The 115,768-nt window shown below is 43.6% G+C and overlaps 8 protein-coding genes, 8 non-coding genes and 1 pseudogene across 31 annotated transcripts; 11 read left to right on the top strand and 6 right to left on the bottom strand.

Moving 5' to 3' along the window:
• Positions 1 to 1,950: 1,950 nt before the first annotated feature.
• grk1a (G protein-coupled receptor kinase 1 a) lies at positions 1,951 to 8,005 on the bottom strand. Of its 2 annotated transcripts, none has more exons than XM_061841792.1 (7): positions 6,590 to 8,005; positions 6,001 to 6,128; positions 4,232 to 4,389; positions 4,062 to 4,145; positions 3,703 to 3,827; positions 3,436 to 3,637; positions 1,951 to 3,206 (listed from the first exon to the last, which is right to left on the bottom strand). In XM_061841792.1, exons 1-7 carry the CDS (start codon positions 7,286 to 7,288, stop codon positions 2,917 to 2,919), a joined length of 1,686 nt encoding a protein of 561 aa, XP_061697776.1. In that variant the 5' UTR covers positions 7,289 to 8,005; the 3' UTR covers positions 1,951 to 2,916. The 2 variants fall into 2 exon arrangements, with proteins under 2 accessions (XP_061697776.1, XP_061697778.1); XM_061841794.1 differs by having other exon boundaries at positions 2,909 to 3,172.
• Positions 8,006 to 8,116: 111 nt separating this feature from the next.
• LOC133512299 (transcription factor Dp-1-like) lies at positions 8,117 to 19,546 on the bottom strand. 2 transcript variants are annotated; one of them, XM_061841795.1, is made up of 13 exons: positions 19,410 to 19,546; positions 18,542 to 18,623; positions 16,267 to 16,349; positions 16,104 to 16,170; positions 15,746 to 15,867; positions 14,234 to 14,355; positions 13,989 to 14,154; positions 13,722 to 13,868; positions 12,798 to 12,866; positions 11,321 to 11,472; positions 11,042 to 11,208; positions 10,871 to 10,946; positions 8,117 to 9,286 (listed from the first exon to the last, which is right to left on the bottom strand). In XM_061841795.1, exons 3-13 carry the CDS (start codon positions 16,276 to 16,278, stop codon positions 9,148 to 9,150), a joined length of 1,239 nt encoding a protein of 412 aa, XP_061697779.1. In that variant the 5' UTR covers positions 16,279 to 16,349; positions 18,542 to 18,623; positions 19,410 to 19,546; the 3' UTR covers positions 8,117 to 9,147. The 2 variants fall into 2 exon arrangements, with proteins under 2 accessions (XP_061697779.1, XP_061697780.1); XM_061841796.1 differs by lacking the exon at positions 19,410 to 19,546 and adding an exon at positions 18,805 to 19,301.
• A 2,061-nt stretch (positions 19,547 to 21,607) lies between these two features.
• On the top strand, positions 21,608 to 27,103 carry dcun1d2a (DCN1, defective in cullin neddylation 1, domain containing 2a). 2 transcript variants are annotated; one of them, XM_061841752.1, is made up of 7 exons: positions 21,608 to 21,850; positions 22,763 to 22,979; positions 23,555 to 23,723; positions 23,823 to 23,953; positions 25,179 to 25,261; positions 25,372 to 25,468; positions 26,107 to 27,103. In XM_061841752.1, exons 1-7 carry the CDS (start codon positions 21,848 to 21,850, stop codon positions 26,184 to 26,186), a joined length of 780 nt encoding a protein of 259 aa, XP_061697736.1. In that variant the 5' UTR covers positions 21,608 to 21,847; the 3' UTR covers positions 26,187 to 27,103. The 2 variants fall into 2 exon arrangements, with proteins under 2 accessions (XP_061697736.1, XP_061697738.1); XM_061841754.1 differs by lacking the exon at positions 21,608 to 21,850 and adding an exon at positions 21,865 to 21,986.
• A 1,043-nt stretch (positions 27,104 to 28,146) lies between these two features.
• lamp1b (lysosomal associated membrane protein 1b) lies at positions 28,147 to 33,319 on the bottom strand. Its single transcript, XM_061841755.1, has 6 exons — positions 32,984 to 33,319; positions 31,506 to 31,663; positions 31,294 to 31,416; positions 31,141 to 31,207; positions 29,934 to 30,101; positions 28,147 to 29,848 (listed from the first exon to the last, which is right to left on the bottom strand). The coding sequence occupies exons 1-6, from the start codon at positions 33,042 to 33,044 to the stop codon at positions 29,709 to 29,711; spliced, it is 717 nt and encodes a 238-aa protein (XP_061697739.1). The 5' UTR covers positions 33,045 to 33,319; the 3' UTR covers positions 28,147 to 29,708.
• A 7,009-nt stretch (positions 33,320 to 40,328) lies between these two features.
• pou2f1b (POU class 2 homeobox 1b) lies at positions 40,329 to 62,896 on the bottom strand. Of its 5 annotated transcripts, none has more exons than XM_061841839.1 (14): positions 62,804 to 62,896; positions 53,674 to 53,742; positions 53,218 to 53,309; positions 49,477 to 49,656; positions 48,715 to 48,832; positions 48,525 to 48,616; positions 48,232 to 48,408; positions 48,006 to 48,147; positions 47,759 to 47,904; positions 47,433 to 47,612; positions 47,198 to 47,312; positions 46,306 to 46,642; positions 46,145 to 46,209; positions 40,329 to 44,697 (listed from the first exon to the last, which is right to left on the bottom strand). In XM_061841839.1, exons 1-14 carry the CDS (start codon positions 62,847 to 62,849, stop codon positions 44,426 to 44,428), a joined length of 2,031 nt encoding a protein of 676 aa, XP_061697823.1. In that variant the 5' UTR covers positions 62,850 to 62,896; the 3' UTR covers positions 40,329 to 44,425. The 5 variants fall into 5 exon arrangements, with proteins under 5 accessions (XP_061697823.1, XP_061697821.1, XP_061697826.1 ...); XM_061841837.1 differs by having other exon boundaries at positions 40,330 to 44,697; positions 47,433 to 47,615; XM_061841842.1 differs by having other exon boundaries at positions 40,330 to 44,697; positions 47,481 to 47,615.
• Positions 62,897 to 63,741: 845 nt separating this feature from the next.
• On the top strand, positions 63,742 to 73,100 carry LOC133512264 (cell surface A33 antigen-like). 3 transcript variants are annotated; one of them, XM_061841716.1, is made up of 7 exons: positions 67,192 to 67,331; positions 67,701 to 67,867; positions 68,940 to 69,153; positions 69,556 to 69,720; positions 70,168 to 70,284; positions 71,283 to 71,406; positions 71,491 to 73,100. In XM_061841716.1, exons 1-7 carry the CDS (start codon positions 67,280 to 67,282, stop codon positions 72,137 to 72,139), a joined length of 1,488 nt encoding a protein of 495 aa, XP_061697700.1. In that variant the 5' UTR covers positions 67,192 to 67,279; the 3' UTR covers positions 72,140 to 73,100. The 3 variants fall into 3 exon arrangements, with proteins under 3 accessions (XP_061697702.1, XP_061697700.1, XP_061697701.1); XM_061841718.1 differs by lacking the exons at positions 67,192 to 67,331; positions 67,701 to 67,867 and adding an exon at positions 63,742 to 63,849; XM_061841717.1 differs by lacking the exons at positions 67,192 to 67,331; positions 67,701 to 67,867 and adding an exon at positions 68,456 to 68,767.
• A 207-nt stretch (positions 73,101 to 73,307) lies between these two features.
• LOC133512075 (immunoglobulin-like domain-containing receptor 2) lies at positions 73,308 to 90,967 on the top strand. Of its 4 annotated transcripts, none has more exons than XM_061841333.1 (10): positions 73,308 to 73,527; positions 77,361 to 77,690; positions 79,792 to 79,911; positions 82,656 to 82,712; positions 84,668 to 84,814; positions 84,888 to 85,076; positions 86,999 to 87,115; positions 87,320 to 87,527; positions 88,187 to 88,790; positions 90,678 to 90,967. In XM_061841333.1, exons 1-10 carry the CDS (start codon positions 73,485 to 73,487, stop codon positions 90,711 to 90,713), a joined length of 1,851 nt encoding a protein of 616 aa, XP_061697317.1. In that variant the 5' UTR covers positions 73,308 to 73,484; the 3' UTR covers positions 90,714 to 90,967. The 4 variants fall into 4 exon arrangements, with proteins under 4 accessions (XP_061697317.1, XP_061697318.1, XP_061697319.1 ...); XM_061841334.1 differs by having other exon boundaries at positions 88,920 to 90,967; XM_061841335.1 differs by lacking the exon at positions 82,656 to 82,712.
• A 459-nt stretch (positions 90,968 to 91,426) lies between these two features.
• On the top strand, positions 91,427 to 99,089 carry LOC133512076 (immunoglobulin-like domain-containing receptor 1). Of its 4 annotated transcripts, none has more exons than XM_061841338.1 (9): positions 91,427 to 91,889; positions 92,387 to 92,480; positions 92,556 to 92,726; positions 93,196 to 93,345; positions 93,417 to 93,536; positions 94,720 to 94,866; positions 96,289 to 96,420; positions 97,756 to 98,540; positions 98,745 to 99,089. In XM_061841338.1, exons 3-9 carry the CDS (start codon positions 92,603 to 92,605, stop codon positions 98,781 to 98,783), a joined length of 1,497 nt encoding a protein of 498 aa, XP_061697322.1. In that variant the 5' UTR covers positions 91,427 to 91,889; positions 92,387 to 92,480; positions 92,556 to 92,602; the 3' UTR covers positions 98,784 to 99,089. The 4 variants fall into 4 exon arrangements, with proteins under 4 accessions (XP_061697322.1, XP_061697321.1, XP_061697324.1 ...); XM_061841340.1 differs by lacking the exon at positions 91,427 to 91,889 and adding an exon at positions 92,048 to 92,077; XM_061841341.1 differs by lacking the exon at positions 91,427 to 91,889 and adding an exon at positions 92,291 to 92,309.
• Positions 99,090 to 99,470: 381 nt separating this feature from the next.
• LOC133512766 (5S ribosomal RNA) lies at positions 99,471 to 99,589 on the bottom strand. The gene has a single exon (XR_009798285.1). It is a non-coding gene; the product is annotated as a 5S ribosomal RNA (ribosomal RNA).
• Positions 99,590 to 100,154: 565 nt separating this feature from the next.
• LOC133512765 (5S ribosomal RNA) lies at positions 100,155 to 100,273 on the top strand. The gene has a single exon (XR_009798284.1). It is a non-coding gene; the product is annotated as a 5S ribosomal RNA (ribosomal RNA).
• Positions 100,274 to 100,775: 502 nt separating this feature from the next.
• On the top strand, positions 100,776 to 100,894 carry LOC133512764 (5S ribosomal RNA). The gene has a single exon (XR_009798283.1). It is a non-coding gene; the product is annotated as a 5S ribosomal RNA (ribosomal RNA).
• Positions 100,895 to 101,397: 503 nt separating this feature from the next.
• LOC133512801 (5S ribosomal RNA) lies at positions 101,398 to 101,516 on the top strand. The gene has a single exon (XR_009798296.1). It is a non-coding gene; the product is annotated as a 5S ribosomal RNA (ribosomal RNA).
• Positions 101,517 to 101,849: 333 nt separating this feature from the next.
• Positions 101,850 to 101,968, top strand: LOC133512800 (5S ribosomal RNA). Its single transcript, XR_009798295.1, has one exon. It is a non-coding gene; the product is annotated as a 5S ribosomal RNA (ribosomal RNA).
• Positions 101,969 to 102,469: 501 nt separating this feature from the next.
• LOC133512790 (5S ribosomal RNA) lies at positions 102,470 to 102,588 on the top strand. The gene has a single exon (XR_009798294.1). It is a non-coding gene; the product is annotated as a 5S ribosomal RNA (ribosomal RNA).
• A 337-nt stretch (positions 102,589 to 102,925) lies between these two features.
• Positions 102,926 to 103,044, top strand: LOC133512779 (5S ribosomal RNA). Its single transcript, XR_009798292.1, has one exon. It is a non-coding gene; the product is annotated as a 5S ribosomal RNA (ribosomal RNA).
• A 502-nt stretch (positions 103,045 to 103,546) lies between these two features.
• Positions 103,547 to 103,665, top strand: LOC133512763 (5S ribosomal RNA). The gene has a single exon (XR_009798282.1). It is a non-coding gene; the product is annotated as a 5S ribosomal RNA (ribosomal RNA).
• A 262-nt stretch (positions 103,666 to 103,927) lies between these two features.
• On the bottom strand, positions 103,928 to 104,036 carry LOC133512768 (5S ribosomal RNA; annotated as a pseudogene).
• Positions 104,037 to 115,768: the final 11,732 nt, after the last annotated feature.

Raw genomic sequence — 115,768 nt, 5'->3', positions numbered from 1 at the left:
CGCGGGCGCAAACGCGGCAGATCCTCGCCGCCGCACCTGTCCGCCCCGTCAGCTGCCGTCCTGTCAAAAAAAAAACCCGCACAAGTACTCGATTATAACGTGACGCTTTGCACACGCGTGTTGTCCGCCCTCACATAATAAATCCCCTTGTGAGCGAATCAGCTGGCCGCCGCTTGAGGTACAGCTGCACAGTACGAGTGAGGGGGCTGTTCCTAATATTTTGGTTGGCCTAAAAACTATCAAAAGCACTGACCTGCATTTACAACCCTTCAGATATGTGTTGAGGGGGGTAAATATAAAAAATAAGCATAAAACAGATTGATATAATCACCAGCTACTCCTCTCACGTCATCAGTACGGCACTATTATCAATTCGTTTCAATCACGGACTTTGACTAGGCTGCTCCGAAACCTTTTTGTCGTGTCATGTCATTACCCAAGCCGCTCATCCTCACAAGGGTCCCAGGAAAGCTGGAGCCTATCACGGCCAGCTTCGGGTGAAATGCAGACGACACCCTGAACTGGTCGCCAGTCAGTCGCAGGGCAGATATCGACACCATCACTGAGCGGGAATCGACCCCACGTTGCCCGCACCAAAACCAGGTGTGTTGTGGTGATGTCACCGATGGTGTAGTGGTACACACGCCTGCCTTTGGTGCGGGCAGCGTGGGATCAATTCCCCACTCAGTGATGGTGTCGATATCTGCCCTGCGACTGACTGGCGAGCAGTTCAGGGTGTAGTCGGCCTTTTCGCCCGATGCTAGCTGGGATAGGCTCCAGCTTTCCTGCAACCCTTGTGAGGATAAGCAGCTTGGATAATGACATGACTTGCTGGCGCTTCAGCTTGAACATCACAAACCGACGGCCGAACACCCTTCATCAGAATTTACGGTTCCATTAGTTACAAGTCGTCCAGGTCCCGAAGGAGCAAAACAGCCCCAAAACCATCACACGACCACCACTGCGTATGTATGATATTTTCGGGAAATGCAAATTTACATTTACACCTGATGTAACGAGACACTCACCTTCCAAAAACTTCAAATTTTGTCTCAGCAGTTCTCCCAAAAGTTTTGGGAATCATACAGATGGGTAACGCAAAATGAAGATGGCGCCATTTATGTTTTTTTTTTTTTTGTTTTTTTTTTTTGGTCCGCAGTTATAGTCGCCTTGGGAACTCTGCCACGGTGTGTGTGCGCGCGTTTGAGACCTGCAAAGCCCACCAGGCTTACGAACCAAAATCACTCCTTGTGTATTTTGCTTTACAGGCCCATTAGATGAAAGTCTGAAATTACAAAACAAAAAGTCAAAGTTGCAAGAATAAAATCTGAATATTATTGGGGGGAAAAAAAGTTACGAGTATAAAGTCATATGACAAATTTGTAATATGAAGCAAAAGTCAGATTAGCAAAAATAGTCCCGAGTTACATAAGATTGTAATGTGAAAAATAAAGTACATTATGTAGATTAAAAAAAAATAATAAAATAAAGTCCAGGAATAGTTGTTTACCCAATACTCATACTAATCGTTCCAATAATTCATTCCTGAAGAAACATTAAAAAAATAAAAATGGCCTTGTTTTATTTAACTGTTCTTTTAATAGAATTTAAAATGTACATTCAACTTTTTCTTTAACCTGGCTGAAAGTTTCCCTACTTGTACATTTTCCTTGCATTGTGCCCCCCCCCCAAAAAAAAAAAAAAAAAAAAAAATGTTGAAGTTATGTCATCTTTTGGATTGTCCGTTATCAACATTTCACTGATCACGATACAGCAATTAAAGCGGAACACGATTTAGCAGACTTAACGGAAAGAAAATATTTTCCATTTCACCCCTTTCATGCATCCATGAGATACATTCGGATTTTAAATATTTCAAAGCTTTTTTTTTTTTTAAATATATATATTTACAATAGTGAGGATAAGCAGTACGGAAAATGGATGGATGGAATTTAGCGCCGTAATGGGTGCTTTCAGCCTAAGATTACCAATTCAAAGTGATCGTTTTATACTGTACTGTATTTTTTTTTTCCAGTTTGATAAATCTGATTTGATGGATGACACCACTGAGCTAAAGAACAAAAACACTACTTTTAAGATTCAAAATTAATTACGATTAAAGTTTTGGATGAGTGGAGCACAAGAAACATCAATAATGAGGCGGTTAATGCAGGGGAGGTTACAATTGGACCCCAAAAACACTTTCATATTGCTCAGTCTGTATAAACATCTCTGAAGAAAAAAATAATAATAATAATCTGCTATATCTCTCCAATTCTCGTGCCTCAAATTGATATGCAAGAAACCAAAAACCAAATCAGAGATGGAAGGCGTGACTTCCAAGGCGTCAAGCATTTGTCCTCCATCCACCCTAGCGGCCTGGCAGAAGAAAAGGAAAAAAAATGAATATTCAAATTGAAAACACAGATGTTCCAATTTGTTGCGTGTCCACGAAACTACCAAAACCAGGTCTACCCAGTCTCCTCGCAAATCCAGTTGTGCATTTGCACGTCATGAAAGTTAGGAATGAAGTGTTTTTCTGGGGTAACAGGGTCACAGTTCGGGCACCGTGAGGTCGCTGGTGAGTGTGAGAAAAATGATTGACAACTCATAAGCCACACCCACTGACTCTGATTCTGATTGGTTGGCTTTCCTCCGGTATAAAAAGGTCACAAAATTGACTAAAGATGGCGTTTTTTTTTTTTTTTTAATTATTCATCATGCGCTACTGTCCCATCAAATTGAAGCAATTTATTATTATTTTTTTTTAATTTATTTTAATTTTGCAAACTCCCCTTTAATAACATAATATTGATTGGCGTTCCTGGTCAGAGAGCCGCCTCCAGGTCGCTCCCGTGGTCTCGCGGGCCCACAAAAGAAAAGTCAGGCAAGAAGCGATCCCGAGCATTTCCGCCACTAGGACACGCAGCACGTGGACGACTTGGGCTGCTCCAGGATGGACTCCCGGCGCAGGTCGTTGGGGACGCCCCCCTCGGGGCCCCACAGGTTGAGCTCGCCGTAGACGCCCATGTCGATCATCTCCTCCTGCCAGGGGATGGCGATGTTGCCCGAGGAGAACTCGTCGAAAAAGCTCCTGTCCGGGTCTTCCAGGGCGACGCCCTTGACCGAGGAGAAGGCCCCCACGTCGTCCAGGCTCTTGGCGTACACCACTCTGGGGTCGGGAACAAATGGGGGCGGTAGGATCCCTGCAGAGGTGGTTTTTATTACGCATTTATTTCTTTGAATTTTGTCTCAGTTGGCTCGGTAGGAAAATTCAACTCACGGCGATGTGAAGGTGTGTCTAATTTTGGACTCTGACGGTTTTACAAATGCAGTACTTCTATGACCATTTGTGATTTAGAGTCGAGACCAGTGAACACTGTCTTAAAGTGCTTAGGTCACCAATATATTAGATACAGGGAACTGGCGTCGTACCCGCGTTCAGCTTCCTCCAGTTGACGTCTCGAAAAAAGGGGTGCGACCTGATCTCATCGCAGCAGCCGTTCTTGAAGCCCATCCTCTCGTTGACTTCTTTCGCCAGCAGCCCGTCGCACAGGGACTTGGCATTCTCACCGAACTTGTCCGTGTAGACCACCTCCCGGGTCAGCATCCGCTCTTTCATCTCCTCGCGCTCGAGCTGAACGAAATTCCAAACGAAAAGCTTTCAGCGCCGGTCCGGCTTTCAAAACGGCAGCGACAAACCTTCTCTCCTCTGTTCCTGAAGGGGTTCTTGGCGGCGAGGAACTCGAACAGTGTCACGCCCAGGGTGAAGTAGTCGACGGACGTGTCGTACTTTTCCCCTTTCAGCATCTCTGGAGCCATGTAGCCTGCAAGAAAAAGTGGAAGAATGACCGCGAGCGTCCTCGAATAGACGGAGGCGGCATTCGTGGGGAAAAAAATTTCGATTTGTGGTACGGCATTTATCTCTTATTTACAATGATATAACGATTCTTTTTTTTTTTTTTTTCCCCACGAGGTGTGGCCCTTCTTTTGTCCAAGCAGACATTTATACTTCAACTGATATCACATCGTCATAGTAAAGATTTGATATCAAAAGTTACCTGGTGTGCCGGCGTAGCCTTTGGTCAAAGTTTTGCCTTCTTTTAACTCCACAGCGAGACCCAGATCAGATATGCGAACGTTCCCTACCCACAGAGACAACTAGCCGTCACTGCGAGTCGACGCCAAAACGAGAGGCGTTACCCCGGTGGTGCCGATTCGCGAGCGTTACCGTCGTTATCGAGGAGCACGTTCTCAGGTTTGAGGTCCCTGTAGATGATTCTCTTCTGGTGCAGGTGCTCCAGGCCTTGGATGATCTGAGCTATATAAAAACAGGCTCTGGGTTCGTCAAAGCCCGGATTGTTCTCATCCACCAGATAGATGTGGTACCTTCAGGGATTACAGACAGCGGGCAACTATTAACAGACGCATATCCCTACAAGTGCCACGTATTCGAAGTTGGATTAGCACAATAGTAAAGAGGTTCTGCCAAACATTTAAAAAAAAAAAAAAAAAAAAAACAAAAAACATTTTACCTGTCATCTGCAACCGCACATTTCTCCTTGACATGGAGAAATTCTGGGAGTAAGTGTAATTATTTGAATATTTAATTTATGTCTCCCAGTATTTTGAGACCTACGTATGCCTTGCATTAGTACAGAACTACGAGCACGAATGCTGTCAAGCATCAATTACGTTAACGGCAGCAGGATGCGGTCACATATCCTATTTCCTTCCGGTTTGTGTTTTATCACTAAGACGGAGCTGGATATGTAGAAATCAGTTCGTCATTTAAACGGTGTGATGAGCAAAGAATATCCTCCCCACAACGAGTAAGACTTCTAACACTTCTGTGCTTGGGGTAAGAACGCGTACGGGTTAAACACAGCGTTCGTGATGACTGCATTAAACCGGTCAATGTGTCTACTGAAATGACGCAGTTATCTACCGCGTATTAACTTTGCTACAGCTATCCACGTGCTGGCAAAGGACCCGCATTTGATTGAATAAGAAATTTCAAGTTTCACAACACAGGTAAATCCTTCAGGCACGACTTCCCCTGGTATTGCAGTTACTGCGACTACCGGAATTTCTGTAAACATCCTTAAATACTAATAATAAAGAGTGAAGCTCCAGGGAGACGAGATGGCGAGGGTGGATGACTTCAAATACTTGGGGTCAACAACACAGAGCAATGGCGAGTATCGTAAGGAAGTGAAGAAACGGGTCCAAGCGGGGTGGAACAGTTGGCGGAAGGTGTCTGGTGTGCTACGTGACAGAAGAGACTCCGCTCGGATGAAGGGCAAAGTCTATAAAACAGTGGTGAGGCCGGCCACGATGTACAGATTAGAGACGGTGGCAATGAAGAGACAACAGGAAGCAGAAATGAAGATGTTGAGGTTCTCGCAGGTTGGACACGATTAGAAATGAGCTCATCATTAGAGGGACAGCCAAAGTTGGATGTTTTGGAGACAAGGTTCGAGAGAGCAGACTTTGACGGTTCGGACATTTCCAGAGGGGAGAGAGTGAGTATATTGGCAGAAGGGTGGTTTGGATGGAGCTGTCAAGGAAAAGAGAGCGAGAGGAAGTCCAAAGAAAAGGTCGATGGGCGTTGTGAGGAAGGACATGAGGACAGCGGGTGTTACAGGAGAGGATGCGCGAGATAGGCTTAAATGGAAAAAGATGACACGCTGTGGCAACCCATAACGGGACAAGCCGAAAGAAAAGAATCCTTAAATATTGTTTACTCTCTCATTGGTAAGACACCTTTGAGACGTCTCGACAGCTAATTCACCCCAAGTCGCTGATATACTTATCGCAGCCCTGATTACAGTGTTTACTTTAAATTAATGTATAGCGTTATGTTTTTGTGTGCTTATTATGGGTATTGACTTTGAAAAGTGAGAGATTTGAGTGGTCAAGTTAAAATGTCGACGAGGATCCCAAAAGCAACGGCTCTACGGCGTCATTTGTGCTTTGATCATTTTTTTTCTGGATTACTTGAGATCTCCCCCGTTCATGATGGTCATGACCAGACACAGCTCCTCCTTCGTCTGGAAGGCGTACGCTAGCGACACGATGAAGCGACTGTGGACCTTCTCCAGGATCCTCTTTTCCACCATCGCCCCCTAGGAGAAGGAGGAAGGAGAAGCCGGTTGAAAGTACTTTGTCATCAACGGCCTCTGACAATTCAAGGGCAAGATATAACCGTGCCGAGCAGTTCCATTTCAGAGGAGCTTTTCGGTAAAGCCTCCACTAATCGCTCCATCCCTGTCTTAGGGTTTAATACTGTGGCCCACGGTAGGGACAAAGATGATTAGCGGCGGCAATAAAAGCTGCAATGTTTTTTTTCCCCCCCTACGGAACACAAAAATGAGTTACAATCAGCACAATACACGAATGCCTGACTCTCGGAAGAAAAGACGACATTAATGGTTGTGGTCTGGCATTGGCCTCGACCTGCACTGCAAAGCCCAGTGAAAAAGGTTCGTTTTACAGACGCCATGTCACTGACGTGGGGCACTCGCCCGACTTCGGTGGAGGCAATTTGGGAACGTTACTAAACAATCGCGAAGACAGTACATCTCACCTCATAGCCTTTCCGTTTCTTCAGTCGCTTCTTGTTCAGTTTCTTACAGGCGTAAAGCTTCCCCGTGGCTTTCATCTGACACGCGGACACCTCGCCGAAGCCGCCTTTGCCCAGCACGCGGAAGTCCAGGAACCAGTCCGCGTCCATGGGCTGCATCTCCAGCCACTTCCACTGGAGGAACCTCTTCAAGTACATGCTCTCCAGGAAGAACACGTAAGGCGCCTCTCGTAAGTAGTCCAGAGTTGTGGACAAAGCCTCTGCAAACAGGTCGTCGCCTACGGCTTCTTGGGCCTCCTTCACCTTGGCTATGATGCCCTCGGACAGGAACGGGCAGAAATATTTGGCGCCGGCATCCATGTAGCGCTGGACGATCTTACCGGCCTTCTTGGCTCGGTCCGAATCCTCCGCCAGGTCGTAGTCCTCTATGTCCCGCCAGAGTCGACATGCACCCTGGTACTCTTGGTTGGTGTCCAGGAACTCCCGAAAGAGGCGTTTCCCGATGGGCTGCTCCACGCAGACGCCGTCAAAGGCCAAATCCAGCGTGTCTCTCAGTCCCTCGCACACGGTAATGTGAGGCAGCTTGAGCCGGGAATGGTACTTCTTGTCTCGAGCAGCCGCCGGGTTGGATCCATCGATGCTGCCGCGGGCGTTGATATAAGCGGAATTCGCCACCACGGTGGTCAGCCCCCCGATATCCATGCTTGACTTTTTAGGCCGCACAACAAGGGTACATGGCAAGGGGTCGGGGTAGCGAGACTTAAGGAGACCAGGCAGAGAATCGACGCTGGTCTCTGAACTAGCGCTGCAGAGACCTGGCAACTGCACGCGCACAGCACCGCCGCCACACACACCTGAGTCAACACCTTTCAGTAATCCCCTAACACCCCGATGCCCCAGACAATGAGCGCGAGCAAATACTGGAACAGAACAACGCAGGGCTGCTGGGGATGCTTTCACAACCAGATTTTACAAGGTCTTAAATAGAGCCCGTCCTCATTTTTTATCTAAGACAAGACCAACGAAGTTAACTGGAGGCTCAGAACCGAAGGTGCGATCTAGAGATTTTGGACAGCGCATTTGTTTGGGCCACAAGACCATGTCTTCCCAACCAGAGTTTTTAGGTTCTAAGACTCAAAAAAATTTTTTTCCATACAACTTTACTGTAATTATGACTAATACCGCATTAGGATAGGATCGACCGCTTTGACTTCTGTACAAATTTGAGTTTTCTCACCCCTGCAGCAGTTAAATATTCGGCCATCCGAGGTCAGGAGTTGCCAGTTATTTGGAAAATAACGCTTTTGACCGGTAAGCATCAGAAAACCGATGTTGCCAATAGGCGATATATTTCTCTTTAGAAGGCAAACTCGAGTGGATCAATAAGCACGACTGTCGATCGGAGCCGTGATGTGAAGTCAACAGTAAATGGCAAACAATTAATTCGCGCGACAATTCTTAATGATCCATTAGAAAGGTCATCCCCAAATAAAGCCTTCATTGCAAATTATTCAGACCATTTACAGGAACTTTTAAAACAATCTATATTTAATTTGAAAACTTATATTAGATTACAGAAAAAAAAAAAAGGATTTGGAAGTCAGTAAGTGTTGCTCAGCTTTTAAAAGGGAGATCTTTGATGGAAGTACACAAAGACCGATACAAAAACACAGTTACATGGATATTGTCTGATGGTCTAGTATCGTTACCACTGGCCTCTAAAGGGTACTATCAGCTACAATCATCAACAGGGTTCATACAAGTCATCAACAAATCTTATTTACCTATCAGGAACCTGGGTTAGGCAATCGTGACCTTGCTGGTGCCGTTACTTTGTAAACACTACCGAGGTGTCACACGCGGGGGCACACGAGAATTTCTCAACTGTGGAATACAAAAAAAAAACTAGCAAATAAGGGAAAGGAAGCAGCTGCCTACAAGAACAGAAGCCAGCCAGCTCAATTCAGTGAGAAACTGGAAGAACCATCTCAACCTCTTGCCCGGAACTAAACAAAACAAAACAAAAAAAAAAAAACACCACATATGATGGAGCCCCATCATGGGATGCCAACTTTATCAGGACATTGTGAATTCACGGCGGAAACGGTTGGGCAAATACTTCAGCCACCATTGAACAAGAAAGATCATGTTGCAATAGAGAACAGTAGCATAACGATACTTTTTTTTTTTTTTTTTTAAATGGTTTTGTTTCTTATGGGACAGAAAAATTAGTTGAACACGCAAAGACTTCAGCTTTTAGGTCGAGCCACGCGCAACAGTTCCAGAGATTAAACCCTCCTCCGGAGCTGCGGTGCACGTACAAGTGACTCGAGAGACAAGGGGGCACTTGACGCATGGGCCCACCCCCCCAACCCTCGTTCTTTCAATACTCATCTACAGCCCTGAGAAAGCCAGACAGAAAAAACAGGCATGGGGGAAAAGGGACGGAGGAGGGCAAAAGAGGCGGTGGGAGTGGAGGGGGTGGGCGGTGGCGGGGTTCACGCTCCCACGGTGGCGCAATTGAGAAACTGTGCTTATTGAAGTGGCGAGGCGTACACAGGTTAGTCTTCGTCGTCATTCTCGTCGTATTCGTCGTCGTCGTCGTCATCGCCCATGTAAGACACCGGGGTCTCCACGCGGGAGCCGCTGTAGTGAGAGTCATTCGAGCTGGAGGCCATGGTGCAGTCAGGGCCGCCGTCGCTAGATAGAGGAAGAGAGAGATGTTCACGTTTAGACAATGATTTAAAATATATAAAAATACCCCAAAAATTTATTACATCTTCAGGCACCAGAATGTACACTTCTTTGGTAGCGGGCCAAAGAAAGGCATGCATCTTCAGTTTTTTTCTTTTATTAACCAAAAATACATTCCGATTTGGAATTTTGTACGTTCTATTTGTATAGTTTTTTTATGGGATATGTACCTGAATGGATGTACCAGAATTCCCGGCCTACAGAGCGCACCTGGTTATACGCCTCACCCGGTACATTTGGCAAGGAAATACCATTTGGTACATACGTACGCCGCAGCTGTGTAAAAGCCGCAAGTGCCCACATTGTACACAGAGAGTTTAACGCTAGCGCTGCCGCGCTAACAGGGCTACTTAAAAAGAAAAAAAACATACCGGTAAAAATCACTCAGACACAGCAGTAACACCCTAGCGCACCGCTAACAGGGCCAGACCGGTAAAAGTCACTTCCTCGGCACATATATTCTCTTGCCTTTTCCACTCGAGTGCGCCCTTGCGGCCGTTAGAAAAAAATGCCCAAATTAGCTGCATCACTGCATAAACCACAGGGTTGAAAGCGTGTGAAAAAAAGTTGCGGCTTATAGACTGGAAATTATGGTATTTATTTTTTAATTATCAATTAACCCATAGACATACAGTACTTCTGGTAAAATTTAAGGCTACTAATTATCCACAGATATGAATGGTTGCCCTTGTACCCCGTCATTGATGACTGAGTAGGTACGGGCATATCAGATTCTGAAGGTGTGACAAACTTCAGCAACATATCGCAGTATCAATGTATCACAGTATCGCTCTTACGCTTCTAAAATGTATAATTTTGAAATTGGGGATACATTTTCTTCCATTATATGGACTATTTTATTTGGTACATTCATCAAAGAAAAAAAAATAGCATTCTTGAAGGAAATCCAAAGTTCCACATTTAAAGTAATTAGTTCTCTAAAGTAGTTCTCTGCTCTTCAACTTTGTAAAGTCACACCAGAGTGGAAACAAGCTAATGTTTGCGTCTAGTTAGCCATATTATTTGCTTTGGTAGCTAATCTGCAATATTTATTATATGAATCATAGACACGTTAGCTCTAGTAGCTGGTTGCAAATATTCATTTCCAAACAATGTCATATCAATATTACCGTAATTTCCGGCCTACAAGCCGCGACTTTTTTTCCCCCCACACGTTTTCAACCCTGCGGTTTATGCGGTGATGCGGCACTAGTGTTAGCGCACCTGGTTATAAACCACGGTACACAGCAAGAGTTTAACGCTAGCGCCACGCTAACGGTAGCCCCGTGCTAGCGTTAAACTCTTTCTGCATAACCGGGTGCGCTCCGTAGGACGGGAATTACGGTACATTTACCTTATTAATTTATTAAAGGAAATAAATGGATAAAACACTGATGTCAATGAGCATGGTCCATTCATGATTTAAGCTATGCCTCATTAAAACAGTACCTCCAAAGGTTAGAATAATTCGAGGGAAATTTTTGAAGAGATACATTTTTTTCTTTTAAAATCAAGTATAATGTGACCCACCTGGCTGTGTAACGGGCTCCATTAGCAGAAGACCCTCCGGTAATGAAAACGTTGGTGATGGGTCCCTTCGCCATCTCTGAAAGAGGAGCGACATCAAGCGAAACTGACTCTTGATGAAAAGTAGCACCCGCCGTGCGTGCGCCGCATCGACGACGCCGCCATCGGACTGACCGATCACGTAGGGCTCCAGAGCTTTGGGCACCAGGCCGCGGGCCACTTTCAAATCTTCCGGGGAACACTTGCCCGCTTCCAAACCGCACGCCATGCCCATACGCTTCAGCACCTCGACGTCGTCGTGGATCTCAAACATGCTGTCAAAGTTGAACAAGTACTCAAACCTGCCGATCAAGAAGAGAAAAAAAAAATATTCTGATCCAGAATCCAAATGGAGGAGCCTTTTTTTCCCCCTCACTGATCGCTGTCAACGTGCGTCCTTGCTAAATGGCGTACTTGTCGTTGGAGATGCTGCAGTCGATCACCGTTTTCTTGCTGGTGTTGACGATGATGAAGGGGAGGTGGATGATGGAGTTGGGCGGCGGCGGTCGGTTTGCTTGCTGCTCGGTCTGTCGGTTTCTCTGAACCAGGTTCTTGAAGGCTATTTGCTGCAACACAACAACAATTTGCCGTGAAGAAATAAAGATGGACAACCGTTACTACAACACGAAAGGAACAAAAAAAAGAAAAATCATTATTAGCCTTTGTTACACGCTCATTACATTTCAATGACTTCATTAGTACATTTTCTTTGGACATCACACATACTTGGGTTGAAACGGTTCACATAAATCCACAGCTTGGGTATGATATCGGTTTTGTGGTTAAACATTGAATGTTGGGGAAATCAATTGTGTTATGTTGTGTAATGAGGTTAAAAGTGAAAGAACGAAATAATCAACACACCAGAGTAATCAATATGGGATTATGAGGGCTTCGGAGTACTAATAATTTCGGAACCTATGCAACCCAATTTCTCAAAGGTGTGCCTAAAAAACTAAGGTCGGACGTAGGGCTGGGCAACTATGGAAAAATATTTGAAATGATATTGAAAACACGATTAATGATGATTCACTTATTTATAAATTTAGTATTTAACTACCAAAACTTAACTTTTAAAGGTTTTAATAGAACAATATGAATTAGCAGCAACAACAAATAAAAACTATTAAAAAAAAAAAAAAAAAAGCAAATACATTCAAGGCTAAAAATAGTCAAATCTATTATAAATGTAAAAAAAAAAAAAAAAAATACTCTTCTGGCAATTAGCAAATACATTACATTGGTAATGCTGATTAACCAAAAATTGGAACATTTTAGCCTGATTTCATGTCAGCTGGGTTTGAAAGTGTGCAGCTTGCCGCGCACATGACAAAAAGAATTTCTGCCGCACGTACGAGTACAAAGACTGAGGGAAACTCATTTCGTCTGCTTCATCTGTGATGTTCTTTCAGTCACAACCGACACGCAGCACGTGACCGTACGTTATTATGGGAAGGTAGATTGACTGGTAAATCGAGCGTTTTGCCTTTCGGCTCAGCACCTTCTTTTCACAGACCAATGCAGAGTTGGCCTCACTGCGACTTTAAGTCCTTCACCCTTGGGCAGGATCCCATTCTGGACCTGGACTATTTCGATCTGTTCATCTTAAATATACACATTCAACTCATCACGGTGAATATATAGCACAAGGCCCGTGATGCAGCCGTCATGCATACAGGACATGAACACTCACAGTGAGGAAACAAGGGCCAATGCAGTATGCAATTGTTTCAAATGTTAAAAACTGCAAAAACAAATTCATTGGCTGACAGTGATACTAAGTGCAGTGGGATAGGGTTGTACATTAGCGGCATGGTGGAGACAGACAAGACACTCGGCTCGAAGCCACATCAAACCATAAAGTGCAGCTTTGAAGAAATGTAGCTCCTACCTGTAGTATGAGCTCCTGAAGCTGAGACTGTTTCTGCTTGATCCTCTCCAGACGCCTCTGTCGCTCCACCTGCCATCCACGTGATCCACGGAAACAATATTTGGAGAAACTATGGAGGTTGTGCACGTGACGTCGCCATTTTTCATCGTGCCATATTGCCGGTCAAACGGAGCTGCTCGACATTGTGGGAGAATTTGAACCGGAGGAGGATATTTACCATACCCGTGTGGCCGAAACGCTTCCGTGTACGTTCCATGGAGATGACTCCACCCCCCCCCCCCATCATAGTTAATGAATGAGAGTTTGTGTAAAACTAGGGGTAATTTATTTTCAGTATTGGTATTTGTATTGAATACTAGCTGAAAAGATCGATGGATTTTGGCAAAGGTTAACATGTGGCCGAACGCGCATCTGTGTTCACGAGCAGTCAAAACCGTCACTGTGTGGGATTTATTACTGATGAGAACAGATCCAGTAACAAAATATTCGTATGCGTCCAGACGTTTATACACTTTCAAACTTTTCCGTGTAAATCGACGACTTACTCACCAGATCCACGTGCAGATCCAGTTGTCCAAGACAAGCAGAAGCGAATTAACAGTCCAATTTTTTTATCGGCAAAAAAAAAAAAAAAAAAAACAGACTTCGACATTAAATACGGGTCCTCTATGCCTAGTTTAGCTTATTCTTCCACGTACCGTCGTTTATTTTCACCTTCTAAATGTCTGACGGTATCGGACAAGACTCTGGGCGTCGTGCTACAAGACATACTGTATTTCCATGTCGTCTCCAACAGACTTGGCATTGAGCAATGCTTAGCTTGACCGGCAATATGGCGACGTAAACAAAAGTCACGTGATTTTATGACGTAGGTGCAAGAGCTCTATACAAGCAGAGAGACTTCTGACGATTGCGCATCAGTACCTCGAGGTTTTGGCACTCTTGTGCCGAATTGGTGGGCAGCCCAATCCACTTGATCTCTTTCTTCTCTTTGGAGATGATGTTCATGGCCATGAGGACATTGAGGGCGTCGTACACGCGCCGCCGAATGTTCTTCTGGTCATACACATGCTAAAGGGAAAAAAAAAAAAAAAAAAAAAAGTTTCAAACGTCCGCGAGACAAGCGACTTTACAGTTCCTGATGTTTGTGTTGTGTGTAGATTTGCATCACTGCGCAACTACAGCACCCACCGAGTCGTTGGGTGACATGAGGTTGTCGCCCGAACTGAACTCGGCCACCAGCTCATCCGCGACCTCGTTGTAGGTGGTGACTCCCTTCTTCTGAACCTTCTCGCAGACTTTCATGGAGAAATGCCTCAAGCCCTTCCCATTTTTCTCACCTTTCTTGCCGCGTTTCCTGTAAACACATCACCGCGGTCACAAGTCCATGCAGTGATTTAAAAAAAAATAAAAACAACAACCTTTGGAAGACTTACCCTGACGACCAAGGAGAGGCGTCCGACGGTTGAGTCTGATTGAGGAATTGTGAATTGGGTGTGTGGGGGCTGTTTACCAGTATTGTATTGGATACTGTTGGCCTCTGAGGTGTTCCAATCACCTGTAATAATGGGATGATAATAATAATAATAATATCCTTTAAACCAAGTGTGCTTATTCACTCAACCACAAAGCACCAGGTGTTTATATGAAGTAGATAATTACTCATTCTGAATCTTTTATTTGTACATGGAACATCTTTAAATTAACTTTATTTTTGTCAGACCTGATACTGGTTTACAAAACTGGATAGCTTTCAGACTTCAGAGTTTTCAATTGGAGCTCTAACTAGTTGTTCCTAAGTAGTGTTACAGTCTTCCAGTACTTTAAAAAAAATATATAATGATACATCAGTACCTTGCAATCAAAAATCTATACACCAACCCATTTTTTCATCCATCAATCCATTTTCTCAGCCAATTATCCTTAAGCAGGTCGCGAGGAGTGCTGGAGCCTGTCCCAGCTGTCAACGGGCAGGAGGCGGGGTAAACCCTGAACTGGTCGCCAGCCAATCGCAGGGCACATAGAGACAAACAGCCGAGCTCACAATCACACCTATGGGCAATTTAGAGTGTCCAATTAATGTTGCACGTTTATGGGATGTGCGCGGAAACCGGGAGTGCCCAGAAAAAAACCCACGCAGGCACAAGGAGAACGTGCAAACTGCACACAGGTGGGGTCCGGGATCAAACCCAGGACCTCAGCACTGTGAGGCCAACACTTTACCAGCTGAGCCACCGTCACTGTTGCAGCCACTATAAATTTAAAAACTATCGAAGACGTACCACGTGTTAAATACATATATTGTGGTATGATTATTAAGGAGAGGAAAGACAGGAAACCACTGCACTTAGTTTTTTTTTGCAATGGTATCGTTTCAGTATTGGTATTATCTATGATTAGTTCAGTCCTACGGTGGCCTGGAAGTGGAAAACAAAACAAAAAAAAAAATTGTGATAATACCGTTTCAGGAAACACAAAAGCATAAAGAATTCTATAAACTCCTTTGATTTTGCGTGAGAGTAAACGATGCTTAAATGTTGCAACATTTCCTGAGCAGCATTTGGAAAGTAGGTGTGACGCCTTCTTGAAATACCGACGACAGGGTTGACGGCCAAAGTGAAGAAACGACGTGCAACGTGTAAAGAACCGTGGCGTCGTGAAGGAAGGCACGATCCCATACTAAGGTGACATCTAAAGTGATTGTCATGATGTATCCATACATTCCGTGTATATAATGGGATGATGGATGCAATCCTGCTGACTGTAGTGGTTAATAAGCTTAGGATCAACTCTCAGCTACTCTCCCGCCAGGTCACCTCACAATGATAACGGAGGGGGCTTATACAACGGCAAGACACGGCATAGAAGGCCGACGAGCACAACTGTGTGTTCATCTGTTTTAACGACGGTGAGCACGTCTGGTGAAATCCATGACAAAACTGACTCACCATATGTGGCAAATGCTGCATGTGTGAAGCAATATTCACGTTGGACGGCCCAAGCGTTTTGGGCAAAAGCTGCTTGGCCACGGGGGCGGTGGCAGGCTGGACAGCGACCAAAGACAGGACACCTGCAGGACACGTCAGAGGACAAGCAATGAGTCCGCACCGCCCTCTCCTGTCCGAGCTGACAACGAAATCCAACTTCACAGTCGAACTCCGCTGCAACTTCTGATATTTTTTTAATTTGTGAAGTTTTGTTCAACTCAATTATAAGATTCCAACTTTAAAGGTTCCCCTGTACTTTTTTTTTTTTTAATGAGTGTTCAACTTAAAACTGTATTGTACAAAAACTCTCACTTCCTACCTTTGCTGGGGCTCAGATTCTGATCAATGAAAACCTTCAGCTCTCCGTTCGTTTCTATTAGACCAGCCTGAAAAGAAAAGGAACATTAAATAATATCCCCCGACAATCCAATCGTCCCAACTAGGTCATCATATCTTGGTGTCACGGGCGTGTAGTCGCTTACATCTTTAGCCATGATCCCAAAGGACCGGGGAAGTTGAGCCTCGGTTGGAAAGGGATTTCTTCTTCTGTTTCACTATTCAGACTCTTAAGAGACAGACAGACCCGATATGACAACTTTAAAGGTCAAGTGTCATGCCTATAAACATTCTGAAATAGATATTGTAATGAAAAAATGCATAACATTAGTCACTTCAATGTCTATACGAAAAAATAAATATGAGCGGATATATATGAATGTGTCATCCATGCGGAAAGTTGCAGAAGTCTCATTCAACATTCAAGTGGTCGCCACATTGGCTGCATCTTCTGTCCCTGACGTCACACTGGGACATTCGCCATTGAAAACACGCGGTGGACCTTACTATGGGAGACAAACACGCCCCTTCTGACACGGAAGCTCTCTTCAAAGACGACGACATTTCTCAATCGAGTGAAGTGACCGGGGCAATAATACCCTATAGTTTCGAGCCATATTTAGATGATATGCGGATCATGGTCAAACCGCATGTGGCCAAACCACCTCGCCGCCTGATCCACTTCTGCCGGCATTCGCAAGTGCAGCCAAAGCCAACAATCAACCAATGACGGTCAGTCTGTCTGCCAATCTGTCGGAAAAAAACTTTTAAGGATGAAGGTGTGTGTGTGGGAGCCAGAAGAAGGAAATGGCTACAAACCAGCGAGCTCTGGCAGACTCTTTACGGACAAATAAGATGGATGAAATATCAGTTGGGGCTATTTACTACTACTTGCTCTTTGCGATTTGCTAACCGGTTAGCCGTAAGCGTTAGTTAGAATGGGAGTGGGCTGGGGGCATTGACTTAGAGTAAGCAATGGAAGGCACTGACGAGAGATGCTGAATTCCTTACTGTACGGAACTGCATTTTTACGAATATATCAATGTTCAATGGTTGTAGGCGAATGAAATGACTAAATGATAACACTCGTTATCTCAGCTCCAAATATAGGTAATCATGACGCTATCCCTCAACACAAATTAGATTGCCTTCAGAGGCATCCATTATTCGCATTAATTCATGAATGGCGTCTGAGGTCAGTTCTTATCCGTCACGACTACCAGGGGTCCAATGTAATCTTTTAGAGCCATTTTTTACTGAACATATGTCCAAATCCTCTAATTTCAGACACTCAACAGTACTTTCCATTTTTTGTAATCCTTCATGAAAGAAAGAGTTATGTTCTGTGGTTAGTAAAAAACACGTCAGAGTTTGCTTTTGAAAAGAGCGATTAACATTTACCTTATTTTGTGAGAGTAACTGAATCATATTCAATTTATAGAGAAAATAGAAGTCAGTTTAACCTTTTAAAGAAATTGTTATTTGAAGTCATAGTATAACTTGTAAGTGACTTGGAGCCTTTTTAATTAATCAGTCTCCAAGAAGTTGGACTCATTTAAAAACAAACAAAAAAAAAAGATCACAATATAACTCCCTGGCGTGTGATATTCCATAATTGCCTTACACTTGGTTTGTTTAATCCTAAACCACTAATTGACGAGAATGAACCATGGCTGGTAAAAAGTAGTTTTGCAAAAACTGATACAATGTAAAGGTTTACCGATCATTCGATACATTGTTTGAATAATCAAGACAATAATTGAATCTGAAAATCCTGATAGCATATGACATATGGTTCGTATGTTATGGTTCTTTTGCTGTAGTACCATTGATAAGTCATTTGTCCACCCCAAAAAAACTGTGCTTGATAGATGATCAGTTTTACACCATCTCATCTAATCCTCAACCCTTTTTGTAGCCGCAGCACGTCTGGACTCCCGTTCCAAAGAATGAAAATAGTGTGGTGGAATAAAGAAAGGTTATGAACTTTTTTTGTGTTCATGGACGCACAAGACAAGGCCTACTTCAAGTGCAGGGGAGGAGGCGAACTTCTGCCACAGGTCATTGCAAAAAAAAAAAAAAAAAAAAAAAATCCAACTTCACGTACAATAACTAACAAAGGAATAAACACGGATATCGCCACATATAAAGGACGACTGTACGACACGCTAGGCCCCGTATGCCCCCATCGGGCACTCTTTTGTTGAGGTGCTGCTAGCTAACCGATACCGCTAACCCACTGTGGCTGGAAAGAGCCCCGCTGCTAGCTTAGCGAGCTAACGCACGCTTTGAACGCGATTGTGGGCCACATTAGCCCCCCCACCCTCCCCCTGGCCCCGAAAAGTGGAGACGCCGCCGAACATGTTGGACCCGGGTTCGGATGGAAGAGGGAGTCAAGCGGGAGAGATTGTGTCCACTTACGCGTGTACTAGTGCTGCTTCTTCGACGGCCGCCGTTGGTTGTTGTTGGCATTGGAGAGCGGAGGAAGAGGAGGTCTAAATCCCTAGCAAACAGGAAACATAGCAAGCAAAGTCAAACTATACTTTGTGAGAATCCTGCAAGAATAATTTCAAAGTCGCTTGATTTTTTTTAGCTAACTGTACGACGGGAAAGTGTACAGTGTGATAAAAATTTTGTCGAAACGGTCGTGGCAGAGGGGGTGATCTTAAACGTCATATGCACACCTGTCAACGCCAAATGGTGGCCGTGGTATTACATTTAGGAAGCACGAGAACTTCACAATGTTGTCGTGCTATTTACAATTCTTGACCTCTGATAAACGTACCCCACAAAAGAACGCCAATACTAATTTAACACTTGAGCTTCGATACGTTTCTTTTTAAAGACTTTCGGGAAGTTATGGTTGTTTTGCAATCCTCCCCGGTTTTAAAAAACAAACAAACAAAAAAAAAAGACACTCATTCGAAACTCTTAAAGCTCACAACTAGAGGCGGCTTCTTTTCCGGGTGAGTTACCCGAAGAAACCCGACTCGCGTCCATTGTGACAACCACCAACAGTGGGGGGGGCTGATCGATAGCCGTGTTTGTTAGCAAGCGGCTAACTCGCGGTCACCGTCGAAGACCCGCTGGCGCTTTGTTAGCCGGTCGGGCTCGAGCTAGCGGCCGAGCTAAGCACGGAAATCTGTGACAGGACCGCCGGAGTGAGCTTTATTTAAACTCGGTTGGCTAATACGGAACACCGACCCCAGCCTCCGAGCTGGCGTCACGCGCGAGAAGGTCGGCGGCGTGGCCAGACACGCGTGGAATAAAAAATAAAATACGTGCTCACCGGCGCACTCCACAAGTCAGCGAGTGTTGTTAGCCTCCTCTATCCACTCTCGGTTAGCCTCGCTACGGCAGCGCGACTCACAATCTGATCTTGGCGGTGTCTGGCATCGCGTCACCTGATTGGTCGCTTTCCGCGAGACGAAAGCGACGCAACGGACGTAGCCCACGCCTACTTTTCAAAACGGCATTCTGATTGGACGGCGCTTTGGTTTGAGCCCCAGGACACTGCCACCTGTCGCCAAGGAGGTGGTACAGCAGTATGTTCCACTGAAGGCTTATTATCAGCAGGAGATAGCTTTGGGTATGTCCTTTTAATTTCATAATGATGCCATTTCTAGAACATTTATATCAATAGTAATTTTAGCGGTGTATCAAAGTCAGAAAGGAGTTCTCTGATGGTCTAAATAATTTTCATAAAAAGCACCCACCTACATCAAAAAAATAATTGCAATACTTGTTTTACAAAATTGTATTTGTAATTAGAGGATAGCTGGCTCACAATAATGCTGACTAGGTTAGGATGTTGTGGGGGCGGGGGGTCTGAAGTAGAAGAAAGGATGTAAGAAAGGAAGAAAAGCAATGCAAGGACACCGGCATGAATAAAAACAAGTGTGGTGGATGAAAGGATGGAATAAAGGCATAAAATAAGGTTGGAGAAAAAGCATCTGTGGATGTGGAGGAAGTAAAGGCGCACGGGTCAATGTTTTTTTTAAAAAATAATTTTAATTCTTTTGACAGTAAAATGGAGGAGGGAAGGCTGACACCGGCAGATAATCTATCAGAAAATTTTACGTGTGTGGCGTCTACACTTGTTGCAGAGTGCTCGCACGCAGATAAAACGAAGCTGAACCTCCCACAACTTCCTTCACTGACATGAAGAAATGTATCTATTTTTGTCTATTAACTGTTACTGAATGTAACATCAAGTTTTGTGTTGAACATTTTTTAAATGGCTTATTTTGTTATTTTCTCCTGCAAATAAAATACAATATGTCTTTCTGTTAGTAGATTTGCTCTCATTATTTCCAATCGCACCGACACGGTAATGCACAAATGTGTAAAGTGGACAAAAAAATGTAAAATTCAGAGTAAATGATACATCCAATCATCCAAAACACACCTGATCTGTGAAGCCTGGTGGAGGTAACGTCATGGTTTGGGCTTGCATGGCTGCTCCAGGAATGGGTTCAATTCTGTAGTCTTTATTGATGATGTCACTTGAATAGATTCTGCACTTTACAAAATAATTTTGTCTGCCAATTTACCGCTTAAACAATGCACCCAAACTAATCGGGATAAGCTTTATCATGCGACAAAAGTAGAAGGTCTTGTTCGCAGGACCTTAACCCAATAGAGCATGCATTTTACCCTCAAAACAGATTAATGGGAGAAGTCCCCAGGAAAAAAAAACATAAACTAAGAGGCAACAATGCAACAATTTGGTGAAGTCATCCATCCATCCATTTTCTTTGCCGCTTATCCTCACGAGGGTCGCGGGGCGTGCTGGAGCCTATCCCAGCTGTCAACGCGCAGGAGGCGGGGTACACCCTGAACTGGTTGCCAGCCAATTGCAGGGCACATTGAGACAATCAGCCCCACTCACAATCTCACCTAGGGGCAATTTAGAGTGTCCAATTAATGTTGCACGTTTTTGGGATGTGGGAGGAAACCGGAGTGCCCACCCGGAGGAAACCCACACAGGCACAGGGAGAACATGGAAACTGGTGAAGTCATAATGCAGTTATTGCAAGTAAGGGTTATGCCACCAAATGTGAAATGTTTCCGCTTCTTTTGCCCACTTGAAAAGTGGGTGACTTCAAACAGAAGGCGCTCGGTCCTGAGTTCTTTACAAAATAAAAGCTAACATTCTGAACTTTGTCTCATATTCACCCGGAATTTATCTTAATTTCGGTGTTTCACACTGAAATTCAAATGTTTGAGTGACACCATAAGTGGAAGGTCTTGTTCGCAGGACCTTAACCCAATAGAGCATGCATTTTACCCTAAAAACAAGAGACTGATGGGCGAAATCTCTAGAAACACAAACTGAAAGGCAACAATGCAACAATTTGGTGAAGTCATAATGCTATTATTGCAAGTCAGGATAATCACACCAAATATAAAATGTTTCCGGTTCTTTTGCCCACTTGAAAAGTGGATGACTTCAAACAGAAGGCTAACTTGTTTACAAAATAAAAGGAAAAATTCTGACCTTTTGGTCTCATATTCACATTTTGATTTGAAAAAAAAAAAATTTAGCTTAATTTCGGTGTTTCACACTGAAATTCAAATGTTGATGAGTGACACCAAATGAATCCAATGCCAAAGCGCTGTCAAGTTCGAAAACAAAATTCATAACGTTGCGCCTTGTGCGGGGCGGACTTCCGCGCATGCGCACAATGAGCGTCTGTCCAAGCGCTGAACTCGGCGGGCGTGAAAATGGTAGGTGACCAAAACAAAACACGACAAGCGCGACCCCCGGCTCCGCTCGTCCCCCGACGCGTCCGCTTGTGCTCGAACGTTCCAAAGCCCACGTCGACCGACGAGTGTCCACTCGCTCGCTGTTCCCCGACGGAAGGTCAGCTGATAATTTTGGAAGGAGGGGGTGGGGGGGAGGCAACTGCGGCTAGCTAGGAAGCTAGCCGCAACGTCCACCCCACTTGTTTTCCTGACAAGTGCGCTCAACCGGCCTCGGCCACCGTACAATCCGAACCCCGACCTCCCCCGCACCCACGCGCAAACTCACTGACACGACCCCCACGCGTGTTATCAACGCTTAACAACACATCGCGGCTGACACGGCGGCGGCGGCGGATGCGGCTAGCCGCTCGTTCGCCGGCGCATCTGCGGTGTTTCCCGGCTCCCTGCGTCTTTTGTCATATCATCTCTATAACAGAGCTCGCCATAACGTAACAGTGCTTATGACAGTGTAATATCACTTGAGGAATATAAAGCGCGATGGGCGTCATATTAAAAGCTGTGGCGCACAAGTGGGCAACCTTGGGCTCGTGGGCCTGAGAGCAGTTCTAAAAACAAAATAGCCTACCGAGAAATCCTCAAGAGTGTCTCCCGTTACATCAGTCAGGGGGGGCTGTTATTAACACCCCCCCTCAACACACACATACTTTAAAGTGGCTGCCATTACATTAGTCATGTGAGGCCATCCCTACTTTGGGACTATGCGAAGCGTCGCCCAAGTCTAAGTCTCGGTCTCCATGCATCTTTGAACGCCCGTGGATGGACGCGGTGCTGTGCGCGCTAGTCCTGCTCTGCGCGCTGTTCTGTCTTTGCTCGGCGTGGGCGCTGTCGGGTGCGCTCGCCGCTCACCTCCCGTTCTCCCTGTGGCCCGCGCAGCACAAGCTGAAGTCGTCGCAGCGGGACAAGGTCCGGCAGTTCATGTCGTTCACGCAGGCGGGCGAGAAGACGGCCGTTTACTGCCTGACGCAGAATGACTGGAAGCTGGAGGTGGCCACCGACAACTACTTCCAGAACCCGGACCTTTACTGCAAGGACTCCATGAAGACGTCCGTGGACCGCAAGAAGCTGGAGCAGCTCTTCAACCGCTACAAAGGTACGGGGGGTTGATTTACTCGACTGCCGAACTCAAACCGGCGAGTGCAGTTTTGTTTACCGACGTGCCACCGATCCGACACCGTCTTCCGCATAGAATCACAACCGGCCCAACGATTTACGGTTTGTCATCGTCTTTTCAAATTTTCAATACGCTACGAAGGTAAATGAGAAATAGTTCCAAGTTTCGGGGAACAGGAGGCACTACTGCAAGTATTTGTATTATAAAAAAAAGATTGCTTTAAAAAAAGGCTTTTACCACTTCCGGTTGAAGTTTGCTGTCTTAATAATCATCAAACAAATGACATTTTGTATACGTCAGACAATAATAACTGGCGAAAGACAGACAATACATCAGATCTCAATGTCATATATTTTTTTATCCTCTGCAAAGAACGAATCGTATTAGTGGTGTACTGATGAGCTGGGAGGAGTTAAAAGTGTCAATCGGGAGCTACACCGCAAAGCATTTTCTGGGTCGAGCGGTTCTAGCGGTCGGCACTGGCTCGTTATTAGTCAAGGTGGGTCTTGGGTTGGATTCTGGGCTCAGGCTCACCGGTGGATTTCTTCCGACAGATCCCCAGGATGAGAACAAGATCGGCATCGAGGGCATCCAGCAGTTCTGCGACGACCTGCTGCTGGATCCGGCCAGCATCAGCGTGCTGGTGGTGGCGTGGAAGTTCCGCGCCGCCACTCAGTGCGAGTTCTCCAAGAAGGAGTTCCTGGACGGCATGACGGAGCTGGGGTAAGGCGGGTCCACGCCGAGGTCGGCGCGCTCTCCTCGGGTGTCGGATTGGTCTGCCGCCTTGAAACGGATCCGTTTGCGGCCCGTCCCGCTTCGCAGGTGCGACAGCCCCGACAAGCTGAAAGCGATTTTGCCCAGACTGGAGCAAGAACTGAAAGACGGCGGCAAGTTTAAGGACTTCTACCAGTTCACCTTTAACTTTGCCAAAAATCCCGGACAGAAGGGTTTAGGTAAGTAAGTTTATTTTTTACACAACATTACTCGAAAACCGGCTTGGTAAAAGCTAACGAAGGGAGGGGGAAAAAAAAGTTGCCATTTGACAAAACGCACGTTTATGAGAATCGTTATTAAACAAATAGTCATTACGGGGCAGCTGGAAAAGCGTTGGCCTCGCAGTTCTGAGGTCCCGGGTTCGATCCCGGACCCGCCTGTCCTCCCCGTGGCTGCGTGGGTTTCCTCCCACATCCCAAAGACATGCAACATTAATTGGACACTCTAAATTGACCGTAGGTGCGATTGTGAGTGCGGGTGTTTGTCTCCACGTGCCCTGCGATTGGCTGGCGACCAGTTCAGCCCATTGACAGCTGGGATAGGCTCCGGCACTCCCCGCGGCCCTCGTGAGGATAAGCGGCAAAGGAAATGGATGGATGCATTGTCATTACGTAAGAACAATAAAGGTTTACCGTAATTTCCGGCCTACAACCCGTGACACGCTTTCAACCCTGCGGTTTATGCGGCGATGCTGCGCTAGCGTTAGCGCACCTGGTTATAAGCCTCGGTACTCAGAAAGACTTTAACGCTAGCGCCGCGAATTACAGTAATTTCATGTTAATTATCATTTTTACGAGAGTGCAGTCAGTTTTAGGGGTCAGTCAGACAGTGGCAAAAAGTCATAGGAAGCCACAGTCATGGTGTACGATTTGTGATGTTTGGTGTATTTCGTGGAAAATGTGACTTTTATCAAAATAATATTAAATGTTTTCTGTAAAAGCGAGTTTGAATTTAACGATCTTACAAATAGAAGTTCGTTTATCACATTGGAGATTCTTCCATCTGTTTTGTGATGGCGGGGGTGGGGCGGGGTCGCAGCATTGTGAGAATAAAATGTGCAAAAAATGAATTGATTGTTAAAAGGTGTCATTTGAAATATCACGAGCGTGAACTTCATTTTGGGAGGAAAAAAAAAATCATGAAATGATGACCGAGAAGTTGCTTGTTTGTGAATGAAGTAACTGGGGGGGGGGGGGGGGGGGGAGTTTTTTTGGGGGGGTGTAGGGAAAATCTTGACAAAACTAATTTACATTTAAAAGAGTCAAATAAATTGTGAAAGATAATTTTTTACTCATTCTAATTCAGCAAAAACCAGATGACTTGTGTGAACAGTTGTCGTTTTTTTTTTTTCGTTTGTTTTTTTGTTTTGTTTTTGTTGTTTTTTTTTTTTTTTTGTCAACGCAGACTTGGAGATGGCCGTAGCTTACTGGAACTTGGTTCTGTTAGGAAGATTTAAGTTTCTTGACCTTTGGAATAGATTTCTTTTGGTGAGTCAGAAACTCCAGGAGCAGCATTTCTTCATGCACAATGAAAGGAACCTTTGACGGCGGCCATCAAAAGTTAACGTTTTTTTTTTTTTTATAATCGGTCGTTTCAGGAACACCATAAACGCTCCATCCCGAAAGACACGTGGAACCTGCTGCTGGACTTTGGCAACATGATAGCCGATGATTTGTCCAACTACGACGAGGAGGGTAAGACCTGCATTAATACGTATAATATTAAATACAATATTTAGGCCGCACGGTGGAGCACTTGGAAATCGTTAGCCTCACAGTTCTGACGTTCCGGGTTTGGTAACACAAAAATGCTTGTAATAGCTCAACGTTATCATTTATGATATGACAAAAAAATCACGGAAGTTGGTACACGTGATTTGCCACATAAAATCACACGGAGGGCCAGATGTGGCCCCCGGGCCTTGGGTTTGACACCAGTGATTTAAACGATTGGGGTTTTCGCGGCCGATTACCAATCAGCGAGTGTAAAAACTCTTATCGATGCTACGCGATAAAAATAAACCAGTTTTGGAACTCGGATAAAGGATGCACGTCGTCGACGCGGAGTAAACGTTTTTGCCGGGGGATGATCGGTGACGTCATTTATCAGATCGGCGAATTATGACGTTGAAACCGATCAGCTAAAAACTGAAGATTATCGGCAGATCTGATCGGGTCGATAAAATCGGGGCAAAGTCTATTTAATATGATTTCATACTAAAAAGGTATATATATCTTTCGGGTTATAATTATTGTATTTTACTGAAGAATATTATTTTTAAATGAACAAACGGTGCAATATTTTAATATATGTTTTTTTCCTTCCTCTCTAGGGGCGTGGCCAGTGCTTATAGACGACTTTGTGGAATTCGCCCGACCCATCGTCACGGGAACGAAACGTAAAACTCTCTAAAAGAAAACCTCAAAAACTGAGAAGAATTTTTCTTGTACAGAGACTTCATGGAATTTTTTTTCGGAAGGAGTATTTTTATTTTATTTTTTAAATCGGTGGCCAACAGCAGCACTTTTGAGGACGGACGAGGGAAGCCGCCGGATCGATCCCGGCCGGGCTCCTCCCGCCGGACCCTCGGAAACCCCCGCGGGCGTTCTCCGCTCCGGGTGGGACACGGGAAAGGAAAAGAAAGGACAAAGGAGTGCTCGAGTCACCAGCACCACGACTTGACCGTACATACTGTATCTATTTACAAAAAAAAAAAAAAAGAGAACTGTATGAAGAATAATATAAATATGATCCCGTTTATAAATCATTCTTTTATGTACACTTTAAAGATGTCTCGTGAGTTTGATACGATGTGTCAAGTCAGCGTAGCGCGTCGCCTTTGGGCTGTGATCGTATCTTCTCCGTTTTGGTTCTAACCGCGGAACGTCGTCTTAAATCGCCGCGTCGCGACGACTCTTTACGGTTTCCTTTCGCCGAGGAACGTTTTGACGTCGCCGCTCGGAATGGCTTTAGGAATTGATAATCATGTTCTGAATGTATTGAGGAAAAATGGAGTGGACTACTCGGCTGTCTCAACTAATACGCTGGGATAGGCTCCGCCGCGACCCTCGTGAGGATAAGCGGCAAAGAAAATGACAAAACCAATCAAATGTTAATTTCCCCCCGCATTGTGGAACGTCCATCTGGACCTGGGGAGGTGTTTTTCACTTTTTAGGCAACAATTCCAAAGCTAATAAAACAAAACGAACGATAATATTGATCAACATTAATAATAATACAATTAGTTTCTGTTCAATGTTGTTACAGCTCCAGACAAATTGCCACTTCCAGTATTCCTGTGGGTACGGTACGATGTTCCATTTCAAATAAAGGCATGAGTTTGACCATAATACGTGGATTTAGCTCCTCTATCAGTGATTGTCAAATTGCACGACATAAAAATATTTAGTACTCGGAAGTACCGCTGCAATGACCCAAATGACACCACATTACTCAAGTAGTGGTGGTACGGTGGAGCAGCTGTAGGGCATTGGCCTCACAGTTCCGAACACCCCCCCCCCTTGTAGGCACTCCGGTTTCCTCCCACATCCCAAAATCATGCAACATTAATTGGACACTAAATTGCCCATAGGTGTGATTGTGAGTGTGGCTGTTTGTCTCAATGTGCCCTGCGATTGGCTGGTGACCAGTTAAGGGTGTGCCCCGCCTCCTGCGCATTAACAGCTGGGATAGTCTCCAGCACTCCCCGAGACCCTTGTGAGGATATGCGGCTAAGAAAATGGATTGATGGGTATCTGATGGTTTTGTTCAGGGTTTTTTTTTTTTTTTTTAATTTTCAAATTTTTAGGGCTGAAGCTTACGACTTTACTACTGAATCTTTTTACAATCAAATATACATTTGCCAAGTACACAAGTAGTTGCCCCCTCCACTGGTAAAATGCATTTTTTTAGGCTAAGCAGCTAAGAAAATGGATAGTCCTGTAGGCTTCGTCAAAACAAAAGTTTATTCCCAAATATTTCATGCAGTGTTCTTCCAAACAGGGGTGCCAAAAATTAAAATTACACCCCAGCAGAGGGAGCTATTTTTTTCCCCACTACCTACACCAGCCGCTGAAATGATAAAAGCCTATTTTTAAACAAAAAAAAAAAAAAAAGCTTGATTAATTTTTCAACTAAAAATAATCACTGCAGTAGTTGATTATTGCAAGCTAAGCATACAGTTGAAACCAAAGTTTGAATACACTGCAAATGCGCAAACTCACTTCATTTGTCGTCTCTGAAGTCAAAAATCAGACCAGGTTTCAGGTCAGTCAGAATCATGTGGGGGGCGGTTTTGCAGCAGCTGGATCTCTTCATAAAATGGACACAATCATGAAGACATTTTAAGATTCAGAGAGGACAAAACAAAAGACAACTTTCAAATCACTTTTATTGACCTTTTAGAAAGAGTTAAAACAGGAATCCACACGAGGAAACAAGTCATCTGCACTAGAAAGTATGAACAACAATGCCTGTTTTACATAAAGCTCTGTACAAGAAAATGTGAGACAAAGGAAAAACAAAGCACGTACCTTTGTATTAATGTTGCAGCAGGGAAGGCACTGGCACTTTACTATTTGGGACAAAATGTTTGTACACAAGTACAGCACAAAGTGGTTTGGAACAAAAATACTACGACGACATGCTGATCTCCCACGATTGTGAGCATTTGACTAAATTCCCTTGACAGATGAGAGCTTTAATGCTCGGATAAACGGTCTGGGGCTGCCAAACGAGTGTTAAAAAGATCACCAAAAACAAAATTAGACCCAGAGGGGAGCCTTGAGGCACGCCAAAAATAAATTAAACCTAAAGGATTAACAAAATTTACTTCATGGGGGATATTAGCATTCGGTTAAATCGAGCCCATATCCACACTATGGTAACCTTAGCATGATATTAAGACGATAACACAAAAACTAAGGCCACAGTGGGAACCCTCGAGGCACGTCAGACAAAGGGATCGGCATTTGACGAATTTTCAATTTTTAAGCACGTCTCCTGGCTTGTGCCTGCACAGACCACCAAACGAAGTTAATCACAAAACCAGCGCTATGCTAGATTATTATATTCCAATTATAGATTAACCACATTTTGACAAACGACCACAGACTTGTGTCAAGGCTCCCATCAAGGTCCCCTTTTGTTTTCTGGCCAACTTAAGAATCTTCAAAATGCGTTTAGAATAAGCTAAATGTGGGTTGGAGGTTCAAAAGTTTACCAAAAGGGACCTAGAAGGGAGCCTTGAGGCACTACACATAAGTGATTGGCATGGGGGGGGGGGTAAATTGTATTTACAGGTAATCTATAAATGTGGAAAGTTTATGTTCAATTGATCAGACGTAAACCAGGATTAATGCTCAAATAAGGTAGTCATTTTTTTTAAGCTGCTGAGCTACCTTTTGACAACTGTTTGAAGTTCCTCAATTCATGTATTTTTTTTTTTCGATAACCGCAACTGCCCGTCCACCACGCTAATGTAACAACACTCCAGGGGTCATTCCTGAGACTTTACAACCAAGACGCCGACATTTTAGTATGTAGCAGACGATGTTAGCTAACGGAACAAAATGTGAAACTCAAAAGTGTAGTAACGGCAATGAACAGCAGTTTCTTAAATTAAAAAAAAAAAAAAAAAGTCACTATAAACTGCCATCCAACCCCCTTCTCCCAAAAAAACAAAACAAAAAAGGAACAAACACCCTGAAACTCCACAATTCCCTTTAGAAACTCATAAATACCACAAAAATAATGATTCTTTTGCTTACCCAGATATTTCCTCACAACATCCCTTGTATTATTATCATCATCGTCATCATCATCAGTTCAGAAATCATATCACCGAGTGCTAAGGGAGTGAGGAGCACACGTGTGGAGGGTTAAACTTTTGTTAATGGCGGCCAGGGGTGGGGGGGGGGGGAGCCGGGGACCACCTCAGATGGTCTGGTAGCCGGCGTGGCTCCTCCTCCTGCCGATGAGGTAGGCCACCAGCACGATGAGCACCAGACCGGCCAGGGCCGCCCCGACCACGATGGCGATCAGCATGTTGTCTTGGTCCAGCTGGCACTCCTCGGCTAAAAGGAGAGCGCAAAAAAGGGGAGGATTGCAAAAACACTTTTTTTTCGGGGCGGCACAGGGTACTTGTTCGAGATGGTTTACCCGTGCCGAACTGGTTGCGGGTGAGGCCGAAGGGCTGAACCTGCAACTGGAAAGTGTTGATGGACAAGGCCCGGACCACGTCCAGAGTCTGCTCTTCGCGGCACATGTAGGAGTAGCCCAGGGTTCCCCGGAGGTAGTCCAGGCTGCCGTTACGTGCAGAGAAGGGTTCTAAAAAAAAAAAAAAAAAAAAAAAAAAAAAAACCCCACGGGGGACGGTTTTACCACGACATCGGGACTTTTGTCACTCAAACTGAAATTCCAGGCAGCACGGTGGAAGCCACTATAGCGTTGGCCTCACAGTTCTGAGGTCCTGGGTTCAATTCCGAACCCGCCCGTTTTCTCCGGGCTTTCCTCCCACATCCCAAAAAACACGCAACATTAATTGGATACTCTAAATTGCCCGTAGGTGTGATTGTGAGTGCGGCTGTCTGTCTCGATGTGCCCTGCGATTGGCTGGCGACCAGTCCGGGGTGTGCCCCGCCTCCTGCCCGTCGACAGCAAGGATAGGCTCCAGCACTCTCTGCGAGCCTTGTGAGGATAAGCGGCGAAGAAAATAGATGGAACTGAAATGCCATTCATCTCTTCCAGGCTCTTATTCAATGCAATAGCGCAAAATTTATTAAATTATAATTTGGCATTTTGCAAAAAGCAGTACCAATTAAATTTTGATGCGACCTTGTGACGGTGAGGTAATAATTACTGTATGTTTTGTCATTAAATTCATTGGTAGAAATTAGCTCTTAATTTTATAAATAAAAAAAAAAAAAACAGGAATCATGTACCCGAAAATTTTGATTACCTTGCCATTTTTAAACATTTTCATTAATTGTTTTTTTTAATAAGTTCTGATTAATTCTGCTGTATTTTATGACAAGTCCTTACTATTTGCAGACAAGTGGAATTGTGGAAATTCGCCCTGAAAATAAATTTAAAAAAAAAAAAAAAAAGTGGGGGGGGGTAATCAGGTAAAAATCCGCAAATAAGGGTTTCTGCAACTAGGATGAATTGCTCCCCCCAAAAAGCCCGCAATGATGTGAATTTGCAGACGCCACACTGTAAATACATCCCTGCCCACTTGTATTTGTATGAATGTATCGCGTCATACAGGAAGTTTCCGACGTGCTCTCATTTCTTTTAGTGCGCTCTGCATTACATACATTTTATTAGACTACACGAGTGTACCTAATGTTCTGCCCCGGAGACTCACCTTTCATGTCTGGCCAGGACGCCGACAGGGAAATTGCACTCACGTGGTACTTGTTCGATGTCGTGTTCTGGAGACACGCACACATTTACTGCCACCTTGTGGCCATTTCGCGAAGCACACGAAAAAAAACACACGCAGGCGTGAACAATTTACCAGCGTGAAGAAAAAGGTCAGGTTGGTTTTATCGGCCGAGAGGCGCAGCGTGGCGCTTTCTGCGTCACATGACCCGGAGGGCTTCGTGGCATTGGGCTCGAGATTGACGACGTCCTGCACGGTCTGCGCACGCAAAGATAAGAGACGGACAAATACTGTAAGACAAATTGATTTTTTTTTTTTTTTTTTAAAGGTGCATTTGGGTGCAAGACCTTGTTCAAGGAGACTGAGGCGAAACTGATGTTGAGTTGGAGGCCCATGTGCGCCAGCAAGCACACGCTGCCGTTTGTGCCAGTCACCTGGTAGCGCCCCCTCTCCGGTCTGCCGGGCGGCGACGCGGTGGCCAAACTCTGGTGCACGGCCACAGCGGCTTCAACCAAAAACACCAAACATGCAGAATTGGGATTACAAAAATGAAACTGCCTCACGACACGATGTTACCACCTCCATCTTTCACAGTTGGGACGGTGTTCTCAGGTCTAACGTTGGTCATTGTGGCCAAACAGCTCCACTTTAGTTTCATCAGACCACAGGACACGTCTCCAAAAGTTAAGATCTTAGTCTTTGGTGTCTTTTGGCAAACTGGAATCTGGCCTTTTTACATTTGTTTCGGAGTAACGGCTTCATTCTCTGCGAGTGGCCTCTCAGCCCATGTTGATGCAGGACTCGTTTCATTCTGGGTAACAAGACTTTGCTACGAGCTTCATCCGGCATCGTCACAAGGTCTTTAGCTTTTGTTTTCCGATTAATCCTCACATTTATCTCTGGGACAGTGACATTTCCATTCTGTGATGGCTGGGCTGTTATTTACACTTGCATTTTATTGGACAGATGAACGTGGTAATCTGGAAATTGCACCCAAGGATTAGACAGACTTGTGGAGCTCCACAAGTCTCTGATTTCAAACAAGGAAGCACAAGCGTTTAAGGTGTGGCCTTGACTCCTTCCTCAGGTGTGCCACCAATTAACTCACATGCTGTCACTTAACCTATCAGGACCTTCCGTGACATCATTTGGGCTTCCCAAACGAAGTAGTACTTTTTGCGTATGTTAACTATTAAGCTCGAGGAAAAATAAAGTTGTCTTGATGTGGGATTTAATAAATTAAATTTAGTGATCTGACTGACAAGAAACAGGTGAGGTTTTTCATATTTGACTATATAGACAAAACTTAAATTGAGAATAAAAATAGAAAAAAAATGAGGGGAAGATACACAAAACAGGCTTATATGGAAAAAGATGACACGCTGTGGCGACCCCTAACGGGACAAGCCGAAAGAAAAAGACACCAAAATTTGATGTTTTGTTGCTGCACGCACGCACACACACGCACCTCGTCAGTCCTTAAAAAAAAAAAAAACAAATTACAAGACTATAATTGAAATTGTTTCGTGGCTATGAAGGTTATGCTAACAACGGCGTACAGCGTGAACGCCAACATCACTATGCTCACACTTCGTGCAAAGTTCCATTTTTTTTTGGTAAAACCAATTACTAGAAAGAGTTTCATTTTTTTGACAAAAATGTTTAGCGCACATCCAAGACAATATTTTAACAACTTGTCAGTCACGTGGGTTACGTTTGTGACTTTCCGTACTTGCGTGACGTCGACAGAAACAACAGTTTGGGTGACCTCATGGGAGGTGAAAATAAACAGGGGAAAAAAAAAAAAAAGCTATTGCATACATACCCAAAATAAGATGCAGGGTAAAAGTCAGACACCGTTTGTGGACACCGCCGGTGGTCGCCATGTTTGTCTCTCAGTCACTGCCGGTCAGATTGGGCTCGAAAAATCAACTGAATAACAACAGAGCAAGTAAGCTAGCTGTCCGGATGCTAAAATGACGAGCAAAAGAACGCAGATTAAAACAAAAGCCCTCGACGCTGACTGAAAGACACCAAAACGATGCCCTCCTTGCTGAAAGGCGAGTTAAGAGAATAAAGTTGTTGCGTTAAAGTTTGCACTGCTGCTGGTGCGGTTGTTGTTGTTTCTCGCCCAGGAGTTCGGTGCTGAGTGGACGATCATGTGACCCCCCCGCTTATGAAACGCCTCGCATGTCACGTGACGAGAAGCGGCGGCTTCTGATTGGGCGAAACAAATTTGCAACGCAAAGCGATATGTACTTACGTACGCGGTGCATATGCATCATATTCATACACAACGAAATCAATGCGCTCTACATGATTAAAAGCAATAAATGTGTGGCCTACTTCATTCATTATTATAAAGAAGGGAAATGGGGGGGAAAAGAAAAAAATCTCATTTAAATGAGAATATTTGTTTTCTATGTCCCTTTAGGGGCTTTGTAAATTTAAACGCATGACGTTAATAATAAAAAAAATGGCAGTGACGTTTGAAAAGCAAAGTTGTCTCCCTTTTCAAGTAAAAAAAATACCTTGAAACATAGACGAGTGTAGATAATTTTTCTATGGCTAGGTTTCAAATGACGTCACCACAGTCCTAACCGTAACCAATCGGATGAATTAAAGATAGAAAAAAAACTTCACGCTTCACCTTTCACTTGTGTCCTCTGACCTCTATGACACACAAGATGGCGTAATTGGAAACCTGTCCATCCTTATTTTGAGTTTAATGTCGACTATCACTTTTTTTATGCTTATAAAAAGCCATTCCTCCCTTGCACATTTGTGAAATCATCTTGAGGAAATATCACAGTCTCCTTATTGACCAACAGGACAAGATGAAAGTGGACAGAAAATAGTAGTTTTATGAAGAATACAAATATCCCACAGCTCTTGGTGATACCCCCCCCCCCCCCCGCACCTTCAGGCGATTGTTTCCCAACTTTTATTTTAGTTTTTGATTTTCCTCTGTGATTTCATAGTATGTTAATTGAAGTTTATTGAGGATCGGGGCGGCACGCTGGAGCAGCTTGAAAACGGCCTCACAGTTCTGAGGTCCCAAATTCAATCCCGGAACCTGCCTGTGTGGAAGTTGCATGTCCTCCCCGTGACTGCGTGGGTTTCCTCCCACATCCCCAAAACATGCAACAATAATCAGACACTCTAAATTGCCCCTAGGTGTGATTGTGAGAGTGGCTGTTTCTCGATGTGCCGTGCGATTGGCTGGCAACCAGTTCAGGGCGTACCCTGCCTCCTGCCTGTTGACGAGCTGGGATAGGCTCCCGCACTCCGTGGACCCTCGTGAGGATAAGCGGCTAAGAAAATGGATGGATGTAACAAGATACTCACCTTCCAAAAAGCTCAACTTTTGTCTCATCAGTTCTCCCAAAAGTTTTGGGACTCACACAGATGGGTTTTTGTTTCATTTTATCACAAAATGAAGATGGCGCCATTTATGTTCTTTTAGGTTCGCATTGATAATCGCCTTGGAACTCTGTAACGGTGTGTGTGTGTGTGTCCGCGTGTTTGAGACCTCGTGAGGATAAGCGCCCAAGAAAATGGATAGATGGACGAGGATCAGTCGAACAGAACAGAATTTCTCAAGCCGGGAGAGCGACAAAGACAACGCGCTAACTGTAAACAAAATAAGAAAAGTACATCTTTACATATCTACAACCAAGAACTATGGATTTTGTATGAGACTGTAGCCTGTGAAGGAAGGAAGGAAGGACAGGACAAAAGAAGCACGCAAGACAAATATCATGCATCCGGTTATACAACCGAAATGTGGTGGGACTAATTGAATTATAGAAGTCTGTAGAATGAGAATATAATACATAAGCAGCAATATGTAAGCACATATAAGCAATTCCCATACACCTGAGTTATTTGTTGCAATAAGTGAGTGGTCGTACACCCAGTGACAGACACATGCAAGTGAATTCACATTGTTGTGCATGCAAATACACTAACAGAACTGTCCTATAATTGCTGCGCCTGCAAGAACGAGGCTTAGGACCCCACACACTCAATCGAGGACAGAACCGGCACCCGGGCCCAGCCGAGACTCCCTGACAACTGGCGACCCAATGCTTCCTTCCCCTCACCACCCCCAACATCACTTTCCTCATCTTTTGTGGCATACTTCCAAGCACCCTTGTGAGGATTCCTTCTGGAATCCTTCACAGTTATGTCATCACGGTCACATTGTGATCCACGTCTTCCCTCGATGACCACCACCTTGAGCCTTGAAAACTGGAAAAGTTTCACACGGAGCCAGTTCAGGTGAGTAGGGAGGTTCCTGCAGCTTGACGATGTTCTCGCCCAGGAACTGCTAAGGGCACTGTGACCAGGCCAGTTGTCCTGTCACTATTCACGTCTCTTTCAGAAAAATGCCGCTTTAGAACCATGCACAACCTTAGAAAAAAAGGCACATTATTAAAAATAACCCATCAATTACACTCTTTTCGTCCCTGGTGAGTCTTGTCAGCACGCTGCATTCCAAACACAAAAAGCAAAGCGCGTGTTAAAACACTTGAAAATTGTTTAATGAGGTTTACAACAAAAAAAACAAACCAAAAAAATCTGTACACTTACAGTAAAAGATTATTTTGTATATGTGTATAAAAACAAAAAATACAGCAGACAAATGCATCAAAATCTACAATGTATTCTGATTCACATACTTAAAACTCCTACAGTCTTTCAGTTCTTTGCCACCATTACTGGAGGGGCTTTTTTTTTTTTTTTAGTATTTTCATTTTTTCTGACGTGTCCCTCAGTGTTTGAGTCCTAGATATAAACTCGAAAGATGAAGAGTTCTGTTAAAAAGATTAGACGGCAGAGTCAGAAAGAAAAAGGGGTGGTGGGGACATTCCTTTAGATGAGCCCAAGTGTCCACTGTGAGTAGTTTTACACAATGCCTTTCAGAAGATAAACACAACACACACACACATTTGCTTTTTTTTTTTCTCTAATTATTTTCTATCATTTATATCTCGATAAAAGCCATGGTCGCCCGGGCAGATTTCACACAACGCATCCGAAAACATACAAAAAAATAGTCTTCAACCGAGTAAGAGAGTCCTGCAATTAGTTCCATGCTGCGAAAGAGAGAAATAAAAATGACAACAAAGAGAAAAAAAAGACTATTATTCCACACACGTATTTTTTTTTTGTCAGAAATATATCAAAATATACATCTAAACTTTGGAATTACAGAGGCTTGGACTCGAAGCCAGTGCTGGGTTTGTCTCTTAATACACACGCTGCAGGGCCGTTAGGAAGAGACGCTTGACAGAGATATCTTTGGTATCTGCAATTTGTGTACACACATACACACACCAAAAAAACAAAAACAAAAAAAGAAAGTTTGAAATATTTGGAGTTTTGCTTTGGGATAGATAGCGCTTGTGACAATTCCCGACACCTCACTTCGGAGTAAAGCATTGAGCAAACTGTCACCGAATGCCCCGCCAGGGGATGCATAGTGTCACAGTTGATCAGTCTGTAGTGAGTGAGTGAGGGAGGGAGGGAGGGAAGGAGGGGCAAGTGTGATGTTTACAGCAGTGAAAAAAAAAAAAAAAAAATCTAACCAGTCTTCGAGAAAAAGGAGAGACGGCGAAACGGCGATTCTAGCGACAGCGCTCAAGACAGACAGTAATGGAGTCCTGAGCATGTACAGTGTGCGCAGGATTAAGCCTCAGTGTGTATTAAACAAAACATCTCCGAGCTACCGCCGCAAACAAGTGTCCGTCAAAAGAAGCCCTCTCGATCACCCTCCCTCCACCCTGCCCGCTCCGCAGGCACCGAAAACTGCAGCACCAACCAGGGCCGACGGCACACGTTTGCATACGGTCAAAGCTAATGAATACCCAAACAAAAACGAGCGCTCGAGTGATGTCCACGAGGCAGGAGGGTGGGCCACGTTTGTGTACAATCAGGTATTAGTCTTTGGTTAATGTTGTTATCGCAGGATGTCACCACCTTGCAAAGGGGAGGGAGACGGGTTGGGGGATGGGGGGTTATAAAGCATACACACCAGGTTAGTTACAACATAAACGGGATTGTCAAACTTAAAAAAAAAAAAAAAAAAAAAGGCAAAGTCATACAATTAAGGAAAGGTGTGCAAGAAACATTGTTAAAGCAAAACGTGAGTACTGGTGTGCACCCTTTGCGGAGGACGTTTCCAATCACGAATGAGCAGGCTTCTCTGATGACACGTTCATTTTTTTGTTTTCCAAAACATTTTCTTAAGTAGGTTAAAGCAGGTTTCACTCAGTTTCGAGTTACAAATGAGGTATACTGGTGTGCCCACGCTTCATTTGTCAACGTAAAAAAAAAAAAAAAAAAAAAAAAACAAGCGCGCGACGTCAGCAAAATGAGGCCTTGAAGCAGAGCCGGTCGACGAGCTGGCGCGAGTCTGAAGCCGCAGAATGGCGTCTGTCACCGACGAGTTCGAATTGATCGATTGACTAGGGATGAGCATTTGGAAATAGGAAAATAAAGATCACCCCCCCCCCAAAATATTTGCCATGAAAAAAAAGAAATAGTAGACCTACATTTGAGGCTTGCGCCACGTCACGGTGGCAAGTTTAATCCAAAAACAACTATTTGGCCTTTTTTTTTTTTAAATTGAATTTTGAGAAACTATGATGCTCTCTCCACACACAAACACGCACATACAGTCCCATCTAAAAGTATCGGAACAGCAAGATCAATTCCTTTATTTTCATTGTACTGTAAAGTGAAAATATTTGGGTTTCAGATCAAAAGATGAATATGAGAAAAGTTCAGAATTCCATCTTTTATACAATGGTATTTACATCTATATGTGCTAAACCAACTCAGGTCAGACCACTTTTTGTTTGTACCTACCCCACTTTTAAGTGGGCAAACGTGTTGGAACATCTGACAGATTGGTCAGGTGTTGCTTTTTTTATTGATTCCTTAAAGGGCCACTGAGAGCCAGATATACATTTTAAAATATATATTGTTATGAAAACTACATATAATATCATTCACTTCAATCTCTATACGAAAAAAAAAAAAGAGCGGAGCGCGTGTCAAAGTTGCGGAAGTCTCACTCGACATCCCAGTGGCGGCCATATTGCCTGCAACATCATCAGCAAACGTCACACTGGGAAAGTTGCCATTGAAAACACAGAGGAACAAGAGAGGTTTTTGGATTTTTCTGACACCCCTCCTGACAAGGAAGCTCTTTTCGAAGAAGAGAACATCTCACAACTGAGTGAAGTGACCAAGCAATATTACCCTGTCGTTTCTCGTCATATTTAGATGATATGCGGATCACTTCTAACTAACAGGCTCCCCGACAGTATGTAGCGTACTTAGGAGGACCCATGCCGGGAGAAGTAACTACTTCATGGGTGCCCAGACGACGGTGGCCGGTGGTGGGGTGGGGCTCCTTTCTCCTCCTGCACGCGGCCAAACCACCTCCCTGCCCGATCCACCTGCCGGCCCCGTGCACATTTAGCACCCCTGATTTAAGTACTTTATTAAGTTATTATGACGCAGATCTTTTGTTACGGTCAGAGAAGGATTACATCCCCCACCTCCAACCACAATTTTCACCTGTCATGTAGAACCCACAAAATTCTCGTCCTTCGCACCTGCGCAATCCATTTTACACGACAAACCGCGTCTTTTCGAAATGTATGAGGAGTAGAATCCATCCTCCAGTAATACAGCGAGCCAACATTTTGGCTAACGTGCAGAAAAAACAGCTAATCTCTCGCAGGTACAATAGGTGTAAATACGCGACCCCACCACTGGAGGAGTCTGCATAAAACGTCACTTCCTGCTTCTTCTTCAACACAAAAGAGAGACTTTCCCTGGCGGGAGATGAAAAAGAAAAAAAAAAAAAAAAAAAAAAGATATACGCCAACATTCAGACTTGCCGTGATAAAACGGATTGGACCATTCTGGATTATAACTAACAGTTAAAAAAAAAAAACATACTAAACTTTACGTTTTAGGTGTCAGTGGCCCTTTAGGCATTAGGCTTTGGGTTTCACCTGTGAAGAATGCATTTGCCGTTTTGCAAACATGAAGACCGCAGGGCTATGTGGCGAAAAAAAAACATTTTGAAGCCGTGTGGGAAGAGGGAAATTCGATCAGAACGATTCCACAAACATTGGGCACAGCCAATTGAACAATTTGGAATGAAAAGGAAGAACTATTGCTGGACTGAGCAACAGACATCGAACAGGTCAGCCAAGGATAATCGACAGTGGTTGAGAGGAACATATCGACAACTGTCAAGAAACACCCAAAGACAACAGTCAGTGACATCCCTGCCAACCTTTACAGGGCAAAAGTGAACGTGTCACAATCCAATATTGGAGAAAGAAAAGAAATATACAGGATGCAAACCACGCAACAGCAAAAAGGATCGAAAGGCCAAATTGGATTGGATTCAGAGATGAGCCAGAAAAGTTTTGCCATGTCAATGTCATGGCGTCCAAATTAAATCGGGAGAAAGTTCACGATGCAACGAGACTATGAGCGAAAACCCCCAGACAACACCAGGACTTCATTGGGGGGGGGGGAAATTAAGTGTCCCAGCTATCTTTAAATTTATTTAATAACGTCGCTTCCAATGTGTTTGGTCACTTGAAACACAAGGTACTCTGTCCCGAGTTGTTGATACCATCAAGATATCATTGCCAACAAAATAAAAGATGGAATTCTGAACGTTTGTCTCGATCTTTTCATTCAAAACCTAAACACACACTCCCTCTTTCCCCATTCTTTTGAGATATATTCTTTCAATATTTCAGTTTGTAACACCAAGCACTAACTGGACTGAACTAACAGCACACCTTTGCAGGTTGCAGCAAAGAAGTGCACTTTATTTTGCTTCAATTGCTTTAAGACAGTTGAAAAAAAAGGGAATCAATTCCAAATAAAATTCATCGAGTAAACAATTATTATGCTCATCCCTACTCCGTACCCAATATTTAGAAACTCAAAAGTTACGGGAAAGCGCACGGTAGTTGTTTGCAGACTGCCTTTTCTAGACTCTACAATGCTCACTCATCCGCATAACACATTGACCTGTTGGAATTATGAGTAAAGCTTTTCTTACAGGCATTGTCTGAATCACACCGGAAAAAAAAAAAAAAAATTAAAAAAAAAAAAAAAAAAAAAAAAAAAAAAATCGGTAGCAAATGTGAGCGTCTCACACTCAAAATGCCCGAAGCAAACTGGATTACGTCTGGGACAATGCACTTGGCGACACTAAGCTAAAAAACAGACACATTCACACGTGCTACAATGCAATCATGTCATCTACGTAACAATAAGGCATAAATGATAACATTTATCGTCTTTGTCAAAACCAAGAAAGCCAGTGATCGTGCCCTCTCATATTTATACAAATCAGTTAAAGGCATAAAGTAATAAAAATGAAAAAAAAAAAAAAAAAAAAAAAACAACAAATGATTGTTAAAGACAGCACAGCAAATGAAGTCCAAAATGACTTAAATTAAAACAATATATTAGAAAAAAAAAAAAAAAGGATTCGCTCTAACTACAGGATCTTTGTGTCAGAGCGGCGCATGTCATTCACCGACACAACAATCGCAGCGTTTTTTTTTTTTATATTTTGGTCTTTTTTTTTCTTTTTTTTTTTTTTTTAGAAGGAAGTTTTGAGGGAATTTCTTCTGGGTCATAAACACTACATTCAGTCTTAGTAACATAATGCTTCAAATATAAAATAGGAACATCTTAGACGTTTATATATATATATATATTTATATGTATAGAATTAAGAAAACATTTCTCTGATTATTAGGTCTTTCCTCAGATAAATATATCAGTAACATCCTGCGGCGCTGACGGCGCCCGGCTCGCGTCGCAAACGCGCTCGGCTGTTGCGCGAGTACGAACGGCAGCGGAATAGAACTGGCGGCTTCTATCAGTGCGCGGCGGACTCAACGACGCGAGTAGCCGTACGCCAGCTGAGCTGTAAAGAGAAAGGCTATTACTTTGGCAAGAATGAGCGCTTGGTCAAGTGGCAATCACCATCAAACCGTCAAAAGAGGAAAAAAATTAAATAGTAGTACGAGGAAAAAGCAGTAGTTGTCCTATAAAGTACGGTTCCTATTTAGCAGTATAGTGTGAATGGCGAGCCAGTCCTTAATTATACATTCCACACTGTTCTATACACAGAAATATTTAAAAAGGTGAACCTTATGTTTAAGTGCTGCTGAGGTATATTCAGTCAAAATTAGTCAATGACAGAAAAGTACAAAAGGAATATCTTTCTGCCTACAATCTGACTTCCTTGTCACTGCTTTTTTGTTAGTCAGAAGCAGCAGAACAGTGATGCTATTTGTGAGGGGTTTATCTGAATGTGCGGCACATTACAGTACTCGGCCCAAAAGCTGCAGTGACTAACGTAGGACGAGCCGGTCATGGGGAACGCGTCGGGCCACAGTGATGCCAACGTGCTGATTCAAATGGTAGCAACGATTGGATCTACAGTGTTTACTACAGATGGGCATTTGACTAAATTTGATTTTTTCTTCTCTTCATCAAATCGTTTCAATGTGACTATGACAAGAGTGGGCCTCGATGAGAGCCTTGCGGACGTCCACATAGGTACCTCTTACTTTAAACCACGTTATCAATCAATCAATTAACAAATCAGATTGTTTGATGAACCAATTATGCCACGATTGCCTGATCCCAATTCTATTTGTAACTGATAATCTTTAAAGATTTTAAAAATCTGTGTACACCACGCCTATGTCAGATCAATCAACCAGTAGTGTACAGGGAGTCCTCGGTCTACGACTGAAATCTCTTCCTACAGTACCGACTTAACTCGAATTTCGACTTAAGTCGGATTCTACCACTAAAGTCAGAATTTACATCAAAATACCAACAAATAATAAACAAGGTAATGTACTTTGCATTACTGCTGAGAGATGGATGGAGAAGAAGGGGAGGCTGTGCTTAGATATCACAAAGGAACCTGGTCCTCAATCCTCTCCATCTCGAGTATCAAAGAACCTTATTTTGTGATCATTGTATCCGGCGTAGGACCGGGAACCCTTCATATCCGCGAAAATACGAGCTTTGCTTTTAATAATTGTCACCACGGTCGACCGACTGAAGTCTCGGTGGTGTTGGTGTCTCTCCTTCCTCCAATCTTTTTATGATCTTGAGGTTCGTTTCCATGGTAATGGATTTTTTTTTTGGCTGCAGAAGCACTGCGAAAAGACGCAGCTTTCTTCTTCGGGGCGATAATGTCGAAAAAGGATGGCGAAAAATGTGAAGATACAAAAACGAACAAGCATTAGCCAGACAAAATGGCGGATGGGGGACGGGCGCTGTAAAGTTGAAACGTCTTAACTCGAGGACTCCCTGTATTCTATTCCAATTATTTCAAGCCACGATTGATCCCAATGCCCATCCCCAGTATCGATATAGTGGAGCATTCCAAACTCCAGCGCAAAAAAAAAACCTGCTCTTCACAGGATCTGCTAATTAAGCTATAAATTAAAAAAAAACAAACAAAACAAAAAAAAACAAAGGAGAAAGTCGTTAAAGCTAATACTCCATCCATCGACGTTCAACCACACCAGATCAAGAAAAGCATTCGCCATTGGTAACTGCAGCGCTCATGCAAGCACGGCCGCTGCGGAGGAAAAACAACTTTGGTTTCAAGCTGTTGCTTTATGGCTGACATATTTGTACAAACCGCCCTCCAGACCCAAAATGGGAGTTTTTGCCAGCTTTCGCAGACGCCCAAAGCTGTGACTAAAATGGTTAAAATAGAAGCCGTCAAATGGCTCTTGGGGGGGGGGGGGGTTGAGGAGAGGGCCAGCGAAATAGGAAACAAGTTTGTCGTGTTCTAACACAGGCCCCTCCCTCATTATTGGTCAATTGTGCTGCCAATTATAATCCATGAAAGACTTTCCCCCGTATTTAAAAAAAACAAAACAAAAAAAGTATCTTTGGAAATGATCAAACTATTGCATTTTTTATATTCTGCTGACAAAATGAGGAGAGATTCTGCTCATAAATATATCGACTAGACTACACCGACTACAATTATTTTAACAAATATTTTTGGTATATCTTAAAAGTACGCAGCCACTTAAACGACTGCAGACAAAAAGGGGAAAAGAAAAGGTCATTTCTCCCACAACAGCTCAATCCAGTTTTTTTGGTACAGATACTGTGCACAAGTAGATACGACGGTACTACCATTACATAGAAAAAGATAGGAAATTATTATTATTATTTTTTTTTTTTTAAATCTAAAATCACCATACATTTAGTGTGACATTCACACCCCCTGACAGGTGATTTTTAGCCCAGACCGCTGAGCCTTTCTGCATCATTTGGTTAGTTAAGTCCAGCGTCACTGAGCTTTACACGACGCATGCGGAACATCTGCCCTCCTTATTTAGTCAGTTGCACTCCACTCGTGTTTAAAGCTGTTGAAAGTTTTTCAGTCATTTTCCATCACCGTCGACAACCCGCACCGTTTTAAAAAGACAGTTTCCAGAAAAAGAAACTCGCAGAGACTCAACGGGTCCCCGCGCTCCTTAAAGCAATGATAACCTTTACGTCAGCGAGTTATTACTTGTTTTTAAAGCCTTAAAACCACTTTTTTTTTAAAAAAGAGAGACATTGAAGTCTTAACTTATTATAATTGCAAAGTTTGGAAAATGTAAAAAGAAAAAAAAACTATATTTAGAAAAACTCTTAAAACTGATATGATTCATGTCAAGGCTTACCCCCCCCCAAAAAAAAAAACCTAAAGGTGAGCCCAGTTAGTGATGTGTAATATGAGGTTAGTATTAAGTTTATAGTAAAATCCCCCAAATTTTCTTTTGAAGTTGTTCAGAGAAGTGAGATTTTTTTTTATGAAATGGAAGGACGTATGTACAAAATGTGATGAGCTTAATGGTATGGCCAAAAGTATTCTTCCTGTTTCAGAGAACGACAGTCTCCATTTGGCTACTGTTTGAGAAATAACATCCTTGGATTATAAAGAGAAAGCAAGGAAAACCCCCCAAAAAAGTGACGCACAACCCTGCGGTTGTTTTTTTTTTTTTTTTGGTGAAAGCAAAAGGAAGTAAATAATAGTCAAAATGGAGTGGATGTGCGTTTGTTAGTGGAGCGCGGAGGCAAAAACTCAAAGGACCTTGCCTATTTCCTGCGCTGTGTGTGAGGAGAACAGTGCGCAGCTCAAGAAACAGAGCATTCATTGCGGATGCAGCCAGACTCACTGCGCCTTGGAGGCAGTGGTAATGGTCGGGGCTTGGACAGGCACGGCGGCCGTGGAGACTTGGTGGTGGGCGTCGGTGGTGATGTGCAGCCCGCCCGCCCCCGCCGACACCAGGCTGACCGGGTTGCTGGTGAGCAGTGACAAGTTCTGGGGGTTGAGAAAGAGCGGCGTGGTCACCAGATTGGGCCCGCCGCCGCCGGGCGCGTTGGCGAACAGCAGGCTGCTGCCGTCCAGTGCCGTTATCGGGATTGTGCCGCTAGATGCCAGGGCTGTGGAGACAAAGGCGGTGAAAAATGACTGTCTGGTGAAAAGGAGCAAATGACATGAGTGTGCCCGAGCAGCGGCCTTTCCAAATGGAAAAAGTAATTTGGGTGGAGCAGCAACCCTCAACACTTGCAGTGTTTACAGGAACTACTCTTTCCCATAACCTACCGGTACTTATTTGATGAAAACCTCGATTTACATTTTTTTGGTCTTTCTGAAATGTCCTATGATACCGCAAAATCGTGCCTAAGGCACGTCTAAAAGATAGAGTTGTACACCTCGCCGCTACTGAGGAGTATTTCAGTTGAAACCCCCCGCCCCCCAAGGTGCGAGCAACTGCTGTCGCTGTGGGCTCAGCAGACAGATTCACCGGCTTCAACTTGTCAAGCAGCCTCGAGTACCGCACAATTTATTGATAAAGACTGAAGGCTGGAGGAGTTTGTCTTATGTCATGGTGGGGCCTGGCTGCGTCAAAGTGCCCTGTTTTAGGCACACACGCACACAAAACAAGCCAAAAAAAAAAAAAAAGAAAACTGAGAAGGTGAAACCAGTCCATCTCAACAAATGAGAAGTTTATAAAATTTGCACATTTTCAGCACACCTTCCAACATATTTAGAAACAAAACGGCATAATTATTTTACCGTCTCTTAATCTTAAAGATCAGGGCAAACGTCTAGCATTTTAATTTGTGACACAAATCAATTGCTTCAATGGGAGAGAGATACAGGATGACGAATGCTGCAGAATGCAAAAGATGGAGGGAAAACCATCCCAAATTTTTTGCGTCTATCAGATGACCTTTTCCCTGGAACTGCTATTTGCATATTCGTTGTTTTAATGACGCGGGAAGGTGTAGATGTCATTTTAATGAGGTAATTAAACTTCTAGTGGGAAAATCCATCAGACGTAAATTACAACTCAGCAGCAGAATATTGTCTGTCTGGAGGGGATATTTAAATGACCTCTTAGTATGCAAGGGAATACATTTATCTCAATAACACTGTCGTAGAATGTCATTTTCCCTCATGTCATGTACACATTCATGTACAGTTCATTTGTAAACCGTTTTAATTGATTGGATATTTTATTAATCTATTTAAAAATGTATCAACCCTTGAAGGCACGCACAAGTTTAAAACCTTTTCATAGACTATCAAAATGGAATTGCGGCAATAAAACATTGTGCTGGATTATTTTTAACCATACCTTAATGCAGTATTAATTTTTAAAAATCATTGGCAGAAAGTCGACTTTATAATTGTGAGAAGAAATAATGGCAATATTTTCCCATTGCCCTCTCCGCCTCAGTCATGTTTCCATGTCTGCTCCAAGATGTTTTGCATTTCCAATGAGTTTATTAAGTTGACTGCAGTACCTCCTGTCCATATGTCTGAATCGCATAAGAAAATATTTGTAACTGTAATATGAACCAAAGTTGAGATGATAGGCACCTTGGATGGTCGCTAGCGTACTGTTGTTCATGAGACCACCGGGCGTCAGATTGAGCAGGGCCCCACTGCAAACACACAACAGAATAAAAACAGTTGCATGATATGGAAGAAAACTATTGGAGATAATGATAAGAGTGATTTTTTGTTAAGGAATAACTAACCCTGAAGCAAAGGCAGAGGAGGCCATTAATCCTGGATTCAACCCCGCTGCGGCAGCCATGGCCGCAAAGCTCGCACTGGTAGGCAACTGAGCAGCCCCCTGAAAGGCCGTGGACAGACTCGGAGCGGCCACCATGACCTGGCCCGTCCCGACGGTGGTGCCTATGGACGTCGGGGCCTGGGTGACGATGGTCTGCGCCTGAGTGCTGACTTTATTCTCTGCGGTGGTGGACTGAACGGACGTTGGGGACGGGCTTAGAGATGGCGAGCTGGTTACCGTGGTGATCACAGGTGTGGTGGAGATGACGGATGCTGTGTTTGTAGCGCCAACTGTTGTGCCTGGGAAGAAAGGTGGGGAATTAGGGATTATTTGGAGTGGGAAATGAATCTCAAATTAAGTTGGCGTGACTCTCAGGGCTGCCATTTGTGAAGTTTGTGTGGACAAGGGCTTTTATTTGTGTTGTGTGTGATGTTTTACAATGAACAATGATTGCTTCATTACATTCTTCTGCCAGCTAGCTGCCATATGCTTGTCACTTGTATTGAAAAAAATAGTGTGACGATGCAGTACTGTCATTTCATGTCTTAACATTTTTCATTATAGGAGCGGTTTACTCTTTTATCCCACTGCTCACAGTACGCTGGTGTGATAATGTTTCTAATATTTTCTATATTTAGAGTCGCATTTGGGATGGTTATAATTTCTGCACGTTGGTCTAAATAAAATTTACCAAAATAAGAAATATCTGAAAATTCAGTGACGTGCAAAAGACTGCTCAATCTTTTTGCACCACTATCACACACACACACGCGCACACACACGCACACACACACACACACACGCACACACACACGTGAACACACACACACACACACACACACACACACACACACCTGTGAAGGATAAACTGGAAACACTGGTGCTGGTGAGAGGCATCACTGGATTTACAGTCAATGTGGTAGGCGTGTTTATAGTTGGACTGTTCACCAGGCTTGCTGTGCTGGCCACCTTGAAAAACAAAAACATGAATACCGTTGTTATGCCAACCTTTCCCAAAAAGGCAAATATGAATCTCGAGGGAAAAACGAGCAAACTAAGCCTGTATTTCTCGTGCATATAATTCCTCACCAAAGGGCTACCGGGTGTAAAGAAAGTTTTGATGGGGGTGCTGCCTACGCTGCCTGTGCTCGGGGGGTTTATCCTCTTCTCTTTCTGCCGACGATTGCAGAACCAGACCCGGATCACCTCCTTTTCCATATTGAGCTGGTCAGCGATCATAGTGATCTCTTCAGAGGTAGGTTTTTGGTTCTGCTTGAAGAGGGCAAAGAAGCCAGACAGACCTTGTCAGTACAGATCATTTGTGACCGCCATATTTTTTTTAATCCTCTAAAAATCGGTCCTCCCAGATTCATCTAACCGTATGCGTTTCGGTGCAAATACAATTGGTTTCTAACCTCCAGAAAGCTCTTTTCTAAGGCCACGCGGATGTTGGTCTCAATACTCGTCCTCTTCTTCCGCCTGCGGTTGATCCCCTCAATGCCCATGCCTGGAGAGCCGAGGGCACTGGGGCTGGACAGTCCCTGGTCTGAAGTCAGGTTCTCTGCACAAACAGCACCGACGACGCAACAGGAGGGAGGTAAAGGCGAGGAACTATCAAGATAATTGTGCATCAAACATATACGAGGAGGTTCAGGGACAAACCTGCATCATTAAGCCACTTCTCTAGCAATGGTTTGAGTTTGCACATGTTCTTAAAGCTCAGGTTCAAGGCCTCAAAGCGAGAGATGGTTGTTTGGCTGAAGTCGTTTCCGTACAGCTTACCCATAGCCAGGCCAACATCCCCCTGGTCGTGGGTATGGACAGAGTTCAAGCCAAAGAAAGACTTGATATTACCAGATCTATATCATGCTTGACGTGGGTAAGATACCTGCGTAAAGCCCAGTTTGATCCGCCTCTGTTTGAAAGTTTTCGCAAACTGCTCCAGTTCCTCCAGGTCGCTTGGCTCCTCCAGAGTGGGCGTATCCAACTGTTTGGGCGGTGTCTGACTGTGAGGCAATGACTGCATGGGTGTGGCTGCCGTGGTACGGGTAGGAGTTACAGGCTGCTTGTTTGCAAAAAAAATAAAAATAAAACACGGTAATTGGATTTGTGAGCGGGTGGCAAAACGGGTTGTCATGAAACACGTTTACATGAAAGCATAACGTGAAGTACAAGACCAACCTGTGTTGCAAGGGTGATGCTCGGCTGCGTTGGGAGGGGATTAGCTTGGCTTTGAGGTAGTTGAGTGAGAAGACTCTGCGCTTGCAATATGCCTACACAGTGAACAACATCCAGGGCACAGAAGATAATACAAAATCAGCTTCTCTAAAAGTAAATCATCGTTTTAACCTGCAAGTGGTGGTGTGCTTACTCTGCTGGGCCTGCGGTGATTGCGAGATGATGAACTGAGCGGGTTGGAGCGGTGTGGCGATCGGGTGGCCGGGCTGCACCAGCACAAACTGCGGCAGGCTTAAATTCTGCTGCTGTAGCTACAAATAGGAAAACAATATTTTTCAATGCAATACAATATGACGAAGGTGCCATTTAAGCTCACATCATCGATAAGGTAGCCAATGACTATCACACTGTAATGGCGGTAACGTCACAAATAAACAGGATATTCCCTCAAATACCGCATCCGTTATTCTTTAGGGTCTAAGGAATGTAATCACCGGGAATAATGTGGGAACTCTGCACTGATTGCACTTAAAATTTTGTGGACTATTATACCACTTGCATTTGATTTGTGGATGGTTGGTCATCTGTTAGTAAGTTTTCAGTCATGTTTAAAAAAACTTTTTTTTTGTTTTTTCTTTTTACGTCTCACACAACACCGGTAATCTGTATCTAAAAAAAAATTCTGAAAGTAGTAAAAATAAAACAAAATTGAAAAAATAAAACTAACTACCCACCTCTACAAACTAAATAAAATCAACTGAATTTGAAAAACGGCAGCATGGTGGAAGACGGCTTTTGAGCGTCATTTCTGAGGACAGGGGTTCAAAAACCCTGAATAACACAATCCAAAAAAAATCAGCACTCAACAGTGACCTAAACAGGCATTTAGAAACTCATTGCAACAAAGACATTAAAAAATGAAATCAAAATAAGACAATCGGTGGTGGTATCTTACAGGAGAGATCTGGATAGGCTGTGACAAGGGTAGCTGGGTAATGGGCGTGGCTGCGGAGGCAGAGATGCTAGCCCCAGTGGTGCCGTTCTGCTGGTTGGCTGAATGCTGCACAGCCGCAGCCAGGAGCTGAGCTTGGGCCTGGTGGAGCAACAGTTGCTGCTGGGCTGGGGTCAGAGTCAGCTGTGGGAGAAGACAGCGACGCAACAAAGTTACACAGAGACAGAATTCAAGTGCTAGAAAAGGTATACACTTGACAATGGATTAGTTAGTTAGTACTTTCAGGAAACTCCAGTGGACATTGATACCTGTGCAAAGTTAAATAGCTTTGTACCACAAGAACAAAATGTAAAATACTTTAAAATGGTATACACAGCAATCTTACAGAGCCTGTCTTCAGTAGGTAAAAAAAAAAAAAAAAAATCACTAAACACTGACTTCTGACTGCTGTTAACTACGCATTGTTCCTGATATTGGAAACGTCCATATTGAATGGCCACACAAGCACCCTGCACAAACATTCCCCATAGTACCAAAACATGCTAAAATACAACTCATATATTCTGTAAAAATGATAACATTTAATAGTATACTACAAATGAGGCCAACAGAAACTGTGCTTAAAGCTGAATTAATCAAGACTATTGACTATTGAGAAATGCAGCAGAATGGGTGCAACGTGTCTTGTGACTCCCAAGATAAAATAAACGGACACAGATTTACATTACAGAGTCATTATCTGTCAATCTACTGGAACAATCCAAGATCATCATTAACACTGCAAAGGCAACTCACAACTACACTTAATAAAAAAAAAAAAAAAAAAAAGTGTTTACGTGCTTCAGTTGATGCGAGGGCTGGGCGATTAATCAAAATGTACCCATGATTTAGATTTAAGCTTCTCAGATCATAAAAACATGATCATCGGAGAAAAACAATTAACGCGCCACAGTGTGTGAAACCACATTCCTGTGTTGTGAAACCACCTCGTAGGGCGCGAGTTCTGTTTTGTTTATAAACAACTCATTCACACGATGGAACCTTTTGAGGGAACAAATTGAATGGGATCACCTCATGAAAAGATTCATTTTTTTCTATCTGAGCTCAATTGTGAGTTTGTGGCCCACAAGAAACTTCCCCGCAAATGGGCCCCCCTCACAGGCTCCAAACTGTGGCTCAGTGTGTGGGGGCCGGCAACGCTATGAATGCTCGGTGGCCCCAAATTTCTAGACACTTAGTACATGCGGCGTTGTCGTGATGTGGAACGGAGCCAAGTTGATTCCATGTTTAAATAGGGGAAGATGACTGATCCAATCAGAGTGGAGTTTATTTGCATGTTGCATATTAATGAGAAATTTGCCCGTTTCGACTGCCAAGTCCAAAAGACCAACAAGATTAACTTTAAAAACGACATTCCAGACATTTCCAACCCAGATAATCATGCAAACACGATAAAAGGACATCAAAAGAAAATTGGATGGCAGCAACCTTTCATGTGTATATCTCCAACTATCCGCCACACTGCCCCTAAGAGGCCAAGGCGCTAACAGCAGGAATTTATTTATTTTTTTTTGCTACTATTTTATAATTTTTGACTTGTTACCAATTTATTTTCCGGTTCTGGTCTTTCACGCTATATTTAAGATTGAATTTCAGCAGTTGCAGAAATAGCAATAAAAATGAACCTTGATTATTTTTGGATAATAACACAGCCCTAGTAGATGCTTTTTTTTGTAGGACGAGCGAAGGAGTTGAAATGTGCTCAGCAGGAACTTATTATTGAACAGAGGAAATTACAGAGAAATTTGTTCATTGCAGATTATTTCCTCGAAGTGAAAATGGAACGACTACATTTTAGGATGGCATCTTTCTGAAGTGGATGATGTACTGAAGGACTAACTGGGCTGCAGCGTCTATTAGAGCTACAACCACTATTTTAAGGAAATACAATTATTACGTTGCAGGCGAGAAAATGGTCGCTCCAGTTCCTCGTTAAAGGATTTGAAAGCATCTACTTATGAATTAATTATTTCAATTCTTATTTCAGCCCCTCTCATTTAACTTGTCACAAAGGTATCAAAGTTTTTTTTCTGTCACATCACGACAAATGAAGCCAGGCAGGCAAATGGGGAGGAGATTCATGCAGTTGCATTAGGCCTAAGTGACTATGTCAAATTTCTAATCAAAATTGTATAGCCGTATTGTTTCCAAACAATCTTTGTAACGACACGGTGGCATCGTCTGGTAAACCATTGAGCAGAGATGTGGTTAACGTGCTCAGGTCAAACATTTTACTTCAGGAAGAAGTCAAAGACTGTCGGACACAGGGCCGCAAAAGTGGAGAAGGCGGACGAGGCCGGAGGAGACAACAGAATCAGGGCAACCGGTCTCAATTCGGCCAGCCGCATGGCCACAAACCAGGCTATAGAGGCAAAAGGCCACTTACTCCTGCAATCTGTCCCCCAGCCAACATGAGCTGGGTTTGAGGCAACACGCTCTGCTGGGCGGAGGTGGAAAGAGCACTTCCAGAGTCTTCAGACTTTGACTAGGGGCAGAGGCATAAGATGAGGATTGTTGACTTGGTGAGCTGTCTTGTTGATATAGCTGAAGAGGTTTCAGATCATGCATAATTCAGATTTGAAAAGAAAAAAAAAAAAAAAACAAACTTAAAGCAGTCTAGTAACTGATCGTCTTTTGTGAGCGTCTGAAGTCTCTGAGCAAGGGAGAAGATTTCAAGTGAAAGAAATGCGAGAGCGAGCGCTTAAAAATGTGCCGCAGCCTTTTGAGACAAGGGAAGGGCGAGGGAGGAGAGGCGCTGCGATTGCTAATTAAAATAGCTCTTATGCGGCGCATGTAAATCCTGCATAGATTTGCATATTCCCTGCCATCTGTTTCCGAGCAACAGCGGGAGCAGCTAATTAGCATACAGGCTTGATTAATCTGCCTTGTTGCCTGGCGACGCCAAAGGAGCCGGGGCTCATTTAAATGAGCTCATTCTGCTTGTGTGTGCATACATGAGCGCACGAGAGCCAGCCTCTTCAAACTTCACGTAAATTCCTTCCTCCACCACCGCGGAATCTCCAAAGTGGAACTCAATCTGTTCCGTGACACTGGGTGACTTCCAAGTTGGTCTAATTTAAAAAATCTTCACTCACTCCCATGAAACCTCGCCAAAGTAACATTTTTGCATCGTTTGTTTTACGTCAAGTCGCAAGACTATAAATAGCGAAACAAAAACGCACCTTTGAAAGATTTATATCGGAAATATTGATGGAATTAAGCACTGTGTTTTGAATAATAAGTGCTATTGTGCGTGAAGGGAAAAAATGCCACAGAATAAGCAAGATGGTAAGACTTGCGGCCGACGTGAGTTGACGCCTTGCATGCTGTGATTGCGAGATTACAATTTCAGCATCCTGAAACTGATCAATGGGGACTTCAATCTTGCTCCTCTCTCTTATCTTCACACAACATGTGCAACAAGAGGGAGTGAAACTCCGGACCAGCTGGATAACCAAATGCCAACGTAAGGGGAGGTCTTAAATTGAACAGGAAAATAATTTTATCCAAATATCATCATATCATGGTTTCGGTTCAATTTTAGTCACCCGCTGCACTTTGTTACTTTGTTAAAGCTGCAGGTGTTTTTTTAAAGTGCTCCAGAAATGGCATTTAGTTGAGTTGAACTACATATTCCACTAATCTAATCCAATTTTTAGAATGGGGTCTGTTACCACGCATTACCTGTTGGAGGAGGGCTTGTGCGTGTGCACTGGTGATTGTACTCGTGGTTGGCACGGTCGGCCTCTGAAAGTCCAATCCATTGATTTGGATCCCTGCATGAGAGAAACGCAGTCAATCAGACATCTGTTGGGTTTCAAAGTTGCTTTTTGCTTTCTTGACGAAGTGCAAATCCACAATGAAGACGAATCGCTGCGTGGCTGCGGACATCCATTATCAGACCCTGAGTGCCAACGTCTATGGGTCTAGTTTGTCAACAGAACCATCCAGGATCACTAACATTTCACTGTAAACAACGTGCAGTGAATATCTTAAATTATTAGTTTGACTCGCACCACACAAAGATGATGTTATCGTAACATTTGATCAATGCTTTGTTCCAATCAAGTCCAACAAAATGTCATGAAATGGAAGTCAAGGGACGAAATATAAGAGAAAAAAAAAATGGACGTCACTCACCGGTGTTCCTGTCACCACTTTCCATTGCACATTTAGGAGTTTCCGACTGATTATTATTCACTTTTGCATCTGCAACAGACAGACACGACGCAAGCATGATAATCCTGTTCGACGACAGTAATTATCTCTCAATTCTAGTTGCCGATGTATTTCGTCTCAATATGACTGATGCAGCCCAAAAGAATTGTTTGGAGAGCAAAAATGAGCTTGACTATCTAAAAACAGCAACATGAATAATTATCTCCATCACGGACACATTAAAAAAAAAAAAAAAAAAAAAACTCACCAACGTAAGCTCCACCTGTGGTTTCAAGCATGATTGTAGAGAGGAAAAAGTACCTCTGTTGGGCTTACCCCCACCCCACCGACACCGCATCCAGTGTGACTCCCCCTTTTCCCTCCCGTTCTCCAGTAGCTGGTGAACAACGTTCAATAGCAGTTGTAGCGCTTCACTGAGTAACACTGGGATACGCGCACGGGCAGCCCGAAAAGGGATTAAGCAAATAGCTCTCCTTTCCTCTCCCTTCTTTTCTGATGGCCCTGCCTCTCCCTCTTGTGCTCTCTCGCTCTCTCTCCCCTCTCACTCGATCATTTCCTATGATTGCTTCCAGTGCAGTGCAAGCACCAAAGTCAAACACCCCAAAAGTCTTTGGCTTTTATTGTTACGCCGCCACAGTAGGATACCAGTTGTGGGGGTTGACGGGGCTCCAGAAACAGATAATTACTCGAGTGTAACTGAAGACGATCAGTACAGTATGACTAATGCAATCAATGGAATATCAATTAAAAACATAATTTGATGTTAGCAAGCAAATGCTGACTACAGCGGCGCACTTGCCCACCTGGCACAACGTGAAATATATTCCAGCAATAACTACAAAAAGCCACGAGGTGGCAGTGTCACTGCTGACACTTGACTGTCTAAGCTTACTCAATGGCATGCCTAGCACAGGCATTTTCAATAGGTGAGCAATTTTACTTTAATTTGGTTAAAGTTTAAATTGAAAAAAAAAAATTGTGTTGTCAGGACAACGGTTGTTTTCCTTTTGGCGCCACAGCACAACTCCCCTCATGTCTTCCCACACAACCTCTAACGTCTTCCTCTATTTCTCTTCCATCCACATCATCCTTCCACCAATATACTGGCTATGTTTCCTCTTGAGCAAAACATCAATGGTTCTGCTAACTTTGTTTCCAAAACATCTAACCAAGGCAGTCCCACTGATGACCACATTTTTAATCCAATCCAAAATGGACCTCAACAAGTTAATTCCTGCCACCTCCAGCTCTGCTCCCTGTTGAGCTTGTTGGCAAAGGAACCTCTTGAAGAAGTTACCGGTCTGTTGGAGCCAGAAATCTTGCTTGTTTGTAGGTGACCAAATACTTATCTTCCACCATAAACTGATAGTAAATTATTTAAAAAGCTGATAATGATTTTCTGGATTTCCTCCCCCTAATTTTATCCATCACAGGTGAGGAAATTACAGGCCTTGATCATTTTCAGCAAGAGAACTTGCAAAATTGGTAGCTGACTAAATACTTTTTTGCCCTGAATTACTCCACAACCTATATGATGTTTAGACATTGAATAAGAATATTCGTCACAATGCTTTGTATTCATCCATTTTACAGTTACATCAAAAACGATCTCCATTGTTTTCAAATCCGTGTGATGGATAAATGTCAAGTCTTGGTTAGGACGTCAGTTAAGTACAAGATAAAAGTTAAATTATAAATAAAAGATAATCATCCTGATTTATGAGCATAAATTAGTAGTAAAAATGCAGCTTTCCGAGGTTTTTGATTTGTTGAGATATAAAGATGTAAATCTCATACAACAGTTTTTGGATCGTCTGTGGGATTGTATGTATTTTGATGGTTAAACTTTGAGTATGGAACTGATTAATACACTACATTATTTCAAATAAGAAAGCTTATTTTGAATTGAGAACAACCGTGTTCGATGCTGCGGCTTCCAGTGTACTTGTGGAAAAAGTTTATGTCTTGCTGGAATGAAACAAATGCCAAGCACTGCTGTGGCACTCCCCCCCCCCCCAACTCTATAATGATACATAATCAGTATTCAGCTGATTAAAGCCGTATGCAAATCTTCCACTGCCTCGTTAGGAATGCAAGACTTTGAAGTCCTGCGAGTGACGCATTTCACACTGGGATGAAATGAAAGCTTTCTGCATAATTTAAAGCCCCTATAAATATTTATCAGCTAATTAGCATATTAATTGGATGTCTTTTAGGGGACGATAAAAAAAAAAAAAGCAGAATAAGGAGGACATGAGGAGGTGCAGAGGGAGGGAGAGCGCACAGCTAAACATTAATTAATTAAGAGCAGGTAAGGGATGGAGCTATTCCAGATAGTGTTAATGGAAGGGCGGCTACTTCTGACGATCCACAGAATTCGTCGATCCCACGTACAGGCGGGTGTTATGACGATGGCTGGGGGGGTGTGTGAGGGGACTGCTTCAATGGTAAAGAAATAACTTCAAATTAATACAACACAAGCATGTCATTACTTGCAGGACCCCCGTGGGGCTGGAGGACTCCGCAGGACGTGGGTGGCAGGCAGGCAGATCGCTGCTGCTGTTTATGAAGTGGTTGTGGTGGGAATTAGCATATTTAGATTATCTTTTACATTTCATTAGTATTTCACTTTTGGTGCCGCTCTGAATTCATTTTAGCAGTCTCTGTGTGATAATGCAGTTGGGGACGGGGGCGGGGAGGGGGGGGGCACTTGTCCATTGGAGCTCAACGACTGGACTGGAACGTGTGGCACAGTCCACAGTGGGAGGAGCTTAGCAACTAACAGTTGGAATCAACTTCACTTTTCCAAGCAAAGTCCCGTCATCCTTACAAAACAATTTTGCATACCAGTCAACCAAACAAAACCCAAAGTAATACATGAATACAATATCGGTAACTTCTAAGATCAACGTTTACGTCTGTCGCTGTAGGTTTATAAACGTGTATGATGGCAAATATAATATAAAACTAACAAATGTTTTTACCAAACAAACAATGGTATTCTCTGCAGCTGAGTAAATACCACGAGCCAATGAGGAAATACAATGATACACGAGACTTTTGCCAGCTTCTTTGGTTGTATTATGCATTTTTCTAACATTACTTAAGGTTTCCAGATTGTTCATTTTTTTAAATCCAACCCACTTCCAAACACCCTCTCAATTTACAATATAGCCTTTTCTTTAACATGGGGGGATGTTCACACCATGTGACAAAGACCGCAAAAGCACCATGTACATAGTTACTTGGCTTGGTTAACGTGAGAAAGAAATAGCGCCACGGAACAATGCATGAGACGATCTCCCCGCACGGAGCATTCGAAACGGTTCTCTCATTAGCAAAGTTATACGACAAAGGCTGTCAGCGGTTAATGTGAGCGGCGATACGGCACGTCACAGGGACCAAACTTAATTAGCGCATTCACATTCTCGTAAAGCGCTGAAAATCTTCATCATACGCGCAGAATACGTCAAGAGAACTATTATGTCTTAGTATTGAGCTGACTTTGAAACATGCAGAATATTTTAATAGGCAACATTTAATCTTAAAAGCAGTTAATAAAGTTCAAAATCCCAGCTGCGGCCTTCCTGTGTGGAATTTTCACCAGTGACCTCCCACATTCCAAAAGCACGTTTCTTAAGTTAATTGAAGAGTTTAAATTTTAAGTTTTTACTAAATTTGTCCGTTTCTTCCAGAAAACAAAGCTTTCAACAAAACAATGTGAATCATTAAGTGACTTTGATGCAATTTATTTTCATGACACCCCAAACAACTGAAGTGGTTTTATTCTATGAACCAGTGCAGGAATTATTGTGAGATTTATCATACATTTGTACATAAAGCAGTAGTGTCAAATTAATTTTTGTCACGGGCCACATTGTATTTGCGGTTTCCCTCAAAGGGCCGTTATTGCTGAGAAATGATAAAAATATTTAACAGCCCCATCATACTGGCACATGAAATTTATGAACTAGTTTTAGAATCAGAAATCAAAGGTAATGGGATTTTCCCAACTATTGTTGTTTGGTACCACAAAAATGCTTGTAATATCTCAACATTATCATTTATGAAAGGACAATTTGAAATTTTGGTAAAGATTTGAATTAAAAAAAAAAAAAAAAATCATAGAAGTTCAGTCACATGATTTTCCTCCACGGGCCACATAAAATCATGTGGTGGGGCGGATCTGGCCCCCAGGCCTTGAGTTTGCCACCTGTGTCATAAAGGATTGATGCTTATCGCATTTGCAATGAAGATATGCTCGGCTCACTCATACGAATATTGAAGGATTTAATAGTTAGCTTACAATAATGAAAGCCTTATTCACGTACATAAATATTACATGATTAAGAGGTCGCCCTGGCTCACATTGAAAAGTTGTATAACTGATACTTAAAGATTAGGACATGTACATATTTACACATCCAGGTCACTCCTTTTGTTTTTCCAAACCACTTCTCGCGTGAGTTCCTAGGAGGTTACCAAGATAACGATTCCGACGTGAAAAGGAAACCGCGGCGGGACTGTTCGGAAACGAGATTGCCGAGGACCAATGCACCTGACCGCTGAACAAACGCTGTTGCTGAAGACCTGTTGCGACTGATTTGATTGCCTACGCAACAACATATCGTAATTCTTGCATACACATGGTCACACAAACAAGTTTGCTCTCCCCCCACCCCTTTAGATTGGAACCGTTGGTAGGGACCTCCTAAATCTAATAAAAAGAGAGGGTTCGCGGAAAACTGTTTAGAGCGTGATCGGGAATTGTACATTGCAGTTTTTTTTCGTTCTCAAAGCTTTGAGCAACAAACTTTGGTGTCCTCCTTTCCTCATTGTTTGCCGTTTAACAAATGTCACAATTGGATTAACTTGACAAGGTAAAAGATTTAACGAATGCATGGCTTTCAATAGCAAAATAATATGCACCACTATGCACACGCTGTGAGTGATGCCGATTCAGTCAGCCATACACACGTATTGTTTTGTGGCTGCATACACGGAAAACTTTGTCCTCGTCGAGTGCCCAAGATCTCCGCAGTACTTTTTCATATTTATGACACTCGTATTTCTGCTAACATCCACAACACATCAGTGCAGAATCCATACAAGCACACACAGTATCTGCTTATGCAAAAAAAAAAAAAAAAAAAAATACTTCAACTAGCCTGACTTGTAGCCTGTGACGGTAGCCATTTCCTGATTGCCACCAAAGCGTAAACACGGCCTAATTTCCAGTTGCATTCATGGGCTTGAACTGCAGTCAACTTCTTTTAACGAGTCACCCGCAAGTCTCTTGTTTGGCCCAAAACACAGACAGTTGAATTTGCTGGCAAACAGACAACGAAAAAAAAACACATTTAACATTAAATCAACTTCTCCACAACATAAAATTACATATATTACGTATAGTATTTAAATACCTCTGTAAAGCTGCAGCTTGTACTTTTGGGACATAAATGAGTCACTATTTCAGATGAGCACAACACGTTATTTGTTCAGTGCACAAGCACACAACGGTGATTTGTTACAATTTTCTTCCTCTGTAGTGGAGGAACTTGGTAGACTGGCGCTTTCTCTGTACCTTCAGGAAAGCATGTTCTGAATTTATTACTGCTGCTGATGCATTATTCATAACACTCGTGTTTACATCAATGAATATTCATGACGCAACTACAAGGCTGGAATCAGGGTGAACTATAACTACTTAAATGGGGAGGGAGGGGGATGCGAATGAATTTCTTATCTGGTGTAAATATTCAGAAGTTTAATAAATCGCTTGTACTTTATCAGGGGTGCATATGATTTCACAAGGCAATAACAGTCACAATCGGTACATAGGTAACTCGAAGGTCCAATTTCTTAAGGTTTGACCGAAATTTACAGAAGGAATATGCCGTTAATGAAAAAAGTCACCATACGCGATAGCAATATTTCATGTGATCTGCCATCACGGAAAAAAACTCAATCTCATTCAGGCGGGTATCAAAGGATTACCTCTGCATGTCTTTGGCCTTTTGCCACTTTTTTTTGCAGGGGAATAAAAACAAAAGATTGGGGGGGAAAAAAGAAAAGACGATAATAACCATCAGAAATATTGTACTGTATTCATTACGTATAATAAATTAATTACCACTCATATTTAAGAATAAAAAAATGAGGGACTTAAATAAAATAAGTCAGGAGAAGACACAAGCTCCTTTCAACACATTGCTTTGACTTGCAAAGCCTGTGCAAACTTTTTCCTGACATGAATGCAACACACGCACGCGCCCACTATGCCAGGGGTGAGCAACGCTTTCTCTATCAGTCCTCTGGGTGTCGTGCAAAATTTCTGAGGAATAGCAATGTGTCCCTGAAGTCTGGACCCACAGGCAGAAATGCATACTTGGAATCACATTTTTCAGAAAAACCATTTAAGAGGGACAAATCACAGGTTTAGAGCTGCAACAACAACAACAACAAAAAAAAAAAAAATCAAATCGATACTAATCGATAAGTGATGGGAATGAATATCATTATTGATTTGTCGTCGCGCGATTATTACATCAGTCACCCGCTGCAAAACGCCAGACAAGAGGAGCAGTGTGGTGAAAGAAACAAAAACATGTTTTTGTTTGACCCTTCTGTCTGCTACCAAGTCAGCATTGCAAATGTATTCATCACATGTAATTTGGATAAAAAGACAGCAAACGTTTCTAGCCAGAGAGTTAGCAATCCATCCATCCATTTTCTTAGCTGCTTATCCCCACGAGGGTCGCGGGGAGTGCTGGAGCTGATCCCAGCTGTCAACGGGCAGGAGGTGGGGTACACCCTGAACTGGTCGCCAGCCAATCGCAGGGCACATGGAGACAAACAGCCCCACTAACAATCACACCTATAGGCAATTTAAAGTGTCCAATTGATGTTGCATGTTTTTGGGATGTGGGAGGAAACCGGAGTGCCCATAGACCACCCGCGGAGGCACGGGGAGAACATGCAAACTCCACACAGGCGGGATTGAACCCGAGACCTCAGAACTGTGAGGCAAATGCTTTCCAGCTGGACCACCGTGTTGAGAGCTAGCAATTGTTTCTTCAAATAAAGCAAAACATGACTGTACTTCAAGCTTTTCATTTGTCAATTCAAGTTGTACTTTAAACCATACATGAAAAAAATAAAATAAATCAAAATATTGACTAAAATACAGTAAGAAGGCTAGATAGACATTAAAATGTTAATTAATTCCTGCGCCTTTGCTACCAGGGGCAGTGTAATACAATCACCAGTATACGTGGCAGTAAGCTGCAGTTATTTTATTCATTTTTCACAAAGGATGAAAAAAAAATACATGAGCGTTGTTGTATTCTCGGTTTAATGTTGCTCCAATATTTGTACTCAAACATCCATTGCTTGAATGGTTAGAACACCGTAACACCAATACTATTCCTTAGCCCATCTATGGCCTTTTGAGTGGCTTGTCACCACTTACTTCCTAAAGCAAAGCTATGGGGGTGTTTTCAATACACAATAAAATTCTCTTGGTTGTATGTTTAATTTGGCAGCAAATATTAAGCGGCAGTACATTCAACAGCATCAAGTCTCTTTTTTTGCATGAATTCTTCATGATCTTCCAAACCAGTACTTGTCGCGATATGGGTTGTTTACTGACAAGCGCTCATATCTTCAAAGTTTTATCCACCATGCAAAAAGAACTGCCGAACCACAGCTTGAAAAGCTTGTAAGTTAGCCTACTGATACATCAAAGCACCACTGTATTTTTTTAATACAATAATGGCATCGTAGATGATAACCACTGCAATACAAAAATGACCTGTTGTACTTCCATTTTTTTTTTTAAAGTGTGGTTTCTTTTTTTTTTTAAACTCTTTCCAGTTGAGGAGTAAGGCGATACCCAAATTTGTAGTCTTAACATGTCAAATAAGCAGCATTCCCTTTAAGCAAACAACAGAACACACAGCGGCATCAAGCTGCGTCTTGTCCAGTCATGAAAGCTCCAGTGAACGGTTAAGAATGCCCTGGATGCCTTTTATTATTGTGCCTTTCCGGGAAGTGGGCCTCACTCTTGCCCCAGGCTGAGGGGAGAGGGGGGGGGGGGGGGAAGAAGGAGGGCTTACAGGTACTATTTTGTACCTGTGTATGGAGACAAAGGTGTCGACAAAATATCTCTTTTAAGTCGTTTTGAAAACGGACCGTATGCAAGTGAAGCGTCGCCTCCCAAAGAGTGGACAAAACAATCATTCTCACAATTGAACAGCGTTGACGTTGCTTCCGAATAAAACAAGACTGTTTTTAAAAAAAAAAAAAAAAAAAAAAAACACGCCGCAGAAATAAGAAAAAGCTCCTCGGCATGTCGTTGACACCGGGCGAGCCAGATGAAATGTGCCGAACGCCGCAACTCGGGAGTCGAGCAGGCCCCGCATGAATAACACAACAGGCTACTGTAGCTCCACACTGCGCCGAGCACAAAAGGATGGTGGAGGAAAAAAAATACCCCCCCCCAAAAAAAAAACCGCACACCGAAAGTAAATCAGGAACAAACTACACAACAGCGCTAAAGCATTGAACGGTTGTTGTTCGATTTCAACGACAGAGAGCAGCGTAGCCCCCGCGGTCGTCTCACGGAAAAAAAAATGAATATGCAAAGCTCGTTCAAAGAGCACCGCGCACCGTTTGCCATCAACACAAAGCCGAGCGCTTAGCATCCTAAGCTAACGCTAGCTCGCTCGCCATTTCCACATAACCGGGAGAAATGTGCAGCGCCCGCGGATGCGGCGCGTTGTTTACTAATAAAATATGCTAAGTCGTGTTTGTCGACGGTGGTATGAATATGTAGCGGCCGTACGGACGTCTAATCACACAAAAGGGGGAGGCATGTTCGCCCGTGTAATTTGCCGTCGTACGGCTCGTTTCCTGCTATGTCAAATTACAGCTGGGGCTAGCACCGCGAGAGGTGAATCCGGGAGGGGGGTCTTTATCGCCCCTTTCAGTCGACGTTCGCCCCCCCCTCCGTGCGTGTATATTCGGTCCGCGTAAATTGTAGCGGCCCTTTGAATATGAGTATGAATATGTAAAATGCTGTAATCATTACCTGCTCCCGAACTCTCATCTTGACTCGCTGCTCCTCCGTCCGCCATTTTGAATATTTAACCCAAAAATCCCAGCCCTGCCTGTTGGGAGCGCGCGCACCTACACGCACGCGCAACCTGTGCAGTGTAAATACAGTAGACTTGTTTGCATCCATATTATTATTATTTTTTATTATGCTATAAATGTGACTAAAAATAAAAGTATCAAGCAAAAAAAGCTTTAATTGGTCGAGAGACTACATTTAACCTTCACAGCAGATCTATTTTTCCATTTATTTTTCTTATTCTGTACATTGAGTAAAAATTAAAAGTATCACGTAATAACAGGAGATTTCATTGGTTGAGGGACTAAAAGTTTACAGCAGAGGATGTTTGTCATAGTTTTTAACAGTATTTTAATGATAAAAATAGTATATCAAATTTAAATAATTGGTCAACTATAGAGCCCTCCATTTTCTTTGCTGCATATCCTCACGAGGGTCGCCAACAGGCAGGAGGTGAGGTACACCCTGAACTGGTCACCAGCCAATCGCAGGGCACAAGGAGACAAACAGCCACACTCACAATCACACTTATGGGCAATATGAAGTGTTCAATTAATGTTGCATGTTTATGGAATGTGGGAGGAAACCGGAGCACCCGGAGAAAACCCACGCAGACACAGGGAGAACATGAAAACTCCACACAGGCAGGTCCGGGATTGAACCCGGGTCCTCCAAACTGTGAGGCCAAGGCTTTACCAGCTGATCCACCGTTCCGCCTATTCTGTCCGTTGAGTAAATATCAAAGTTTCATGTAATAACGGGAGATTTAATTGGTTGAGGGACTAAAAGTTAACAGCAGAGGATCTTTTTCATAGTTGTAGAATTTTTCTTTTACAGTATTTTTTAATGATAAAAATAGCATATCAAAATTAAATAATAGGTCAACCAACAATCATTCAATTCTCCATCCATCCATTTTATTTACTGCTTATCCTGTTCAGGATCTCAGGGAGCTGGAACCTACCCGAGACTGGGTGCGAAGTGGACTACAGTACAGTACTACAGTGAGTATGATGTTTCAAACTTGCAAATTTTAGAAAGACGTTATAACAGCAACAAAAATCATGTTCCAAAGACCCGCTTAGTTGGTCCATTTTAAAAATCGAATGTAGCCCTTGAAACCAAACTTTGGAGGGGGAAGCGGTTCACCTTCAAGCGATGTGGTACTGCTGATCTTGACTAGTGACTTTGTGATTCAGTGGGGAGAATACTTTGAAGACCTCAATTCCACTGACACCCCTTCCTGTGAAGAGCCAGAGTCTGGGTTCTCTGAGTCAGGCTCATCTACCTCTGGGACTGAGGTCACCGAGGTGGTTTAAAAGTTCCTCCGGATCGATGAGCTTCACCTAGAGTTCCTAAAGGTTCTGGATGTTGTGGGGCTGTCCTGGTTGACATGTCTCTGCACTATCGCATTGACATCTGGGACGGTGCCTCTGGATTGGCAGACTGGGGTGCTGGTCCTCGTTTTTAAGCAGGGGGACCGAAGGGTGTGTTCCAAATATAGGGGGATCACAATCCTCAAGTAGCAGTGTGGTTTTCGTCCTGGCCGTGGAAGAGCGGACATGATCGATATGCTCGGTAGGGTTCTTGAGGGTGCATGCAAGTTCACCCAACTAGTCTACATGTGTTTTGCGGACTTGGAGAAGGCGTTTGACCGTGTACGTCGGGGAGTCCTGTGGGGTGTGTTACGGGAGTATGGGGTAACAAAATCCCTTATCTGGGCTGTTTGGTCCCCGTACGACCAGTGTCGCAGTTTGGTCCGCATTTCTGGGAGTAAATCAGGATCGTTTCCGGAGAGGATTGGATGGACTCTGCCAAGACTGCCCTTTGTCACCCATTCTGTTCATAACTTATATGGACAGAATTTCTCGGCACAGCCGAGGCGGGGGGGGGGGGGGGGGGTCCGGTTTGGTGGCCTTAGCACTGTATGCCTGGTTTTTGCAGATGACGTGGTTCTGTTGGCGTCATCGTGCTGTGATCTCCAACTCTCCGTGGAGCAGTTCGCAGCCGAGTGTAAAGCGTCTGGGGTGAGAACTAGCACCTCCGAGTGGAGGAGTTCAAGTATCTATTCTGTTCTATTCTGTTCTATTCTATTCTATTCTATTCTATTCTATTCTATTCTATTCTACTCAAGGGGACTACACCGAAACCCTGGTGCACTCAGAAATACGGCTTTTCAATCCCTTTAGCTACAAAACATAAACTTTGGATTACGACGACAATACTGTACTTACCTGCATTTGGAATAAATTGTACATTTAAAGGACAGAAATTCCCCCCTGCTGCCCCCCCTCGTTGCTGGAAATGCAGTTGATTTTGCTCACAATGCTACAGTGTATTACATAAGCGGAGCGGTGCCAGTAAAGTGTGGGAGAGCTATTTGATGGGAACTTGGAAGCAGCAGAGTGCAAACACAATGTGTTGAGCGGAGTATTCATCACTGGGGTGAGGGGGTCACTTCGCCCAAGTGCTGCTTCTTGCCACGGAGAGCACGCAACGCTGTAGCGAACAAAAATGCTCAATAACTTCCATGAACACCTCATGTCCGACAATTGGGCGGGGGACACTTAAGACAATTGGGAATTTTACTAATTTAAAAAGTAACAAACACCCACAATGTGAAACATCATTTCCCGAAGCCTCTGTCATTCTTACTACATCCATCCATCCATTTGATTTGCCGCTTATCCTCACGAGGGTCACGGGCGGTCAACGGGCTTGAGGCGGGGTACACCCTGAACCGGTCGCCAGACAATCACAGGGCACATAGAGACAAACAGCCGCATTCACAATCACACCTAGGGGCAATTTAGAGTGTCCAATTAATGTTGCATGTTTTTGGGAGATGGGAGGAAACCGGAGTGCCCACACAGGCGGGTCCAGGATTGAACCCGGGTCCTCAGAACTGTGAAGCCAATGCTTTACCAGCTGAACCACCGTGCCACCATTCTTACTCTTACTCAAAAAAAAAAAAAAAAATCAATTAAAGTTAAGTTGAAAAGGTACAGAAGCGTATTACTGCCACACATCCCCAAAAAAGGTTGCGTTTCACATTATAATGTGAATCATTTCACATTATAATGTGAATCGTTTCACATAATAATGTGGTTTATTACATGTTATAATGTGAATTGTTTCACATTATAATATGAATTGTTTCACATTATAATGTGTTTGATTACACGTTATAATGTGAATTTATTTATATTTTCTACGTTATAATGTGAATCGAATCTACGTTATAATGTGAAACAATTCACATTATAATGTATAAATAACCACATTATAATATGTAATTAACAACATTATAATGTGAAACGAATCTACATTATGATGTGAAACAATTGACATTATAATGTGAAACGATTCACATTATAATGTATAAATAACCACATTATAATATGTAATTAACAACATTATAATGTGAAACGAATCTACATTATGATGTGAAACAATTCACATTATAATGTGAAACGCGACTCTTTTTTTGGGGTGTGTGGCAGCAATACGCTTCCGTACCTTTTAAACTATTAGTTGACTGGAAATTGTCTTAGAAATAAATATAATATTGTATCTAAGTCTTATCTTATCTTATATTCGGTGTAAACGCAAGAAATTATTCCCGGAAGTGAAGAATAAAAATGGCAATTGTTTTGTCAAAGGCCTCTCCCACGACTCATTCATTTATGGTCTTTTTTGATTTTGCCTTGACCAAAGTGGCAGTTTTATGGAAGTAGAGTAGTGCCACCAGGATTTTAATTTGAAATGTAAAGTGAAATCCTTCCATATAGGTTGCCTCGGCAAACAAAAATGGTGCCCTCAAAAGCGTCTTTATTGGGCCAATACTACACCCTGCAGGTTAAAAACGAGGCCGCTAAATATTCATGAATCGTTGAAGTCAGATTCCTCCTTATTCGGCCTTCTCTGATTCATAGTTCATTTCTGTATAAAAACTAGAAACGCAGAACCGATGAAACCTTCTGCGATCTGGCTGCTTTGTACAATACAAGAGATGCAATTAATTAGATATTAAGTGCAGAAAAGTTGATTTGATTTAGCCCCCCGCTAACGTAAATACTGTCGTTCTCTTACACCAGTACAGGACACTTATTAGCTGCAAAGAATTTATGATCACAACAGTTGGACCCTTCACCTGATTTCCGCTATGTCAATTATTTTTTTTTTAAAAAGGCTTGAAATTGAAACCGAATCAGGAAACAGATTGTGTTCCGCTTTGTCGGTTCCACTGTTTGCTCCGAGAGGTGCAACACTTGCCGTACAACCCCGGTTGGTGGTTTTGGCGTCACGTGACCTTTAACCGTTGACTTATTACCTGAGAGCGTCGAGCCACACCTGAGTGAGTGAACACCAAAAGGGTTCGGCGGCCCTTTCTCGCAAGGACATCACATTCGTACTGAACATTTCATTTCCAAAATGACAGCAAAGACGCGACTTGAATGGCAGAATCTGCTTCTGATACTAGCAGGTACGCTTTGTTTATTTTTGGTTACTATTTTCTTAATATCTCCACCACACCTTGACGATACGGTTATGCGCGTCAATCATTAATCCAACACTTTGACGATGGAGAAGAAGATCACTTTTGAATTATTAGATATTGTTGCTTCCCAACAATAGAGCACACCTGTTTTTTTTAATAAAATATGTATTTATAAAAATGGCACACTCAGTAGTTCCTTTTTTATGTGGAGTGACGATATTGTGTGTGTGAAATTTAACGTGTGTGTGTGAGATTTAATCACATTAGTTTTTCCATATTAATAGGGTGAAAATGTTTCTGCACATTAATTTCAAATAATAGCAAATGCGTTGTATTGTTTCGCTTTCACTTCAGTTCTTCCCGCCTGCCGCGGTTTGGAGGTTTCAATCCCACAGGAAGAATACGAGGCCGCGAGCGGAGGAGATATCACTCTGACGTGTTCCTTTACTCCGGCAAAACCCGACTTCAACATTCTGGTTCTGACGTGGGAAGCGTATCCAGACCTTGTCGAGGATCCGATGGTGAACCGTGACTTAAATGTCTTTGCGTTTGTTTCATTAGGTCACAGGTGTCAAACTCAAGGCCCGGGGGCCAGATCCGGCCCAGCACATGTTTTTTATGTGGCCCGCGAAGGCAAATCATGTATGCCAACTTCCGTGATTCTTCAAATCTGTACCAAAATTTCAAATTGTCATATCATAAATCATAACATTGAGGTATTGCAAGTGGTTTTTTTTTTACGTTACCAAACATCAACAGTAGTTGAAAAACCCATTACCCTTGATTTCTGTTTCCAAAAGTAATTCATAAATTTCACGTGTCAATATGATGAGGAGATAAACAATTTTTATGGTTTTACAGTCATAACGGCCCTCTGAGGGAAACTGGAACTACAATGTGGCCCGCGACAAAAATGAGTTTGACACCCCTGCAATAGGTGAATGGTGACAGGTGGCGCTCGCTTCTCCCGCCCATTCGTGTTGAGAGCAATTGTTGCTGTTTAAAGTATTTTTTATTAGTTGTACCAGACACTGGATTTTCCTCCCCCTGGTGGATTCTGTGTACAACGAATTGGCAGAGAAATGACAGCTGCTCTGTTACGGAAATTTTCCAAGAAAAGACACTGACGATACGTTTTGATGTAGCCCGCGTTCCAGTTCGGGTTGGAAATTGATAAGAATTTAGCAATTCCAATTCCGTCATCAATCCCGCTTATCAATCTGATTCTTCGACTCTTCCGTCAATTTTCATTGTCGTTGTTACAAAACATTCGGTCCTTTGACTTTGGACAAAAGATAAAGCCTATTTAGTATGCAATACAATGTATCCTTTGGAAAAAAGAAAAACGCGTGCAACTTCTCAAAATATAATGAAAGACAACATGAATATTTTTTTCTCAAGCTTATCCCCAAAACCAATAGGTCCATTTCATTATTTCGATTAATTTTTAGTTAGCATCTTCTAAACTTCTGTTTCGATGCCAGTGTAGTGTGAGGCGTGCTAACCACTGCTTAATGGATCTATTTTGTTTCCAGTATGTATGTTATATCTCATATTGTATTGTAATGGATTTTTTCCATGTCCATTTTCCAGGAACCTGTGGCCACCTATTTTTTAAACAACCCGGTCGACATCGCACCCGCATACGAAGGCCGGGCGATCATGGCGGTGGATGTTGCCAGACAACAGAGCACGCTGCAGCTAACAAAGCTAACCGAACGGGACAGTCGTCACTTCCAGTGCAGCGTTAAGATACCCAATGACGACGAAGGAACGACCGCGGCTTCCACGTCCCTTCTGGTCTTGGGTAAGAAAAACTTCCATGTTTTTTTTTTTTTTTATCATAAACAACAAATTAGAAGCTCGGTCATCCGGGAGGGGCTCGGTGTCGAGCCCCTGCTCCTCCGCTTTGAGAGGAGTCAGATGAGGTGGCTGGGGCACCCGATTCGGTTGCCTCCCGGACGCCTCCCTGGTGAGGTGTTCCGGGCGTGACCCCGGGGACGACCCAGGACACGCTGGAGAGACTCGGTCTCTCGGCTGGCTTGGGAACGCCTCGGGATCCCTCCGGAAGAGCTGGAAGAAGTGGCTGGGGAAAGGGAAATCTGGGTATCCCTGCTTAAGCTACTTTTCCCGCGACCTGACCTGGAAAAGCGGTAGAAAATGGTCGGAATCACCTAATGATCTAGTCCTTGTGTTTGTCGTCCTGCAGTTCCTCCCTCCAAACCAGTTTGCAGGCTGCAGGGAACAGCAGAATATTGGCACAACGTCACCCTCACCTGCACGTCTCAGGAGGGCTCCCCAAAACCGACTTACGAATGGCAGAGCTACAGCGTAGAAAACGCACCCAGACAATTTCCGCCCAAGACTACTGAGAGTATGTTTCCTAAAAGCACACTTCCACGGATTAATGTACAGTGAAACAAAACTTCTGGCATCATCGAATCTTCCTTAGACTTCAGCACAGTGAATAACTATATGTTTAAATCTAAATTTGTTTTGCTTTTGTTTTGGAGTTTTTATGTGTTTTTTGAGGAAAAATGTGAAGATAACCATAGAACAGGAGACGAAGGGGTTTGGCTCTTGTAATATTACAAAAGACATCAATTGGAGAGTTAATAAATGATATACTGCATGAGGGAATAAAAAAATAAATGTTTTCACATAATGTCCTGTGACCTTCTTTTCCATATTGTAATCCTCTGTAAAATCTTGGAAGTCAACAGAAAATGAACTTTGTTCATCTTTGGAATTTTCACTAAAACAGTTTGCTGTATGTAAAGGATTGCAAAAATTGACCACAGACTTTTTCTTTACCTTCCAGAGGACGGAGCCCTTTCCCTGTTCAATATTTCACGGCAGACTTCCGGATTCTATATCTGTGTATCAACAAATCGAGTTGGCTCTGAGAAATGCAACTTTACCTTAGCGGTGATGCCCGGTGAGTTGTTGCCTCTCCGTGTGACGAGCCACAGTTAACGCTGTAACAAATTTTTACCCACTTTTAACAAATAAAACTGACACGTCACTTTAATCTGGGTTCTTTTGGGGGAGCAGTCTTAGAAGGGTTGGTCTGACTCTGCAGTTTTCCATTTCAGTTGCCGCCAAAAACTTTGCGGTAACGTTGAGGTCTGCAAGACAGAGGCTGATCTGCACCATGTTTACAGAGTGCAGTACATTTCCGTACCAAATCTAATATATTCAGTGTGGGAACATCTCTGTCCACCGAAAAACACAAAAATACCGTTACACCCCTACGGAAAAAGGTGAATCACGTTTTGAGTATTGACCTTGTTAATACTACATGAAAAGTCATTTTTTTTTCTGATAACAGTGTAATCCTTTATATCAGGGGTGTCAAACCTGTTTCTATCGCGAGCTACATTGTACTTACGGTTTCTGTCAGATGGCCAATATATCTGAAACAATGAAAATCTTTAAGTGATTTGCCAACTCGTTTATAAATCAGAAATCAAGGGTAATGTGTTTTTCAACCATTGTTGATGATTGGTAACCCAAAAATGCTTGCAATATCTCAATGTCATCGTTTATGATATGGCAATTTGAAATTTTAGTCCAGATTTGAACGAAAATCAGGTTGTATCGACATGATTTGCCTTCCCGGGCCACATAAAATCATGTGGCGGGCCGCATCTGGCCCCCGGGCCTTGAGTTTGACACTTGTAATTTTTTGGTCATGGCTGAGCTGGAGACTCCCGCAACTGACTTTGGGCATGACACCCCGGACGGGTCACCAATCAGTCCCGGTGCAGATCTAAAGACAGACACCCATTCGCACTCACATTTACACCAGCATAGGAATGAAAACCCACGCTCACACTGTCACTGAAAGGGAATTGAACCACTGCTCCACCACAAGTGACCTGGCTATGAAAATAAAGGAGAAAATCTCTTCTCTGTCCTTCTTCAACACTCTAGGCAGCATGAACTTTGGGGGCACCGCTGGTATAATCGGTGGTGTAGTCGCTGGACTTCTACTTCTCGGCATTATCATCTTTTGTTGCTACAAGAAAAGGTCCAAAAAGCCTGAGAATGCTGAAGGGTACGTCCTGTGATCTCCTGAATATGTCTACCATTAACACTAGCAACCCTTAACCATGTGCTGTTTCTGTTCTGATACCCTTAGTTACCCCAAAGAAATGGAATTTTCCGATGCTCCTGAAGCTCAGTATCGGGATGACGAGTCCCATGGTGAAAAAAAGCAATCAGAATACAAAGACGCCGTTCCTCAAAACAGTCACAACACGGGAAGTGGTGGACATACACCGGAAGTCGATCATCATCGTGGTTCCGATAGTGGTAGATACCGGACCGAGCGAGACCAGGATAGCTACCGTGATCGATACCACGGTAGTCGTGAGCGCCTTGATCAGAATGAGGACAGAGGACGACGGGACAGGATCGACAATCACCGTGACAGTCCAGATAGGTTTGACGATCAGTATAATCGTTACGGTGGAAGGCGAGATCGCCTCGAAGAACGGAACAAGTACAGAGGAAGTCAAGATAGGCTCGACGATCAGCGTGATCGCTACGGCGGTAGTAGAGATCGCCTCGAAGAACGGAACGAGTACAGAGGAAGTCGCGACCGGCTTGACGATCAGCGCAATCGCAACAGTCACGATAGGCTCGATGATCAGCGCGATCGCGACGGCGGTAATAGAGATCGCCTCGAAGAACGGAACGCCTATAGAGGAAGTCGCGACAGGCTCGATGATCATCGCGACCGCTATGGCGGAAGTCGTGATCGCCTTAACGACGCCTATGATGACTAACCCCAGGCCTCTATTTGAGTTTCAGAAAAATAATTGAATGTTTCTTCATTTTTTTACAGATCTTTTTGTGTAAAGTATTTCCCTTTTTCGTTAACATAGAAAATGATTGCATTTTTCTCTGCTACATTTGACAAAAAATATGACATTTTGGTCAGGTTTACACCCCTATTATTATTACTATTGAAATTTGACTGGAAATCCGAGCTAAAATTCTTCCTTCTTTAGTTATAATGCATAAAGTATTTTGCATTGAATTTGTCTGACGTGACTTGGTAAGCCTTCCAATTGGACAGCGATTGAAGCATTTACCCTCCAATATCAGTTTTTAATAAATATATCACCTAAGCATCAGCACAACAATGGTGACACTGGGCCGTAAACCTATGAAAGAATCATGAATGTTACGAAATCATTATTATTTTTTTAGTAGTAGTAGTAGTAATCGCCATAATACACTGCCATCGAAAGGAGAGTTCAAAGCGTCTCAAAAGACTCCTATGCTATCATCCATCCATTCATTTTCTTAGCCTCTTATCCTCACAAGGGTCACAGGTGTGCTGGAGCCTATCCCAGCTGTCAACGGGCAGGAGGCGGGTACACCCTGAACTGGTTGCCAGCTAATTGCAGGACACATCGAGACAAACAACCAATCGCACTCAGAATCACACCTAGGGGCAATTTAGTCCAATGTGTGTCCAATTAATGCTGGATGTTTTTGTAATGTCGGAGGAAACTCACGCAGGCATGGGGAGAACATGCAAACTCCACACAGGCGGGTCCGGGATTGAACCCAGGACCTCAGAACCAACTCTTTACCAGGTGATCCACCATGCCGCCCTATCCTATCAAAAATATTTGAAAATAAAAATTAAGTTTACATGTTAAAATAATTTTTGAAGCATCAATTACTATTTTGTAACCTATTTACCATCATTTTATTGAATTGATATTGTTTACACCTGAAGCGTCTACAAAATAAGAAAGTTGAAATAAAATAACTTTTTTTTTTTAAATCTGGATTTTGTTTATTTTGAAAATGATTTTGTTTATTTTATTTCTATATTTATTTTTTATTGATATCATTATTAACAATACATTAACAATACATAAAGGCATCAATACATCCGGGACGTTTTTTTTTTTTTTATTCCCCGCCCACCCGTCACGAAGCGGTTCAGTCCGGTTTGCTCATTCCGGACCGAGCGCGAGGCAGTCGGGTCCCTCCTTCCTTCGTTCATCCAGCAACGGTTTGGTCGGCTCGACTCGACTCGCCAACTAACCGAGAGGAGGACAAAACATGGACCCGTAAATAAACAAAAGTGGCCCTGACCTCCAAACGGACTTAATGATGACCTTCCATCGCTTGGCTGTTTTATTGGGAGCTTTGGGTAAGTCCTAATTGTTGTTGTGTATTTTCGCCATTACGAGGGTAACAGGTTGAAGCCACTTTCAACCACTCAACAGCCAGACGAACAATTCCTTAAAAAATATCATTAAGTGCGTCAAAACCTTTGATGTTGGCCCATCGGAACCAACTTGGAAGCATCAAGGTGGGTCGTTGTACAGACTGCTGATGACGTCTTAAAAACGGCTACAATGGCTTAAATTGATGGAATGCTCCGATGGATACAATGTTTCAGATTGGCCACCAAGAACACTTTTCAACATAGATATTAACAGATTTTCTCTTCTTCTTCTTTAAGAAAAAAAAAAAACAATAACACCAGGGTAGCGGGACAAGCCGAAAGCAGAAGAATAACAACGCCAGGTTATATAAAATAATAACTGATGAATTTACTCTATTAATGTAAAGGACAGTCAAATAATATTATCGACGCGTGCAATTGAAGATCGAATAATATTCATGTGTTACTAATAACTGTAGCAAAGATAGAATACCAAAAAAAAAATGTTATAAAATAAATGATTACTACAGTTTGATGCACCGTGCTAAATTTAATTTGGGAACAACTGTTAAAACTATTTTCTGAAATTTATTATTGCTGTCTGACAAAAAAAAAAAAGTATCGCTAAAGTTACATGATTTTTTTAAAATTATTTATCTGGGGAAAAAAACCTCGTCATCAAATCTGAGCTATTAAATTGGGCAGGGTCCCCCACAATGAAACATAAAACTGCAGTGCACGCAAGGCTAATTTGTAGAGACAAAAACATCTCTTTAGGACACTTGAATTCTTTTTATTTTCGAAACGTGTTTTTTTTTCTTATCAAACATGGACCTGGATCGCAGGTCTTATCAGTGTGAAGTTTTTCTTGGACGAATGAGTCTATAAAAAGGAATGTCCAAGTGAGTAAAAAAGCAGGAAATGTGGAAAGGAAAAGATAGACAGGAAACATCCCGCTTTGTCCCTGGTATACAGTACAGCTTCGTTTATTGCCATAACAGCTATAAAGAACGCAAAAAACATGAGTCAAAAAGCTGTTTGGCAAAAAGTTATTTGCCTGATTAAAAATCAGTAAAATCATTTGATTCAAAGAAGCTGCCCATTTTAGGCCCTGACCCCATATTTGGCAAAATTTGCTTTAAACTATTCACCAGTAACTGGTTGCGTCTCTCGCACGTTTTATTAAAGATGTAGTGAGTATGTAATATAATATGTAAATCATATTTAAAAGAGTCTGAGTGAATTGATGGGTTCAGGTTCCTCTTATGTTCACGCTCGCTGATTGTATTCGTGAGTTGTAACGGTTCGCTATTAATCCTTAGCGGTTATTGGTCCGTTCACACGCAGCTGGGCCAGTCCGGCTCTTCTCATTGGTTGCGAGTGAATACACTCCTACCCCTTTCTGGTCCTCAAGTGGGACAGGAGGAGGTGGGTGGGGGTGGGCAGGCCGGGGGGTACAGCTTACTAACATTGGGAAACAAAAGGAAGACTTGTGGGAGGAATTTTAGAGCCGGCTGCGTCTAGATTTGTTAAACTACACGCACTCATCGTCATATATATGCAGCCGAAGCATTTGTTATTCAGCAGTTCATGAAGATTTTCAACTATCTTTTGAAGGCAATTGCTCCTTGTTTGTCATTTCCCGTCTTTAGGAGTTGTTTACAAGCGATTTCCTGCCCCACCTCAAGTTAACTTACCACGGTAGGAAGCGGCCACGAGTGTCTGCCTGCTCCGTCCACCCCCTCCGCCCTCCCTTTTGTGATGACTACCCCCTGCCTCTTCATACTCACTCCTGATGAATGCACCCCCACTCATGCACACACACACATGCACGTACGTTGGAATTTAACCCCCTGACCCCCGGGAGCCTCCCCCCAACACGCTTACCTGACGTCTGCCTTTTGTTTTGATACCAGACAAGTTATCAACCAGGGCCTCCACGGTTGCTTCTACAGTACAAGTGCAAAGTAGTTTGGTTGGTTTGTTAAATCGTGTCTGAATGCACATATGTCAAAAAATGTATAGAAACATCTAAAGCTTTTCATAATTCCTCTGTTTTACAAACCTGATGAAGCAACACTGCCGAATTCGGAAGAGTTTGTCATGAGCGTGGCTGGAGCACTGCCAGAAGGAGCGTGGCCTGGTCACCACTATGGGCGGTGCCACCTCTGGCACTCGTCACAGCCGTTGCGCATTTGGCATGTATTTTTGTTGGAGTTTTCGTCACGGGCATTTGACAGTTCATTGAGTTTGCACCGGGTCTCGGGTGCGGGCACCGCTTCTGCAATAAAACCCACTGGACATTATACCTTTGTCTGGGAGTCCTGCATTTGGGTCTTCCCCGCGCCGATGGCTCGTGACAGTGGTTTTTTTTTTTAGTATTTAGAACAAGCACGTAGCCATTCGTGTGCTAGCTTAACGCTAATATTAGCACATGAAGGAGAATGCAACTAATAATTGAACAGAAACAGTGCAGCAACACAGTTTGACATTTATCATAGCAGTCCTAAGTCACACATTTTTTATTATTTCGGTTTTTCATACTTTTGAAGACTCATTTTATATACTTGGGGATTATTATTATTTGTTTAATCACTAATTTGGCAGGGTTGAAAAACGAGATATTTACAAAGAAAGATTGTATACAGAAAGAGTTTTTCAAAGTTTTAATACCTTAGCTTAGCTTAACATAGCAACAACACGGTAGCACAAACAGGGCTGGTTTAAAAAAAAGAAAAATTACCGGTAAAAAAAAACAAACACCCGCGGCAGCTGAACAGTTGCAACACGGTAGCGCAGCGCTAACAGGGCCGGTTTAAAAAAAAAAAAAAAAACATACTGGTAAAAGTCACTTCCTCTGCACATATATTCCACCAGTCACACTCTTACCTTTTCCGCTCAAGTGCCCCCTTGCGGCCGTTGGAAAAAAATGCAGAAATTAGCCGCATTACCACATAAGCCACGAGGTTTGTAAGCGTGTGAAAAAAGTCACGGCTTGTAGGCCAGAAATTACGGTAGTTAAAACTTAAAATATATGCACCACTGGTCGTGTACTGGTAGTTGATCATCATCCTTTTTAAATGCTCCAAGTCTAGGAACACGGCACCATGTTGACAATCAGCCGTGCCCATCGATGTCCGCGGTGAAGCGACGCCCAAGTCCATAAAAAAGACCTTTATCATCTTCCAAAACTTGTTATTCAAAACGAGAGTAATGCAAGGAATACAACAAACGGTTCACAAAACTCACGTAGATAGCCGGAAATCAATCACTTAGCAAAGGACGAATCCCGGCGATCGATTTTCACAAGAACGTTTCCTAGGGTTGAGGGTAATAAACCTGGAAGAACTAAATGTGGGTGGGACAAACTTTGCTGAAAAACCACCAGAAAATAAGCGTGAAATATGTAGACATCGTTTGTAAGTCGAGAACTCTAAAATTAGGGCCAACGCTCAGGACTTTAGAGAAGACCAGTGGTCTTAATATCCAGCCTTAGCCTCGGTTGCTTCAGCACACAAATTACAAGTCACATCGCAGGTTGGACACTTGCTAAACGCTTTGATGTGGTGCAATCACATTTTAGCTCATCGCTGCATTCGTGTCCACTTTTTTGTTACCTTTGATCATCACGCAGAAAGAGTCAAAACAATTTTGAAAAGGATCATAAGGATTCAAGAGACCAGAAAGATTGCGACACCCATTGACTTCGTAGTGGACACGTTCGCAAAGATGATAAAACTCGTTTTGTCGTCAAACCTTTTGAATAATCTCCGATTGGCACTTGAATGTTTTCCTCATTCTTGCATCTTTTTCAGTGTGCACTTGCAACAGCGTGCACGTGACGGTGCCGGAGAAGCGGCAGTTCGCCATGCTCTTCCAGTCCACGGTCCTCCCGTGTCACTACCAGACGGCCTCCAGGCAGACGCCGGTGGTGCAGTGGTGGTACAAGTCCTACTGCCACGACCGCACCCGTGACTCTTTCAAGCTGCCTCACCGGCTGACCGCGCAGGCCTCGGAGCCGCCCGCCAGGTCCCACCTGGACTGCGCCGACAGCGGCCGCACGGTTCGGGTGGTGGCTTCGGCGCAGGGATCCTCGATGACGCTGGCGGAGCACTACAAGAATAGGGACATCGCCATCATAAACAGTAATATTTATTGTTCTTGTAATGTGGTCTTGGAATATTGAGTCGATCCATGCATCCATTTTGGATTAGACTCCGTACTGGTCCTCATCCAAATGGAGGATCCAAATCGCTAGCATTTGGTCACATTTTCAGGAGTTTGTTCAGTCATCAACATGGCATGATTATTAGAGGTTGCCATTTTAGATTCTCTATAACTTAACAATTTAAAAATATTGACCCACGTGGGGACTGACTTATCGTATTAGATTTGTGAAAAAATATGAAGTTGACCAAATCTGGACAAAGGAGGCTTCAGTTTGACAGTGATGGTAAGGGTGGGCAAACTCTCAGTTCTGAGGACCCGGGCTCAATCCCAGCCCTCCCTGTGTGGAGTTTGCATCTTCTCCCCGTCCCTGCGTGGGTTTTCTCCAGGCACTCCGGTTTCCTCCCACATCCCAAAAACATGCAACAATAATTGGAGCCTCGAAATTGCCCCAAGGTGTGATTGTGAGTGCGACTCTTTGTCTCTGTGTGGACTGCGATTGGCTGGCAACCACTTCAGGGTGTACCCCGCCTCCTGCCCATTGACAGCTGGGATAGACTCCAGCACTCCCGTGACCCTCGTGAGGATAAGCGGCTAAGAAAATGGACGGATATTATCGATTAAAAGCTCCACGCCGTCAAATTAGAATATTCCACAGCACCCTTGATGATGTGTCACACACAGCACAGTGGCATGCCTTGGTTGGGTGTCACTGCTCGAAATAAACCCCTTTTGTGTTAACCTCACAATAGGCCCGAACCACCTGTGAATACAAGCCCCCCTTTATCACTTCGATTCAACTGTAGACCCCCCCCCCCTTTTTTTTTTTTTTTACCACTAAGCCCTATCAGGACACGCACACACACATCCTCTCATAAAATGCTAGAGAGCGATGCATGATGCACCAAATTCAATCTTCACAATAATACGCAGGTAACAACAGGACCCCTAAAGTCATTCAATGTAGAGTTCTTTATTAAAAGTGCTTAATTTAAAAAATAACTTTTTCTATCATTTAGAAGAGGGGTGTCAAACTCTGTACTTGCGGTTTCCACCAAAGGGCTGTCATGGCTGTGAAATGATAACCACCTCATCATATTTACACTTGAAATTCATGAACTAGTTTTGGAATCAAGGGTAATGTTTTTTCCCAACTATTGTTGTTTGGTAACACAAAAATGCTTGTAATTGTTATCATTTATGATATGACAATTTGAAATTCTGGTACAGATTTGAAGAATAAAAATCATGGAAGTTGGCATAGATGATTTGCCTCCGCGGGCCACATAAAACCATGCGGCGGGCCATATCTGGCCGCCGGGCCTCGAGTTTGACACCTGCGATTTAGAATGTAATATTGGCTCTACAGTGGCTCTGTAGACATGTGAAATATGAATTCAAATCATCCACGCACTCGAGTTCCAGATGTTTTTTTCTGCTGGGACGCCTAAAATCAGGATATTCGAATTTCTCGAGCTGATCTACGTCACGGGTGAAAATCTTCGCCTACCTCTCAGCTCAAGTAAAAAATCCAGACCATACAATCAACAAAATTGTTAACCAGTTATTAATCCCATTCCTGCATGACAGTGTCATCAAAATGTTGTCAAAATCCATCCATCCTTTTTCCAAGCTGCTTATCCTCACACGGGTCGCAGAAGTGCTTATCCCAGCTAACTTTGGGCGAAAGGTGGACTACACCCTGAACCTGAACTGGTCGCCAGTCAATTCCAGGGCAGATATCGACACCATCATGTTTACCGTAATTCTCGGCCTACAGAGCGCACCTGGTTATAAGCCTCAGCACACAGAAAGAGTTTAACGCTAGCGCCGCTCTTTCTGTGTACCGAGGCTTGTTACCAGGTGCGCTAACGCTAGCGCCGCATCACCACATAAACCGCAGGGTTGAAAGCGTGCGAAAAAAGTGGCGGTTTGTAGGCCGGAAATTATGGTAATCCCACTTGGAACTCGTGCATCCTATTCGTCGCTATTAGCGATGGCATCAATCGTGGTTTTTATCTGAAAGACACTCAACATACAACCAATTCATAAAACCTGCTTTGTGGTCTTGTCGCGCAGAAGCAGACCTGCGCATCGGTCAGTTGCAGTGGGGCGACAGCGGCGTGTACTTCTGCAAAGTGGTCATCGCCGACGACCTCGACGGCAAGGACGAGGCCCATCTGGAGTTGCTGGTGCTAGGTACGAAAACACCTCAGTCACCGGTCACTTTATTAGGTGCGCCGATCAATTGGGAAGAATTTATTCAACAATGATTTTAATTTTGTGGCTAGCGAATCTTGGCATTCCAAACACAACATACAACGGCGTGCATGGAGATCAACAAATGACTCCTGAGCGCTGCTGCTACTTCTTGACTGACCGTTGCGTCTTTCCCACCTCACCATTTACTCAAGATAACAACTTTGACACGTGCATGACAAATCAGGGTTCTCAAACTTTGTGGGTCCAGGAACCCCTTACAGAAGAGAAGTACTGCATATGACCGTTTATTCTGGAAACAATGCCAAAAAATAGAACTATACTCTCACAACAATGGACCTTTCCGATGGCGACCTTAAGCTCCGCCCCCTTAGCCACGTCACACAAGCTTTCAAAACGGCGACTGAACATAACATGTTTGAAGTCGATTCTCTTGCGCGTATTCCAGATAATATTGCGGTATGTTTTCCTCACTTATGTAACTGAGTTATCGTCGTCTGAGAAGTGAGTAACCCAGTAAGTACTATCACAACGAATAGGTGGCATGAATTTGTGACAGCAACAATATGTTTTCATTAATGATTGACATATTTTTTTAGTGTAAACTAACAATGTTATACTGAGCAGCCATGACAACACTTTCCTGTCACTTGACATTTTTTTGTGGCATCATTGACTAATGGAGGTTTTTTTTTTTTTTTTTTTTTTGCACATGCTATAGTCACGCATGCTTCACTGATTTATTTCCCTTGTTGTGTGTTACATTACATATATTCAAAATAGCAAAAGCATTAATTATCTAGTAGTAGGAGTAGTGTGGATGTTTTTTTTTTCTTTAGGCCACAGTTTTCTTTCATATTCTTTTCTGCCTTGCCAACTCTTGTCACGTCCTCCTCCTTTGCCACATTTCTTCGCGCCTCTTCATTTTTTTGCAACTTGCTGCTTAACTCCTCCACTCGCACCGTCTTTGTGTGTTGTCAAGTCTTGCGCTTTGTGCATGCCAGGCCAGACTTACATTTTATCCCACGTCGAACGCTGCGTTCCATTTTTCCCCGCCGGTGGCTGACATCTTTGCGACCCCGAGGTTTTAATTTAACCCTATTTATGGAGCACAAATGTGATATTGTAGTGCTGATATGTAGGACCTTTATTAGGTTACTTCCCAGGGTAAACTGCGTCAAAACTGTCCCAGTTTACCGCATACAAGCCCCCTTTTGTCAAGATAAAAAGCACGGTATTCCTCAGATTGTCGGGAGAGCGCTGCTTACATATATTGTTCACTGTGTTTCAATTTAAAATTGAAAAAAAAAAACCTTTTTATTTTTTTTTAATAATAGTAATAAAGCAAATGCCTCCCATTTAGCCATTGGCACACAAATATATTGGCGAAACAGTTCCAAAAATAGCCCATGTAATTTTTAATCTGACCACTGTGAATGTTTACCCCATATAGGTAAACAAACATTTGTCATTTTTCTTTTTGTCACGTGTTCCCAGCTGACAATGTGTTTTCTGTGACGGGAACTTTTGAAATATTATTTGTGAAATATTTAATTTAATGTGTATATAATAATCAGATCCTCAGAGATTTGATGTAGGTTTTTAGTAAAAGTAAGCATTAATGTTTACATGTATAATATTAAGTGATTTGCAACAATGTAACTACTAACAGTGACAATTTACATGAACCCTTTCCAGGTCAAGGGTTGCAAATTTGCAACAGGTTTGATATAATCGAAAATTTTAAGTCCGGAGTATCATTTTCTGAAAGTATCAGATTTTTCCCTTTGCAAAATATATTTTTTTTACATAAAAAAATGTCATAAAATCCCTAATCCTTACAAACTAGATCTGATGTTATTTGTGTAACGTGCCTTAATCCAATGATATTGTCTTATCTTGATGTAAAGGTATTTTGAAAAGTTTTGTAACATTGCTACTGCTTTTGCATCAATACTCAAAAATAATGCAGTAACATTCATTCTAGAGAACAATGTAGAAGTAGGTCACGAGCGTAGCTGCGCTAGCATGAATTTTGTTTTGCTTCATTTTTTTCCCGTTTGCTTTTCAAATCCCACTTTTGACTTTGTACATTTTGTGTACTTGACACGTACAGTACTGTATGTCTTCCGGCCTTTGTCTTTGAAAGTATATAAAGGATTTTTGCTTGCTTGAGGCTTTGTGAACGGCTAACATCTAACGTGCTAACATGTCAAAAAGGCTACCGCTAATGATACCTAATTTGGTCAGTTCAGTGATTTATTTCCAAACTTTATTAGTTCTGTTTTGAATCATTCATTTGTATTTATATCATATTATTTATTATGATCATAGTATAATATGAAATCAAGGTTATGTCTCAGAGAAGCCCGTCTGCAACTTAAACAATAAAACTGCTAATTTGCAAATTGGCGTGTTAAAAAAATAATGCAAAATTAATGAAATTGAGTGTCATTTGCTTTTAATGTTTTGCGGTTAGTATTTGTATTTACATCTTTATTATACATAACGGCTTCATCAAGCAGATAGTTATCATTAGTCTTCTCTATTATTAATGATGCGCGACCGCCAACCCTTAATGGAGTACAACCACTACCAGTTTGGCCAAAGCGGGAACACAAAAGTGAACGTCCGTCATTCCTCTTTGCTGCTGCAAAAATGTCATCTCTCTCGCTTTCTGCTGCATCTGCGGACCTTCCCCTCTTATCTGCGTCTCTCTGCAGGCAGGACATCACAGCAAGCCGATATCCTACCTGAGTTTGACGTGGAGATTATGCCAGGTACATTTTCAACACTTGAGCTCTTTGCTTTGCCCTTTCCCCCCTCATTATTACTTGCTTTTTTTTTTTTTTACTTTTTATTCCCACTGAACAGTTGAACAAAACAACAAATTAGCGTTTCAGTTCCATGCATGTTGTGACGTATTAGAATTCCCTGCAGTTTTAAATGGAACTCAATCCTACGGTAACTCAATCAATGATGTTCCTTTCCTTTTTTTTTTTTTTTTACTTGCCAAATCCAGTTTCTTAAAATGTTTTGTTTCATCTGTCCTTCGATTTTTTTTTTTTTTTTTTTTTGCACGGATCCCAACTGAAAAAATCTCAGTTCTCTCATTTTGTTTTGCGTCCATTTGTAAATATTTGCAGCATCCTGGGCAGAGGTTCGTTCCCAATGGGTTGCACGCCTTGTTGCTTGCCCACACAGGGAGGGTCGGGATCAAACCCAGGTCCTCAGAACTGTGAGGCCAACGCTTTCCAGCTGAGCCACTGTGGCGCCACAGTAGACACTAAATAGCACTACATCTGCTATATTTACTGAAACATTGTGATATTATTTGAACAAGATACCACATTGGGCGGCACGGTGACTCTGCTGAAAAAGTGTTGGCCTCACAGTTTTGAGGTCCCGGGTTCGATCCCGGCCCCCCGCCTGTGTGGAGTTTGCATGTTCTCCCCGTGCCTGCGTGGGTTTCCCCCCACATCCCCAAAAAAATGCAACATTAATTGGAGACGCAAAATTACCCTTAGGTGTGATTGTGAGTGCGATTGGTTGTTTATTTCTATGTGCCCTGCGATTGGCTGGCGGCCAATTCAGGGCGTACACCACTTTTCACCCAAAGACAGATTGGATAGGCTCCAGTATGCCCGCGACCCTAGTGAGGATAAGCGGAACGGAAGCTGATGAATGAATGAAAATTATTCATGAGAAGACCAGAGTACAATCGGTCATGTTCTTAGGTCATGAACTGTGATATAGAACAGGGTGTTGTGATACAATGTGGTACAGTATGATTGAAAGTGATACAACTTGATATTACTGTATCAAATAATCAACAGGAACATGCATCAACATGTCACATTGCATTATAATACAGCGTGGTATGACATGATGTGGTACAGTACTGTAATGTACAGTACAATCAGACACTGTATAGTACAGTGTGATCAATGCAGTACAGTACGATAATGCAACAATGACATAATATATGATAGTTATATATGATACAGAGCTAGAGCTAGACAAAGTATTGTCTTATTATCGCCATTGCGATGTGTACGTGTGCAATAAGCCAATCATCTCCCAAGATCCTGCGATGTCGGAGGGCAGAAGTACTCTTGATACCCAACATACACTGTGAGCATCATTCTACCACTCACAAATACTCCCAGCTGTAGTTTACTGTAAAAGTGTCACCTAAAAGTTGCAATCAAAGGCCCAGGTAAGTCGCAAAAAAAAAAGTGTCATTAACAAGCCTGCCAAATGTAAATGGATAAAAAAGATTGCAAAGGCTTGAAAATGGTCAAGAATCGAGCTTCCAGACGCAATATGCGTGTCGCTGAATTCTCTGAACACCCCGCAGAACCTTAAGCTGTCACGTCCCTCCTGAGCCTATATTGACAAGAATGAATGCGAGTAAAAAGCAATGTTTAGCTTTTCTACAAATAGAGTCATGTAGTTTAAAAACATCACCACAATAAATTCTGGTTTCGTATTATATACTTTTCACTCACTACTTTGCCAGGACCTTAAGTGTGAGGAACGGTACCAATTCTTGAGCCAGAAAATCCACTGTTCATGCCATATCTGCATAGGGTTAGTTAGTCATTGAATTCATTTCTGGTTTCATTTATTACGGGTGTTTCCTAGAACCTGACCCCTGTTGACGACAGCACCTGGATGCTAAGACAGTCATTTTAAAGTACCCGCACATAACATCTTTGTGTCTGTATTACAGAGTGGGCGTTCGTAGGCTGCGTGGCGCTAGGCAGCATCTTGTTCCTGCTGTTGATGGGGATCTGCTGGTGCCAGTGTTGCCCACACTCCTGCTGCTGCTACGTCAGGTGCTGCTGCTGCCCCGACACCTGTTGCTGCCCCCGGCACCGTGCGTAACTTCAACGCGTCTTTTCAAACGTGACGTTTGACTCGAGTGACATTTTTGACGTCTTCGCACGCAGTGTACGAGGCCGGGAAGATGGCGAAGAGCGGAGCGCACGCTCAGATGCCCGTGTACCCCTACTACATTCCCGGAGTTCCCACTATGGTGCCGCTAGCCCCTTCATCCCACGTGGAGCCAAAGCTCACCTCTATTGTCTCTGTCCCCTCGATTGCGTCGATCCCCTCGGTCGATAATAACCTGGCTGGAGGTGAGTGTCATAAAAATTAATAACAACTAACCCGTTCATTATCATCCCTTATAATGTTCCATTCTCATTGTGCAGTACAGTGCAAAACTGTTGGGCCACTGGTGTATTTGTTGTTGTAACAATGTTATTACAACTCTTTTCTGCAATAATAGGCTGAATACTGGTGTCATGGCTCAATTGGTCGTACAGTATGTCTTCTACTTGAAAAAAAAATGGTAATAGTTTACCTCAAATTAACACCCACGTGGTTGCGATTACATTTTTATGGCTATGACCACCCTTTGTCGCCGGAAATGTTAGCACAGCGCACACTGCATGCACGGCCGAAGGGGCTAGGATGCACCGCTATCGATACCAGGATTGGTGCTCTGATACTGCGACACCGATATCACTTTTCCAGTCTGACGGACGCTTTAGTGCACTGGTGTCAAACTCAAGGCCCGGGGGCCACACCTGGCACGCCACACAATTTTATGTGGCCCGCCAAGCCAAATCTAGTGTCAATTTCAATTGTTTTTGTAAAAATTTGTACAAAATGTTCAAGTTGTCATGCATCATAATTGATAAAATTGAGATATCACAAGCATTTTTGTGTTGCCCAACATGAATTGTTGAAAAACGCATTACCCTTGATTTCTGATTCCAAAAGTAGGTCATAGATTGGTGATGTAAATACGAAGAGATGATAAAATATTTGTATTGTTTCACAGTTGTAACGGCCCTCTGTGGGACACCGGAACCAAAATGTGGCCCGCGAGAAAAAATGAGTTTGACACCCCTGCTATAGTGTATTGCCAAAAGTATTCGCTCACCTTGGCGGGATCTCCCCTTTATGAAACCATCAAGATTAATACGACATCAGACCACCCTTTGCAGTGATATCTGCTTCAACTGTTCTGGGAAGGGACTACGTAAGGTCTATAGGATCTGCTGGGTTCAAGAGAACTTAGTCCAAAAGGGTTCCTCAGTACTATATCGTTGGCACAGAGTCCCACTACTACTTACGCATTAGTGCAGGTGTGTCAAACTCATTTTTGTCGCGGGCCACATTGTAGTTACAGTTTCCCTCAGAGGGCTGTTATGAATGTGAAACCATGGAAATCTTTCACTTAATCATATTTACAGATAAAAATTTTGAGCTAGTTTTGTAATCACAAATCAAGGGTAATGGGTTTTTGAACTATTGCTTATGTGTGGGCACAGAATATTGCTTGCAATATTTCAGTGTTATCATTTATGATGTGACGATTTGAAACTTCAGTACAGATTTTTTAAATAATCATGGAAGTTGATTCTCATCATTTTCCTTCATGGGCCACGTGAAATCATGCGGCGGGCCAGATTTGGCCCCCGGCCCTCGAGTTTGACACTGGTGCCTTAGTGGATGTTGGACATATATAGTATAAATAAAAATAATAGATCATGGAAAATTTTACTATTACAGTACGGTCTCAAAAGAATGTTATACTTTTGTATCGTCATATTCTACAAAAATGAATTAATCAGAAAACAATTCTGTTGGTCATTTAGTGCAACCTCCTCTCACTTGTCTAAACCTGCCTATCATAATAAAAAAAAAAAAAAAAAAGGTTATAAGGCTAGAAATGGTGGCCTTAAGACTTTTGCACAGTACTGTAGAAGCATGTTTTTGTTCACGTCTACTTATATGAGTACGTTTGCATGAATTTAATACCCTTAAGTCTTATTTACTCAGCAACCAGTTCCTTAGGTACATCCACACAATTTTGTGCCATGTACCAAAAACTGCGCTGCACAGTATTGAACCGTATTTTTTTTTTTATTGAGCAATGTTATAGGGATATAGTGGTCTAGTGTAACTAATATTGTGACCAGTAAGTGTGTGTCTGTGTGTGCAGTCCCTGCATGTACACGTGTATATATGTGTGTGTCCATATCCGCAGTACGCAGTGGTTATCACCTGAAAGCCATTCCGGACCACAGGGGGTCTGAGAAAGTTCTGTACTACGTAGAAAAGGACCAGGCTCAGGTTCCATCCGCCAAGCTCGCTGCACTCCAACGTAAGGCGGCGCAGATTGGCCTGCTGTGTGTAGTCGGTACTGCATTGGCGTTGCGCTTTTGTGTGTTGTGTCTCGCATGATTCGTGTAAATTAAGCCGTGCTCGCTTCCATTCATCACATTCATTTTCATAACGTGACATTGTGCCCCGCACGTGTTATTTGCAGCATTTAACGTTGCGATAATACGTGTGTGTGTCCAAACAGCCGGTAGCCTGTCAGAACTCAGTTCCCTCCATGAGGGAGGAAACGCTGATTTCAGGCACACTTACCACACCGTCCAGATGAAGGCGCTGGCGCCCATCGCCGACGCCGACGACCAGTCGCCGCCGAGAGAGGCTCCGCCGGCGCGGAGGGGCGGACGCGGCCGCGGCCGCGAGCGAGACAACCACTCTGACGATGAACTGGACAGGAGGTGCATTTTGTTCTTTCTGCCTACCGAGAATGATGAAATTTGGCCAGTTATGTAGAACAGATTACATATTGTTACATTGTCAAAGCATCAAAACCGATAAACTTGTGCCTCATCAGAAGGTGGCAAAAAGAATAAATATATTTTACAGTGGTAAAATTTGGTCCCATTCATGACTCTCGCCTCCTCTCGTTACTTTTGTTTTGGTGGGAAGTGCTAAATGCTGAGTTGTGGCGCCTACCCTTCAAAATAAAAGCCTTTGTGCTTAAAACAGGAAGCCAAGTAAAAACCCGCATGTCGAAAACTTTTGATGTGATAAAACGGGCAACAATTATTACTTTGAAAATGCTAACTTTTACTTTTTGCTGAAACATTAATTAACTGAATATTTAATGAGTTGTTTACCATCTTGTCCTTACGTCCATGACAAAAAACATGTATGTATATATTATAAAAGCATTTTCCTTATCTTGTAAACGAAGGTCTCAAGCCCAGCGGCGTTCAATCTCTTAGAAGTGTCGCAAAAAAAGCTCAAAAATAGTTCAGCTTGACATTTTTTGTGATTTTTTTTTTTTTTTTTTTTTCCCTCCAAAAAAGGCAAAACCCACGAACTTATCTTTTGATGCATCCGACCTCCGTGTCTGTCACGTCTACTTCCACAGGTGGAACGCTCGCTCGGAGCACCTCCCGAGAAAGAACCGCGCCGGCTCGCTGGATGAGCTGGAGGAGTTTGCGCAGTCGTACAATTGCCGTAGCCGTCGGGTCGAGGCCCCAGCCGTACGGGAGTACAGCCTCCCGAGACGCCGCCGTAGAGACGAAGACGACGGCTGGGATCGCGCCAGCCCCTCGCCTTTACCCCAGAGGAGGAGAGGCACGTGGGACGGCGAACTCAACGCCCGGCCGCTCCGCCACGGGGACTACGACGGAGACTTCCTCAGCCGAGCGATGGAGAGCAAAGCCAGGGGGGACGGAGTCGGCTCGAGGCCGGACGAGGACAGTGACACTCTCTCCAAGGGCGGCGCCGGCTACTGCAGCCGCTCGCCGAGCCATCGTCCCGAAGAGGAAGACCCTCTGCCTCCGTACTCGGAGTGCGAGGCGGAACGCTACCGCAGAAGCGCCCGGAGCCCCGACCGGTACCGCACCGTCGATTCTGCCGGAACGGAGCGCTTTGACGCCTCGGAGCTCGCCGTGAGGTCTTTTTCGTACACGCGGCCCCACCTGGCGATGTCCCTCCCGCCGCAGGAGAAAGATAGGCGACGCAACTTGGTGAGTTACTTGTAGCAGGGGGAAAAAAAAAAAAAAACATATCCCGTCCAAAGTGTTCTCCCTCCATATCGCCGTCGGTCGTTTAGATGGCGTTTTTCAAAGCAATTTGTTTTGAATGGGTTCTTCCAGATCCAGTAGAGAGCTTCGGGATTTGAATCTCAGCTCCGGCCCTTCTCACTGAAGTTTGATTTATCTGCTTGTACGTATTTTGTCTGTCTTCTCTGTGGGTACTCCAGCTTCCTCCCACGTTGCAAAATTCATGTTCATAACAGGGCTCTACACGAACTTTTTGTACTAAACGACCATCTTTTTCAGTTGCGCATGATATGTTGCACCCTTATTTTGGCGAGGTGCAGCATGACCATGCGTTACTGGAAGCCACAAGCTTACATGCACACATTTAATTATTGTTTCACTGTCTGAAGTCAAATCAGACTAAAGCTCTCCTATTTGAGATCAGTCAGATGAGCAAAATTATTTAATTGTGTTAAATGCCTCAATTATGAAGAGAGAGAATTTACTGGAATTTTCTTGGAGGTCAAAAGTTTACACGCATCCCCTTCATACGGAGTAGCATTTCCTTGGAACTGCGTGACTCGGGTCATACGTTTTGGCTAACCTTCTACAAACCTCCGACAGTACTCTGCTGGAATCCTGACAGAACTGGTGGAACTGAGTCAGGGTTGTCGCGCACACCTTTCTCAGACCTGCGCCGCAAATTTTCCATTGGGATTCAGATCTGGGCTTTGTGATGGCCACTCCAACACGTTGACTTTGTTTTCCTCAAGCCACTTTTGAACCATTTTTGGAGTAGATTTCGGGTCATTGTCCATTTGGAAGATCCAATTTTGCCCAAGTTTTAGCTTCCTGGCTGATTTCTTGAAATGTTGCCTTATTAATATCTCCATGTAATGTTCTTCCTTCGTGATACCGTCTATTTTTCCTGTGGGAGCAAAACTGCCACACAACATGAAGCCGCCACCTCCATATTTCACAGTTGGTACAGTGTTCTCAGGTTTACAACCTTCTCCTTTTTTTCCCCCCCAGTTGTAACATTGGTCAATCTGGAGTTTCATCAGACCACAGGCCACGTCTCCAGAAGTTCAGATCTTTGTTCTAGTGTCTTTTTGCAGGGACACACGCGCACGCAGTTTATGATGACTGGACTTCGGAAAGGAGAGCATGCAGGTGGAGGATGTTACCTAAATCAGTGAAAAAAAGATGGCGACTTTTAACCACCATGTCTTTAGATAAAAGGGAGGATTACAACTTGTGCAACCATTTGAGAAAAGGGTTGCATATGCGGCTGTTTTGGTCACAGTCTGGAGCCCTATGTACGGGTGAATATGAATTTTCAAAAGTCTATATGTCCCCTGTGATTGGCTCGCCACCTGTCCAGGGTGTAGATGGCCTCTCGCCCAAAGTCAGCTGGGATTGGCTCATCCACATCCATCATGGATGAAAGGAGGGATTCAAACACAATTTCATTTGATGTCCCAATACTTTTTCATTTTTGAAATGCTCTTCCTGTCAACAAATGTCAGCAAAAGACCACACAGCCCATCTGACTCGAAAATACACTTGACCTTTAACCGCTTGTTAAACCCAAGAAGCCACCTGGGGGAGCCAAATTTGCACGTCTCGCGTGGCGCATGCATCAACCCGTTTTCTAATCCTCCATTTCAACATCCCTCAGAGAGTAAAAACAGAATTTTGCGACGGACGTTCAGATGTTGCTACCGCCTACTTTGCCTATTAAAACTAAATTCCCAATAAGTGGTTCTAACCCAATCTCAAGATTCGGCAGCTCAACCCCCCACCCATCCACATCTGCAGCATGAATGCACGTTTCTAACACGTTTTCCTCTCACTGTATTTCCTCAACAGAGCACAGCACCGAGCAGGGACACCCTCGTAGTGTGACCCGTAGCTTCCCACCCGCGGTGTTGGATCTAACTCACAGCATGCGCCAGACTAACGACTCGATAGACCGGAGGGACTTTTACTCGCGCTTCACCAGTGGCGCAGTTTTATTATCACAACAGTGCAACTCAGGTTCATTTGTTTCTCGTTTAATTCCTGTGTATGTTTTTTTTTATTTCTTCAAACACCGAACCTTGCAATTGTTCTGCAGAATTCATTTGCACTCTTCAAATAAAAAAGCAACTTTTTTTGAACGATGTCGTGTTTTTACGCCTTTGTTCATGTTAATATCAGTTTCATACATCCATCCATTTTCCTTATCCTCACAAGGGTCACGAGACAAACAGCAGCACTCACAATCACACCTTGGGGCAATTTAGTGTCCAATCCATTTTCTTAGCCGCTTATCCTCACTAGGGTCGCGGGGAGTGCTGGAGTCTTGTCAAAGGGCAGGAGGCGGGGTACACCCTAAACTGGTTGCTGGCCAATCGCAGGGCACATAGAGACAAACAGCCGCACTCAAAATCACACCTCGGGGCAATTTAGAGTGTGCAATTAATGTTGCATGTTTTTTTGGGATGTGGGACGAAATCGGAATTCCCTGAGCACACCCACGCAGGCACGGGGAGGACATTCAAAGGTCACACAGGCGTGGCCGGGATTTGAACCCCATTCCTCAGCATTGTGAGGCCAACCCTCTACACTTGTGTCACTGTTTTTTCATTACCTTTAAAAAAAAGTGTTGACAATGTACGTATACTTAATTTTAGCTCACACAATGGATTGCTAAGTATCGATTTATAAATTCCATTTTTTTAATTTTATCTCTGCGTTGCACTTTTACCTGAGTGGGCGGAGTTAGTGGCGTCACCCCGGGTGGGGGAAGGGTGACACAGTTGGTGCACTTGTGGGAATTTCACGCGTTGTCTCCAATTTTCGGCACACCGTACGCGATACTCGGAAGATGTTTTACTGACATATAAAAATAAAAAAAATAAACTCGCTGTGCTATGTGGGAAAGCGCTTCCACTTCGCTTACTTCCCACTTAGCGGTATCTTCGGTGGATTTCGGAACGTCAACGACGAGGAAAGAAAGAAGAAAGAGGCGAAACTACAGCGAGGCGATGGGAAATTTGATACCGGTGATGACCCTGCTGCTGGTGTACCTTCCAACAGGTGAGGCACAAATGTCTTTTTTTTTTTTTTTCGTCGTCTTCTTGACACATTTGGCCATTTTGTTTTTCTTTTGAGTGCTGTGAGCCAAAGCAAACAGTTTACGCTCCCAAGTTAATTATAAACAGGTGCAACTAGGGCGAGTCCGACCGCCTCTCGTCGCCCTCCACATCGATTCAAACGCGACAAATGTGGCTAATGTCATTTAATTTCTGTTGATGAATTGTATATCAATAAACAGTCGATTATTTTGCGATATAGAATAAACTGAGAACTGCACAATGTTAATTTTGCAAATAGGAACTGTTTTTTTGTAATGCTTGTTTACACCGTTAAGGGACTGACGGAACTTTTTATATTACAGTCTGCGGTCTGCTTTTGTGCATTTGATGAAAAATTACTGGCAACATTTTTTTTAAATTAGTGGGTCAAAAACTATACTTTGTCTGTTGTTGTTTGTCTTGTTGTCTGTCTGATGTTTATCATCTTGCTATCCTCAGTTCTCCTCCGCCTTTTATGACTGACAACTTTTATTGCTGCTAATGAAAGGGTGCTGTACGCGTAGTGACATTTAAAGCGACTCATCGTTGAAAAGTACAGTTAAAGTACAAAGTAAACCCCCAAGAACTTGAGTGTTTTTCTTTATTTTCATCTTCCGTGTCCAATTAGAGACGCTGTGCATCCAGGTGATCGTTCCGGAGTCGGAACGAAGCACAATGTTGTTCGCGTCCGTGATCCTTCGCTGCGACTTCTCCACCTCTGCCAACCCGCAGGATGTGCTCGTGACCTGGAGATTCAAGTCCTTCTGTAAAGACCCCATCCTGGAGTACTACTCCACAAGTCAGTCCTGCTATAGAGCTCGTGCCGCTACGTCATATAGTCACGTGACTTTTGTTTACGTCACCATATTGCCGGTCAAGTTAAGCATTGCTCAATGCTAAGTCTGTTGGAGATGACACGTAAATATCTCGTAGCACGACGCACAGAGTCTTGTCCGATATTGTCAGACATTTAGTAGGTGAAAATAAACGACGGTACGTGGAAAAATCAGATAAACTCGGCATAGAGGACCCGTATTTAATGCCGAAGTTGAAATTTTTGCCGATAAGAAATTGGACTGTTAATTTGCTTCCGCTTGTGTTGGACAACGGGATTTGGTGAGTAAGTCGGCAAGATTTACACGGAAAAGTCACCACCAAGCATGAATCAGGACCTTCTAAGATTGAACGCGATCAACATCCCCATATGTTTGTATATTTGGAAGAATTTTTCACATTCTATATCGTATAACCGCTGTGTGTCCGCCAAGGCTACCAGGCCGCCCTGCAGCTGGGTCAGGACCCGTCCAACGACTGCCCGGACCGCCAGCGCACGGTCCGCACCGTCGTCCAAAAGCGAGGCCTCAACGAGCCCACGCTGGGCGTCGAGTACCGGAACCGCAGAATTACAATTCATAACAGTAAGCTTGCATATGAAACTAAATAAAGGTTGTACGTGGCCATGAAATGATCCAAACGGTGTGCATCGCAGAGGCTGACTTGGCCATCACCGAGGTCATGTGGTGGGATAACGGCGTGTACTTCTGCACCATCGACGCCGCCGGCGACACATCCGGCGACAACGATCGAGAAGTTAAACTCATTGTGTATCGTAAGCCTCCTCCTTTTTTTTTTTTTTTTTTTTTTTTGCCAGTGCCGATCCGTTCCATTTGCTAATAACTGATTATTCTTAGGCGGCTGGAAAGCGTTGGCCTCACAGTTCTGAGGTGCAGGGTTCGATCCTGTGTGAAGTTTGCATGTTCTTCCTGTGCCTGCGTGGCTACCTGAGTAGAACCGTCCAAAAAATATTGCACATAATTCCAAAGTACTCATGACATTTCCCTTTCATTCCAAAATATCTGGTCTTTTCCAATTACAAGGCATCCATCCATCCATATTCTTACCCGCTTATCCTCACAAGGGTCGCAGGGAGTACTGGAGCCTATCCCAGCCGTCAACGGGCAGGAGGCGGGGTACACCCTGAACCGGTCGCCAGCCAATCGCAGGGCACATGGAGACAAACAACCGCACTCAAAATCACACCTATGGGCAATTTGGAGCGTGCAATTAATGTTGCATGTTTTTAGGAGGGCGGCATGGTGGATCAGCTAGAAAGCGTTGGCCTCACAGTTCTGAGGTCCCGGGTTCAATCCCGGATCCGCCTGTGTGGAGTTTGCATGTTCTCCTTGTGCCTGGGTGGGGTTTCTCCGGGTGGCCACTGAGGGTTCCTCCCACATCCCAAAAACTTGCAACATTAATTAGACACTCTGAGTTGTCCTTAGGTGTGATTGTGACAGCGACTGTCGTCTGTCTCGATGTGCCCTGCGATTGTCTGACAACCGGTTCAGGCTGTACCCCGCCTCCTGCCGGCCGGTTGACAGCTGGGATAGGCTACAGCACTCATGCGACCCTTGTGAGGATAAGCGGCTAAGAAAATGGCTGGATGACTATTCTTACTATAATCATTAGCCGCTTTGTCACGAAACGTTCTAGATCAGAGGTCAGCGACCTTAAAAAAAAAAAAAATGAAAGAGCCATTTGGACGGTCGCCTATAGGGGGAAAAAAAAACCCCCACCAGGAAAACAAAACGTACAAAACCCTTTTGACATCTAAAGTGAGAAAAATGTATTATTGTTTTTGACCTGTAAAATAAAACAACGATGTAATGAACTCACAGAGAGAACACATTTTATTGCAGCTCCGAACCAAAATTTCCAACGTCTGCTCGAGTCCTCATATTTATGAAATGAAAGCAAAAGCGCCGCCTGCTTGACTTTTGTGACGCCGTTTCCAGACTGGCTGACGGTGCTGTTGATCATCGTGGGCGCCCTGCTGCTCATCATCCTCTTGTGCGTCTGTTGCTGCCAGTGCTGCCCCCAAAAGTGCTGCTGCTACGTGCGCTGCCCTTGCTGCCCCCGGACCTGCTGCTGCCCGGAGAAAGGTACGCAGGGAACCGTCGCGTCGTTTGCGCGACGACCACAACGTATCGAAGGCGCTCCAAGTGGCAACATTTTCTCAGCGAGATTTGCAGTATTCATCGAGAAACCGTTGAAAAAATGCTGTGATAGCACAAAAAAATAAGAATCTGGATCCTCGTCTCTTTGGGGTGCTTACTTCAAGGGCCACTGACATGCCTATAAACATTCTAAAATACATATAACATCACTTTAATGTCTGTACGGAAAAATAAATATGAGCAGAGGGGGCAAAGTTGCGGAAGTCTCAACTCGACATCCAAGTGGCGGCCGTATTGCCTGCGACGTCATCAGCAGACGTCACACTGGCACATTCGCCATTGAAAACGCGTAGTGGCGCCTGCGATGAAAGACGAACGACAGAGATTTTTGAATTTTTCCGGCGCTCCTTCTGACAGGGAAGCTCTTTTTGAAGACGAGAACATCTCACAATCGAGTGAAGTGAGCGGGGCAATATTACCCTATCGTTTTGAGTTATATTTAGATGATATGCGGATCACTTCTAACTAAGAACAGACTCCACGACAGTATTTATGACAGTACGTAGCGTACTCAGCACCTCGGCACAGCGATGACGCCCTGGCCGAAGCAGTGATTGGCGGACCCGGCGCAGATGCCGTGATCGGCGCCCACCTACCTGTCATATGGAACCCACGAAGCTCTCGTCCTTTGCACCCGTGCAATCCATTTTTCACGACAAGCAGTGTCTTTTTGAAAAGTATGAAGAATGAATCTATCCTCCCAAGTGTTCAAGCAACATCCAGCAATACGACGAGACGGTATTTTGGCTAACACGAAGGAGCAACTAGCTAACTTCCCATATGTAAAACCGGTATAAGCACACGAGCCCACCTGAGTGCGCTCCGGCTAATAACGTCACTTCCTGCTTCTTCTCCAGAACAAATCCCTCGAGAGGATTTTCATGGCGGGAGTGACAAAAAGCCATGTACGTCAAAATCATGTTTTGTGGTGGAAAAAATGGATAGGTCTATTCCGGCTGCCCTTTTTTTTTTTTTTTTTAAATTAAAAACATACTAAAAATCACACTTTTGGTGTCAGTGGCCCTTTAAATGTGATTAGTTCAGTGGTTTTCAAACAGGGGGGTACGCACCCTGGAAGGTGGGGGTGGGGGTGGGCCACGGGGGCTACCGTGAACACTTTTCATCCATAAGTTACACATTTAGCTGCGAATTATCTTGTGCAGCTGTTGAGGGTTCAATTCCCACTTGGTGCCACATTGACTTTATTTGACAGAAGAGCAGTCCGGGATGTCGTCTCTGGCCCCGGACAATATGATCAGATGCAAAATGGATGATTTGATATGAGGCGTGAGTTGCTTTGTCGTGCAAATTATGTGACCGAGTTTCGCTTCTTGGCTCCGTCCGTAGCCGTGATGCAACACAGGATGCTCCGTGACGCCAAGAGGGCGATGGCGATGGCGCCCTGGATGCTCGGCCAGCCCATTTACGCTCCCGTCAGCTCCAACAACTCCAGCCAAGGCCTCCCCGTGTTGTATTCAGGTGCGTCCGGAAACATCTTTTATTCATTATGATGGCAGTGCAGCAAAATAAATAACCCAAATTTGTCTCATTTAGCTGATAATGCTGCACCTACTTATCAAAGGGATGGAGACAATGATAATTACATAATTTATTATTGTGCTCGAGGGGGCATAAAAAATATTGTACAAGAACTACACAGTCTTGTAAATATGAGGTGATCGGAAAGCAACTATTTGTTAATAACAATCATAATCGCAGTAATCAAGACAAACATTATTCCACATCCACAAGCAATGATTAATCATATCTAACAGAGTATCACAAACACTATTCTACATCTTATACTAGTTTGTAGTGCCTGCTTGCTACCCAAAAAAAAATATTAAAAATGGGATTGCAATTATCTCGAGTTAAAGTTTGGAATTTGCTATTGATTGTGTAGAAAGACCTAGCGTAGTTCCCGGCCTGCAGAGCGCACCTGGTTACAAGCCTCACCGAGTACATTTGTAAAGGAAATACCATTTGGTACGTACATACGCCGCAGCTGCCACGCTAAAGCTAGCGTCAATGCTAATGCTAACAGTGCCGGTTAAAATAAAACTTAGCGGTAAATATCACTGAGATGCCGGTAACACAGCAGCAACACGCTAGCACAGTGCTAACACTATTGCAGCGCTAACAGGGCCGGTAAAAGTGACATCCTCGGTACATATATGCCACCGGTCTCATTCTTTCTTACCTTTTCCTCACAGTACTTCTTGTCTGTATTCGGACGTGACTTTTACCGGCCCTGTAACATTAGCGGCGCGCTAACGCTGACAGGCCCGGTTAAAATAATACTTATCGGTAAATATCACTGAGACACGGCAGTAATACAGCAGCAACACGCTTGCACAGTGCTAACAGGGACGGTAAAAGTCACATCCTCTGTAGCTATATTCCACCGGTCTCATTCTTACCTATTCCTTATGGTACTTCTTGTCTGTATTCAGAAGTAACTTTTACCAGCCCTGTAGCATCAGCGCCACGCTAGTGCTAACGCTAATTGGGCGGTTAAAATTAAACTTACCGGTAAATATCACTGAGACAGTAACACAGCAGCAACACACTCGCAAGACGCTAACGCTAGCGCAGCGCTAACAGGGCCGGTAAAAGTCACTTCCTCGGCACATATATTCCACCGGTCTCATTCTTACCTTTTCAGCTCGAGTGCCCCCTTGCGGCCGTTAGAAAAAAATTGCACAAATCAGCCGCATCACCGCATGAACCGCACGATTGAAAGCGTGTGGGGAAAAAAAGTCTCGGTTTGTATGCCGGAAATTACGGTAAATACATCTTTCATATTTCTTTCAGGCTCGTTCTCAGAACCCGGCAAACAAAACTTCGCCATGGCGCCCGTGATGCTTCCGCAGCCGGCCGCCCACCCGCACCGCCCGAGCGGCAGCCTCCACGACAACACGCAAGTCTTGGATTACCTGGAGCACCGGGTGAGGGGGCTGGACGTGCCCATACACCCCGCTCAGAACGCGCCCCAACCCCAGCCGCCCCCTGCCCTTTTGCCCTACACGCCCGGGCCCCCCAGCATGCTGTCCGCCCTCGACGAGATGGGCGTAAGGGGGACGGAGCGAAGGGTGATCACGCTACCTCCCATCATCCAGCGCGTGCCCAGCTTCTCCTCCCACACGGGACCCCGAAGTCGAGAGCCGGACAGGGGGGCGCTACGGTTCTCCAGCCAGTCCAGCGGGAGTACCAACTCCTACGGAAGGAATTATTTGCAACAAAGCAGATACAGAGACCATTCTCCTCCGAGACGGGGGATCCTGCGCGAGGACAGCGACAGCACCGACCGGGAGGAGAGGCGAGCGAGGGGGAACCCCCGCGGCCGAAGGGAGCGCGTCGGCGCCGCCGGGTCCAGGTCTCGGCCCCGCAGCCGCGACGACCTGACGGAGGAGCTGCGGGGCGGGGGCGGGCAGAGCGAGAGGAGCTACTCGCCTCCGCGCCGCAAAGCCCGCTGGAGCTCGGACGAAGAGGACGGCGGCAGGACGGGGAGGGATTGGCCCGAGGAGCCCCCCAGCTACGCATCGGTGGAGAGCCAACACGGACACGCCCAAAACCGCAGGAACCACACGCGTCTTTCCGTAAGCAAACGCTAATTGGGCGTTCATCCTTTCTGTCATCTTTTGGGTGCGGGGCCTCTCTTCAACCGAACTTACGGCGGGGAATAATGATGCCCCTGGTTCTTTTTTTTTTTATTTTATTTTTAATTTTTTAACGTCTCTGCATGTTTCCCTTTTAATCCTTTCTCTTTGATCTAACCACATCTATTTCACTTCTTTCCGTAGGATAGAAGCTCCTCTAGCAACACCACCGTAGTCATCTAAGGCGTTTGTTTGCTCACAAAAACTGCAAAAGAAGGCTCTCTTTTTCTGCTTTTCAACCTAGGACGGACTTGTGGTTGTGATTGTAATAGTCAATATTTTCAAGACAAAGTTAATCATTTGTGTGTTACTGTATCTGTTATTTTTTTTTTTCAAGTATTGCTTTTAGACTGACACCCATCAAGAATGTGCTAAAATAAATGGGACCAAAAAAAAAAAAAAAAAACTGGACCTCGCAAGGAACCACTGTACTGTACAGTTTTGTTTTGTTTTTATTATTTTGTGAAATGTTAGGAATAAAAACATTTCGGATTCAAAATGGCTCACACTGCGGGATGAATTTGTGATCACAGTACGTTAAAGTAAAATACAAAGAACGCTCCTAAATTATGTAGGATACAAAATCTCCACCAGAGGACGCCCTCGTGGATGACTGGACGGAAATATTTATTCATTTATTCATTCATTGCTGTACAATGTGGTATGCAAGCCCATGAGAAATACATTTCTCAGTTCACTTTTGTTTACGTTTGGGCATTTTCAGGGTGAACAGTAATCCAGTGCCATTGGTATCTGGATGGGACACCGTTCAGGAACGGGTGCTTTAATAAATTTTTCATTATGGGATTAAGAGTGGCGCCCCGGTTGAATGAAGTGTTGCTGAAAAAATAAATAAACAAAAGAAAAAAATGCTTACAGCACCTGGTATTCCCAGGCGGTCTCCCATCCAAGTACTAACCAGGCCCGACCCTGCTTAGCTTCCGAGATCGGACGAGATCGGGCGTTCTCAGGGTAGTATGGCCGTAAGCGAATGCACCAGGGATGTTTAGTTTATTTATAGGCAACACACTACCACAAGTACATGAAAAAGCAAAACAAAAATACAAAATTCCGACTGTTGTCGACAAGATTTTTGAGATCAGCTGACTGGCGTACTGTGATCTGATTGGTCCTCTCGGTGCACTGATCAGGAAGCGAAAACTCCAGCAATTTGCGTAGTGTTTGGATCACAACAAACTGACGATTATGAATAATGTAAACAAAAATGCAACTATTTTTTTTTTGGCTGTAACGAGTTGCGAAAAGTAAAGTAACTTTTCCGCTGCTAGCTACACCCGACCAAATAAAAACCGTTTGACTTGTTTACATTATTCATAATCGTTCGTTAGTTGTGATCCAAACACTACGCAAATTGCTGGAGTTTTCGCTTCCTGATCAGTGCACCGAGAGGACCAATCAGATCACAGTACGCCAGTCAGCTGATCTCAAAAATCTTGTCGACAACAGTCGGAATTTTGTATTTTTGTTTTGCTTTTTTTATGTACTTGTGGTAGTGTGTTGCCTATAAATAAACTAAACATCCCTGGTGCATTCGCTTACGGCCATACTACCCTGAGAACGCCCGATCTCGTCCGATCTCGGAAGCTAAGCAGGGTCGGGCCTGGTTAGTACTTGGATGGGAGACCGCCTGGGAATACCAGGTGCTGTAAGCATTTTTTTCTTTTTAATTTGTGTTGGAAGAGACACAAACAATTGAATGTGTCGCGGGAACTTGAGCCCGTTTTACCGCAGCTGTTTCCCCCGAGTCCCGACCCAGAAAAGCGGGAGAAAATGGATGGATCACAACGAACGGACGATTATGAATAATGTAAACAAGTCAAACGGTTTTTATTTGGTCGGGTGTAGCTAGCAGCGGAAAAGTTACTTTACTTTTCGCAACTCGTTACAGCCACCCCCCCCAAAAAAAAATCGTTGCACTTTTGTTTACATTATTCATAATCATCAGTTCGTTGTGATCCAAACACTACGCAAATTGCTGGAGTTTTCGCTTCCTGATTAGTGCAACGAGAGGACCAATCAGATCACAGTACGCCAGTCAGCTGATCTCAAAAATCTTGTCGACAACAGTCGGAATTTTGTATTTTTGTTTTGCTTTTTTTATGTACTTGTGGTAGTGTGTTGCCTACAAATAAACTAAACATCCCTTGTGCATTCGCTTACGGCCATACTACCCTGAGAACGCCCGATCTCGTCCGATCTCGGAAGCTAAGCAGGGTCGGGCCTGGTTAGTACTTGGATGGGAGACCGCCTGGGAATACCAGGTGCTGTAAGCATTTTTTTCTTTTTAATTTGTGTTGGAAGAGACACAAACAATTGAATGTGTCGCGGGAACTTGAGCCCGTTTTACCGCAGCTGTTTCCCCCGAGTCCCGACCCAGAAAAGCGGGAGAAAATGGATGGATCACAACGAACGGACGATTATGAATAATGTAAACAAGTCAAACGGTTTTTATTTGGTCGGGTGTAGCTAGCAGCGGAAAAGTTACTTTACTTTTCGCAACTCGTTACAGCCACCCCCCCCCCAAAAAAAATCGTTGCACTTTTGTTTACATTATTCATAATCATCAGTTCGTTGTGATCCAAACACTACGCAAATTGCTGGAGTTTTCGCTTCCTGATTAGTGCAACGAGAGGACCAATCAGATCACAGTACGCCAGTCAGCTGATCTCAAAAATCTTGTCGACAACAGTCGGAATTTTGTATTTTTGTTTTGCTTTTTTTATGTACTTGTGGTAGTGTGTTGCCTACAAATAAACTAAACATCCCTTGTGCATTCGCTTACGGCCATACTACCCTGAGAACGCCCGATCTCGTCCGATCTCGGAAGCTAAGCAGGGTCGGGCCTGGTTAGTACTTGGATGGGAGACCGCCTGGGAATACCAGGTGCTGTAAGCATTTTTTTCTTTTGTTTTATTTTTTTAACAACCCTTCGCGATGTTAGAGAGTAACTTTGCCGCTACTCGCTACACCTGACCAAATAAAAACCGTTTGACTTGTTTACATTATCCATAATCGTCCGTTCGTTGTGATCCAAACACTACGCAAATTGCTGGAGTTTTCGCTTCCTGATTAGTGCAACGAGAGGACCAATCAGATCACAGTACGCCAGTCAGCTGATCTCAAAAATCTTGTCGACAACAGTCGGAATTTTGTATTTTTGTTTTGCTTTTTTTATGTACTTGTGGTAGTGTGTTGCCTATAAATAAACTAAACATCCCTGGTGCATTCGCTTACGGCCATACTACCCTGAGAACGCCCGATCTCGTCCGATCTCGGAAGCTAAGCAGGGTCGGGCCTGGTTAGTACTTGGATGGGAGACCGCCTGGGAATACCAGGTGCTGTAAGCATTTTTTTCTTTTTAATTTGTGTTGGAAGAGACACAAACAATTGAATGTGTCGCGGGAACTTGAGCCCGTTTTACCGCAGCTGTTTCCCCCGAGTCCCGACCCAGAAAAGCGGGAGAAAATGGATGGATCACAACGAACGGACGATTATGAATAATGTAAACAAGTCAAACGGTTTTTATTTGGTCGGGTGTAGCTAGCAGCGGAAAAGTTACTTTACTTTTCGCAACTCGTTACAGCCACCCCCCCCAAAAAAAATCGTTGCACTTTTGTTTACATTATTCATAATCATCAGTTCGTTGTGATCCAAACACTACGCAAATTGCTGGAGTTTTCGCTTCCTGATCAGTGCACCGAGAGGACTAATCAGATCACAGTACGCCAGTCAGCTGATCTCAAAAATCTTGTCGACAACAGTCGGAATTTTGTATTTTTGTTTTGCTTTTTTTATGTACTTGTGGTAGTGTGTTGCCTACAAATAAACTAAACATCCCTTGTGCATTCGCTTACGGCCATACTACCCTGAGAACGCCCGATCTCGTCCGATCTCGGAAGCTAAGCAGGGTCGGGCCTGGTTAGTACTTGGATGGGAGACCGCCTGGGAATACCAGGTGCTGTAAGCATTTTTTTCTTTTGTTTTATTTTTTTAACAACCCTTCGCGATGTTAGAGAGTAACTTTGCCGCTACTCGCTACACCTGACCAAATAAAAACCGTTTGACTTGTTTACATTATCCATAATCGTCCGTTCGTTGTGATCCAAACACTACGCAAATTGCTGGAGTTTTCGCTTCCTGATTAGTGCAACGAGAGGACCAATCAGATCACAGTACGCCAGTCAGCTGATCTCATCTCAAAAATCTTGTCGACAACAGTCGGAATTTTGTATTTTTGTTTTGCTTTTTCATGTACTTGTGGTAGTGTGTTGCCTATAAATAAACTAAACATCCCTGGTGCATTCGCTTACGGCCATACTACCCTGAGAACGCCCGATCTCGTCCGATCTCGGAAGCTAAGCAGGGTCGGGCCTGGTTAGTACTTGGATGGGAGACCGCCTGGGAATACCAGGTGCTGTAAGCATTTTTTTCTTTTTAATTTGTGTTGAAGAGACACAAACAATTGAATGTGTCGCGGGAACTTGAGCCCGTTTTACCGCAGCTGTTCCCCCGAGTCCCGACCCAGAAAAGCGGGAGAAAATGGATGGATCACAACGAACGGACGATTATGAATAATGTAAACAAGTCAAACGGTTTTTATTTGGTCGGGTGTAGCTAGCAGCGGAAAAGTTACTTTACTTTTCGCAACTCGTTACAGCCACCCCCCCCCAAAAAAAAAATCGTTGCACTTTTGTTTACATTATTCATAATCATCAGTTCGTTGTGATCCAAACACTACGCAAATTGCTGGAGTTTTCGCTTCCTGATTAGTGCAACGAGAGGACCAATCAGATCACAGTACGCCAGTCAGCTGATCTCAAAAATCTTGTCGACAACAGTCGGAATTTTGTATTTTTGTTTTGCTTTTTTTATGTACTTGTGGTAGTGTGTTGCCTATAAATAAACTAAACATCCCTGGTGCATTCGCTTACGGCCATACTACCCTGAGAACGCCCGATCTCGTCCGATCTCGGAAGCTAAGCAGGGTCGGGCCTGGTTAGTACTTGGATGGGAGACCGCCTGGGAATACCAGGTGCTGTAAGCATTTTTTTCTTTTTAATTTGTGTTGGAAGAGACACAAACAATTGAATGTGTCGCGGGAACTTGAGCCCGTTTTACCGCAGCTGTTTCCCCCGAGACCCGACCCAGAAAAGCGGGAGAAAATGGATGTGTCACAACTAACGAACGATTATGAATAATGTAAACAAGTCAAACGCTTTTTATTTGGTCGGGTGTAGCGAGTAGCGGCAAAGTTACTCTCTAACATCGCGAAGGGTTGTTAAAAAAATAAAACAAAAAGAAAAAAATGCTTACAGCACCTGGTATTCCCAGGCGGTCTCCCATCCAAGTACTAACCAGGCCCGACCCTGCTTAGCTTCCGAGATCGGGCGTTCTCAGGGTAGTATGGCCGTAAGCGATAGAATACGCAAAGCGTGGTTTATTTATACCCAACACGCTGCGACCAAATTAGATATAGATATAACACATTAATTGTAGTTGCATATAAAAAAGTAAACCAAAAAAACATTCATCCACCCATCTATTTTCTTTGCCGCTTTAACGAAAAAAAAAAAGCGACTGTTTTTTTAGCTCGTTGTACTGCGATCTGATTGGTCCTCGGTGTTCCCGCGCTGATCAGGAAGTACTGTACTTGATAACCAAAGATGTTTAGCAAAGCAGGTTCCATCAGTCACGTCCCTCCCTGTAAATTGGAACCGTCCATCAATTTAATATCGATGAAGTAAAACTCCAGGAATTTGCGTAAGGTGTTTGGATCACAGCTAATTATGAATAATGTAAACAAGTCAAGTGCAATTTTTGGGGGGTCGGCTGTAGCTAGCTGCGGTAAAAGGAGTTCATGTTCCCGCGACGCATTCAATTTCACGCGTCGCTTACATGGCGTAATGTTGTAAATAAGGCTGTGTCGAGAGTATTTGGATAAAGATAATTTAATACTTTAAGAGGTCGCTTGTGTATTTATTTGTCAAGAATCGGGAGCTTGTCCAAATATCAGTTCATCGCTCTGTCCACTACGACGCGCTATCTCCTCGACGGAGAACATCTCCGGAGTCAATGTCAAGTGGTACTCGATCAGCTGCTTCCACGAGATCCACCTCGGAAATCCACTCACGCCGGGAAAACGCTCAACATCGGGATCGTCTGGAGCCGCTCATGAAGATACGAATCACAGACACCGCGGCGTCACATTAGTCTCCAAGTAAGGCTGACGACTCGGGGGGTGGGGGGAGGGCTAAGCTAGCCGGGTTTGCTAGCTGTCAGCATCTGGCCCGAAAACGTTTGGGTTTATTGCGAGCGGCTCCGGAGTGACTTGCGTGTTTTTGTGTCGCGTCCGAGCGCAGGCAGCATGAATTCCCTCGCAAGGAGAGCGGCGTTGGGTCTGTGGAGACGCGCGGCCGGCGGGCTCCCCACCCAGGCGGCCAGGGTCTGCCACGGCGGGCCGAGCCGCAAAGGCAGCGTGAGCACCAAGAAGCGCGGCTACGACATCACCAGGAACCCCCACCTCAATAAGGTGAGATGGACGGAATCGTCATTTGGAGGGATTGGGGGGAGAGAAACACACTTTGAGGCCATGCAAAAGACGTCCAGGGACAAACTTTGTTAGTCGGCACCGAGTACTAGCGCGATTTACTCAAATGCAGAGAGTAACGGGGCGCCTATCAAAATAGGAGCATCCGCACTTTTATATATTTCAATGCAATTTCATCCCCACATTTATGGAAGAGAAGCTGGATACTTTTTGGGGGTGAAATCCGTGACTAAACCATTAAATCTAAAGGTCACTGAGGTAGTGATCAAGACTATAAAACCGACATTTACTAATTTCTTGGGGAAGAAAACTCATTTAAAACCTCCAAGTTTGGCATTTGCAAATTCAACGATTTTCTTTTGGAACCTTCTAATGTATACATATCTGGCTTTACACAATCAGGATTTTTGGAGCCGATAATCTCATCGATCAGCGAGTTATTAAAAAAACAAAAACAAAACAACACATAACCGATCACTGATCCGATCACAAGATTGAACAATGGGTGAATTTAAATGACTTGTTCATTTATTGGATACACTTGTGTACTTAATTGTTAAAAAAATATATACATTTCAAATAAATGCATGTATTTTTCCTCATCTATTACGTCAGGTACAGTGACAGACCACAAATTAATGGTCTTCTATTAGACCGATAATTACTACTTTTTGTGACATTTCTGTTTGTTGGTGAGATTTTTCAAATGTAAAGTAACCAAATGTGCCTTTGCTCCAAAAAGGTTGAAAGCGCAAATTTGTCTTGTCTGATCCATCCGTGCATTATTTGTCATCCCTCCCATCCTGCCGGCATGTGTTTTTTAATAACTTTATTGGGCATCAGATATTTACAGTACCATGTCAAAAGATACCAAAAAATACGATATAAATACTACTAAGGGGGTATATAAAAATAAACTCTTTTGGATTCAGATATACCGTGCAAAACGGCAATTTCTTTTTCGGATAGCCGAATTATGATATTAAAAGCGATCAGCATAAACTGTCGATTATCAACCGATACGATCAGGTTGATCAAATCGGTGTAAAGTCCAACACATATACAGTATGTTGGAAGGAAGTTGACTTGGCAGTGTTGCGCATTGCTTGGACGGGGGGGGGGTTGACACCTGAGACGTGTCCCGCGTTGTTGTGGGCAAAGCATTTGCCGGGTGTCCGACCAGTATTGATACGTCGCGCTGACGTCATGTGACCGCACGGATGCCAGCATTGTTGGGGCGTTACCTCCCTTCGCCGGGGTTACGTGTAAAAAGATAGTAGCGGATAAAAATAGTATCTCTGCTTTTTATGTTAAGAGGCAACGGCGCAGTTAGCGTTGGAATGTTGGGCAGCTGTTAAAGTGCCACTGTCATGAAATGCAGGATTTTTAGTATGTTATTAATGAAAAAAACGGCAGCCGGTATGGACCCATCTGTTTTTTCCCCACAAAACATTATTTTGATGACTTTTTGTAACTCCCGCCATGAAAATCCTCTTGAGGGATTTGTTTTCGAGAAGAAGCAGGAAGTGATGTACAGGGCAGTAGCGGACTCAAGCGGTCTCGTCTGTTTATACTAGTTTTACCTGCTGGAAGGTAGCTCGTTGTTCCGCCGGCTCGTTGTTCCGCCGCCTCGTTGTATTGCTGGACATTTCTCGAACACTCGGGAGGATGGATTCATTGTTCATACTTTTTGGTTCGTCGTGAAAAATGTATTGCATGGGTGCAAAGCACGAGAGCTTTGTGGGTTCCAAATGACAGGTAGGTGTGTGTACAGCTACTAAAAAAAAATAAAAAATAATAGTTTGGGGTTGGGGGGGGCGTAGTATGGTGGCTCGTTGCATCGTCGTCGTTGCTCGTGGGCGGTGTTGTTTTTATAACCGCCGCGTGGAGGTGGATCGGACGGGTAGGCGGACTGGCCGTGATCCGCATATCAACTAAATTTGGCTCGAAACGATAGGCTAATATTGCCCCGGTCACTTCACTCGGTTGTGAGATGTTCTCTTCTTCGAAAAGAGCTTCCGTGTCTGAAGGGGCGTGTCCCATTGTAGTCAGCACAGCGTGTTTTCAATGGCGAATGTCTCAGTGTGACCTCACGGACAGAAGATGCAGCCAAAATGGTGGCAACGTTGTGCATGGATGACATATTTATTTTTTCATATAGACATTGAAGTGAATAATGTTATGTATTTTTCATTATAATATCTCTTTTCGAATGTTTACAGATGTCATGTTTGCCAAGCAGGCGGTATTTTGGACTGTAAAGACGTATACCGCGACACGTTAGCAACATGCCGTGAGCCACTTTGCAGTTACGATTTCCCTCAGACCGCCATTCAGGTGACACCATCAAAATCTTGAATGGGCTCATCATCTTTACACATGAAATTAATGAACTACTTTTGGAATCGGAACCCAAGTCTAATGGGTTTTTACAACCATTGTTCATGTTTGGCAACAAAAATATCTCAACATTATCATCTATGATATTTGACGATTTGAAATGTTAGGACATATTTTGACACCGATGATTGGCTATCGCGGGCCACATACAATTATGTTGCGGGGCGGATCTGGCCCCTGCGGCTTGAGTTTGACACCTGTGACTTAGAGGGTAAAATGGGAGTTTATTTGCGACGTCGCCTGCTCAAGGGCGGACTACTATTTGAGGAAAGAGGTTTTTTTTTTTCTCCCCTAGGAGACAAATGACGTTTGTGTTGCTTTTTTTTTTTTCTTGGTGGGGGTGGGGGAGTCATTTTCCCACCTGTTTGACTTTAATTATATGAGTAGTATTTTCATATATTAAAGCGCAACGGTGGTGTTCAAACTGTACTATATGACGGTGACTTTCAAAAACATTTTTTAGAAAATAAAATCTCTGTCTTGCGGCTTCATTTTAATCTCGGTCATGACAGGCGGTTACTTGGAGAGCAGCATATTTTTTGGACGTGGTATTTGTGTACAAAGTTTGACACACGCTGTATTACAGATGCAATCAGGCAGTACAGTACGAGTAGTAAATATTTAACAAAGCTTTATTGGGTATTGTTTTATGAACTTGAAGGGTAAGGTCATACTGCAAAAGGAGTAACTGCAGTCACATGACATTCACACGGCACAGAAAACTCTGCAGGCCAGGTGGCATGTACGGTGGTGGGTCATTTATAAATATCATCGAGTAAACACGGTCCTCATCTTTTGTCTCGTTCCTCTTTTGATCCGAAACCCAAATGTCTTCAGCGTACAACAAAAACAAAGGAATTGAACTTGCCATTGCAATACTTTTGCAGGGGACTGAAGTTATGATAAGATCAGCATATGCATGCATTCAGCAAGTCACTGTGATTTGACGGGCACGACTGCGCCCGCGCGCCATCGCACTCGCAAATCTGCAGAGTCGAGCACGAAAAAAACCACGCGCGTAAAATTTGTTACAATACATAGATATTGAAAAACGTCGCTTATTTTGCATAGTCTTGACCAAGGATCCCTCTGAGCTGTGCCACTGCGCAATTGGGCACTTGTCGCGCACACTCGGCGCACATGAAAAACGATCCAGCGCGGTGAACCGTAGCCTAATGTCTTTTTTTTTTTTTAACACAGAAGCACACGGTTTCTAACAATGAGCTGCTGCTCAGCCTTCTACTTCCTAGTTGACTTGACACCGGCCCCCTCCACTCTTAAAGGGGTACACTCATAATTACAAACAGAACTTGTAACTTTATATCCGTGGGCATGACTGGTTGGACCACACCCGTAACTTTATATCTTCAGGCATGACTGGTGGACCGCACCCGTGACCCAATATCCGCGGGCATGACTGACCCCACCCGTGCATTTTTCAAATGGGAGTGACTGCATTCACTGACCCAGGTCTAAAACAAAGCATGACAAATACATGTTTTCGTTTATAAATTCAGTGCTTTTTTTTTTTTTTAAACCAGTGATCATTTTTATAAACTCTATGAAGAGTTTATAAACTCTTTCTCTCGCTCTTTGTCTCTCTCAGAAAAGATGGACTGACTTTGACCAAACTGATCCAAACCAAATATCCACAATGAGTCATCAGCAGGTTTTTGGGCGCTGTTTTTTCTAACTTTGAACAAAAGAGGAAATGTCTCTCGGTTCCTATTTGGATGTGCTCAGCAAGTCACTGACTATCTTCGTGTACTTTTGTTGCTTCGACTTGACACCAGGAAGCTCACAGTTCCTCCTCAAGTCAGCATTTACACAATGACTCACTGTGAAAAGTGTGAGTCACGAGTACACAAGTATTTGGATAGTGAGAGTTTTGACGATCTTGCATAGATATGTGGCCTAAATTTTTGTTTCACCAAACTATGCTAATGGTAGACATTTTAAGCACCCTACCTCCATTTCCAAGAGCTCAAAAGGACTCTTTGACAAAATGACAGTAAATATGAGTTTAATATGAATTAAAGTACTAGAAAATATTTTGGACAAAACTGAAAATGTGTAGATAATTTTATCTCAAATCACTTGCAGTCATGTGTGACGCCATAATCATCAAAATGCAGACTGAGCAACAGTGGGATGTTTAATGTACAAATTTCATTCAGCGTCAAGTCCGACAACTACCGTTTGAATGTTCAAAGATGAATACTTTTAAAGCTGAAGCAAAATCTCTGCGTCAAAGCTTCACAGTGATCATTTTTCCACATGGACCAGTGTTAAGCGCATACTCCTATAAACAGTGTAGAAATAAGAAACTAGTGCAGACAGTCATCAGCTGGACGGGAACAAATCCAAGAAAAGAGCAACGTTTAGCTTGATTTTTCTTTTTTCTTTTTTTTTTTTTGTTTCTACTTTTAAAATTCTGTATTTAAAAAGAACGCTGCAAAGATTCTGGGAATCATAAGGGGGCTCTGCTTGTCGCAATCCCATAATTTTTTGCGCTACCTGCACAGCTGGAAGCGGCTATGTGAAGTGTCTCGTGTTGAAAATCAGCTGTCAACATGGGTTGACATTCAGGTCACTCAGGCAGATGACATCCAAGTTTTCAATGCGAGTACTTATGAAGATAGCAGTAGCGGATAGCAACTTCAAGTGCACCCTGCAATTTCCGGCTGATAAGCCGCGTCCTTTTTCACACGCTTTCAACCCTGCGGTGTATGCGGCTAATTTTTGCATTTTTTTTCTAACGGCCGCAAGGGGGGCACTCGAGCGGAAAAGGTAAGAGTGAGACCGGTGGAATATATGTGCCGAGGAAGTGACTTTTACTGGTCCGGCCCTGTTAGCGCTGTGCTAGCGTGTTACTGCAGTTTCTCAGTGATTTTTACCGGTATTTTTTTTATTTTATTTTATTTTTTTTAACACCGGCCCTGTTAGCGCGGCGTTAGCGTTAAACTCTCTTTGTACCGTCTTTCTTTGTAAATACCTTGTGTTTCAACGTGGATTTCATTGTGGGCACTTGCGGCTTTTGCACAGCTGCGGCGTATGTGTGTACCAAATGGTATTTCCTTTACAAATGTACTGGGTGAGGTTTATAACCACGTGCGTCCCCGTAGGGTATGGCGTTCACCCTGGAGGAACGCCTGCAGCTGGGCATCCACGGCCTGCTGCCCCCCTGTTTCCTCTCCCAGGATGTCCAAGTCCTTCGTGTCATGAAAAGCTACGAAACGCGCGTCAATCCTCTGGACAAGTGAGAACTTTTCCCTTTTGCAATTCCTCTGCTGGTGTTGTGTGCTTTTCTGGGAGAAATAATCCGTTATTATATGACCTACCGCCAGTAGATACTTGAGTAAAAGTATTTCCTGTATTCAAGCGTCAAAATTATATTCTGACATGAAATTAAAGCTACTGTAGTATTTAGTGAAAAGTGAGCGGTTACAGTTTTGATGTTTATGTATTTTGATCTAATTTGGATGGGTTTATTTTACTTTGGCGGGGTAGTTAAATAGCCAGAATCAGAATCAGCCAAGTATGTAACAACAGCCATCCGCCATGACTGATGAGCAAAATTAGCTGGCGCACTTCAGCCGAACCGTCACGTTTGATACAGTGGATTTTTTTTTTTTTCTTAAATCACCGGATTTATTCTATCATAATCAACTTCTTCAGTTTGGATGGATAGTTTTTGAATATTAAATTAAGCACAGTAATGAAGTACTTGTGCTCTTTATTTATTTTTTTACATGACAAGGCAACATACGGCACGGCGGCTCAGCTGGAAAGCGTTGGCCTCGCCGTTCTGAGGTCCCGGGTTCAATCCCGGTCCCGCCTGTGTGGAGTTTGCATGTTGCCCGCGTGCCTGCGGGGGTTTTCTCCGGGTGGGCACTCCGGTTTCCTCCCACATCCCAAAAATGTGCAACATTAATTGGACACTCTAAATTGCCCCTGGGTGTGATTGTGAGTGCGGCTGTTTGTCTCTGTGTGCCCTGTGATTGGCTGGCGACCGGTTCAGGGTGTACGTTGACAGCTGGGATAGGCTCCAGCATTACTCCACGCGACCCTCGTGAGGATAAGCAGCTAAGTTAGTTGTAGCCGGTGAGTATACAAACCCGAACGGAAACAGCTTCTCGTTTCTGAGCGTGGGTGTGTGTGTGTGTGTGTGTGTGTGTGTGTGTGTGTGTGTGTGTCAGGTACATCCTGCTGATGACGCTACAGGACAGGAACGAGAAGCTCTTCTACCGAGTGCTCACGTCGGACATCGAGGAGTTCATGCCCATCGTTTACACGCCCACGGTGGGCTTGGCCTGCCAGCAGTATGGCCTGGCCTTCAGGAGGCCACGGTAAGATGGATACGCACACCTAACCCCAACCCTTGAAAAAAAGTTGCACTGGTATGCAGAGGAAAAAAAATGAAAATTCTCTCCAAACCGCCAGAATAGTAAAATTGTAATAGTACATGAATAAAATGTACAAGTCCAAATGTTTCCAAAAGTTTAAAGACGTAAAATAACAAACACCTAATGTTGCGAGAAAAGACAAGAGCGGTAAATTTGTTTTTTAAATCAAAAGATGTTCTCCTTTTACAAGAGTAAAGTTGTAACATTACAGGAATGAAGATGCGATGTGAGATAATATCTATACTAGTAAAGCAATAAGAATACAGTCGTAAAGAGTGTGTAAAAGACAGACTTTGACTGTTCAAAGTTTGGGATCAGTTGATACTTAAAAACAACAGAGAAGGTGCAATATGTCTACTACAAAGCATGTCTGACTTCCACGACCGCACGCCTACTGTAAAGTATTCGTCGTTAGCTAATACTGTAATTACCTGCCTATAAACTGCGACTTTTTTTGCACGCTTTCAACTCTGCGGTTTATGCGGTGATGCGGCCAATTTATGCATTTTTTCTAACGGCCCCAAAGGGGCTCTCGAGGGAGACCGGTGGAATATATGTGCAGAGGAAGTGACTTTTACTGGTCCGGCTCTGTTAGCGCTGCACTCGCGTGTTACTGCCGTGTCTCAGTGATTTTTACCGGTATGTTTTTTTTTTTTTTTTGTTTGTTTTTTTAACCGGCCCTGTTAGCATGGCAGCGCTAGCATTAAACTCTCTGTGTACCGTTTTTCTTTGTAAATATCTTGCATTTCAATGTGGGTTTCAATATGGGCACTTGCGGCTTTTACACAGTTACAGCGTATGTATGTACCAAATGGTATTTCCTTTACAAATGTATTGGGTGAGGCTTATAACCAGGTGCGCTCTGTAGGCCGGGAATTACAGTACATATAGCATGTCACGACTGGTAAAAATTTATTGTAATCATTCATGAGGTTGTAATCAATGGATTTTTTCATGATGACCACAACTGGCACAATCACCAAACCCGCACAGTGACTAACGGGTCAGCCATTTTTCTCATGGCATTCAACAGGCCTTTTTTGTGTTTAATCTGTATTCCACAAATGCAATATTAATTTAGACCAATGGCGGCACATCCTGTTGTCCCCCCATCCCTCCAAAAAGAGAGTTTGATTTTTCTTTTAAAGTAACACACGTTCAAGTTCACAGACGCTAAATTACTGTGAAATGTGAGAATGGTGACCTCAAGTGGACAAAAATAGTAGCTGCAACTCAGACATATTTTGTCTTGGTATCGGGCCTACGAGCTTTAAAATATGAATAATAATATCCCATTCATGGGCAGGATGGCAATTTTTTGCCTTATTGAGATAAAAGTCTCCTAACAGGCCACAATCAAGGAGATAACACTTCTTTTTTGTTAATCGCATAAAACAAAGGGCAAAAAAGATGTACCCTCTCGCGGGACGGGTATGTTATCAGTTCTGTGAAGTGGTACATACTAGAGATATGTTTATGAATTAATTCTTATTCTAGAACGACACTTACGCATTAATAATACTGATGGATTAGCATTTTGAAGACCAACTTGGTTGCATACTGATCTTTCTCCCTTTTATCCTCTTGGAAAACGCTTCATGTGTACTTGAGGCAGCCATGTTGGGTCAGGAAGGAACGGGAAATAACTCTGTGCTAACTTTTACTGATACTAAATTATGGCTTCAGATTAAAACACTTAAATATTTTGATATACTGAAGGATATAATGCATGAAAATCACGATGTCCCAAAAATGGGACGCTGCCCACGAATGGGATGAAGTCAATTTAGTGTAGAGAAACTAGTGACCACTTACAAACACGTCAGGTATATTTGCACCAAGTATCAGTATCAGAACAGCATTGCCGATACCGGTTTGAATTGGTATCGGACCGGAAAGGAAACGTGTGGTACCGATCATCCCTTGAAGTCACTTTGTGATCCATGCAATGTTGTTCCTGTGTTTTTATTTATTATTTACAGGGGACTCTTCATCACCATCCATGATAGAGGCCACATTGCAACCATGCTCAACTCCTGGCCCGAAGAGGACATAAAGGTCCTCCCTTCTTCTTCCATCCTTCCCTCCTTCCTTCCATCCACGCCCGTCAAGTTTTTTTTGTGTCTCGATTTGCATCCCAGGCCATCGTGGTGACAGACGGCGAGCGTATTCTCGGGCTCGGGGATCTGGGCAGCTACGGCATGGGCATTCCCGTGGGGAAACTGGCGCTGTACACGGCCTGCGGCGGAGTCCGCCCGCAGCAGTGCCTCCCCGTGTTGCTGGACGTGGGAACCGACAACCCCAACCTGCTCAGCGATCCCCTGTACATCGGCCTGAAGCACAACCGGATCAGAGGGAAGGAGTACGACGCGCTCATCGACGAGTTCATGCAGGCCGTGACGGACAAGTGAGTGAGTGGGGAAAACGGCGGCCGGGCCGGGCGATCGTCACTCACCTCGGCGGCGCGTCTCCCTGTCGCCCTGCAGGTACGGGATGAGCTGCCTGATTCAGTTTGAGGACTTTGCCAACAGCAACGCCTTCCGCATCCTCAACAAATACAGGAATCGCTACTGTACCTTCAACGACGACATCCAAGGTAGCCTACGAGCGGAGTTGAACGACCTTTATTGAGCCGAGGCACACAGCAATCAACTATCTTGCTAATCAAATATACAGTAAAAAAAAAGTCATAATAATTGCACCACAATTTAGGCGGCACTGTGGAACCTGGAACGTGTTGGCCTCTAAGGTACCGGGTTCTAACCCTAACCCGCGGAACTGATGGGAATCCCGCAAAAATGTCATCCTCTAGTATGCAGCACAGTTACGTGCTGTTTGATGGTGTCCATAATTGCGTTGTGGTTTAGTCACACAAAATCTTGAATCTTCTCTCACAGGCACGGCCTCTGTTGCGGTGGCCGGGCTGTTGGCGGCCTTAAAGATCACCAAGGACAAACTGACGGATCACACGTTTGTTTTCCAAGGCGCCGGTGAGGTGAGCGTTCATCTTTGTTTTTTCTTCTTTTTTTTTTTTTTTTTTTTTTTTTTTTTTTTTGGTCGAGTAAGTAAAAACATTGTCTTGTGTTCTGGTCAGGCCGCTCTGGGCATCGCTCACTTGCTAATGATGGCCATGGCCAAGGTGGGCTTGTCTCGAGAGGAAGCCGCCAAAAGGATCTGGATGGTGGACTCCAAAGGACTCATCGTCAAGGTAACGTATGTGCGCACTCGCGTCTTGACGTGAAAGCTCAAAACAAACGCTTCTCGTTCAGGGGCGAAGTCATCTGAACCACGAGAAGGAGGAGTTTGCCCACGAGCACCCGCCCCTGAAGACCTTGGAGGAGGCCGTGCACGCCATCAAGCCCACCGCCATCATCGGTGAGTGGGAAACGACCGAAGCGCCTGTGACGCAAGCTAACGTGTGTCTTTGATCCATTTGATGGGAAAACGTAGAACCTGGTAATTCCTCAAAGGCCAAAGTTGTTTATGACTCAACCGCAGCGAATGTCAGGCATTTCACAGTGGGGAAGCCCTTGTTTTCGTATTTTTTTTTTTATAACTTGCCCTCATTCCGGTCAAGGGTCATTTTGAGTCGTTCTAAACTGACATCTGAGGGACGCTCTTGGATTGGTCGCCAGGCAGTCGCAGGCTACATTTAAACGAAGGAGCATTCAACTTCATCTTCATAAGATGATGTACCATAATTTCCAGTCTATAAGCCGCAACTTTTTTCACATGCTTTCAACCCTGCGGTTTATGCGGTGATGCGGTCAATTTGTGCATTTTTTTCTAACGGT

This window comes from Syngnathoides biaculeatus, chromosome 14, assembly GCF_019802595.1.
Source record: "Syngnathoides biaculeatus isolate LvHL_M chromosome 14, ASM1980259v1, whole genome shotgun sequence".
Lineage (NCBI taxonomy): Eukaryota > Metazoa > Chordata > Actinopteri > Syngnathiformes > Syngnathidae > Syngnathoides > Syngnathoides biaculeatus.
This window is presented reverse-complemented; position numbering and strand designations above follow the sequence as displayed.

Bases quoted from the DNA above. Each gene is read 5' to 3' on its own strand.
- grk1a (XM_061841792.1), bottom strand. From the start codon at position 7,288: ATGGATATCGGGGGGCTGACCACCGTGGTGGCGAATTCCGCTTATATC. The intron at 4,390-6,000 runs GTAATCCAGAAA...TAATCCCTGAAG, and splicing joins ATGAACGGGGGAGATCTCAA to GTACCACATCTATCTGGTGG. The intron at 4,146-4,231 runs GTAACGCTCGCG...CTCTGTGGGTAG, and splicing joins CGTGCTCCTCGATAACGACG to GGAACGTTCGCATATCTGAT.
- LOC133512299 (XM_061841795.1), bottom strand. The intron at 10,947-11,041 runs GTCAGTCCGATG...CTCCTCTTTCAG, and splicing joins TCTGGAGCCCTACGTGATCG to AGATGGCGAAGGGACCCATC. The intron at 9,287-10,870 runs GTGGGTCACATT...TCCTCTATCTAG, and splicing joins GGAGCCCGTTACACAGCCAG to CGACGGCGGCCCTGACTGCA.
- dcun1d2a (XM_061841752.1), top strand. The intron at 22,980-23,554 runs GTACGGGGGGTT...TTCTTCCGACAG, and splicing joins GCTCTTCAACCGCTACAAAG to ATCCCCAGGATGAGAACAAG. The intron at 23,954-25,178 runs GTAAGTAAGTTT...TTGTCAACGCAG, and splicing joins TCCCGGACAGAAGGGTTTAG to ACTTGGAGATGGCCGTAGCT.
- lamp1b (XM_061841755.1), bottom strand. From the start codon at position 33,044: ATGGCGACCACCGGCGGTGTCCACAAACGGTGTCTGACTTTTACCCTG. The intron at 31,208-31,293 runs GTAAATTGTTCA...GCGTGTCTCCAG, and splicing joins TGACCTTTTTCTTCACGCTG to AACACGACATCGAACAAGTA. The intron at 30,102-31,140 runs GTGAGTCTCCGG...TTTTTTTTTTAG, and splicing joins GTCCTGGCCAGACATGAAAG to AACCCTTCTCTGCACGTAAC.
- pou2f1b (XM_061841837.1), bottom strand. From the start codon at position 62,849: ATGGCGGACGGAGGAGCAGCGAGTCAAGATGAGAGTTCGGGAGCAG. The intron at 47,905-48,005 runs GTTTGTCCCTGA...CTGTTTGTGCAG, and splicing joins GAAGTGGCTTAATGATGCAG to AGAACCTGACTTCAGACCAG. The intron at 47,313-47,432 runs GTGAGGAATTAT...TTGTTTTTCAAG, and splicing joins TTACACCCGGTAGCCCTTTG to GTGGCCAGCACAGCAAGCCT.
- LOC133512264 (XM_061841716.1), top strand. From the start codon at position 67,280: ATGACAGCAAAGACGCGACTTGAATGGCAGAATCTGCTTCTGATACTA. The intron at 67,332-67,700 runs GTACGCTTTGTT...CTTTCACTTCAG, and splicing joins TCTGCTTCTGATACTAGCAG to TTCTTCCCGCCTGCCGCGGT. The intron at 69,154-69,555 runs GTAAGAAAAACT...GTCGTCCTGCAG, and splicing joins CACGTCCCTTCTGGTCTTGG to TTCCTCCCTCCAAACCAGTT.
- LOC133512075 (XM_061841333.1), top strand. From the start codon at position 73,485: ATGATGACCTTCCATCGCTTGGCTGTTTTATTGGGAGCTTTGG. The intron at 77,691-79,791 runs GTAATATTTATT...CTTGTCGCGCAG, and splicing joins GGACATCGCCATCATAAACA to AAGCAGACCTGCGCATCGGT. The intron at 79,912-82,655 runs GTACGAAAACAC...GTCTCTCTGCAG, and splicing joins TCTGGAGTTGCTGGTGCTAG to GCAGGACATCACAGCAAGCC.
- LOC133512076 (XM_061841337.1), top strand. From the start codon at position 91,724: ATGTGGGAAAGCGCTTCCACTTCGCTTACTTCCCACTTAGCGGTATCT. The intron at 92,727-93,195 runs GTCAGTCCTGCT...GTGTCCGCCAAG, and splicing joins CCTGGAGTACTACTCCACAA to GCTACCAGGCCGCCCTGCAG. The intron at 98,541-98,744 runs GTAAGCAAACGC...TTCTTTCCGTAG, and splicing joins GGAACCACACGCGTCTTTCC to GATAGAAGCTCCTCTAGCAA.